The sequence below is a fragment of the Triturus cristatus genome, chromosome 10 (genome assembly GCF_964204655.1).
Source record: "Triturus cristatus chromosome 10, aTriCri1.1, whole genome shotgun sequence".
Taxonomy (NCBI): Eukaryota; Metazoa; Chordata; class Amphibia; order Caudata; family Salamandridae; genus Triturus; species Triturus cristatus.
Genome location: NC_140593.1, coordinates 1170213833 through 1170358011, shown reverse-complemented (window position 1 = coordinate 1170358011; position 144179 = coordinate 1170213833). Strand labels below are relative to the sequence as shown.

The 144179-nt window shown below is 42.1% G+C and overlaps 1 protein-coding gene across 1 annotated transcript; it reads left to right on the top strand.

Annotated features, from left to right (window-relative positions):
- Positions 1–27354: 27354 nt before the first annotated feature.
- Positions 27355–142479, top strand: LOC146796880 (extracellular calcium-sensing receptor-like). The gene is made up of 7 exons (XM_085631414.1): positions 27355–27554; positions 45936–46227; positions 119105–119941; positions 120205–120432; positions 132054–132177; positions 137065–137948; positions 142360–142479. The coding sequence occupies exons 1-7, from the start codon at positions 27355–27357 to the stop codon at positions 142477–142479; spliced, it is 2685 nt and encodes an 894-aa protein (XP_085487540.1).
- The last annotated feature ends 1700 nt before the right edge of the window (positions 142480–144179 follow it).

The following is a 144179-nucleotide window of genomic DNA, read 5'->3' as shown; positions in this document are numbered from 1 at the left end:
ATTCCATAAGTTCTGAGTTAGTATATCCCTCCAAAGGTTTGCTCATCAACAGGAGAAGCAAAATAAGGTGAAAGTTAGATAGTTCGGTTGGAGGCACGTTAGTCTTTTTACAAATCGGAAGGATTTGGGCAGATTTCTAATCCAGAGGCACTTTCCCCTCACCTAGGGAGTAGTTAAATAAATAACGTGCATATTGAAGAGGCAAGATGCTGGGCCAGAAAACAGTGGTGGCTTGCAGCGGTAACGCTGTGGGGCGGGGAGGCGGGGGGGCTCGGTGGGGGGGCAGTAGAGTCCGACATACGACGTCAAAGGTACATGTCGTATGTCGAACTCAACTAGCCCCCCACCCAGCCCCATCCCCGCCCCGCGTCTCCACCCCACATCGTTACCACTGCGAGCCACTACTGCTAGCAAGGAGAAGAGCATAGCTGGCATTGTGTCCGTAGGGGAACCTTATATAGACGTTTTTAACATCTCTTCTACTTTAGAATCCTGCAGGGGGGGCAAGCTGGCTAGAACCACATCTTTTTTGGGGGGGGCTGTAGAAGAGGAAATGAGAGTGTCTGAGGTACTAGCATCCCTGGGAAATTTGTCATAATATTTAACATTTTATCCTTGAAAAAACTGGAGATATTATCACATAAAATCTGAGAAACTTGGATAGGATTTGCGCAGGCGGTTGGTGTCGTAAGAGATTTAAGGATCGTATAAAGTTCCTTTACGGAATTCCCTAGTTCGTTTAATTGCGAGAGAATATGTCCTTTCCACGTTAACTTAATATTTGTATGGTAGGTGATTGCTTCCAATTTAAATATTTCTTTATTTGCCTGTGATTGGGTTATGCACAAGATTTTCTCCAGTTTCTTACATATGGATTTGTCCCTATGTAGTTCTGGGGTAAACCAGGCTGCATGCTTTCTTTGAGATTGGGGCTGCTGTGCCTTAAGTGGTGCCAAAATGTCGAAGGCTGGCCCTATAGCATGATGGAGTTTATTAAGTTTAAAATTTATATCCCTGGGTTTGCCATAGGTAGGTGGACTAAACTCCTTCGAAAAAGCTTCTGCTGAGATTTTATGCCATTGCACAAAAACACAAAAAGGATGTCCAGGGGTAAATACACAGAAGCGACTATCGCAAAGAGACAAACTAATTAATCTCATGCAAGGGAACCAAACGTACCTGACGTCTCCTGTCGGCAAATGTCATATGACAGAATAACTTGAAACTGGAACCAGAGTTCAAACCACTGTGTCAGTACGGGATCAGGTGAACAACTTTCTTCAAGGCGTGGGGACGTGGTCTCTACTCAAATTCCTGTACTATTCACGTCTCGCCGCAGGTGAAAAAATCCCCCGTGAAGCCAACTACAAACTGGACTATTCTCCTCTCACCGCTGCGATTTTATGCCATTGTCACGATATCTTCCGGATGGGAGGGGCGTTGGCCTCAATCTAATGAGTGCTATTGATCTTAAAGTTGATTAGAGAGTGGTCTGACCAAATCACTGGCACCGGGGGATAGATGTGCATATGTGGAGAGTTGGTAAGAATAAGATCTAACGAATGCCCTGCTACGTGCGTTGGCCCTCAGTTGATTGTTTCCAGCCCTAAGGAGGCCATGTCTGCCAGGAAGAGAGCGGCGTCTGCATTCTCGTTATTTTTACTATGCATGTTAAAGTCCCCTAATAGGGGAAATTGTTTAGAAGATATGATGTGGGCTGTGATCCTTTCCATTAATTTTAAAGAGAAGTTCTTCAGAGACCCTGGGGGGCGGTATACTAAAGCGCCTTCCCAGCAATCTTGTGGTAAAAGTTCAATCTTAAAAAAATGAATCTCTATCAAATTGTATAAGGAAGTATCTGTTATTGTGATGTTCAAGGTTGATTTAAAAAAAAATAGCAACACCTCCACCTATTGTACTGTCCCTGTTTGGATGCAAAATTCGATACTGGTCTGGGAGGGCTAATGCAATGGCCAGAATGAAGAAGGGTTTAAACCAAGTTGCAGTTAGGAATTCTACGTCGGGGGCCTGAGAGTTCAGTAAGTCCCATATTTCAGTGCAATCTTTAGGCAAGGACCTGACATTTATTAGAAAGGCTCTCCAACTATTGGTAGGACACAGCAAGGCCTTTCTGCCTAAATTCACAGACGGGGGTTACAAAACAATGGGGTAAACCTAGACACGTCACTAGGACCTGGGTAAAATACGGTAGATAAAGGGAGGTGTTCACAGTGGAAACACAATATTACGAAATATCAACATCTCCTGTTCAATCAATTAGAGCTTGTTGCTGGCTTCAAATCAACAGCTGCATCTTGGGGGGATATTGTACTTCCCCCGTAGGACTTACTATAAGACTCTGGTAGTGGCAGAATCTACAAGAAAATCGCCCTACCAGATTGGCTAAGAGAACATTTGCATGACACCCCCATGAGGCGGCAGCCAGGTTTGCCGACCGGCGTATGCCGTTAAGCTCTGCACTAGTGTAGGTGTAACTCTGTGGAGAATGGCAGGGGTGCTGGCTCCTGGCGACGGCAGGGCACGGATGAGCGCAGACAGGGTTGACTTTTGTGTGCCTTCGACACGCCAGCAGCGCACCCATTGCACGTCCGTGGGGTCCTGTCCATTCAATAGACAGGCTGAGGAGAATTATCCCGCCCGACCTAGAGCGCCGTGGCCGGAAGTGACGTGACCAGAAATGGGGGGAAAAAGAACTAGACTGCTCGCATTCTCCACTCAAACTGAATAAACCAGCGGTGGACCAAAGTGCAAGCAAAATAAAGAGTTACATTGGGGAAGTTGCAGTTTTAAAGATAAGTGGTTAAGAACAGCTCAGGAATCATAAACACTTTAAAAATAGTAAAATAAGTCTGCGCGTGGGGTTAATTGTCCGTGTTGCACTCAAGTTGTGCAAATCATCCCAAATCCAATGCACACGCTGAAAGTCAGCTAAAATCAAAGCACAGCACTTATCAATACATGTAATTCACAGGATGGCATGCAACTAGCCTCTGTCTCCAGAGAGTTTGGATATTTTCCAGAGAGGTGATGCTGTGTGCTCTTATTTGTTGAATGTTATTCTGCAGAGGTAAAGTCTATCTTCGGTTTTCTGCAATTACCATCATACTGTACAAAGGCAATGGGGAGCAATAAAAGACATTAAAACCATGAGTCCAAACCTGACCCATTACAACAACCTAACAAAAGGAGAAAGAATTGCTATAGAGTCATTTAGTATCCAGAATTACATATTTATAACACCAGAATACACACAGAAGATGGACGGAATGCAGATACAATCAAAGATTCACCCCCAGTCAAGAGATCTGGGTTAAATCCATCGTTCTTTTGCTCACCATGCCACCCCAGTTTGGACCCAGCCATATGCAAATCTGGCTTGACCCTGTTCCTCTTGTGAACAACCCAGCCGGAACTGCCAAACCAGGTCCTCCCTGGACCAGAAACAAGCATCCTGGGACCGGTTTCGGGGCATCAACCCTCATCAGCCAGTCTAGCTTGAATGCAGTGGCTCAGTGAGCCCGGGACCCGCGTCTGGGCATACCCGGCACACTTAGGGCGAGAAAGCAAAAGACACACAGATGATGGATGGAATTCAGAGCAGATCAAACATTCAACCCCAGTCAAGAGATCTGTGTTAAATCCATCGTTCTTTTGCTCACCATGCCACCCCAGTTTGGACCCTGCCATATGCAAATCAGTCTTGACCCTGTTCCTCATGGGAACAGACCAGCCCAAACTTCCAAGCCAGGTGCTCATTGGACCGGAAACAAGCATCCTGGGACTGGTTTCGAGGCATCACCCCATATCAGATAGGCTAGATTGAATTGAGTGGCACAGTGAGCCCAGGACCCATGTCTTGGCATACCTGGTGTACTTAAGGAGAGTAACCAAAAGACACACAGATAATTGGCGGAATGCAGATCAAATCAAACATTCATCACCAATCAAGAGATATAGATGAAATCCATCATTATTTTGCTCACCATGCCACCCCTGTGGACCCAGCCATATGCAAATCTTTCTTGACCCTGTTCCTCATGGGAATAGTCCAGTCCAAACTGCCAAGCTTCCCTGGACCGGAAACAAGCATCCTGGGACCAGTTTTGGGTGCATCACCCCCCATCAGCTAGGCTAGCTTGAATCTATTAGTACAGTGAGCGCGCGACCCACGTCTGGGCTTACCCGGCACACTTGGGGCGAGAAAGCAAAAGACACATAAATGATGGACGGAATGCAGAGCAAATCATACATTACCCTCCCCCAGTCAAGAGATCTGGGTGAAATCTATTGTTCTTTTGCTCACCATGCCACCCCAGTTTGGAGGCAGCCATATGCAAATCAGTCTTGACCTTGTTTCTCATGGGAGCAGTCCAGCCTGAACTGCCAAGCCAAGTCCTCCCTGGACCAGAAACAAGCATCCTGGGACTGGTTTCAGGGCATCGCCCCTCATCAGCCAGGCTAGCTTGAATCCAGTGGCACAGTGAGCCCGGAACCCGCGTCTGGGTATACCTGGCACACTTGGGGCGAGAAAGCAAAAGACACACAGGTGATGGACGGAATGCTGAGCAAATCAAATATAAACCCCCAGTCAAGAGATCTGGGTTAAATCCAAGATTATTTTTCTCACCATGCCACCCCAGGTTGGATCCAGCCATATGCAAATCAATAATAACAGCAGCAGATGAGGGTGGGGCCATAGTCCTCCACACCAAAGCTGACTATACCCAAGCCTGTAGAAACCTACTGCAAGGGTGTAGAATTTTTTTGGTACCTAAACAAGATCCAGCAAGAGAATTACAGACTGAAATTAACAAGCTAGTTACCGAGGCTAGGATGAGAGACTGGATATCACAACAGGGAGCAACATTTCTAACAACATAGAATCTTAGAATATCATACTTTTACACCCTTCCCAGAATACAGAATGGTAGGATGCCTCCGCCAGGCCGCCCTACAGTGTCTAGAATAAGCTCTGTGTTAGAGCCCATTTCTGCATTTGTGGAGTGGTTTCTACAACCTCTGGTAGCTAAGATGCCATCTTATGTTAAGGATACAAAAGGTGTTTTAAAAACCATACAGAACAAGACTTTTAATCCACAGCTGAGACAATAATCTATTTAGATGTTGAAACACTATAGACGTACATACTGCAAGAATGAAGCTTGCGTACCATTTCAGGACTACTACATGCAGGGGATTGATCCTTTAAAACACCTATTGAGTTCATCTTAAAACTAGCCAGGCTGACGCTTACTAGGAAATATTTGTATCGAAACAACATGGGAACTTCCATGGGGAGTACTTTTGCTCCCAGCCTGATTTGCCTATATATCTACCAAGTTATAGAAGAACACATCTGGACAAATAATCCTCACTACATCACATGGTATCAATATATTGATGACATTTCCTCAGTTGGAAGGGGTCTAAAGAATTAGCAAACAATTTAGTGGATTGGATAAATGTCGAACATTCACTAAGTCAATTTGCAAGCAACAGATTAATCATGGCGGTTTGTGGCACCTTACTCACAAAATATAGAACAAACTAACAGACAATGACTTACTTGTTTTTGAGAATGCCCCTACATGCCAGAAGAATCTACCATTTGGGCAGTTCCTAAGAATTCCACGAAGAGCTCCAATTTGAAGGACTTCAAATCAGAGACAGAAGTATTGCGCAAAAAAAAAATATTACTAGTGACTACCTAACAAGGATAATAGGGAAAGCTAGAAAGAGGGCTAAATACAGCTAGATAGACTATTTATTGATAGACAGAGAAAGGACGGAACCAAAACAGATAATCTGTGTCTGTACCTATAGTCAGTCAAAGTATGCTTTATTCGAATAGTATTCATAAAAGCAAAGTACAATTTACAATAGACATTTCATTAAATGAGTTAAAAAACTATTAAATTCAGTATAATTCGATGCAACATACTTAAACAAATTCTGGCTGAATTACGTCCATAAGGGAGACATTATAGTCAATTAGCGACAAGTGTTATTTGTTAACGTCAGGCAGGTAAACATGGTTAAAACCCTGGGTTAAACATTCTGCATTAATAACAGTGGATACTAATTATTAAAAAACAGAAAGGATTAATTGATAAAAAAATTTTTTTAAAACAGATTACAATTAGTAAAATGCTAAGAATAGCAAGGGGGAGAATAGTCAAAAGACTAGCAGTCTCTCCCTGTTCGAGAGAATAGTCAAATGACTAGCAGTCTCAATCTAATCATCCATGCCCATCCTAGATATTTTGCAGGAGCAACCGAAATCCAGGGCAATGTACTGGTGCATATAATACGTAAAGCAACAGTGCTACTGGTAGTTCCTAAGTTTTTGCACATCGGGGACAGCCATATACGCCTTGGTAGAGCATAAACTTTACAAGAAAACAAAAAATGACCAATGGTTTCTTTGTTTGTACCACAGGCAGGGCAGACAGCACTAGTTCCCACTTCCCACTTTGATGTCAAAAATCTGAGGGGGAGTGCACCAGCTCTCAATTGAAAGAGAAGCTTCCTGTCTCTGGGCTTAGTTATAATGTCCCAGTAAGGTTCAAGATGGGGATACATCTTGGCCTCTAGGAACTCTCTAGTCATATTACCAGTGCTGGTGCTGCACCAATGCCGCTGGGCAACCCTCTCCCAATAAATGGTCTTAAGCACACTTTTAGAAGGGAAAGTTGAACCTGCAGGATCTTCCCAAAGTGTGCTCAAGCCAAGCTCAAGCAAGGATGCCCTAAGCGCATTTAGCCAACCTATTTTGTGATGGACATCGGTTCTTATAATATCTAAGAAACCCCCTGCATAGTGAGAAAGTGCAGGTGTTGTCCATAGCCTGCGCCAGTACAATATTGGGCGGAGCCGCGCCAAATCTAAAATGGCTCTTCTGCCCAAATCATACTTAAGGGGCAACAGCGGAGTACTTTTGGGAACACCTGTAATGGCCCTAAAAAATTTATTCTCTGAAAGTTGAAGAGCAGGCATTTTTTCAAAACCCCACAGCTCTGCGCCATAAAGTACAGAACCCAGAGCTTTTGCTTCATAGACCTGTAAGACAGGTTTCACAGGTTTGGTGAAGGATTTTCTATGCTCTGAGCTAATTGCGCCTGCCAATTGCCTATGTTTAATTGTTGTAATTTCGATATGGTGCCGCCAGGTCTTCGCATTAGATATGTGCATACCCAAATAAATAAAGTTGTTCACTACCTCCAGCGGACGATTATTTAAGGTAATTTTTGTCTTAGAACTACGATAGGGGTTGAAAGTCATCAACTTGGTTTTGGCAATATTTACCTCTAGGCCGTACTCACTACAAAATTGGTCAAAGATGGACAACGCACACTGCAATCCGCTAGGAGTTTTAGCTAGGATGAGTGTGTCATCAGCAAACAATAAAATGGGGATTTTAGTCCCGTCTAAAAAAGGAGCATCCACTTGTGCAGAAGTCATACGTGTTACAACATCATTAATATAAAGTGTAAAAAGAACTGGGGCCATCGAACATCCCTGCCGGACGCCCCTCTCAACTGGGAAGTCTGAGGTTACCGAACCTAAACCACCCCACTGGATTCTTGCATAATTTGATTCATGAAGCCTCATTATCATAGATAATAAATCGTTTGGGATGCCCTGCTTCTGAAGAACCGTCCATAGCTTTAGTCGGGGGACAAGATCAAAAGCAGCCCGTAGATCGACAAAGGCCGCATACAGGCTTCCTTTGCCGAGCACTACCGTCCTCCATTGTATCATGGTGAAACGAAAGACCTGATCCACCGTGCTTGTGGATCGTCGGAAGCCAGCCTGGAAGGTTGAAAGGGCATTAGTCTCTTCCGCCCAGTCCAGGAGCCTATTGACGATCACACGCTCCACTACCTTTTGGATGGTATCTATAAGGCTTATAGGCCGGTAGTTACCTGGGAGCGATCGATCACCTTTCTCAAAAACGGGGATAATTACAGCACCCTGCCAGGATTTTGGTACTGATGCACCCAGGGCAATGGCATTAATAAGGTGATGGATATATGGGCACCAGCGCTCCTTATCATTAGCAAATAAATCCGCTGGCACTCCATCAAGGCCGGGGGCACGACCGCAAGCAACTGCATAACAACTCAAATCAGATCACAGAATGATCAATAAACATTGGTGTATATTGAACTCAAATGAATAGAAATTAGAGAAGCCAGTACTCTCTTTTAAAAGTAATGCAAGGATTAGAGCTAAACTAGTTCACACTACTCAAACCATCAAACCCTAAATCAGGCCCTGTGTTTACACAACTTGCAACTTCCCTCATGAATATTGATGAGATAGGTTGAATTGCATCCATCTCCAAATGGTGATTTTGTGACATGACCTATTAATAGCTGAAAAACAGCTGACACATCTTTTTGGATTTGCAAAATGTCAGTGCACAATTTTCAACCACTTCTTGCAAATCCAATTTTTATAATCTGGTCCTTAATTTTGTAACACAAGGATGAATAAAATAGACAAATGTGTTCTTTAGGAAGCAATGAAATAATTGTTTTATATTTAAAGTCAGAGAGGAAGGTACTACTCTTAAATAAACAGGTACACAGAGGAATTCTAAAGTAAATAACTCTATGTGAACAAATGTTCAATTTCCTGACTTTTTCAGGATGCAAAATTGCTGGATGCTTTTATTGCTATCTCTCATTTTTGATCGATTTTTGGAGCTAATAATTATTTATGGGTTGATGCAGAAAAGATGAACCACATCAGAACACAGCTTGCCAAGGTTTTGGTCACAATAGTGCTTACAATATACATTTTCGGGAATTGGATTTTTCTAAGGAGGATAATGTTTTTATCACTGGGGAGAAGTCACATGTAGGACAATCACACAAGAAACTCACACATTGTGGAATCTACAACAGGTAACTACACATCACCATGTGGTTACCTGCTTTGTTTGTAACCATACATTAGCATCTAACACTGTAGATCGAGGCTTACCTAGACCATAACGTCAGCATTCAAATTGTAATTCTACAAATGTCACTTGCATGATTAGGTGCCCATGTGGTCTGACTTACATTGGGATGACCTCCAGATAAGTAAATGTAAGGATCTTTGAACAAGGCAGTAATATATGGTACAAGCACACTACTACTAGGACGACAGCCCATTTCTTAGATTTGGGTCATTCAATTAAAGCTCTGTGCTGGAATATCATTGAAAAAATATCCCCAAATTCCAACATTACATTGACGTTACTGACACAAGTACAAAGGTGAGTTTATAGATTAAAAACTCACACACACGGGCTCATTGACAAAATCCTTTGGAATCAGTTTCATTTGATGAAATAATTATAACAGAGTCTAGACAATTGTTAACCAACAGTTTACAAACACATGACTATAATGAATACACACCAAAGAGGGATTGGGGTCACATTCTCTTAGAAAAATGAAAACATCTTATCCTCATTAACAATAAGGCCCCTTATGTTAGCACTGAGCCACGTGATCTAACAACTGCATTTAATCATTTGTTTCAAGAGGATACTGGTGCCTCCATTACTGCAATACAGATGACCTCGACTACATTTCTCAGAAGTCTTGGTCCCACCGCAGTTGCTGCCCTGCGATGCGTGAATGGGAGAGAGCATAACAGTGCCCTGTCTACCAAGAAATAACACTCTACAGCTCTTTATCTGTGCTGGCAATCATGAGGCTGCCTAACGCCAATGCAGGCACCATTGCATTATGATGCAAGGATGCCTCCTTCCTGGGCAGGATTGTTTTCATGCAGGGTGGTATTCCTTCTTGCACAAAACAAATTCTAAGAGGCAATTTCCTCATTCTATCTGTGATACATTCTGCATCACACATTGAAAGAGGAAGAAATGAGGAGAAATAAACATATTTCTTCTCATTAAGGCATGATTGAGGTGGCATACCATTTGGTGTAAACCCAGGTTTACTTCTTTCAGTAAATCTTGGATTGCATCAAATGGAATTGCAAGCTGCTTTGTTGCATTACATTTCTTTACAAAGTCACCCAAGGTGGCAAAAATCACCCCTTGCGTGGCTTTGTAAATCTTACTCAAGACGTTGTATTGCCTTGCAACGCATTGCACAATGCAAAGACAACACAAAGGCTGAGTAACTCTGGGCCATGATGCTTTCCTCCTCTCTCCCTGTCACACAATGGAGCACAGCAACGTTTGGTTCTGCGCTGCGTTGTGTGGAAGTTTTGTAAATCTGGCCTACATGAGTTCCCTTCAATCTGGGAGAGCCCTGTTTTGCAGAGTAACAGATGCAAATCAGGATAGAAGTGAACTTGCATTTCAAGTGTGTTTTAAAGTGTCTACTTTGGACTGGATGTATTGGTATTTGTTTCATCTGTTGCTTTTCTCTCTATTAATTGATTATTTGGGCCAGGATGGGATGTAGGAGGTGACATCTGGATCGCATTCTCCTTGTCCATAGTAATATTTGTACCTTTAACTTGAGAACACTGGGCCCTATTCAGAAAGGTAAAGTTAATCGAAAGTCTAACTTACAACTTTAGGAATTCACAAAGGGCATTTCCTACTCGTAAAAGCCCTTTGTGAATACCAGAAGTCTAACTTTACGACTTTCAGCATGAATACCAAAAGTTAGACTTTCATCTAACTTTACCTTTGTGAATCGGGTCCAATGTCTATTCATTTTGTTCCTTTTTTTCTTCTTCTACAAATGTTAATGTTGTAACTTCTCCTTTAAGCATTGAGAATGTGATGACATCAATAAGTAAACAATTTAGTTGCAATTTCCTGTTTTCATATTATTCTATTCCTCTCTTTATTATTTTTATGTATATTGTTTATATAGGGAAGATGTGTTGTAACTCCTCCTTTAAGCATTGAGAATGTGATGACATCAATAAGAATGTACTGGAGAGATGAGACGGTTATGTTCAGGGAGCCAGCAGGAATAGATGTACAGCTGGTGGGTGTTATAAATAAATCAACCTGGCAGTTACGAAGATTACGAGTCATAATAGTTAGTTTCTAATTAAGTCATCTTATGTTACTCCCACTCATGTGGCTGCATAGTTTTAGGAACTGTCCATGGCTGTCCATGATGTATATTGCTTTAAAATACTGAGCTGTCTTGAATATATTAGAACACCTTTCTGTTATGTCATGGATGCACATTCTCTCATGTCTCTGACCTTTGCAATGCACTTTCTCACATGGTTGTCAGTGGGTTGCAGGCCAGGGTCTCAAAGAGTTTATTTAACTATTGAGTTGATTATGCAAGTGAACACAGTGCTTCAGTGAGATGGTAGGGTTACATGGTGAGAGGCTCACAGGTCAGTGGAGCGAGGTCATTGCTGTCCCAATGGAAGACCGTCCACTAAATCTATGGATCCTCAGCAAGCTGGAGTATATCTCCATGCTTTATGTTGAACACCTGCTTTCATGACTACACTGAATACACTGAAAGTATGCTGAACATATGCCATGCTCAATGTTCTTCTTGGCAAAGTATTTTGTTCTTCAATAACAAACGTATCAGTTTGATCTTGCCAAACAAAATAGCAATTGTTCAATACACCAAGAGCTTTCTCCTTGCTTGAGTCATTTTCTTACCCAGGATCTCCAAATCTTGCAAGGCAGAACTGGGTATGGAAAACAAGTGACAGGACATATCAACATTGCTGTGATCTGACTGTTGTCTCAGTGTCTTCACTTTGGTTGCCTTGATTCCTAGCTTCCACATTGAAAGATTTCCCTCTTCAATCACTGACATGCTGTACAGAACCTGAAAATGGAACACAGTGACAAAGGACAGTGGTTCCTCAAATCTGTGTCTCAGGTATGGCTTCTGTGATCTGAAGGTCGCAGGTGCACATGTCATTCACAAGTTCTTATGCGTGAGTTCATTTGGTCACAGTCTAGTTTTCAGAGATGTCCATCACAATGTAGATGTCACTGACAGCTGTGCCTGATAACTACCTGTTATGCAGACAGGCTATGATTATGTTGATGAAAGGTGGCTATTTTCTGCTGGTATTAACCTGTCATTACCTGCAGGAGGACTGGCTGTGGGGTGGTGGGTGGACTATCAAGGGATGAGCACAGGTGATTACTATGAAGCCATTTCTCTGGTGACAGCCATGCCTAGGAAAGAAAAATGTTATAAAACTGCTGATCATACTAAATGTCTTGTAACTGTTCGAGTCATTGCAGACATGCGGATTATCTTCACTACTAACACCCTTATATTTTTCTGTGATAATTCAGTAAGTACTATTTTAATTCCTAATGTGCTGTAGTATCTTGTTTTCTAAGCAACAGAAAGTAGTCTCCAGTAAAATAACCAAGGACCTTTGGGCAACAAAGTAGTTCAACATTGTATAAATCTTTTGCCAGGTCACATTAATTTTTTTTTTTGTAAAGGATAAAGCAGCCTGAGATTTGAAATGCAAAGTTGACTTGACAAGTCATAGATCTTCTGGTGTTGTTAGTTTTGGAAGAGAATGACATCCTGCCAGCGTCTTTTGCTGGAGTAATGGAGAAGGTAACGAAACAGATAAACCTGTGGACCTGTAGAAACAGGTCATGTTAGGATTTTATTTTGATTGGTCAGTCATTGACAGCTGCGAGAACCCAAACAGTCCCTATAGCTGAGTGGAATAGGGATCCTTCATACTTACGGATAATGCTTTCCAATGAGATGCAATAATCTACATGCAGACATGCTGTCTGTGTGTACGAATGACATTTTTAAAGTCTACTTGTTTAAGTTCACTGCTGGTTCATCTGCAAATATGGGTAATTAGTGCTAAGATGTGTGAGTGTAACTTTGCCTTGTCAAGTCAATATAGGACTATTTCAGGGCATAACCCCACAAAACACTAAGGGGCTCATTACAATGTCGGGCGGAAGGCCATCTGGCAGCTCGTCATTAGCAGTCCGCCCGACATCTGAGGCATTTGTCTGACCAGAAGACAATGAAAGGTACGGAGTTCCTCGGTGGCAAGTTGGCCACCTAGTGTGTACTCAAGGTAGTGATGAGGTGGGGGATACCTCCTGTTAGAACTAGGACCCTCACACACCCAGCTAAGCTAGGTGTCATGTTTCATCATATGGGTCTGCTCCTCGTCGAGCCGGCGCTGCAATGCTCGACGGGCACCCATAAAGGGGCTCTTTTTTGGAGATTCTTAGCTCCTTGACGTATAGGTGCCGTGGGTGTGAGGGGCCTAGAGGCGTGTAGATGTGGTGTGTGAATTAAAACAGGTAAGGGAATCCTTTGTGATTATTTTTATTCTGGAAAGGTCCCAAACTGACTAAAAAGGGAAGAGAGGGGGGCAACTATTTTGTTTTAATGTGACAAAAATGTGCTCTACCCCCGATGGTCAACATGTTTCTCGCCTCAGAATGTTACGAAGTGATCAGTTGGCGATTCCTCAGGACCAGGTGACTAAAAATCTATCTACAGTGGGTGGTGTGGTGCAAGGCTACTGATAGAGATCAGGGTACCTTAAATAAACCCACTACCACGGATAGAGTAATTTCACAGTTACACGCACATACATTCATCATACGCTAGGGCCCATTTCACTAACATACGCTCAAATACTCTACCAGCATAAGACCTGTGGGAAGAAAACCCTGCATCTATATCTAGGACGATAGGACCTAATTATAGTGGTTATCCTTAATCATACTCTATACAATCTATACAACAATAATCAAAATGTACTCAATAATTGACAAGAAAGAATATTCAACACCATGTTTAAAAGTTATATTGCTTTATCTAAAATTAGTCAATGTAAAATCAATCAGAATAAATCCTTTCTCATAGTTACCTATTCGAACTAAGTGTCAGAACGGGTCAGGACCAGTCTCTCGGTAAAGTCTCTCAGGACAGAGTCCTCAGCATCGAACCTCAGCAACGCGTGAAGGTGGCCAAAAGAGTGGGGAGAGCCCTCCCTAAACTAACAATTTTTATAGTGAAAAATACAATAGAAACACACATAAAGTTGGCTGAATAAACTGTATCACTGAGCAGAACGAGAAGGAAGAAATGTAACATTGCTACATCTGTAAATCTCCGCTCAGGAAAAGTCACAAGACGTGAACTACGGAACAGGAACCAAGAAAATAAAACATGTAACACATTTAATCCGGTTTCTCCTCGGCCATCGAGCCACAGTTCAGAGTTTCCCTCTAAGGCTCCTTTGTCTTTCGAGATGGCCAAGGACACTTTCACTTTTCTTGGAGAACACCCAAAGCTGCTGCCGTCCTCATGGAAAATTTCATAGAAGGACCATGGTCAGTTGTCTTCGACCTTTTTCCAGCATGGGTCTCTCTTGTCACGTCTTTCACATATTCACCCGAGGCCAGGCTCTCAAAATTAGCCATCATGGATTAGGCCTCCATAGGCGACAATAAACCATCTCAATTAAAAGAAATAAAAACAACGTTACTACAGCATAATGATTAAACAGTGTTAACCCCACTAATACCCTTATGTGTACGCATTTATCTAGCTTTGCGACATAAAAAGCATTAATTCAGACAGCGTTTTGTGCTTAAAATAAATAGCACACAGCAACATTTAAACATGAAAACTTGCACGTTATTGTAAATACAAGAACAGCACAAATAAGCTAACCCTCATGTAACTTTCTCTTGTGTTAGGACAAACAGGTTGATTAGTAAAACACACTTGCACAAGACAAATAATTAATTGTTAAATATTAATAAATTAATAAAACGCATAGACATGCCAGAGCTTCAAAAGCCCCAGAATTTTCTAAAAGAAAACTCTGCTCCAGCAATCCCCCCTTTGGTGATTTTATCACCAAATAACCCCAAAAAAAAATTAGTGAAAATGTAGTCCCATTTTAGGAAATCAGAAATGTCTCTTCCCTTTAGACAACATTAAACACCAGTCACTCTTTCATCATCTCTCTTTGTCTCTAAATAAACACTCTCCCTCAATTCTTCTAGTTCAATCTCTTCTGGTTCTCTTTTTGAAATTTTCGAATTCTTGTTTTTCTTTTCATTTTTCAATTTCTCTTTCCCTCTCCTGTTTTTACAACACACACACACCAATCTTAGTATCAGTAAAGCAACAATTATACAAGACAAAGGAAACAATATTCTACCTATAATAGTACTACCTATTTTTGCAATAAAATCCTTAACAGCTATCATTTTATTAGCTAGTTTAGTCCATAAACTCCCAGTCTCAAGTGGTACTAATTCTTCATGCAAATCAGTAATATTTTTGATATAGACCTTCAGGTCTTTACTTTCGTCAGGAATGTAAGTGCAACAATGTTGAACTTTCAAAATTCCACAAACTCCACCCTCCTTAGCCAAAAGAATATCAAGGGCAAGTCGATTTTGCATAGACATGGCACGTACGGCACTTAATTCCGTATTCACCAAAAGAAACCCTCCTGCGGTATTTGTCGATAAGCGATCAACCACTGTGGACAGTTTCCGAATTCCATAAGCATTCAAAGAAATTCCCACTGCTGAAATCAAAACCCCAAAAATATCACCCACAATTTCAGACCAAGTTTCTCTCTTAAAACGTGTTAATAAGTTAATGTCTTCTACATCTTTTACTTTATCTGTATGAAAAATCTTAGGAAAAACCAGGCCCACATAACATGTGCCATACCAATGGTCAGGCAACTTGTAATAAGCCTTGTTCCCACAAACATAGTACACTCCTGGAAAAATCGTATCTTCTCCACCTCTGAAACCCCAACCTGTCGCAATGAAGTATGTATCATGACACTCACTAGTTCCCACAAAATATGTATCATATTGAGATTTCCTTCTGGTAATGCATAGTTTACCCTTCTGCGGTGCATCTAGAGCCAAAGTTGGACTAGCCCCATTCCTTAACTCTTTTCCCATCTCAATGTCCCAAATTGTCTCACTCACTTCATATTTTCCCTCTTTTTCATGCATGTTCACTCTCCTTTCCTCAACCATATCCAGAAAAGCTTTCTCCTCTCCTTTCAAACTGCAAGTTAAATTATTCTTAAAAATGTAATCTAATGTTAGTCCTTTTTCTTCAATAAAAATCTCACCAGAAGTGTTAGCTTCTTTAGCTGGATTCAGCTCCTTATTCATTGGCAAGTGCCCAAAAATACTATCTCTGTTAGACATCTTATAATCTATTTTCCCTAACAAATAAAAAACACTACTTAAAATACTACAAGAAATACCATATGTAGCTGGCAAATGGTGATAAGTAACATCCTCTGAAACGGATGCAGGTAATTGCATGCAGACATAGCAATCCCTTACTTCCATTGTCTTCACATATTCATATAACAGTTTAGAAAAAACATTACTAGAAAAATTATTAATTGACCTATCTTTGTGTATGTAACTACTACTTCTAATTGGAACTACTTTTTGTGAATTCTTTTCTATATTAGTCATGTTTTCTGTGTCCATTCCAAATTCAACCTTAAAAGTTACTAATAAAATTAAAACACCCCATAGAAGCATTAATAATCCAGTACAACAGCAGCACATTCTGCACCACCTCTTAAAAAAGGCACATCTATTTCTATTTTCCTCTATGTTAGCCATTTTAGTTTTAGTTTAGCCTCTACTACTCCACTACTGTTCGAACTTCTTCAATTCTCCAACAATTCTTCAGCTTTCAGTCTATCCAAATGATCTCTTCGTTCACTTGATCCAAGTGAATCCTTCTTTCACTCAGTTTGGATACTTGTCATTCTTCACCTCAATTTCTTCAACATCAAATTGTATCAGATCTCCAACGTCGGAATCCTCAGTACTCGACTCTTCTCCAATGTCAGTCAAGAGTACTTTCAGAATTTCACCAGTATTTTCCTCAACCACTTTTCTCAAGACCACTTCCGGATTATCTCGAGTCACTGTTTCTTCTTGTCCTTCTTCAGACAGTGTCACATAAGACCATTCCGGTGATCTGTACTTTTGGTTGGGTCCTTTAACTCTTCTTATTTCTACTGGTTCTTTTGATTTCTTTGATTCTTTTTCTTCAGCTCTCGAAGTTTGGCTTGATACTTCATTCACTTGTTCAGCTTTTGATGAATTCGCTCTTATTACTCTGTATCTCACCCTTTTCACTCGGTTGTTAGGCCAACGATCTCCTTTCACAACCCTTTTCGGCCTCAATTCTTTAACACTCTTCTCTCCAATCGAAGTTCTCTTTCTCAGAACTCGACCTTCTGTTTGTTCATCTTCATCATCTGTTTCAAGTGCCTCTTGTTTCCGTTTCCCAGTAGCTTTTCTTTTCTCTACAGATTTTTTCACCACTGTTTGAGACTTCCCTACTTCTGTCCCTCCTCGGGTCTCCGACACGCAATCTTCTTGCTGTCTACTTGTCCCTTCACCTAGCTCCTCATCAATGTTCCCTACACCTCCTCGGGGGTCTTCCGCAATCTGTCCCTCTCTATCTTCTTCTGACCCTGTTTCTTCAAGAATAATCTCAAGTGGTTCTTCAATCTCCTCCTCTTCTGATTCAGGAGTAGTCTCTGTGTGATTTCTCTTTTCTTTTCTTTTTTCTCCACTGCTACTCGAAACTTCAGGCTCCGTAACAGAATTTGATTTTCCCTCTGATACTCGCAGTGAATCTCTTGAAGCTCTCTCTGCTTCTTTTCTCACTGATTCCGTATCTTCAGGATCTTCACCATCACTGGAATCTGACTCTTCATAATACTCTTCACCAGTTCCCTCTCTCGGGCTTGGAACTCTCAGAGTATGACTTGCATGTACCCAGTGCTTCACTCCAGCACACTTTACTGCAGTCGTTGTAGTCAGAATAACTTGTCTTGGCCTTCCCCACCTTGGAATCAAGCAATTTCTTCTTCTGTGCACCTTAATCCTCACCCAGTCACCTGGACTCAGATCATGGGCTTGCTTCTTCTCAAGTGTGGTAGCTTCTTCTCCAATCTGGTGAAACACAGAATGAACTGCGTCAGCCAGGCCTTTACAGTAATCCAAAATCATGTCATCAGTTATTGACACCAACTTATTCACAGGCACGAATGCATGGCGCATAGCATGTCCCATGATTATTTCATACGGGCTCAAACCAGTAGTTCTATCTGGAGTAGATCTCATTGTCATCAGGACAAGAGGTAACACATCTGGCCATTTCATGCCAGTGGCTAAACACATCTTTCCAATTCTATTCTTGATTGTGCCATTAATCTGCTCAACCACACCAGAAGCCTCTGGTCGGTATGCACAATGTAACTTCTGCTGTATTTTCAATGCTTCACAAATTAAACCAATGAGTTCATTTTGAAAGTGTCTACCTCTGTCAGACTCAACTGTAACTGGAAACCCGTACCTAGGAATCAATTCCCTCAACAGTAATTTTGCCACTGTTAATCCATCATTTCTTCTAGTCGGGTAAGCTTCCACCCACCTTGAAAACAAACAGACTACCACTAGAACATACCTCAGTCTGTTCACTTGGGGCATCTCAATGAAATCAATTTGCATTCTTGTAAAAGGACCTCCTTCTCTGCCAATTGTCCCTAGACTCACCACTGTCTTTTTCCCTGTGTTAAATTGCTGACAAATTAAACACCTTTGACAGATGCTCTCCGCAATTGTCCTAAACTTTGCATTGTACCAGGTTTGTTTAAAGGACCTTACCATCGCGTCCCTCCCCAGATGTCCCTGGCCATGATACATCCTTGCCATTGACGACAAAATTGAGTTTGGCATTACTGGTCTGCCATCTCTGTAGACCCAAACATGGTCTGTTTCCCTTGGAGCACATCCTGCCTTAACCCAATCTTGTTTCTCTTCCTCTCCTGCCTCATCTTGTAAGTGCTTTACTTCATCCCACGTTTCTAGGACATTAGTAAACATCACAGAAAGGAAAGACATTTCTTCCATCCTATCCCTGTTAATTGATTGGTTTGTTTTGGCGCAATACTGCGCCACATCGTTGGCATACCTGTTACCAACAGTGATAAAATCGTCCCCTGAACCATGTGCGGCACATTTTACAACCGCTAACTCCTTAGGCAGCTGTATCGCCTCAAGCAATTTTCCAATCAACTCAGCATTCTTTATCGGAGTTCCACCCGATGTCAAGAAACCTCTTTGTAGCCACAGTTGGCCAAAGTCATGCACCACTCCAAATCCATATTGACTATCAGTCAACACAGTTGTTCTCAAATCTTTCCCAATCTCACAAGCTTTTGTCAATGCCACTAATTCAGCAACTTGCGCAGATTTCACTCCTTTCAATGGTGATGCTTCCATAACCTCTGAAACTTTGCACACTGCATATGCTGCACATAACACACCATTATCATTTCTCAGGCATGATCCATCCACAAACTACACATGGTCATTCTCAGGTAAGGGAAGATCCCTTATGTCTGGTCTCGGTTTTGTACAGTACTCAAGCACATCCAAACAATCATGATCATCTTCCATCTTTATACCCACATTTTCAATATCCGGCAAGAGTGTCGCTGGATTCACATTCACACATCTCTCAAGAGTCACATTTGATGCTCCCAGAATCACTTTTTCGTACTTAGTCAGCCGACTATGTGACATATGCTGAGTTCTGCTTCTTGTCAAAAGAATTGCCACATTGTGAGGTACGAATACCCTTAGAGGATACCCCATTATGATCCCCTCACTCTGTTCCAGGCTTCTGCATGTCGCAGCTACAGCTTTCAGACAACCTGGTAACCCCACGGCTACAGTGTCAAGTGTCGATGAAAAGTATGCAATAGGCCTTCTCAATTGCCCATGTTTCTGGATTAACACTGAAAGTGCACATCCATTTCTCTCACTGCAGTACAATTCAAATTCTTTTTCGTAGTCAGGCATACCCAAAGCTGGGGCCTCACACATTTTAGTTTTGAGCTCTTCAAATGCTGCCAATTGTTCTGCATCCAGATCTAACGGATCTGTCATTTCACTTTTTGTCAATTTAATCAATGGCTTTGCTATCAGGGAAAAATTAATTATCCACTGACGACAATATCCCACCATACCCAGGAACATTCTCACTTCTCTCTGGGTTTTCGGAGCTTTCATTTCTCTGATTATTCTGATCCTGTCAGTAGTCACTTTTCTCAGACCTTTTTCAATATTATGTCCAAGATAATGCACTTCTTTCTTGCAAAATTGCAATTTGGCTGGAGATACCTTTAACCCTCCATCTGCCAGATGATTCAGTAAAGCTATGGTATCCACTTCACAAGCTTCACGTGTCTTTGATGCCACAAGTAGGTCATCAATATATTGTACTAGCACTGAGCTCTCAGGCATGATCAGACTTTCCAACGATTTTTTCAATAACTGATTGAATATCGAAGGACTCTCCGTATACCCCTGTGGGATACGACACCATGCTAAAATACGCTGGCCAAACCTAAATGCAAAAATCGGCTGGCTGTCATGATGCAATGGAATTGAAAAGAACGCATGACACAAATCAATCACTGTATACCACTCAGCATCATGTGGAATTTGATACAGAATCACTGATGGATTTGGCACAATGGGACAACATGCCACCACAATTTGATTAACTTTTCTCAGGTCTTGTACAATCCTAAATTTGCCATTGGGCTTTTTCAGTCCCATTATTGGTGAATTACACGGACTACTCAGTAGTTCTCTCAGAACTCCCTGCTGAATCATTTTCTCAATTATAGGAGTTATCCCTTCAATTATTTCTGGTGTCATTTTGTACTGAGGAATGTTAGGATATGTAATTCCCTCTTTCACTGCAATTTTCACTGGATCTACATTATTCATCAATCCCACATCCTCTACTGTAAAATCCCAAACTGCTCTTTTCACTGTGTCTCTCAGCACTTGAGGCAAATCCTCCGGATTAAACACTGGAAATGCACCAATTAACTCATTTTCTCTATTTTCTAGAGTCATTCGGTAGAAAACATCATCATCTGGTGTCTCAAAAGCTATTCCATCTGGTGTACAAAAAATTGTGCAATTCATTTTACACAATAAGTCCCTACCTAACAAGTTCACTGGACTCGTGTCACAGACAATAAATCTATGCATGTCTGAAAATTTCCCTATCTGTACCCTTACTGGTTCAGTAAGACGTGTTCTGATTTGTGTATTGGCTACACCAACTACTTGGATTACTTCATCCGAGAGAGGAAGATTTCTAACATCTGTTGACCTGACAGTTGATCTTGTCGCACCTGTGTCTACCAAAAAAGTAACACCCTCCTCATTTATTTTCCCATCCACAAATGGTCCTGCCTGGTCTATTTCTAGAGTTGCACCAAGTATGCACTCTTCTTCCTCTCCTCGGCACCGTCAATAATCACCCTCAGACTCACTCCCTTCACTTTTTAACAAGTACTGCTGTACTTTGTTAGTACGTCTCGGTTTGTTTACCTGCTCATCATTGAAGAATCCTGAGTCCTGATTGTACTTTTGTACCCCTCTATTCTGCGGTAAGGGCGGTTTTGGCTCTTGACTCTGCTGTCTCACAACTTTCTGCTGTTGTTGCTGCTGGTTATTCCCATCATTCTGCACCTGTTGATTTAAGGATTTACCCTCATTTAATGGTGGATTAGGACATTCAGATCTCCAATGTCCCAGCTGGCCACAGTTGTGACAAGGGAACTTCTTTTTGGCTTCCTCAAGACTTCCCCTTCCTTTTCCTGCAAATCTCGGTCTATTTCCTCCATTATTTCCTGCATTATTTGCCTGTTCCACCAACTGTGCTTCCTGTCTTTCCGCAACTTTCACTTGTGCCCACATTGCTTTCTCTTTCAGCTTTCTTTGTTTTGCTTCAATTTCATCACTAAAGTATTTTGCATGTCTCAGAATCTCATCTACTTTTTTACTCTGCCAATCCACTGTGTGTTCACGAATTCTCTCACCAATTTCAGGTCTAAGACCATATACAAATCTGTATACAAAATGACTCAAATCTTTGTCACCCAGGTGTTCATCTCCACTGAATTGTTTAAAAGCCAGTATCAGCCTTTCGTAAAAAGCATGAACTGATTCTTTTGCTTCCTGTTGTGTTCGATCTATTTTAACCCAGTCTGTCTCTTTTGGAGGAACTTTACTCTTCAGGTATACCATCACCTGATCATACTTCCTCATCACTTCTGGATCTGGTGCCCCTGTTCTTGAATCTCTTGGATATTCCTCAGTAGGCGAACTCACAACTATTTTACACTCAGTCCACAAGTCTGCTGGAACAATTATATCAAACAGACTATTCAGGTCAACCCACAGCACTTTTGACAATTTCACAAACCTATCTACCTGCCTATACCACTCGACGGGCTTTTCTCTCAATCGAGGGAAATCATTCGTAAATGATAAAATATCCTGTCTGGTCCATGGAACATGTACATATCCTCCTCCAGGTATTTCTCTCATGGGATAATTCTCCACCGGTTTCTCTTTTTCTCTCACTGGAAATGCTGAATAAGTTGTTCTATCCTCAGATTCCTCTCTTTTCTTATACCACCTATCCTTCCACTTTTCAACATCACCCCATCTTCGCAATAATGCCACCATTTCTTTAATCTGTCCTGTTCTACCAGAAGTATTCAAATTCTCAATGTCTTTCTCAGTGAAATCCATCCTGTACGTTTTCTGCAAAGCCTTTACTCTATCAATATCAACTCCTTGCTCATTTGCTATTGCTCTTAGTCTATCATGTGTATTTCTTGCTCTCCATGTTATGCTCTTGCACATGAACATTAGCTCACCATCATGATGACTCTTCAGGATTTCTGTTGGAACTGTTCCTGTCACAAGCTCTTCTAATTCTATACGTAACTTAACCACATCAATAACTTGTGAATCCTTGTCCTTTTTCTGAAGAACCTTCATCCAATCATTCAAATCATCAACTGTTATTTCAGCAGTTTTTCTCACTGGAACCACTTTTTTCTGTGGTTCTAAAATCGGCATCCCTGAACAACTAGGTTCACTAACATCCAATAGTTCACTACATGTGTCATGTCTGGTTTGTCTCAGGTCACTTCTCCCTGTTCTTTTATCTGAATCTCCTGAAGGACCAACTGAATTTGTCGATTCATTTGCAATATATGGAATTACCAGTCCTTTTTCACCTGCTCTTTGTTTATCAAACACAGGCATAACTGGACCTATAGTTACAGGCACCGTAACAGCTTCCAGATTCTTCGTTAACTCCCTAATTTTCTCAGTCAGTTCTGTTGTCGTCTTTGCTAATTTTCTAGCATTTTCCTCACTACCTCGATTCTCTCTCTCCCTGAAAGAACTACTACCTCTTGATTCAGGTGTCATTTTTTCTTTCTCAACTGTATCTCTTATCGGAGAAACAACTGGTGTACTCTCATCTGGTTCTGGTCTATATGGAGGTGGTCTCTTGTAAATCATGTCATTTAAGACCTCATCCTCATACTCTCCATATCTTCTCATATCTGACTCAGAAACTCTTTCTGTCGAAGGAGCAGAAGCTTCAACTGTTCTCATTGGATATAATCCCTCTGTCATACCAGCATCTCGCCATCTTTTCATTCGATCATGATGTGTTTCACGATCATGTCTCCTCCCAAACATGTACCTGTAATACCCTCCAGACCTTTGCTTTTCTCGGTCATGAACTTCCTCTTCCCATTCCACTAAAGCCTCGAACTGCGTAGGTCTCGGCTTCGGGTCTAAGCATAACATCTTTTCCCGTAAATTTCTCAACACGGCCAAATTAAATGAACCATGTTCTGGAAATGCTAGAACACCATCTTCTTTAGTATACTTAACCCAATTCTGCAACCATATACAGGTATGTAATCCATATTTCGCAGCCATGAAGGATGCAGGTGTTTTCGCTGGAGGTAACAACTCACCCTCTCTCGTTTTAACCTCTTTATCCTTGCTAAACCACTTTTTAACTTTTCCAAAAAAGGTTTTCTTCTTTTTCTCCTCTTGATAATACATTTTAGCGCTTACTAAACTCTCTACTCTCTCCGTATTATAAATATACAATACAAGTTTCTCAACCAATAGCAGCGCGACTCACACTAACGCACCAATCCTGGAGCGTCTACGTCACTAATCAGCTCTTCCAATCCCTGCGCGACTCACACTAACGCACCAATCCTAGCGCGAACCCTATTCTGATTCACTATCCAATCAGTGCGCGGACCTTCTGACGTCAACAGTCACTGCAGTCTCTGTCTCCTGTCTCTGTCACTCGTCTACCCCTCCTTTACAAAAACTCTCAGTAGACTTCGTGTGTCAAAATTTCTACAAAATCTATTAGTTACAACATAAAAACATCTCCATTGTCTGCTTCGCTAACCACAGAATAGTAAAAGAGAGTCTATTTCTCAAGAATCAACAACTTTCATACATCGCATAACTGTTTCCTCTAGGACTTATCCAACGAGTCTTACAGTCAATAAATGTATATGCATTCACGCACATTCACACGAGAAAAATATAGTACATGCACACAGAATCCTGCTTCTCGAGAACAGCACAATCTGTCCCTGTACAGAATTATAACTCAACAACTAAGCAGCTTACCTCTGCCCAGTTCCTCAAACAAGCTCAGAGAATACCTATTACTCCTCCCGCGATAAGCTTTAACGGCAATCCTTACGGATCCCTGGGACTTAAGACCAGAGTTTCACAGATAACCTTCACTATCATACACACTCCTTATATACCAGAAATATCTAATAGTAACATATGACGATGTCACTGATTCCGAACCCAGACAATGTGAACGCGCAACTTCAATTGTCACACGTAATTCCTTACAATCCCGTCTTTCCCGAGAGCAGCATATACACCTTCCTCTGCTCTACTACGGAACTGCTACCAGCTTCCAAATTCCAGAAGCACTACATATAACTCAACATTACGACTCCAACATTTAATATTAGTACATATACCAACAACATCAAAATAAATCAATAATCAATAAGCCAATATACAAGCAATCTTATCTTATCAGATCACGACAACCATCTACAACCATCCTCTGCTACCAGAGAAATTGATAGAGATCAGGGTACCTTAAATAAACCCACTACAGGGATCAGGGTACCTAAAATAAACCCACTACCACGGATAGAGTAATTTCACAGTTACACGCACATACATTCATCATACGCTAGGGCCCATTTCACTAACATACGCTCAAATACTCTACCAGCATAAGACCTGTGGGAAGAAAACCCTGCATCTATATCTAGGACGATAGGACCTAATTATAGTGGTTATCCTTAATCATACTCTATACAATCTATACAACAATAATCAAAATGTACTCAATAATTGACAAGAAAGAATATTCAACACCATGTTTAAAAGTTATATTGCTTTATCTAAAATTAGTCAATGTAAAATCAATCAGAATAAATCATTTCTCATAGTTACCTATTCTAACTAAGTGTCAGAACGGGTCAGGACCAGTCTCTCGGTAAAGTCTGTCAAGACAGAGTCCTCAGCATCGAACCTCAGCAACGCGCGAAGGTGGCCAAAAGAGTGGGGAGAGCCCTCCCTAAACTAACAATTTTTATAGTGAAAAATACAATAGAAACACACATAAAGTTGGCTGAATAAACTGTATCACTGAGCAGAACGAGAAGGAAGAAATGTAACATTGCTACATCTGTAAATCTCCGCTCAGGAAAAGTCACAAGACGTGAACTACGGAACAGGAACCAAGAAAATAAAACATGTAACACATTTAATCCGGTTTCTCCTCGGCCATCGAGCCACAGTTCAGAGTTTCCCTCTAAGGCTCCTTTGTCTTTCGAGATGGCCAAGGACACTTTCACTTTTCTTGGAGAACACCCAAAGCTGCTGCCGTCCTCATGGAAAATTTCATAGAAGGACCATGGTCAGTTGTCTTCGACCTTTTTCCAGCAGGGGTCTCTCTTGTCACGTCTTTCACATATTCACCCGAGGCCAGGCTCTCAAAATTAGCCATCATGGATTAGGCCTCCATAGGCCACAATAAACCATCTCAATTAAAAGAAATAAAAACAACGTTACTACAGCATAATGATTAAACAGTGTTAACCCCACTAATACCCTTATGTGTACGCATTTATCTAGCTTTGCGACATAAAAAGCATTAATTCAGACAGCGTTTTGTGCTTAAAATAAATAGCACACAGCAACATTTAAACATGAAAACTTGCACGTTATTGTAAATACAAGAACAGCACAAATAAGCTAACCCTCATGTAACTTTCTCTTGTGTTAGGACAAACAGGTTGATTAGTAAAACACACTTGCACAAGACAAATAATTAATTGTTAAATATTAATAAATTAATAAAACGCATAGACATGCCAGAGCTTCAAAAGCCCCAGAATTTTCTAAAAGAAAACTCTGCTCCAGCACTACCTACCACTCTTTCTATCCGAGGGTTAATGCCCCGGAGAAAGGCAGCAAACCTCTTTGGTTTTCATGTGCTGCCTCATCAGATCACAGCGGAGTAATTTGGACACACAGTGTAGTGTCTCTGCTCCCGCTCGGAGCTTCGTGGCTCACCTACCCGCTCCGCTGCATCAGGATTTACTCCGCTGTGATCTGATGAGGCAGCACATTTGTCAGTTAAACTACCATTCTGTGGACACTGATGAATCCTGCACACAACACAATGCTTATAAGAAGCTTTCAAAGTGCCCTTGGATGTCTGGTCCATGGAACAAGGCTCATACCACTTGATTACTAACCCAAGGGTACTTAGCCAATGCTTTACACGGGCTAGCCAGGGAAGTGTAACTGCCTTACCTTGAGATAAGATTTCTAGTAGACAAGCCCTCATTCCTTGTAACGAATTATTTGCTCTGCTGTCCAGGCCTATGAGGTCATTGAATGTTGGGGTGTCATTGAATTGCTTTGTCAGTGGTTGCAGAGTGGGGGTTTACCAGAGTAGAAGCGGCACTGGGGAGCCCTTCCGGTGAGTAGCTTGTAAACATCCTTGTACAGCGTATCTACATAGCAACATCAACCAGCTACCATACTGCTGACTACTAAGTAGGTATCTTCACTTTTGGCACCTGGTGTATGTTAATTTGTGTCATAGTAATAATGGATTGCCACTACTAGGCTGTTGGGTGTGGTTTACTGAGTGATGTCTTTTATGTCTTTTATGTCAGGTTTGAGAACAGTAACCAATAGCCATGAGCATGTTCTTAGACCTAAGCAACTATCTTACCCTCACAAACTGCCCACCATTTTGTTTTTCTAGCTTGAAGATCATCTCTAGGTAGAAGGCCCAGTGTGGTTCCCAAGAAGTTCCAAACATGGAAATGCCAATAATATGCATGATAATTGTAATGGTCTTATGGGCAACTGCATCCATTGCTGGATCTGATGGCCGATCACACAATTGTGAACTCTCACTACCGAACGTGGAGATGTATACCAAGGAAGGGGATGTCTTATTTGGCATTGTGGCTTCTGTTCATGAAGAAACAGTTTACCCTCCCATCAACTCTTTGTTCACAGAGCCCCCTTCTCCCAGGCACTGTGAAAGGTAACTAGATTGCCTTTGTTACCATAATTATTTCTACATTAATAAATTGAATCCATTTACAGCGTTTATGTGTTATAATGGGTATTTGGCACAATTTGGGTGAAATGTAGTCCTATGGCAGTGAGTTATTATTGGGTAATGTAAGTATGACATGCTTTACATATTGCCCTGAATTCAAAGAGTGCACTGTACTGCTTTGCTCATGGACAAAAGCATGGGGCAATGCTTTTCTTGAATGCTTATTGATGTTCCCACCCTAGCAACGACTTTATTGTTGTTAAGTAGGCAGCTTGAATTTGCAGCACATGTTCCCATACAAGGTAGTGCGTAATTTGAGCTGGTGGTAACTGGGAGGGCCTACTGACACTCATTTCTGGGGACTGGTACTTATTTTTCTACATCGGATATATCCCAAGAGCAGGAGAGGGAAAATGCACTAAGCGGAAAGAAAGACAAAGACAAAAAAGTCACAAAGAAATTAGAACTTGTAAGAGTGAGATAAAGTGGCAGGGAGTGTCTGGTAGAGGATTATATAAGCATGAGGTAGATTCCAGAGTACATAGCCTCAACGCACTGGTGCCGGCCATGGGCTTCTGAGCAGAGCGTAAGGTACTGAAACTTATTTTTCTACAAATTAAGCACTGTTGTGAAGTAAGAGGAATACTCCTGTGAAAAAAGAATATCTAAGTCTTGTATGAGCAGCATAAATTTTTATAGTAAAACTATTCACAAAATTGTAAAATTGTTGCATAATGTTATGTCACGTGTCATCATTAAAATAGCTCTATTAGCTACCAACGTTTGTCTCTTTAATTAGGGGGAGCAGCTTTTGATCTTGTTGCACTCATGTAGAAACCAGCTATGTGGGTGGAAGCATTCCTTTAGTGGTTGAACAGCTGGTGACCTTGGGCTGACTGGTTGTGAGTACTTGTCAGAGCATTGTATGGAGTAACAATTGCCAGTAGGAAATTGCCAGCTGCGCTCCAGGAAGTAGTGCCTTGGGCAGCGAGTGCAGAATTGTGAGAGTGGGATCAGTAATCACTAGAGAGGTAGTGCCTCAGTGAATGTACAGGACTAAAGCTGACTGTCTGACAAAAGAAAGTTGATGGAAGACTCATACACAGCTAGGGAAGTGGGCGGTGGGTGTGTGCTATAGCACTCCGTGCCAACAAAGCAACAAGCCTATTACCCTTTGGCCCTGCAGATACAGAACAGCCTGATTGCCACTTCAGCTCCTGAAGAAGGTTGAGCAGTTACAATTTTGATTTTATAGGTGATAATGTTAGCAAATGCTGTGACCGTGACAATGGTCCCTAAATGTTGGGGCATGTGATGCATAGGCACAACACATAATTTTACATATTGTGAGTTGTGTGTGAGATGGAACATGGCCTAACAAAGTATCTTCACAAAAAACTGTCTTGTTTTATGATTTATATATACATATAATCTATCATTCTTTTGCTCACTACACCAACCCAAATGGATCCAGTCATATACTAACCAGTCTTGACCCTGTTCCTCAGGCTAGATTGAATCAAGTGGCACAGTGAGCATGGGACCCACATCTGGGCTTACCCATCCCACTTAGAGTGAAAAGTGCTGTGGCAATAAATTGAAGGATGGGTTACTGATTGAATCAAACATTCAGCCCCAGTCAAGAGGTCTGGGTTAAATCCATCATTCTTTTGCTCACTACGCCACTCTTGTTTGGACCCAGCCATGTGCAAATGAGCCTTGACCCTGTTCCTTATGGGAACAGTCCAGCCTGAACTGCCAAGCCAGGTCCTCCCCGGACCAGAAACAAGCATCCTAGGACCGATTTTATGGTAACACCCCGTATCAGCCAGCCTAGCTTTAATCTGGTGGCTTATCGAGCACTGGACCCACGTCTGGGCATACCCTTCCCACTTAGAATGAGAAATGCAAAAACAACTGGGGTGGCATAGTGAACAAAACAACAATGGATTTAACAGAGATGTCTTGACTAGGGGTGATTAATTCAGCATTCGGTCCATCATTTGTTGCCGATGCACTCTTCGCCCCAAGTGGGATGGGTATGCCCAGACGAGGGTCTCTTGCTCAATGTGCCACTGGATTTAAAACTGGCTAAGAAATATAGTTTTAAAGAGTATCATTCTTTAAAATGATATTTCTGCATCACAATATTTTGTCCAAACACCCCATGTGGCAGAGGCTCTGCCAGAACTGGCACAACATGGTATCACCTAGTTAGGTGAGTTTTAGAGCAAAGTCAACCATACACCATACACTTAAGGTAATTGCCACAAGACATATACATTGTCACTAAAATAATGAACAGCCACCCTGGCTTGTCTCTGCATATTTTATGCTGTCCTACCATGGGAAATGATAAACAAAAGACTCATGAGCCTTTTAACTTTTTATCAATGTCATTGTATGTATGGTGTTGTGTAATGTCATGACGTGTACAGTCCAGACAATAATGTATATCACATTTTGCAATTCTGTGGGTTTCTGAACAGTTCTCATGACTAAATTGTCCACATATAATACACTCCCTTCTCGTGACTAACACTAGTGTCACCTACCCCAAAGTTAGCACTAAAAAAACATGCATCATAAAATTTCAAGAGTGTGTTCTTACTTTATTTATATCCATAGTTATGACATTTACAGTATGTTTAATATGCTAGTTTTCAAAAATGTAAAATGTGAAAATATGTCATAGACTGTGGAGTTAAATTGGCCAACAACTTTGTATCTGTCATTGCATGTGGTATCATTGCCCATGTTGCTGAACCTCACAGTTCTATGCCATTTAACATACAAGGATACTATGCCACTTCCACAGTAACAACCAAAACACCTAATTGTGTATCACTCACTCCGGCATCATACCACATTGTTAAGGTACAGGTATTTCAACTCAATTGTACATGTGCGTCTTCTACCAATAACATATCCGAAAATGTGTATGTTCACATTGGCAGTCACTCAATGCCACTGGTAACAACACTATTACCAACCTATCACATTGTGTCAGGAAATGCATTGCAGGATAAGTGCCATTTCTCACCTGTCAGACAGGTATGTATGTTGCCCCAAGGCCTCCATAACACAGTATAAACTGTAGGCTTGATTTACAAAGGCGGCTTACACTTTTGAGCAATTTGCACTTTTGAGGCAAGTTTACTATTTTTTGCTTATTAACAAAATCCAAGTGTGAGTTACTTGTAAAGAAGGTGAAAACAGTAGTAAGTCCAGCACCCAATATGGCTAACTACTGATACTGCAACACCTTTGCATAGAAAATAAGGGAGATAGGAAATTAAACTAAAATCCCTTAGGAAATAATGCTGTTATAGTAAAATATTTAAAATAGTTAAACATATAAATAAATATAATTTGATGTTAAACTATAGAAGAAAGAACACATTTATTAGTTAATTATAAATACAAATTTTAATATCATGGGGCATAATAACGATGTTGGATGGACTTGCTTCCACCCAACACCATAGCGGTCTTGAACCCTTAGCAGTCTGAAACCACTGGACCATGTGTCGGTGGTTCTGACCTCACAATTTGGATGCAACCACCGGTAGGATGATAGCGTGGCAGGCCACACGGTGCAGGGATGTTTAGGGGGGCACCAATGATGTACCCAGGCCCCATAACAGAGGGCCACGGGGGAAGGGGTTCCTGCTAGCGGCCCCCAAAGTCACTTTCCGAAAGCCTTTTCATGGCTGGTGGACTGCCATGAAAGGGTAAGTGTAGAGTGCCATCCTCATCCCGACGGCTGAGCCGAGCCTAACTCTGCCATCATTAGGGGATTATGATGCCTTCCGACTAACCAACAGGCTCCTTGAGCCCACAAGCACCATGCCGGATTCCTCCCCCAGGTTTCACCCAACCGCCGTCATTCTAAGCCAACGATGGTGGGCAGAAAGCTGGTTGGATGCTTTCCACCCAACATTGTAATTAGGCCCCATGTTTTGAATTTATTGTAGCAATAAACGTACTCAAATGTGTACAAGTAATCAAAAGTTAAAGATAACTTACATTTTTGAGCAATTTACACTTGCGTACATTTAAAACTATTTGCTTATTCACAAAATGCGAGTGCAACTTACTACTAAAAACAATTAGTAAGTACAACACCATACATGGACAACTACTCATACTGGAACACCTTTCAATAGAAATTAATGGAGGTAAAAATAAAAACCAATAGGAAATAATGTTACATTTAATTACATTATTTAAAATAGTTAAGAATATGAATGCATGTAATTTATTGTTAAAAAATATTGAAACAGTGCATATTTATTCAACTCATTTTCAAATGAAATGGCATTTATATGTTAATAAGTAGGCATGTAAAACACTATAGAAAAAAAACATATTCTATTAATTGGTTTGTAATAAATGGGAACTGCCATTTTCATTAAATGGTTTAGGTGATATGATTTCTAGTTGGTGGTATTCAATTAAATCACTTTTCTATGAAATCACATAAAACTGCTTTAAAGCTCTGACTGTTGCAATTTGAGCCCAGTATCCCGATTGAGAAGTGACTCCTTAAACAGTTTTAACAACATATGAAAGAGTGGTGAAGGTTTTCTGGCAAAAAGTGAACAAGTACAGAATAGCACCAGCAGTCAAAACTATGTCCCCTCACATACACAAGGTACAGTGAAGGAGATGTAGTGTCCATCCCACTGAGCCAAGGACAATCATTCTTAAAAGGAGTAACATTCAACACACTCATAGCAACCTCAGGTGGTGGTGAGAGTAGCTAGAATTCTCATTATAATAGCTATAACAAGGGAAACTGAAGCAGTGAGTGGCTCAAGTTGGACCTTATAAACAAAATATGGTTCTCGAGAACAGTAGCTGTGATGGATGGAGGAGCCACATGGAAAACATACAGACGCGGTATCTGATACCACACTATTGACTTTGCTGTAGGACAATATGCAATTAAGCCTGGCACACACAATCTCCCAGTGTGTCAAAGGTCTAGGGCTGCCCTAGGACTGACTTACTAAGGAAGACAGGCAATGGCCAAGACTAAACTGAGTGTGAAACGCATCCCCGCCCAAAAAAACTATGCCAGCCAACCTCACATGTTGTCAATCAAAGAAGGTTAGTGAGCAAGCCTGACCCTTCCTATAGGCATTTTGGGCTAGTTCTCCAATAAAAATAATTGCAAAATTTTGGGCAATGTTAAAAATATGATTTCAGTAATATAGTTGCAGAAAATATTGTTTTTTATTTATCTTTATGTGTGTTAGTTTATATGTGAATTTTATAGGTTTATTATTGTTTTAATAATTGCTAATATTTCTAAATATAGTTTATAATGTTAAGTGATTTTAAAATATTTAATTTAATTATAATAGTAATTTATAATATCGTAGTGGGTGCTAGGCTTGTAGGTGTGTAGTGTGGGAATTTATTGAAGTATAATCATTATTTATTAATTCATTACTAATTACTAATTATGACCGCTCCTTCTGTGTTGCCATCCCTCCCTTCAAGTCCAACTACCAACCACTGGCCATGGGGGTTCCGCAAGGGTCCTCGCTGAGTCCCACGTTGTTTAATCTTTACGTGAGACCGCTGGCGGATGTCGCTAGGCAGTGGGGCCTTACTTTGGTCTCATATGCTGACGACACTCAGCTGGCGGTTACTCTCAGTGGGGATGCGGAGATTGAGGCCCCCAGGTTTCAGTCCGGACTGAAGGCGGTGGCTAGTTGGCTGACAGGCAACTGCCTTCAGCTAAACGCCACTAAAACAGAGGTGATGGTCGTCGGGAAGGGAGTGGAGCTGTGGGGTGACCACTGGTGGCCCTCAGAGTTGGGACCTACTCCGATCCCGGTATCGGAAGTGAAAAATCTGGGGGTATGGCTGGATGCGGGCCTCTCCTTTGTAGGCCATACTAAAAGAACCGCGGCCTGTTGTTTTGGTCTCCTGAGGGGCTTGAGACCTGTTCTCAAGTTCTTTGACGCCCCGACCAGGCAGCTGGTGATCCAGGCTACCATCATCTCCCGCCTGGATTACGCCAGCTCTCTCCTGGCCGGGGCTAACCAGGCTGAACTAACCCGCTTACAACGGGTTCAGAATGCTGCGGCGAGGGCGATCGTTGGCTTGCCCAGATTCTGCTCAGTTACAGGTGTCCTTCGCTCCCTACACTGGCTTCCGGTTAGGAAGCGCATCCTCTTCAAGGTATTGTGCCTTGCTTTTAAAATCTTGCGTGGTACAGGCCCGGAAATCCTGTCGAGTTGTCTGTCTTTCTATGTCCCTGCCCGTAGCCTTCGCTCTCAGGGTCTGGCCCTCGCGGTGGTTCCCAGATTTAGGCTTAGCCGCATGGGAGGCCGCTCGTTTAGGGTAATGGCTGCGTCAGCATGGAACTCCTTGCCTGTTGAAATCCGCGTGCTGGAGGACCTTCTGACCTTTCGGAGGGCTATAAAAACCTTCTTGTTTTAGCTGTCTTTTTGTATCTGTTTTTAGCCTGTGGTTGTGTTACGTGCTACCTTGTCTCTGCGCCAGGACGCTCCTTGGCTGGAGTATCTGTGCGCACAATAAATAGTCGTAACATAACATAACATAACATAATTGATTATTAGTTATAAACATTAAGTAATAGTCATAATTATTTGCTAGATACAGTTTGCTGGGTTTGTAAGGGCATAGGGTGGGATGTTAATTAAGTAATAATTGATTAGCCATTTATTAATAAATATTTAATTGATTCTTAATTCTGTTATATTTTTGAAGTGACTTGTTAGGTGCGGGTTGGAGGGTTTGTAGGGTTATAGGCCGGGAAGTGAATTGTTAATTAAGAAATTCTAAATAAATATATACATATTAAATAATTAATACTCAATTGATTAATTAACTAAAAATGAATTATTCAAATGTATTAAATAATATTTAATTAGTTAATACTTTTTTTATTGTGTTACATGTATTTATTTTAGTTATATTGTAAGTGGGAGCTCTTAGGTTTGTGGGGGTAAAATATTGGCCAATTTATTTTACATTGATAGTTAATTCTTAAATTGATTAATCATTTTGTTAATTGGTTTTTGATATATATAATTTTGGGAGGTTAATTAATAAAGCTTATATTAAGAGTTTTTTTTTACATTAGTTGGGTTACGTTTTACATATGATATGTGTTTGAAGTAAAGTGCTTTTCCTATTGTTGTCGGGACTGGAGTGGATACAGTATATTTTACCCCTCTGAAGTCCAATGCTTTCCTGACTGTTGCAGAGACTGGAGTGGGAATAGTATGTTAACCTTCTGGAGTCCAAAGCTTTCCTTACTGTTGGACAGACTGAATTTTATGGTCATCACAATTAAGACAACATACTGAAAAATTGATCCATGACTTAGTAATAACATATATTACACACGTTCCAGGGAAAAGAATCGGCAATTAGGAAAAAAAGGATGCAATAAGGGTTTGTGCAAATAATTGCCCTAGACATGGAGTCTCGCTATAGAAGAAGATGCGCTTCCCAAGATGACCGGCTAGAGCAATATTATAAAATGAGCATAAGAGAAGTATTTAAAAGAGATTCTGTTTATAGAGAGTTCACTGTTAAACAATTTATTAAAATAATGTAGGAAAGCAATTAGAGAAGTGGCTTGTCGAGACCAAGAATGGAGGTAAACCTTGGTCATGCCCTCTCTAGATAAGGGGAAACTGAGAGGCTCTGGACCTAACAGGGAAATAATGGGCAAGGTAAAAAAAATAAAAAATATAACCCTGTGGATAAGGAAACCTGGATTGAGTGTATCTTTGATTTAAACGTGAATTTGATTCATTACATTGATGGCTGTCTGCTTGCTTATTTTAGCACCCTATATAAAACAGACCTTGATATCACCTACGAAGCCAATGGGACAGTCTCAGCCCAAAATTTCAGAATTTGAAATCTAGCTTCCATAATCAAATGGAAAAGCGATCTCACAATCCCAACCATGTGCTGAGCAAAATCCATGCCTGAAATACCAAGAGACGTGCATCAGAGAAGGAAAAGTCCTACGAAAACTAGAGGAACAATGGCCCTTTTATATCATTGGAATTCACCATAGAAACATAATCATGAAAACCCTTTGATACATCAGGCCCATTGTCACTGCTGCAGAACATGTACACACAGTCATTCCATCTGAAACTGACTGTTCAAATTCATCAAGAATGAAAACCTGAGGTTCATAAGGAAGAATCTGCAATTAGGTGCTAGCACCAGAACCCACTCTGGCAGAGACCACCTGCTGGGTCCAATCAGGTCCAGTTGCAACTGGTCAGCAGGTTATTCCAGGAAAAAGGCCTCTTGGAGAGTCTTGTCTTCAGGCAGCCACCAATGAGGCCATATATAAGGCAAGCCATTGGACCCTTGGAAGCAGGTCCAGCCCCTGAAATGTCCACACAGGTCAAAGACAGCAGGTCCAGTCTCATTGTAATTCTTCCACACATTCGGAAAGTGTTCTGGAGGGGATTGGGTGCCACTTGTTTAGGATTCACTATCCAGCGGGAAGGGGTGACTACTGGATTTTATTAACTATTGGGCTCAAGGTTTCAATGGGCTACCCCTTCCTTGCCTTACTGCAGGCTATCGCACAATGCATTAGTCTAATTGAAATCCTGCATGGCATAACCCTTCTGTCTTTAGATCTGTCTTGTGTTGCAGTCAGGGGTGTGCCTAAGGAAATTAATTGTTCTCTCCATCTTAGTGATACCAAACTGTTTCTGGGATTAGCTGCCCCCTCAAAATGGGCTGCACTTAGCTGGCTCTGGGAATAAAATGATTCTCTTCTTCAGGTCTCACGTTACACTTAACTATGAATGGACAGATCTCACCCTCGTCCCTTGTAAGTTAATGAGAATCCAGGGCCCTCCTCAACTGCCCTTCCTGAGATGATAGGAATCACATATCTCACACCCAGGTCTTCTGGCCATGAGTTCTAAACAGTTTGTCTCTGTTCTCTAAAGCAGCTTGCCCATGTTATTAAGTGGGACATGCTGACAGACGGCAGCTGCTTGCAGACTAATGCTAATTAGCCAATGGAACTTCAGGTAGGTACAGCTTAACGTCTTAAAAGTTACATTGAATGCATATTTGTCAGCTTTGGCATGGAATTGGATTTTAAATAAATATTAAAAAGTGTGGTGATGTGTTTCATAATCCCTGTAGATTCTCCCAAATCAATGATACCAAAAACAGAATTTTTATTGCATTTTAATTTTAATCACAAGATCAGTAACAGCCTTTTTCGGTGAAAATAACTTTGGCTTTTAGTCATTGTAGGAACATACTAATATGAAAAAAGATAAAGGTCTTCCTTTAAATACATGTCTCACTAACTTATGGGCTATAAGGCTCCTTGGGATTGGCTTATTTAATATTTCAAAATAGGGTTCCTTCCTGACATTTGACAGGTTTGCCTGTAGGTTTAAAAGTTACAGCAGTCAGGCTACATATGTAGGCCTGAAGACAAGTTTTCTTGCTAATCTAGTAGATGACACATTCGGTTTTTGTTTGACCTGACATCCTTATAGGTGGACTTAACGCAAACCTTTTGCCTACATCCCTCCTGTTTCCTAAATATGTTTTTGTTGGCTTTAGGACTCTGTGCACTTTACAACTGGTAGCCAGTGCTAAAGTGCTTGCACTCCCTTAAACATGGTCACATTGGCCTACACCCAAGAGGAATATTTTATTTACTTATAATTCAACTGTTATATATTACTACCTGCACCTAGGGGCAGTAAATTAAATGCTACAATTGGGCCTGCAGCACTCATTGTGCCATTGACTATAGTAGTCCTTTGTCTCAGGCCTGCTATTGCAGCCTGTAGTTCAGTTTTAAACTGCCATTTCTACCTGGCAAAACAAACCTTTTGCCTGGCCTAAACCTTCCCTTTTAATTAATATGAGTCACCCCTAAGGTAAGTCTTTAGTAATCATAGGGCAGGCTGCATTGTATTTAAAAAGTGGGACATAAGGTTTTAAGTTGTACATATCCTGGTAGTGAAAAGCTCCTTAATGTGTTTCGACTACAGTAAGGTCCATTAGACCAATTGGATAACATTGGTTTACCTTATTAAATTTGATAAGTGATACGTGTGGATTGGGAGAAGTTAGACAGGTCATGTTACACTCAAATGAATTGTAATTTGAAATCCTCTTTAATGGTAAAGTCTGATTTCAAGTCACAGTTCTAAAAAGGAACTTTTAGAAAGTTGCATTTTCTTATCCTAATCACTTGGTGCCTGCAGCCATTTTTGTTGGTCAATGCTGTTGGGGTTTGTGTATTCTTGAAAGATTGTGAGACAAAAGGATTGGTGTAGTACAAATGGGCAATCCTGCCAGTATGGGTGGGGGCAGAACTGTTCCTTGCTCCACTTCCACTTCAAAGGGCTTATCTCCAGAGCACACCGAGGAACCTGACCCTAGCCGTTTGTCACCTCAGACTTCTTGGAGCCTTGGCAGGGAAATTGAAGAAATTTCCAGAACCAGATGTTGGGGTAGGGTAGGGAATCCCCTTCATCAAAGGCTGATATAAATATTGTACATTCAAGGAACCTCTTTAGTATACTCCTGGACCTATGGCCATTATAGAAGAAGGACTGCCATGTTCCCCAGAGGACTACCCTGATGCTACCAAAGGCTGAACTGCTGCTAGGGGCTAGCCCTGCTCTCTGAAAGGACTTCTGGACCTGCTCTATTCATTCTAGGCTGACCTGAGTGACTTCAAGGGCCAGTTGGCTGGATTCCTGTTCTTTGCCATGGGGATGCAGCAAGCTCCAGAGCCCCCCTCCAACTATCCAGATGATTTGTTGCAACTGGACCTGCTGGAACTCTCCTGGCCTCTACTGGAGTGAGTTTTTAATCCACCGGAGGTGCCTCCTTAGGTCTTAGATAATTAGCTGGCATCCGAAGAGCTCCTCGTTTGAAAAAAAGGAGAAATCCTGAAGATTTGGTCTGCAAATGGGCCTGTTGTCATCGAGACTCCATTGCCGCTGACAACTGCCAATGTGAAGCTCCAGTGAACCCAACTCTTTGTGCTACAGCAACCGTCAGCGATGTCTGTCACTGTGAGACCTGCACTTCGTGCTACAGCAATGACAGCCCAGGATGACTGCCAAAGCGGCGAAGCTCCAACAGCAGTTGACTGGCCATCCAGATGACTTGCCTGCTCTTTATGGCCTCCTCCACCTTGAACTGGACACTTCGCGCTGGACTTTGGGAAGATAATTTTTTCAGCAGGATTAACCTGGTCCCTGTATCTGACCGGTGCTGCATCATGGTCATCCTGAACTTGTCGCTTTCCACCAGTCTAGCATGAGGAGATGACCAAGAGATTGGCTCTGTGTGCTTTTAGGTGCTATACTTACCTACAATTTTAAAATTCAATATCTGCAGAAGTACTGATTGGATTTCTGTCATTTTGGTCACATTTTATTTGTTAAATGTTGCTCTATATTTCTGTTTGGGGGATATTCTGGACAACGCTCTGCTCACCGAGATTGGAAGGTTTATGACACCTTCCTATTTTGCCTTGTTTGCTTTCTGGGCAGCCCTGCAGTTCATATGAACTTTGTTGGTAAATCACTGTTGGCTCCATAAGGCCCTTTGAGGTACTGAATGTTATTTACATGCCTCTGTGACTGATAGTGAATGTTCTTTCTTTAAGACGTTTATTACCATGGATTTGAATTGCTGAGCATTATATGGTTTAGGACATTTTCCATTACATTGAGGGATGCTACATACCAGTGTCCTCTTTGATTTCTGTAAGGCACTTGCGACCCCATGACAAATAGGGTACACTTTCTATGTTTGTGCCACGGCACACCTTAAACCAGTTGCGGCGGGCTCAAATAGGGAAAGTGATCCTGTCAGGGCAGAAGCAAACTCATTATGCCCTGGGGGTAGCACATTCAAGAGAAATACAAAGGTCTGCTTTAAAGCTGCTCCGTGTTTTACAGTGCAGGTGGCAACCCGCATGAACTTTCAAGAGGGGAGAGAGATCCCCTTGCAGGTAGGTGCAGTGAGTGATTGCACCCGCATTCAAGAGAGGAGGTCTGGGGGTCCATGGGACCATTTTTCTCCCCTACAGTTCGCTGCCTTCAGAAGGCACATTAAAAGCGTGCCACCTTTTTATGGCACATTTTCAGTTTGCCTTCTGAAGGCATGTTTTAGTCAACGATTCAAATTATATGGTGGAGTCATGTATCCAGCAGTACAATATTTTCTCTATGTATTTCAGTGCCTGCTTTCTTTCCTTGCCTGATCCTGAGGTAAGTACTGGAGGCCCGTGTTCTCCTTCTCCGACTCCAGCCTTCCTTTTTCCTCACAACACACACTATACTACAGCTATCAGCGCTAATCCATGAGGTTCATATTGCCAGGGCGCCAATGCTGTGAGCTGGCTGAATATTTTCATTGGTTCCTGCATCAAGCAAAAGATTAGTGTCTGACAGGCCTGGAGCAAAACCAGCCCAGGATAACCTTACGGCTAGTACACCTTATGATTGAGTTAGGTTTTCTATTTGCTTAACAAATCTAGTCTGAATTCCTTAACAATTTGGACTTTGTGTAATATATATCAAAAGGAGTATCAAGTCGGTGACTCTATGCAATGAAGAATTTTCCCCATTTTGCCTTTGAAGTACACACTATTAATCTTTTTTCATTAGAAACAAGTGACAATTGTACTGTACATTTAGTTTCATCATCTTCCACACCACTCATGATCATCAATACATCATTTGTAGGTAATGCAGGATACCACTGAAGTCATCACTGATGATACCATTTCAAGAAACAGAGACTGCTCAAAGGCACTCAAACAACTGGGCACACCTCTATAGACATAACAACATCAAACATGCCATCTGTCTTATAAAGGGAAGGTTGAACTGTCAGCACCACAATGTTTGTTCTCGATTATATGCCTGAAAAATGTGGTCCTGTTATAGCCTTCTATGCTGTTTTCCATATACATCTGTAATAAAATACCTGAGGAGAATGAGGATGGTTTTGAGAGTAGACATGATGATGAAGATCCAAAGAAGCTGAGATAGCACCAGGATGGCAATGCCACTAGGTGCAATATATATTTAATTCCTTTTAATATTAGAGATACTAAAATGATACAACACATGTAGTATAACAAAAGCACGTAGTGCAGGCAATTCTTTATTAAACTGTATTTATTGTGATCTATCCTCAAGACCAATGACTTCATGAAAATTGATTCAGGGGCGATGCTTGCTCTTAACATCATCCTCTAGCACAGGTCACATAATAACCAGTGCAAAAAATTAAAATAGAACATTCAAGTAAAATGTCTGGAACTGCAGCAACACAATAGTTTGGAAACAGGCCATCAGATATCCCTTCTTCCTAGGGTACAGGCTCACATGGACACCCTTGAAGCTGTGCCATACAGGCTGATCTCTGCTAATGGTGAATGTGGTGCATGGAGCAGAGAAGAGCGCCACGCCGCAACGGGCATCAATTGTATCACTTGTGACAGTCTTATCTTCTACCTCTCTAGGAACTTTCCCTGGGTGTCTAATGCTGAGCCAGTGCATACATGCCTTTGCACCATCTGATGATTCAGGATCTGTATAGAAGCACACATGTTTTAAGATGATTGCACTTTTGTCCCTTGTGTCACCGTGTTGACTGGTTGGTCTAACATGTGCTTCAGATTCTCTTTCAAGCTGTACCAGGACTGCAAGACCAGCTTTCAGACTGCAGAGCACAGACAGTAAAGTGAGCAGCAAACACTTTCTCTGTGCTTGTGTATGTGTTTGCCAAGATATTGGTGATATCTTGGCAAACACATACACAAACACAAAGAAAGTGTTTGCTGCTCACTTTACTGTCTGTGCTCACCAGTCTGAAAGCCAGTACTGCATTGAAACAGCTAGTTGATGGACTTCATCATGGAAGAACTAACGTATCAAAAAAAGTGATGGATTGAATGCTTAAATTAATCTCTGTGACTCATAATTACTCGGTTGCATCCCACTCCATCGTTATTTTGCATACCGGGTCACCTCAATTTAGACCCAGCAATATGCAGATCAGTCTTGCCCCTGGTCCAATTAGAACAGTCTGAACCAAATAGCGAAGCCAGGTTCTCCCTGAACCAGAACACAAGCAACACACGGCTGGTTTCACTCGAATTATGCACTCATCAGACAGGTACCACTTAGTTCCAGTGACGCAGTCTGCACAGGGTCGACATCTGGGCATACATGTCCCACTTAGTGCGATGCATTAAAGTAAACAAAAAAGTGACGGATGGAATGTTTCACTTAATCTTCACAACTGGTAATTACGCATCCCAATCTATTCTTATTTTTCATACTATGTTACCGCAGTTTGAATACAGCTATTTACAAATCAATCTTGACCCTGCTCCAATCAGAACAGTCAGCCCAAAATGCCAAGCCAGGTCCTCCCTGAATAGAACACAAGCAACCCATGACGGATTTCACCCTAGATTCACCCTAGTTATGGACTCATTAGTTGTGCATAGCTTGGTTCTAGTGACACAGTGTGCACAAATCCCAGGTCTGGGCATTCCCGTCCTTCTGAGGGTGACACACTAAAGTATTTGGGCATATTACAGCGTGGTAAAACCAAAGGATAATCCCCTCCCTGAATCTGTCTCTCTGTCACTCTTTGTCAGTGTCTTAATTTTACGGGTCTCAGAGCATGGGTAGGATGATAGCTCGTTGCTATTGATAGAGATCAGGGTATCTAAAATATGCCCACTACCACGGATAGAGTAATCACACAGTTACACGCACATATATTCATCATACGCTAGGGCCCATTTCACTAACATACGCTCAAATACTCTACCAGCAATAATCCTGTGGAAAGAAAAACACCTAAACACCCTGCATCAATATCAGGTCGATCAGATCTGGTTTAGTGACTGTCCTAATCAATAACATAATCTACACAACATATACAATAATGATCAAAAATATAAACCCAATAATTGACAAGAAAGAAAATTCAACACCATGTTTAAAATTATATTGCTTTATCTAAAATTAGTCAAAGTAAAATCAATCAGAATAAATCATTTCTCATAGTTACCTATTCTAACTAAGTGTCAGAACGGGTCAGGACAAGTCTCTCGGTAAAGTCTTTCAAGACGAAGTCCTCAGCACGATCCTCAACAACGCAATCTCCCGCAGCAAAGGTAAAATGGCAAGTGGCAAAGCCCTCCCTAGGCTAACAATTTTTATAGTAAAAATTACAATGGAAACACTCATCAAGTTTGCAAAATACACTGAATCACTGAGCAGAGCGAGAAGGAAAGGATGTAACATTGCAACATTTGTGAACCTCCGCTCAGGAAAAATACACATAGCGAAGACTACGGAACAGGAACCAAGAAAATAAAACATGTATCACATTTAATCCGGTTTCTCCTCGGCCATCGAGCCACAGTTCAGAGTTTTCCTCTAAGGCTCCTTTGTCTTTCGAGATTGCCAAGGACACTTTCACTTCTCTTGGAGAACTCCCAAAAACTGCTGCTGTCCTCATGGAAAGTTTCATAGAAGGACCATGGTCAGTCAACTTCAAGACCATTTCCAGCAGGGGTCTCCCTCGTCACGTCTTTCACATATTCACTCGAGGCCAGGCTTCAAAACTCAGCCATCTTAATACAGGCCTCCATAGGCCACAATAGACCATCTTTAATTAAAGAGACAAAATAAACGTTACTACAGCATAATGATTAAACAGTGTTAACCCCACTAATACCCTTATGTGTATGCATTTATCTAGCTTTTGCAACATAAAAAAGCATTAATTCAGACAGCGTTTTGTGCTCAAAATAAACAGCACACAGCAACGTTTAAACATGAAAACTTGCACGTTATTTTTTAGAAAACAGAAACAGCACACACATGCTAACCCTCGTGTAACTTTCTCTTATGTTAAGACAAACGGATTGATTAATAAAAACACACTTGCACAAGACAAATAATTAATTTGTTATTTATTAATGATTAATAAAACGCATAGACATACTAGAGCTTCAAAAGCCCCTGAATTTTCTAAATGAAAACTCTGCTCCAGCACTATGCCATCCTTCTGATTGAGCAACGAAGTGCTCTGTCATTTTGACCCAGTCTTCACTATTCCCACGATACCTGGGTCTCATAAGTTCAGGCTATATGCCATGACTCCAGGCAGCACCACTGGTTATACAATGATGCACTGCACCAGCGCTGCAGTAGTGTAAGAGTCAAGAGTACCCTCTCTCTCACTTTTAATACACCGGTCCTGACGAATTGCCGCTAGGATCTGTAAGGCAAGAAACATGTTGACCACCCTCACTAGACAGACCCTGTAGGATCATTACTTACAGACAGGGCTCCCTCATTTTTAGTTAGGCTAGTACACCCTCAGAATAAAATCCATTTCTTAGGACAGTACCAGACCTATTTTAATTCACGCTACTCACTCACTACCTTGTCCACATACCCTCACAAACCCAACAGCTTCATAAAAAGATCTCTGGAAAAGAGCCCCTTCGTGGGTGCGCCGGCCCGACAAGGAGCAAAATGCCCTATGATGAAGCATGACATCCTTTGGGGGGTATGAGGGCAATCCATAAGAGACCAGAACTCTCCTTGGCTCTCCTTCACTTTAGGAACTGCACATTCCTTCATTTCATTTTCTGCATAATTTAACAACATTCTTCCACTGGATTAGCCATCAGCCTTACTTCATCTTGGTCTTAGATTCTTCTGGTTTTATTAACCAGGCATGGATGGGCAGATAATCCATTTAATCCATTGAACTCATCTCTTCCTCAACACCTTCCTTTTCCCATCAGCAGTGCTTTCGTTCTAATTGACCCCAGATATTTATTATGGTTTACACTCCCATCATCCAAGGAGAAATCCTGAGACATTAAAATTAATTGAGTATCAAAGCCATATTCTCCTAATGGATGGTCCTTTGTTTGATTTGGGTGTATGCTTGTTGTATACTGCCCATTTGGATGGTTTGTTCCCTACCAAACATGATTGAAACCGTCAGAGAATGTTCTACTGCTAGTTGAACACGGCACATTCCTAAGAGTGGAGGTCACTAAAAATATACTATGGTCCATGAAAGATTGCATCTTCAAAGGTTAGCATCTTTCACGTCTGGTCATTTTTTTCTTTTGTTTATATCAAATGTGGTTTTAAAACATGATAAAGAATACTACAGTGATGGTAGGTATCCAATGCATTACTCTGTCTGTTACCACACTTTTCTCTTAAACTCATGCTTACGTGCAGCTAAGTGTTCACAGCAACATTATATGTGCCTTTTCTAACATACATGCACAACACCAAAAACATTTCCAACATGGGCTACCCTATTCTCATGTACTCTTTATCCACCCATACACTAGCTAATGACTAAGAATCCTACCTTTCACTAATTCTTTCTTCAATACTCTCCAAAATGTGTCAACAAAAACAGCATAAGAGCACAACTCTGGTCTTCACACACACTTTAACACTGGCCATTCATTCATCCAAGTTCTGCCACCAATCAGCCTTCTATGAGTCCACATATGACTTTCAGCACCTTGTTAGTGGGATGAAGTCCACTATAAATGCAAATAAAATGCAATGCAATACAACCCCATGTTACGCATATTGTGCTCTTTGCCTTCCTAAACACAATTTTTGGCATCCCTGAAGGTTATCTTTCCTCCACTCATGGCCACCACTACATTGAGAATAATAATGAATTCCCCTTCCAGTGTAGGATTCAGTATCATCTTCAAGGCCACTATAAGCCTAATTATCTTGTAGAGAAACTCTGCACTGTGGTACAGTTCGGCAACCCAAAGAGCAAAATCCTGTCAACATTAGATGCCCAGAAAAGGCAACAGGGAAAGGCAGGAAGGCAAGACTTGTCAAACTCTGTTTGAGGACAATAGACTAAAATCTCTCTGAAAATGAGCCTGCCCTCTCCTTCCAAAAATGTAAAGCAAAATGACTCCAGAAATGTCTTCCGTGCTCTGAAGCTTACAATTCTGTGTGTAATTTAATAGTCTAGAACAAACGCTATAAATGCCTCTACTAAATAAAGTAAAATTAATTTAAACAAAATGAAGTAAAACTAAAATAAAATACTATAAAGAGCAATTAAATAATATGTAAACATTTTTATGTGAATTTAATTACATGTGTGACCAGGTGGTTTGCTAACTTTATGCTGCCTATATGTCTTTTATTGATATATACCCCATTTGCTTCTAATTTGATGATATGATGCACTGCTTTAATTTAAATTTATTCTGGTTTCATGTTGTTTCGTTATGTACAGGATTCATTCAGAATTCTATCAAAGTGTCCTTGCCATGGTCTTTGCCATCAGAGAAATCAATAATATTCCAGATCTTCTACCTAACACCACTGTGGGATTTCACATTTATGACTCTTGTTTCTCTGAGTTGGGGGCTATTCAGGGGACCCTGCAGCTGCTGTCAGGGGGCAAAGAGACAGTACCTAACTACAGCCACCCTTCAAACCCTAAGCTCGTTGGCTTCATTGGAGATGGGCCATCATCAGAAGCTCTTCCTATGGCAAGAATACTTGGGCTCAGCAGGTTCCCTCAGGTAAGATATGAGCCTATCATGTATGGAAAAACAATGCATGCATAACAGGGATATTTAGGTTTACTCTGACTGGTGCTGATGAACATATACACTCATAATTATTTAACTGTAAATTTGCATCTGCAACTATTTGATGCTTGTGAGGATCAGTTGTTTATATTTAATTTCTGACTATTTTTCAACCAGGTGTTTTCACATTTGCTAAGGCAAAGATTTGACTTACCATATTATCAATCGAAATATAACTTGTTAAATTGGAAAAACAACTCTAAGTTGAAAGTAACACATATATTTATTAAAGCCTAAGGGCCTCATCATGATGTTGGGCAGACCGCCACCGACGGACCGTCGGTGGCAGTCGGCCCACACATCCAAGGCATAGGTCCAACTTCCGGAATATGATACCGGTGGTCGGAGTGCAGTGGGGACAGAGCCCCCCCTCCGACAGGCTGAAGGAGCCCATTGGGTGGCTGTCAGACAGAAACCCCTACAATGGAGGTGGTGCCTGTGCAGACAGCGCCATAGGGATAATGATGTCCCTATCCCTCAATCTTTACACCGCCAAGTAAAGGCAGGCAGAAAGGGACTTTGCGGGCCTCAAGCAGGACCCCCTACCCCTGTGGGCCACTGCAAAGTGGCCAGTGGCACATGAGGTGACCCACACATCCATGCACCATGTGGTGCCTGGCACATGGTGCATGGATGTGCTCAAAGTGCTCAAGAACACAAGATGCGTTGTTATTGAGCACATTCCAACTACCGTGATGGCATTCCTATCATAATACGGCGGTGGGACCTCCGACTCCTTGTCGGGTGGTCCCATTCCCGCTGCATTGACGGTTAGTTGTCCGACCGCCCACCATCGTAAAAACCCCTATATTCTTCAAAATTATAATTTAAAATTAGTTTGAATTATTTTAAAAGACAATATTGTGAATGATTGAAACCTTTTAGTATTGTTTCTAGGAACTCAGGAAGTGAATCATTAACAAGAAATATCTGCCGACCCAGTCAAAGAAGATGTCTTGGGCTAATGAAGGGAACTGATTTGAGAGGCATGTATGTTGTTAATTAATGCACATTTAATTTTATTAGCGGTTATTAGGTGTTACTTTTTGCCCAACTAAGTCATATTTACTGCAAGACAGTAAATGACTGTGAAGCTTGTTTACGTTCCACGGTGGCCTCCAAGTAAGATAAATGGTCCTATTCACAAAGGTAAATTTGCATGTGAGGAAATCTACATGTGTAAGTTTACTGCTTTTGAGTATTCACAATTTCCAAGTGTGAATTCACTACAAAAGGGCCTACTAGCAAAGGTAACTTTACACATGAGTAAATCTACAAATATGCATTTACTCTTACACTTTGCAGTAATTTTACTGCTTTGGGCTATTCACTAGTTTCAAGTATAAATTTACTGGAAAGTACAGACATCAATGCCTCCACCATCTAAAGCAGAAGGTGTAGCGACAATCAAGAGTCTAAAGTTACTATAGCCAGAAAAAAAGAACTGGATTAAATCAAGCAAAGCACATGGCCAACCACTGGTACTGCAAACACCCTCCCATCAAAAGTAATTGAGGCAGGGACTTAAAATAGAACCCCATACTTGCTTGGTCAGCCTTCGTGCAACGTGTTTCGGTCGACAAGCAACCTAGATCACATGCTCATTACAAAGGGACGTATCCCAGACTGACTTTTAAATCCCGTGAACCTGACCTCCACTGAAGACAGACTGATTTCAGGCTCACCCATTGCTTTGATACACAGTATAATTTCATAGTATTTGCAACATGTTTGCTCTTCATACTATTGCGAGCTGATTGATAGTTACACTTTTGGATACACACATGTAATTTACATTAACTCCTTAACCGCGGTGAAAATTCCCGGCGGTGCGGGAGTTTTATTGAGTGGGCGGGGCCGCGTCAGCTCACGGACGTGTGCAGCACTACCGAGGTAGTGCAGACGACGGCCGTTGGCCAACGTGCGCACGCAACAGGTTAAAACATAACGTACGCTCTGCTGACCCGGTTCTATGGCTCTAAAGCAGTTCTGCTGACCTGGGTCTCTGGCTATAGAGCAGCTCTGCTGACCTGGGTCTCTGGATCTAGAGCAGCTCTGCTGACCTGCTTCTTAGGCTCTAGAGCAGCTCTGCTGACCTGGTTCTCTGCCTCTACAACGGCTCTGCTGACCTGGTTTCTCTGGCTCTACAGCAGCTCTGCTGACCTGGTTCTCTGCACTCATGATGCATGTACCCGACTTCGCGAAAATATATTTAGAAATAATATAAGTTTATTATAAGTACAAATATATTATTTTTATGAATATCTTCGATAATCTCTTGCCCTAATATGTATATTAATGACACATACATATCATTTTGGAACATAATTTTTTTTTGCGGGAGTCGTGCACCCAGCGCGCCCCAGCATGTATATGATGTCACACAGGACCTGCCACCGCGCAAGCATCTCGTACCGTAATGCGCATGTGTCGCGAATGCACGGGAGCAGGAGTCGCGGACTGGTCGCATACCAATCGCGCACATCACGTAATATTACATGTATATGATGTAACTGAAAAACACGCGGCCGTCACACACCGTACACGGATCCTTCACAACTTTTCTAAAATGGCGGTTAGAATCCGCGCACCCACCGTGATGTGTACGCTTTGAGTGCGCGACTCCGTATTTAAAAAAAAAAAAACATAATAATATAAATATATTAAAATAAAAAATGAAAACAAAAAAATTATCAATATTTCAGTCTGAATTTTTTTTACAATTTTTTTTGCAATTTTCAGAAAAATATATAATGTTATTTAATGAATAAATATTTATAAATAAACAGTTAAAATCTGTAGAAAATCAGTACAAAAAAATAGGTATAACTACTATCACACATATTTGAAACCATTGACACACCAATACCAGTTACTACATACCCACTCACTGATTCCTAAGTCTACACACACAAATACCCTTGGCAGGAATGCACATGCGCGGGCTCCCGCACATGCGCAGTTCCCAGAAGAAGACGCGCTAGATGAGGATGGTAGCCCGGGGCCGCCACCGCCGATAAGGTAAGGTTATTTAAAAATTGCGTTATTAATGTATTAAATACTGTGGGCGGGAGGCGGGCGGAAGGCATGCGGGAGGCGGGATGTGCATAACGGAACTATGCGGAGAGTGCAGAGATTGGTTCCATCTCCGTGCCTCTCCGCGTAGGTCCCTTACACACATTACGCCCACCCTTAATCATTTATACATGCAGTCACTAATTAATAGAACACTATCAAATGCACTTATACACATATATAGACATTGACACATCAGCAGTCATCTTAGTCGGTTATGCAGTCATCCTACTCACTCATGAAAAAAATTAATCACACTTACATTTACTCACTTACACAATTATCAAACAACACCTCATTTATTCAAACACATAGTAACTCATAGTTAATATGTTAAGAAATCACCATTACAATTATATATTCATTCATATAGTTACTCTCACAATTACTGACTCTTACACATACTTATTTATATACACCAACTCTCACATACGTCTTTTATTTTTTTTCTTAGTTGAAGATGTACAACTAAAACATATATTCGCTCACCAACACATAAATAAATATACTCAGTCACCCAAACAACTGTTTCCACATGCACTCTTACACCTATACACCTAGTCAATCAACCATTCACACATCTATGCAAAGAGTTACACACAACCCATCCAACCACACACAAACTCAGTGTCCCATACAAATACTCACCCAGCTAATCAATAACTAATATACACACTCATGTTGTTAGTGACCAACTAATGCAGCATTTTATACAACAACAGAGAGAGTGATGCACGCATTCACATAGTTTAGTTACTAATCCATGTATTAAGTGAGACACTTTTAATTACTCACTTAAACAGACAGTCAGACAGCTACTAAATCCTCCATCCAGACAGTTATATATCCTCTCAATCTTCAATACAGATTGGTATATATATATATAATTCATATTTAAATTTCAAACTAAACCGCATTCACTGGATGATGTCATTAGTGATGTCATTTGACATGTCATCAGTGATGTCATCAGTGATGTCACTGACCATGTCATGAATGATGCAATATGTGACATCATCAGCAGTGCATTGCGGGTGCACGAGTTATAGCTAGCAGAACTAACTATAACGGAGGAATTTCTATGGTTTTGTACGAGTGAAATGGTCAGCTAACTATAACACCCCTGAAACCTATGTTTTTTTCTGTGAATTTCTAAGGTTTTTTAAATGTTAATTTCTAACTATAACGTCTCTGAAACCTATGGTTTTTTCAGTGAATATATATATATATATTCATAGAAATAACCAGGGACATTATAGTTAGGGTGAAATTTCACGCACACAAAAGAAGAGAAATTCAGCAATTATAGTTAGCTGCACTGACTATACATCATGCCCCAGCAATGCACTGCTGATGACATCACATATTACATCACTCATGACATAGTCATTGACGTCACTAATGATGTCACTGATGACATCTCAAATGACATCACTGATGATATCACTGATAACATCATCCACATAATCTCTGATGCACCTAGTCACACCCTAATATAAGCTATCATACACCTACTCCAATAGACTACCATTCTTGTAACCATTGACACACCAATGCTAGTACGTACATACCTACTCACTGATTGATAGGTCTACATACACATGTACTCACTCACCCAGACAGGTACTCATACAGCCAGTCACTCACCTATACAGCCGCTGAGATATCCACTCATACACCCATACAGCTACTCATACACAGTCAGTCAAGTCAAGTCAAGTCAAAAATAAAGTTTATTTAGACCAATTGATCTATAAACCACAATACATATTTTATCATTTAAAATCATCATAACACAAATTCTTTCCATTTACTATAAAAATTCTACTGTCATAAAACTACATTTACACAATTAAAACCAAAATTCATTAGAATTAAAAAGCTTTGGCCTTTTCATGGGTCTCTACTCAGTTTATAAATTTATAAACCCCCTGCATAAATTTCCCAATGGCTATCGCAATGTCAAGATTTTCCATTTCCACTAAAAGATCACGTGCTTGCGAGCGCTCATTGACATCATATTTTAAAAATATCGGACGAAGGAACACTTTACGTAGATTTAAAAAGTGATGACAATCCAATAAAAGGTGCAAAATATCACACTTCATTCCTATTTTACACACGCATTTACCATCCGGATGTGAAAGGGCAGCTTTTATTCCGCTATTTATAAATAACGGATTGATTCCTATTCTTAACTTAAAGACTTCTTTCCTTAGCCAACGGTTAGGTAGCAAATCCATATATGGAAAGCTGGAGTCTTTCTCCCATCCTGTGCTCATAAACTTTACAGAGTCTTTTTCTCTCAAATACTTTAGATCTATTGCCCTCGAGCTTACCTTACCCTGCACTTTAAGCACTTTCTTTATCACATTCAGTCAGTCACCCATAGAGCTACTCATATACCTACTCACTCACCCAAACACTCAATCACACAGCCACTTACTCATCCATACAGAAACACACACACTCACTACTCATACATATACTATCAAAGACTTACTCTCCTTAAAGTCGCTGACACAAGCATGCACTCACCCATACAGTCAGTCTCTCAATCACTCACTCACACAGTTACTTATATACTCCAAAACTCACATATACTGATTTCCACATATGCAGTTACTCAGTCATATACCTCTAAAACATCCATTCACTTGCCAACACAGCCATATGCACACTTACCCCCCCTTACAGGCCATCGGAGATGCACTTATGAACCCATACACCCAGTGAATTACCCACTCACACATCCATGATGGGAGTCACACCCCCAACCACCCATACAGACACTCAGGTACCCATACAGGTACTCAGACAACCAATCATTAACCCATATATACACTCATATAGTTCCACACCAACCCATGCAGCCGCTACACATCAACTGACACAGATTAGTCACTCACCCATACATTCACTAAGACATGTTTAATCATTCCCTTATATAGTCAGTCACAAATCCACTAAATCCAATAAATAATCCCTACATACACTCATACACCCACTTATTCTTCTATACACCTTGGCGTATATATGGATAACATTCTTAAACTTTTCAGACATACTCAGTCACTGGGCGATGTCATCAGTGATGTCATCAGTGATATAATCAGTGATGTCACTGACCATTTCATGAGTAATGTAATAATGTATAAAAGCAGTGCATTATGGGGGCGCGAGTTATAATTAGCTCAGCTAACTTTAACGGCTGAATTTCTCTGGTTTTGTGTAAGGGAAATATCACCTTAACTACAACGTCCCTGTAACCTTTGCTTTTTTTCTATGAACTTCTAAGGTTTTTTAAATGCTAATTCCTGACTGAAACATCCCTGAAACCTGTGGATTGCACAAAGTATGAGCTCATACTTAAGAGACACTATAGATTTCCTCAGAATTCTGGCTTGAATAACTTGGAGTCAACAATATCTTCTAGTAACAATAGACGTAGTATCCGTATACATGGCCATCAGACATGAGATAAGACTGACCGCTTGCAACTATTTTCTTAAACAGAAAAACATCACAGAACTCATCCACACCCAAATGCTCCTTAACATGATAGAAATCTGTCTCACAAATAACATTTTTCTTTTCAACAAAGAGATCTTCAAACAAGAGTGTGGGACAGCTATGGGCATTTCTTTTCCCCCAAATTATGCAAACATCATGATGGGGTCGTGGGAGAGAACCATAGCACGGAGCACAGATAATCACGATGACTTAGAGTGAATCATTTTGTGGGTCCGCTATTTTGACGACCTGAACAGAACAAGATTTCCAGAAGTAATATTTGAAACTCAACACTAACCAAGTCGGCTTGTCATTCACGTGTACCATAAACAAAAGAGAAATTGATTTTCTAGAAACAAAAATATCTATATAGAGAATGGACAAACACATTCCACACTTTTCAGGAAAAAGACCGCAACCAATAGCATCCTGCATGGGACGAGTTTTCACCCCAAACCATTAAGAGACAGTATCCCCTATGGGGGATCCATGTGCATGAAAAGAAATTGTTCCAAAGAAGAGGATGCGGAAAAGAAGATCTAAGAAACAATGAGCAGACTCAGAACGTGGGGATACAATGAGAATACGTAAAAAAAATGCAAAAGACATATTGATAAATCAAGAGCAGAAACATTGATCACAAAAACTAAAAACAGTGCAAATAAAGAACTTGGGGCCCCTCGTTTTGTTACCACATATAGCAAAGAAAGTGGAAGAATCATCAATAAAATCAGAAAATATTGGCATCTAATCTCAGGCAATCTAGATATAGGGAAGATCTTGGGTCCAAAGCTAGTAGTTACCTACAGACAAACCAAATCTCTGAAGGATTTACTTGTCAAGAGCCACTTTCAAGAAAAGCAACCACCAAACTGGCTAACAGACCAATATAAAGGCTTAAGGAAATGTAACTCGTGCAAAGCCTGTAAAATAGGTAAAAATGAGGCAACCATCATGGAACCGAATGGAAATACAACCTTTATTGATCAGAACATCACCTGCACATCTAGATTCGTCATCTGCATAATAGAATGTAATTGTGGGATGAAGTACATCGGCAGTACAACATGCATGCTCAAAAAACGCATCCTTGAGCATATTCGTGCAGTAAAAAATAAATGAGGATATAGGACACAGCCAAACACATGACTAAATGTCAAAAAGGAAACTGGAGAGCGATGAACTATTATGGAATCAAAATGATACCACAAGGAGAGCGTGGAGGAGACAGAACTAAAAAAGGTACGCCAAATGGGTTCACGTTTTATCATAAGACTCAGAACAAAGACCCCTAGAGGCATCAATAATGATGAAGAACTTTATGTACATCTCAAATAAACAGTTGGTTTTCCAATTCATAAACCCAAAAGTTTAATATAATATAACACTTTATAGATGCATCTCAGAAATGTGGGTACGATACCATGTAACGAAGAATAAGTTGTTTCCATTGCTCATACAGATTGAAGGCACTAACGCATCAATAATTTCGTTTGTATTCATGTATGAAATATGAATCTTAAAATGCATCAATAATAAAAAATGGGTACTATACCAGTAAATATTTCATCCATAATGAAGGGTAACTGTAACATGCATTACACTTAAAATGGCAAATAGCGTAAAAGATAAATTACTTCAAACATGAGAAAAAAACTGATGACAAATGTAAATATCTGACAAAACGTTCTTCTTTGTAAATATTATATATAAAGTGTGTTTCATTTTGAAGGGTTTCAAATACACTACAATTCCCACAATGCCACTTTGAGACTTATATATATATTAGACATATTAGACATATTTTAAAAATTGTTTTAATATTTTTTTGTATTATTTTTCTTATAAAAACATATATATGTATGTGTGTATATATATATATAATTATATATATATGTATATATATATATTATCTACTGGCGGTCGCCAGTAGATAGTTATAGTTAGGACCGTGTTTCCATAGGAAATCTGAAAATTCTATTTTGAATAACTTTGGCGACGGTTGACGGATCCTCGCAAAATTTTCAAAACTAATGGGGCGCTCCGCTCAGCTCCTACCCTGGAAGTCTCGGGGTGATTCGTCAAGCGGGGGCTGAGAAAAAAGGGGGATCCCAATACACGTTTTCCCCATGCATTTTCCCATAGGACCTTAGTCGAAGGTACAGCCCGAACGGCTGAACAGAATTACTTGAAATTTGGCAAAGAGGTAGTCCTCAGGTCAGGGATGTGCCTTTTGCATATATGGTGTCAATCTGTTAAGTAGTTCATGAGAAAATTGCAGTTAAAAGTACATAAATATCTATATGCGCGCACCGTGCCCGAGCGTAATTCTGATTGGTGGTTACATGTCAGTCAACATTCGAATCGGTCGAAATCAGGAAGTGTTGTCTGCCATTTTGTGTGTGACAGTGAAAAAGAAAGGTGGAGAACGTGAAAAGGGGGCAGGGTACAGAGTTCCTGACCCCCTAGCTTTTGTCAGGGGGTCCCCGAAGGACCATGAAGGGTGAAAAAAACATTTTATTTATTTTTTTTAAATGGCGGGGAGCGCGCACGGTGCACGCACGGCGGAAAAAAAATGATTAAAAAAATAGAATTAAAAATCAAATTTAAGTGTTTCGATGTTAGGTGGCTCTAAAAAGAGCCATTGTGTTAATTGAGAAACAGAGGTACAAAACAATGACAAAAATTATAGGGTGCCGCCCTGTGCTGCTGTATCTTGCTCTCTATTAGGGGAATGCCGGTGTCCCCATAAGAGAGAAGAGCATTGCACGCATTGCACCGTATATGCACCCTCTTAAACAGAGGGTGTATATCCAGAGGAACAGAAGCAGGTGAAGCTGCCGCCGCAGATGAAGTGCTCGACTGAGCTGCCCATGATGTGCTCGGCTGAGCTGCTGCGGATGTGCTCGGCTGAGCTGCTGGAGGGTTTTCTCTAGCAGCTCGAGCATAAGCCACAGGATGTACATCTCTAACGTGCCTGATTATAGTGAAGATACTAAAAGAGTATTTCTTTTTAGGATCTCCTCTTGATAAGACACCACCACAAATAGTGCAGGTGACTTCTGGAGCATTCACCTTCTTCTGCCCCTCTGGAAAAGTGAAAAATTGCCATATAAAAGAGTTTTTCTGTTTCCTCTGTCTCTGTGGCAAAAGGGTCTCCTGCTCACTCCCAGAAGATGACTGCTGCTCTGCCATTCTCAAGTACTGGAGTACTGGAAAAGCTGCTCAGCTCCTTCTCCCAGGGAATCAGAAGTAATAATGAGGGGAGTGGGTGTGGTGTTGGAAGTTTCTAGAACTGAAACTACTATAAACCAATGAAAAGTGTTGTTTTTAAATCACATGACTTGCCATGCGCGCACCGTGCGCGCACGGTGCTCGCACAGAGCACGCACGCATGCGCGTACGGAGCACGCGCATGCGCACGGAGAACGCGCGCATGCGCGTACGGAGCACGCGCTTACGGGGGACGCATGATGTACGCATGCGCACGTGGAGCACGTACGCATGCGCACAGGGAGCACGTACGCATGCGTGCACCGTGCGCGCACGGTCAAAAATCCTCAATTTTTTTTTTTTTTTCAAGTGTTTATAAGTTTATAGAAGATATTAACTATGCTGTTCAACTGTATCCAAATAAAAAAAAAAACTGAGCCATTCAATATTACAAGATAAAGTTAATCTATAACTATATATATAGGTAGCTTATTGTAAAATAAATATTTAAAAAATATATTAATACATTCATAAATTAGCATTTAAAAAACCTTGCAAATTCACTTAAAAAACCATAGGTTTCACACACGTTATAGTTAGGAATTAGCATTTAAAAAACCTTGAAAATTCACTGAAAAAAACATAGGTTTCACACATGTTATAGTTAGCTGGACATTCCCCCGTTATAGTTAGTTCAGCTAACTATAACTCGCGCGCCCGTAATCCACATATTACATCACTCATGACATGGTCAGTGACATCACTCATGACATCACTGATGACATCTCAAATGACATCACTGATGAGATCACTGATGACGTCATCCATGTGATAAATTACCTCATCTTCTCACACCCTAATATAACCTTTGATACACCGACTCAAAATGTAAGAGTTCCATTCTCAAAACCATACATACTGCCATACCAATAACTACATACCCACTTATTAACTCTTAGGTCTACATACACCTCCACTCATTCACCTGTACAGTCACTCATACTTACAGTCACTCCATACAAAACTATCATATGCATTTATACACCTATATAGACACTCACACACTACCAATCATCCATAGAGGTACTCCCACACCTACTCAGTCATGCAAATAATCACACTCCCATTTACTCACCTATGCGGTTATACACACTCAAGTTCACTTACTCATAAAAATAGTATCACATTCTTACGCTCTTATAGAATCATTGATACAAGCACACACTCATCCATACAGTCACTCTCACAATCACACACTCTCACATCTACCCACTTATATACTCTTACACGCATCTATACTGCCTTTCACATATGTAGTTAGTCACAAATGTACCACTGAGATATACTTTCAATCCCTAACACACGCATACATACACTCACTCAACCATACAGTCCATCACGGATGCACTCTTAAAACCATGCACCCATAGAATCACCCACTCACACATCAATGCATAGAGTCACACACACCCTACCCACACAAACGCTCAGGAACCCATACAGATACTGAGACAAGCAATCAATAACTCATATAGACACTTATATAGGTATTCACAAAACCATGCCGCCACTTATACACCAACATACAGACACATAAAAACATTTACACAGTTTAGTCACTAGTCTGCAGTAAGATACATTTAATGACTCACTTATAGAGTCAGTTACGCACCACAGAAAAAAATTCCATTTACACACTTGTACACCCACTCATTCTTCAACAGGCCTTTCCCTATATATATTACACATATTAAAATTGTTCACTGACCATGTCATGAGTGATGTAATATGTGACGTCATCAGAAGTGGATTGCGGGCGCACGAGTTATAGTTAGCTGAACTAACTATAACGGGGGAATTTCATTGGTTTTTTACAAGTGAAATGTCCAGCTAACTATAACATGTGTGAAACCTATGGTTTTTTAAGTGAATATATATATATATATATATATATATATATATATATATATATATATATATATATATATTCACTGAAAAAACCATAGGTTTCACACATGTTATAGTTAGCGGAAATTTTACTGATAAAAAACCAATGAAATTCCCCCGTTATAGTTAGTGCAGGCAACTATAACTCACGCGACCGCAATCCTCTGCTGATGCTAATACTGTATTTAGACACTTATTTGCCCATGTCTTCTTCCATACATTTTTAGCTATACATATATTACAAATATTTTTTTTTCATAAAGACACATATGTCATCAGCAGAAGATTGCGGTCGCGTGAGTTATAGTTGCCTGCACTAACTATAACGGGGGAATTTCATTGGTTTTTTATCAGTAAAATTTCCGCTAACTATAACATGTGTGAAACCTATGGTTTTTTCAGTGAATTTGCAAGGTTTTTTAAATGCTAATTCCTAACTATAACGTGTGTGAAACCTATGGTTTTTTCAGTGAATTTGTACGGTTTTTTAAATGCTAAGTTACTTTACGCCATTCGTGGCGTGCGCGCCCACTTAACGCAGTTCGTTCCTTGCGCGCACCGTGCGCGCACAGTGAGCACGCGCGCCCACTTTACGCAGTTAGTGCCGTGCACGCACGGTGGGCACGCGGTGCACTACGCGCACCGCGTGCCCACGTTACGCTAGATGGGCCATGTACGCACGATGCGCTTCGCGCACCGTGCGCACATGGAGGACATATGATGCACTTCGTTTTGAAAGGCAATATTTTAATTTTTCTTATATTTTATAAGCCATGCACAAATGGTGCCCTTCGGGCACAATTTGCACACGGGGTGGAGAGAGTGGGGATAATTTTTTTTTTTATTATTTTTTTTAAAAAATATTTTAGTTTATCTCTATCACTAATAAGCAATGCACAATTGGTGCCCTTCGGGCACCAATTGCACAGGGGGTGGAGAGAGTGTGGATAATTTTTTTTTTTTTTAATTTTTTTACCGTACGCGTACGGTAAGCGTAATCGGCGAAATTACCGAAAAAATAAAAATTCCGTTTTTGACCTTGGGGGATCTTTGGGGAATTCATTAACATGGCTATGTGTGTGGGAGCTGTCTAAACAGCCCCTTTACATGTTTTTGGGCTTTATATTTTAAAAATCACTCTCAGTGCGAGAGAGAAAATGGCGGCCGCCGCTTCCTGGTTTCGGCCGATTCGAATGTTTACTAAGATCTAAGAGCCAATCAGAATCGCGCTCGCGCACGCCACCGTACGCGTACGGTAAGCGTACCGTAAGCGCACCGTAAGCTGGCTCAGATATATATATTGATTTAAAGGCTATTTTCTCAGAATCTACTGAACAGATTTACACCAAACCTACAAAAGGCACTTCCTTGACCTGAGGACTACCTCTCTGCCAAATTTCTAGTAATTCTGTTCAGCCGTTCGGGCTGTAGCCCTGTCTAAAGGTCCTATGGAAAAATGCATGGGAAAAACGTGTTTTGGGACCCCCCTTTTATCTCAGCCCCCGCTTGACGAATTCCCCCGAGACTTTCAGGGTAGGAGCGGAGCGTAGCGCCCCACCTATTTTGAAAAATACGCGAGGATTCGTCGACCGGCGCCAAAGTTATTCAAAATAGAATGTTGCGGATTTCCTATGGAAACGTGGTCCTAACTATAACTACCTACTGGCGACCGCCAGTAGGTAATATATATATATATATATATATATGTTAATACTTTATTCAATATCAAGGTATCATAAAAGTAAATACAATACAACATGAATCAAGTTGCATTCAATATATAAAAAAAGATTAATATAAATTATTAAAAGAACAATATACAATACACTTAAGTTTCTTAAAATACCTAGATAAAGATTAAAAAACGACAAACCCAGAGAAAATATAATCAAACAAATACATATCAATTATTAAGACATTAATTCATAAAAGTGACACAATTACACAATGTGATGGACTATCCAGTATTTGATTCAACAAGCTTAGTTCGTATTTGCCACGCTTTCCCCAAATATTTAGCAACCCCACAGATTATCAACAGGGATGTGGTATCCGTTGTTAGGATACGAAGAGCCACTGAACACTGCCTAGTTCCCAGATTTCTACAAACTGGGCTTAGCCATCTTTTCCTGGGCCCCCTGTATGCCTTACAGGCAAACAAAAAATGACCCAGGGATTCCGTTGGATTAGAACACCCCGGACAGACTGATTGATGGGATTTAAAAATTTTCCAGCTATTTGTAAACTCATTCAGGGGTAGTGTGCCTAACCTCATTTTAAGGAACAGAGCTCTATCTCTTGGTTTGGAGATAAAATCCAGAAACGGCTCTAACTTCGGTGCTCGCTTATGAGTCAAAAATATGTCAGTAAGAGTGCCCAATTTAGGATTACCCAGATCCATTGCTTCTATGCTTGCCCAGTAAAGTTTCTTGATGGTGTCTTTTGGCGGGGGCTGCTGAGATAACCATTCTTCTTTTAACCCCAAATTGATTACCAGGTCCCTTAGATTTTTCAGCCACGGAATCACCCCATAACCATTTAAGGCAATAAGTTCGTCGAGAACTGAGGCATAATTGCTAAGTTCCGTGGTCCTTCTAAGGCGAACCCAAAAAAGTAAAGGGCGAAGCCCTACAATGTCTTTGATCGAGCGACGACCCAAATCATATAATAATGGTTTAATTGGGGTAGAAACTGGAAGACCCTTTAGCTCTATCATAAATTTATGTTCAGCTGTGACTAAGTCAGGAACTCTTTCCGAACCCCATAATTCAGAGCCATAAGTTGCGGCAGACAGTGCCTTGCCCTCATAAACCAGTAATGCAGGACTAATGGGCTTACTAGTGGACAGGCGATGATCTCTAGCAATTGCTCCTGTCACTTTCTTAAAATTTAGTAACATCTTAGCGATGTGTGAATCCCATTTCATTTTCGAGTTTATCCTGACCCCTAGGTAATCAAATGCATCCACTTCCTCCAATAAAGTGCCATTTAGTGAGATATTAATTTTCTTAAATTTTTTATTTCTAGACAATTCCATCAATTTTGTTTTAGTAGTATTGATGGTGAGGCCGCGGCTATTGCAAAAAGTGCTGAACCTGTCCATCAATTTCTGGAGACCAAAGGGTGTTTTAGACATAAGGAGAGTATCATCTGCGAAGAAGAGGGTAGGTATTTTTTCCCCCGCCAGGGCGGGGGCATCTGCATGGTCCTCCCTCAAATGGTCTGCCACCCCATTAATAAAGAGGGAGAACAAGGTCGGAGCCATCACACATCCCTGGCGGACCCCCCCTCTGGACAGGTATCCTGTCAGTCAGTTGACCTTCACTGTCCCCTCTGATTCTTGCATACGTTCCCTCATGTAATCTTTTAATGAGTTCCAGAAGATATCGTGGGAGACCCATATCATGCAATACCTGCCACAATTTAACCCGGGGAACAAGGTCGAAAGCGGTTTTGAGGTCAATAAAGTCCAAGTACAAAGATCCCCTACCAATTAGAACAGTCTTCCAATAGGTAGCTATAAATCTGAATACTTGGTCCATAGTACCTACTTTCTTTCTAAAACCCGCTTGTAAATGTGTTAGAAGGTTTCCCTCCTCTAGCCAGGTCCCCACTCGTGAGATGATTACCCTGCCAACCACCTTTTGGATGACATCAATTAAACTTATCGGTCTGTAATTGGCAGGGTCCTCTCTCACCCCCTTCTTGTAAATTGTGACAACCTCTGCACCCTTCCAAGAATCTGGAACTGCGTGGCCCCGTAGCAATAAATTCATCAGATTAGAAATAAGGTTTTCCCATACTACGGGGTCGTGGAGGATCAAATCTCCTGGCAGCCCATCTGGGCCAGCTGCCTTCCCAGGTGCTATGCTTTTAATAGCTGTCTGAACCTCCACAAATGTGAAAGAATCTGTTGGTTCAGGCTGTATAGAAACTAGGTTAGGGTCTGGGCCAACAGACAAGGAGTGATCAGACTCTACCTCGCTGCAGTACAGATTTGAAAAGTGCAAAAACCACTGCTGAGCAGTTATGTTATTGGAGATGGGGTCAGAGTCTCTTTTAGTTAATTGGGTTATTAAAGCCCAAAAAGTGCTTGAACCTTTTAAAAAGGCGGCCTTCTTTAATTCCTGCCAATGATCCTCCTCCCAAGCCCGTTTAGCGCCTTCAATGGATTTTCGATAATTTTGTCTGGCCAACCTTACAGCTACCGGATCTTTTTTCTGTAAGGCTAGTGAAATGGCCTTTCTCCGGGTTCTGCATTCAGCAGTAAACCATGGGTTACCTCTCTTGACTGCGGGATTTATCCCACCCTTTGATCCTCTTACTTTAAAATAAGAGCCTATCCCTTCTATAAGTGCTTTGTAGGAATTGCAAAGGTCTATACAATTCTTCTCAGCCAACGTGGAATTAAGGAGGGCAAAGGCTGCTGCCCTAGAGGCCACTTGGAGATCTATAGCAGTTAAAATGTCCTCATGACATGACACTTTATGCCATTTAAGCCTTCTGTTGCAGTTTGTAGGTATTACTGCTTTTAGGGCTGGCTTCGTGGATGTGATACTTTCCTTAACGTGCCACTTAATAACTGCACAAAGAGGGTTATGATCACTATCTGGCATCTGCTCTACCTTCATGTCAACCACATACCCCCATGATTTTGTATCTATGATGATATAATCAATACGCAATGGCCCGTTTGAACTGTTGAAGGTCATAGCCCCATGAGAGTCAGAGAGGGTTCTACCATTTAGAGCCCGGAGGTTAAATTCCATGGTTAAACCGGTGATCTGCAATGCCCTCGCTGTCCATTTCTTAATGGGGCTCAGGTTTAAAGAGGGGATGAAATATTTATTATCTTCCTCACTGGTCCCTAGAAGGTCTTTATTACTTAACGGCTCATTTGTGCAGTTTAAATCACCTCCCAATAAAATATTGGAAAGTGGAGGGATACCTGCTAAGACATTTTCCAGGGAGGAAATGGTAACATAATTTTGATTAGGAGGGCCTCCTCTTGCGTACACATTAAAAAGGTCAAATCTAGTGCCATTCCATGGCCCTTTAAAAGATAAATGCAGAATGTCTACTGAGTTGTCATTATGGATTTTAATATCCAAATTCAATACTACCTTAATCCAGATGTGTAGTCCCCCCAAAGGGCTGCCCACACCCTGGGTCACAGCCGGTATATAAAAGGTAGAGTAACCAGACATATAAAGGGAATCCAGGCTCCAAGTCTCTTGGAACATGCAAATCTCATATTTGTTAATAAAATCATGCCAATCCGGATTGACCAGGTGCTTCTTGAGGCCTGCAATGTTCCAAGAGAGTATGTGGATTGTTCCAGATTTATCCCTCCCACTGGGTAAGACGACGTTGGGCGATGGAATAAGAGAGTCATCACTATTTGTTTGAACCTTCATTGTACCACAAGAAGGGTGTCGAATACAGTCTCCTGGGAAAAGTCAATCAATATCCTCTAATCCTTTGAGAGGGGAAAAACGATTAAAAATAGGTCAATTAAAATTATGGGACCCTACTTGGGTCCGTGGGTAAAAACTATGTTTTGTTGAGTTCCTGGTTAGTGACTGTGGGTAAAAGTAGGTTAGGTCGAGGGTTCTAATGGCACTCTGATGCTGTCCTTGAAACCAATTGATTATGTGACTTATTGCCCTATGGTCTCTAAAATTTACAATAATTACATCACCTTCAATATCCTTTGGCCTTGAACCCACCCAACCTAGCCTACGAACATTCAAAATTTCACCATTAATGTTAGGGGGTAAAGGCCTGTTCTTTCCCAACCAGTGCATGACCTTGTTTTTAAGATCATAATAGCCTTCTTTCTTACCTAACTCTAATACTGGGACTCCTGTCATACATACAACATAAGGAACCGCCTCCGGGGGCAAATCTATATGATGACGGTTAGCACCGGAAGTTTTAGTCAAGGAAGTAACAGCAGGTACATTACGTGTCGAAAGGTCGGGATCATCAAAACAAGAGTTGGTAGTTATCTGGCGATGATTTGGCTCAGTAGTGATCTTCCGATTAGTTGACAAATTAGTTGGATTTAATGAGGGTAATAAAGTTTTAATTTTAGTTATCTCAGAACTAGTTTGTCTATCATCTGGCACTAACAATGGGTTAAAGAGAGAGGCACTATTTAAAGGTACCGCTACAATGGGCAATGGCTCCTTTGATTGATCACTATTTTTTTAAATCAGCTTCTCCATTAGCCCAAGTTGTTTCGATATGCCCTTCATTCTTTCTATCAATGGGAGAAGGAGTGATTTGACAAATGTTTCCAGTCGTCCCACAATTTCGTTTGTTATTAAATCATAGTTGTGGGGATCCGACTGTATTTCTACATCTTGTAATTGTTTGGCAACTAATGGAAAATGAATCACAGGATTTTCCACTTGGTTGCACTTGTCATTACCAAGTTGATTCTTTTTATTATACTTCTTTCCTCCCTTCTTACTTTTTTTCAAAGGGGGAGGACCTACATTATTGGTTCTCCCTCCTTTCTTTTGTGGACTAGCAATAGTGGCAATGGCAGTGGCCCTAGATACTTGCAAGTCCATTAATGAGCAATCAGAGGAGTGATTATCATGGAGATCAACGGCAGACGGAGTTAAGTGCATGTAAGGTTGAGACACTGTCTTTGAAACTTGTATAGGCGAAGCAGATCTAGAAGTGGTCTGAGAAATATTTAATGTACAGGGGATAGGAGGCACCGTCACAGGTGAGACGGACATCTGGATAGGGCCGAGCGAGGAGCGTTTAGATTGTAAGTGTTCGGCCGATAGACGTCGCTCCACCATAGCAATCTCCTTCTGAAGAACTGACGCTGCCCTTGTAATAAAGTTGTCCAGCGTGCCTCCACTGAACCTCCCAGTAAAGATGTTCTACGTGTTGGAGTACGTGTTGTCATAATGATAGTTGGATGAGGCAGCTGTATAAGATGATAAAACTTGGTAATAATAAGCACCAGGTATACAACACACTCAATTGGAACCAGGAAACGGAAGAGTTGTAACAGTTGTAATACACGGTAAAGCGGACTGTACCTTTAGAGTCGATGCAGAGCTCTTAGAGAGGGGGCCCAGCCCTGCCTCTTCCTGCCCCTGACGGCCACAGACGGCCCGCCCTTTGCACGGGCTTAGCCCGGCGGTGCCCACGCGCGTGCCCGCGAAGCGGGGGTGCTCCTCAATTTCAAGCGCCGCCTGGCGCGAAAATCCCGCTGACGGCTGAGTGGCGCTAAGCCTCCTGGGACCTGTGGTCCACCCCTCTCGTCAGCCGCGTTGGTGGCGTGGCGGCGGCGAGGGGAGACCAGCACAATGGGCAGCAGCAAGCGGAGGACGGAGACAGCAGGAAATGGCCGGGCGATTCCCCAAAGAACAACAGGAGCACCCGCTCTGCCGGGGCGCTCCTCAATTTCAATTACATATATATATATTTGTACTTCCTAACAACCTTCTCCAGATAGCTTCTGATATTCTAATTTATTATCATGTTCAACAGATAGAATAAGTAATCGATGTAAAGTAATACCATTAATGTTGCGCACTGCTAATCCAGTTGGAGTTGTTACAATACACGATAAATGTGATTCTGTAGTTTTGTGTAGGTAACTGGTCAAAACTTTAATTAAGAAACCTTTTCCTGTTCCAGCTTGACCGCTGATGTACAATAGAATAGGTTTAAATGATGAACATTGGCATTTCTTTTTTTTGTGGAGGAAACCATGCTGTACCTGTTGTTTGATTTGTAGATATATTTATTTTTCTTCAATATTTAGTTGTTCCTCTAACTTTCCCAACTGAATGATATCATGTTGTACATGATGCATTGCTGTTTCTACCTCATTCATGGCTTGTGCTGCTTCATTTTCAATAAATGGTTGCCCTAGTGTATCTTGACTCAGTGCTCCAGAACTTTGACTGTCTTGTGAACTTTTCCGAACTATTTCGCTGCAATAGTAGTTTCTTGTTCAATCTCATCATTTAAGATTTATAGATAAGTTGGAAAAATTGTGCACTAAATGCTGTCTTCTGTTGCATTAACCCCTTCGCTGCTAGGCCTTTCCCCCCCGTGCTAAGCCTTTTTTGGGCTATTTGGGGTAGTTCACGCTTAGGCGCCTGTAATGTTTCGACCACATAAGGTATCTATGCCAAATTTGCGTCCTTTTCTCTGAATATCACAGGGATTCTAAAGGTACCCAGGGTTTGTGGAGGGGACCCAGATATTAGCCAAAATACAGCTAAATTTTGTTTGTTTTTTGAAAAATGGGAAAAAAGTGCTGCAAATGAAAGCGTCTCGTTTCTTTCCTGCAAAATAGTATCAACAAGGGGTTTATGGGGCTGAAATCACCATTTTCTCAGCTTTCAGGGATTGACAGAAAACCAAAATTTTTTACACAGTTTTGGCATTTTACTGGGACATAGCCTATTTTTGCTATTTTTGTGCTTTCAACCTTCTTCCAGTTAACAGTAAAAATGGGTATGAAATCAATAATAGATCCTGAAAAGCTATACATTTCAGAAAAGTAGACAACATTCTAAATTCAACAAGGGGTCGTTTGTGTAGATCCTTCAAGGATTCTTTATAGAAACTAACATTTGAAAGTACGAAAAATTGCAAATTCATTTGGGAAAATATATACCGTGAAAAATCGGAATGAAAGACACCTATGTATTTCTGAAATTGAAAAAAAATATAGAGTTTAGAAATAGTAGCTATTTACACATTTCCGAAATTGTGAGTACCCATACTAGCAGTATAGGACATTTTTCAAAGGGACTACTTTTTTTACTCATTCTCTTTCATTTGGAAGGCAGAAATGCATTGGAAGTCAATAGATAATAACATTTGCTCTACAATTCTGTGTTACCCCAAGTCTCCTGATAAAAATGGCACCTCACTGTGCGTAGGCCTAATGACGCGACAGGAAACGGTTCAAAACGCAATGTGGACACACTTCATTTTTACAGTGTAGGCCTACCCACACAAGTGAGGTACCATTTTTCTCTGAAGACTTTGGGGAATGCAGGGTGGGTGGAATTTTGTGGATCCACGCAGATCCCAGAACTTTCCATCACAGAAATGTGAGGAAAATGTGTTTTTTTAGCTAAGTTTGAGGATTGCAAGGGATTCTGGGTAACAGAACCTAGTAAGAGCCACACAAATCACCCCATCCTGGATTGCCCTTAGTGGCTAGTTTTAAAAAATATACAGGTTTGCTATGTTTTCCTACTTTCCGGCTGCACTAGGACCCAAAATCCACATGTAGCCACATTCTGAAACAAAATCAGTAACTAATGGTCTTTCTGCCACCCTGGGGAGGGTGGAAATCGGGGGTTATTGCCTCGATATGCCCCCGAGGAGGGCAGAAAGACTGTGGCTATTCTTTTAGGGGATATGGGGACATTGGGATGCCCATTCTGATCAGCCCCCACCCCTGCGTATAAAAAAGCCAGCATACTCACTGGCGCATAGTGGGCTCTTTGGGGCAGATGGGGGCAGATGGGAGCTACTGCCCCCATCTGCCCCCTAGGGGGGACACAAATACGGTACTTTTGCAGCAGGGGTGGGGGCATCATTTCAGGGAAACCTCAGAGGCAGCTTCGGGAGCTGGGGAAGCTTTTCCCCAGCTTGCAGCCCGAGGGAATCCATCTGGTGCCCGCACCAGAGGGATTCTCTGTGCAATGTGCTAGGATGGCTGGGGGCCGTCTGACACACATGAGCACTGGTGCGTCGCACCCAAGAGGTTAAAAGAATCTTCATAGCAGTCAAAATCCCCAAGTAATTCTGTTTCAATATGCCAAGGCTTAAACAGTTGCAGAAGTGCTAAGTAGAAACATTCTCTTATATCTGGACTTTCGCAACTAAGTTTTCTGTGGTTCATAAGGTTGCCTTAGCATGTCACATTCAATTATTGCATATTTCTCTTCTTTTATATTTTCTGTAACTTTCCTTTTAGACCTGTAATGTTGAAGTATTTCATACAGACATAGGTTTCGAGATGTGGACTCCTTTTGGGATAGTATATATTTAACATATTAGTTTTAACAATAGCCATACTTTCTAGTTCATTCTGTGCTAGTATTCGATTTCTTGTAAAGATTTTAAAACTTCATTTTGTTTGGAGGCAAGACCTAGACTTACCCTCTAGACTTTGAATATAAACTGGCAGAACATAAAAGATCCAAACATTCATGGGATCCAATCTCTCAATGGGAAAGCATTTTCAAGCTAAAGCTGTACAATTTCTTGCTAAGACTCTTCTCTGCTGACATTTTTTCTCTTATTTCTTTCATCTCTTTCTTTTCAGATTTGATTATATATGATGTAACATAGCTAGGAACAGCAATTGAATTATCTGCAACATCTTGAATATCCATGTTTGCATTTCACATTTTCTAAATAACTGGATTGTAGTCATTAATGTATTTTGCAGCTTCTGTTCTTTTTAAGTTGTCTGTATTCTGGGGAGATTTCCGAGTTATTGTATGTCTTACTGCTGACAAAAAAACATTTACTCTTCCTTTAGAAATTATAGGACGTTGGAATCCAAAAGAACATTTTGTATAAAATTTCCCTTATTACTTTTATTTTCATTGGCAGTATTTCCCACATCGATGACTTTGAAAGCGTAAAACTTTTTGTCTTAGGCGCTTTTCTCCACCATCTCTTGGAAAGGCACATGTAACATACTTTTCGATGAAAGGCAAAACAGTTTCATCACTATTTGTTCCAAATTTTGGTATGTTCTTTTTCCATAATAGCATGTGTATATGAGGAGCACCTCTGGCTTGGCACTTGGTGGTGGGTCTGTATCTTAGGCGCAACAGCCGGTGACTGACTAGACGCAATCGCGTAACTGAGCCAGCACCTCGACCCCGGTTCCCATGAGGCACGCAACGCTGCGTCTTTTAATTTTTCCTTTGGACTAATTGGATGAAAGGACACCTGACTGTAAGTACATGGTTAGGGAACAGTGATCAAGGGTAGGGTGCACCTTAGCGTGTGTATACCACCCAGCTCACGCACTTTTGGTCCTGACAAAAACCTAGTACTATCTACTACAGTTTGAAACATGTAGACCTTTTATGCACTTTTTTGCACCCTTTCTCAATTTAAAGATACCAGAGGTCAATCTAACCAAAAAAGGTATCTTACCAATAATTTTTTAATATTGTCCAGTTGCTCTAAAATACATTTTTCAGTGTGTTAAATCTGGCCAATTTTTAAATCACTTCTTTCACTCACTTACACACACAAAATCAACCCTCTCCACTGTAATCAGGTGTCGAAGCACACCCGGATGGCATTCGGCTATTCGGGTGGGTCCCCGATGATGAAGCATGTCACCAACTAGGTTGTTGAGTGAGGGGTCTTCTTAAGAAAGGACAATTTCCTTTCTTGACATCGAGTTGTCTCCTGGTTATACTCATCCTATTGTTTGCTTATTTGGTACTCCTTTCACCCAAAAAAATCTCGTACCTCTCTAAGACATGGAATGTTTTTATTGCAGATAAATTACATCATAGCTTGAAACCTATGGTTAAAATACCTGCAAACATTTACAGGATCCAAGGAACAGAGTTCTACAGGTATCTTGAATTCAATGTTTTTAACATTTGAATTTGCTTCCCGTAGGAATTCAAGTAAATCTACCCATGCATATTTAGCACAGCTGGGTGTTACAAACCATGTTGGTCTACCTAAGTTTCTTAACATACATTTAAGTTCACCATGACAACGATACCAATACTCTTGGTACCACATTGACACACCATCAAATTAATTAAGTGAGACTCCAAATGTTCACCTTTTTGTTGAACTTTGTCCATGAATTCTTTTGCAGAAACATGTTAAAGATGAAATCCTCTTTTTAATATATGGTTCACTTCATATGAAAGTGTAGCCAAATAACTTTCACACAGAAGATGAAAGATACATGGAATACACTGTCGAAATCTTGGATCTTCAGAGTACAATGTTGTTGAGCCGTATTGTGAAGCTGGAAGGAATAGTTGTGGAAAACAACGAGCTTCTAAACTTTTTTCCCAAACACTCACAGGAGTTCCCTTTGCTTCCTTTATTTGAAATAATGCAAGACTGTTTCCTATGATTTCTTTTGAATGTAGAGGATGTATAGTATAAGGTTCATAAATCTCTTCAGTCCTGGACTTCTCCACTTTTTCTATTTGGCCATTGGGCATTAGTGATTTAATCTCTACGCATATTAATTTTTCATCAACATTTACGTTCTTATAAAAAATATTATTCTGTATGAGGTACAATGTAGCCTTCTGAAGTTTAGTAACATCTGCAAACTCTTGACAGATTTTTTTACTCTTTGTTGGTATCCTAGAATAACTACTGGCTCATTTTCCTCCCTGTCTACACCAACAGTTTCAATGTTTTTCCTAAAATCTGAAGGTAAGTATACAACTCTTCCTTTCAGACCTTTCTGTAAATCTGTTGCTGGCAGCTTACCTCTTTTAGGCTTCATACGAACTATCGCCTGAAATGGGTGCACAGATTAAACAAGAATAGACTCATGTATTTAAATTTGCCAGTTCCTGAGGAATAGCTACCAACTCTAACTTGTTATGTAGTGCTCTAGCTGGCATTTTGTTTTCTTCTAATTTGCTGTAACAGACTGTTGCAAATAGCTTGATCAATGGCCAACTCAAACTTACCTTTTACCAACAAATAAGCACCGAATTGCTGACACTTACCATTGTTTTCCCTTTGACTTTTTAAATATAAATCAACATTCTTAGTTTGAGTTCTATAGTGAGTACGTCGGCAACAAATATAAACATAGTTTGCTTTTTCAGTCAAAATTATCTTAAACTTTGTAATTTCTTCTTCAAACTGATCAATACTAATCTCTTCCCCGTGTTCTTCAACACCTACACTTTCTCTACACTCCTATTGTGAACCAAAAAAACATACTTTACATAGTAGAGTCTCCTTACTTACTTCCGCATTACAGAGTGGTGTACAGCTAACATTCTTAAATGACGAAAGTACTTTGGCACACTTTTCTTGTAAGACAAGCCAGAGAATGAACTTGCAAGTATATTTTCTTATTTTATGTGGAACTAGTCCTTGTTCATCTTAATCTTCTGTTTAACACTTTTTTTGAATATTCTCATAAGCAAATTTGTAATATGGCAATAGATTCCTGGTGTATACAGCAAATACTGCTACAATCCCACTTATATACAGGAGCTTGTGTACATCTCCCTTCAACTTCTTCAGCTATTAGTTCTTCCACATTCCTAGGAACCATTTTTTCTTTTGGAATGGGAGACAATTCTTTTTCCTCCTAGCATCAACCACTAGTATCAACTGCATGCACTAATGTGTTCTCTTGAAAATAATTTTCTTCATTAAAGAAAGGCTCAGTACTGGAAGTTTGATTCCATTCACCAGTAACACTTTGACAAAAGTTACTTCTATTAACCAGTATTTTTATTTTGCTTTTCTCTTTCATAAACACCATTGTTTTATCCAGTGTACTCATTCTCATCAATGTTAATATCAACAATTTTCGTTTCAATTCAAAAGCACTAAATACTACATTTTCAATATGTTGCTTTTTCTTATACGCTACTGATATTTTTTTAATATTTTTTCCAATGTTTTAATAAATGTTGAGGTATTCTACTTCTAAACATTTTCATAAGAATCTCCTTATATTGTTTTTACCTTCCTACAGTTTGTGTTTTCCCATAAACTAATGTGTTTTTACTGTTACAATTCTTCTTTTCCTAGCAGTTTGTTGTAAAACATTAATTTTTGCTCTCATTCTTATTGACTTTTTGAAATCTTTCTACAACTGGTTTAAGAAATTGTTTAGTTCTCTTACCAGAAGAGATTTTTTCCAAAGTAACATTTTGGTATTTTTCTAATGTACTCTTTTTACTTTTCTTTAAGTAGTGCTGTGTCTTTGTTCTTTTCTCTTTTCATGTTTTCTTGCCATCTTCAATTTGTGATCCAAATAAAATAAATTTCTAAAAAACAAAGAACAGTTTCGAAAGTTTGTTACATCAACTAACAATTTTAAATAAACTACATATCAATATTCATAATAACCACTAAGCAAATACTTACAATTACATTGCTCTTCTCTTTATAACAAATAAAGAAAGAGAAGTGCAGAAATAAGCAAGTCAACTGCAGAAACAGGAAAAAAGGTGCTGAAAGAGAAAGAAAGGTGGAGAAAGAAAAAGAAGGGTGCAGAGAGAGCCAAGATAAATGCACAAAGAAGCAACACAGGTAAAGAAACAGATCTGCAGAACCCCCTCAGCGCCGTGAGACCCTCATGGGTGAGTAGCACGCTTACAATCCCGTGATTGATTGAGAAAGAAGAGAGTGAGCTGCTGAAACATGCAGGAGAGCTGCAGAAAGTGTCAAGAGATGAGCAGAAAGAAGCAAGAGAACTGCAGAAGGAGGCAAGAGCGGTGTAGAAAGAGACAAGAGGAGTCCAGTCGGAGGCAAAAGAGGTGCAGAAAGAGTTAAGAGGGGTGCAGAAACAGGGAAGAGAAATGCAGAAAGAGGCAAGAATGGTACAGAAAAAAGCAACAGAAGTGCAGTATAAAGCAAGAGAAGTGCAGAAAGAACCAACATAGGTGCAGAAATAGGCAAGATGCGTATAGAAAGAGGCAAGACAGGTGCATGAAGAGGGTAGAGAGGTACAGAAAGAGGGAACAAGGGTGCAGAAAGAGGCAAGAGAGGTGCAGAAAGAAGCAAGTGAGCTGCAGAAAGAACCATCTGAGGTGCACAAAGAACTAAGAGAGGTGTAGAAAGAGGCAAGAAACATGCAGAAAGAAGCAAAAGAAGTGTATAAAGAGACAAGAAATGTACAGAAAGAAGTGTATAAAGAGACAAGAAATGGACAGAAATAGGCAAGAGAACTGCAGAAAGTGGCAAGAACGTGTAGAAAGAACCACGAGAGGTGCACAAAGAAGCAAGAGGGGTGCAGAAACAGATGAAAAAGTGCAGAAAGAGTAAAGAGAGGTACAGAAAGAGGCAAGAAAGATGCACAAACAGGCAACAGAGATGCATAAAGAGTGATGAAGGGTATACAAAAGAGGGAAGATGAGTCCAGAAACAAGCAACAGAGGTGGAGAAAAAGGCAAGAGAAGTGTAGAAAGAGGGAAGAACATCCAGTAAAAGAAGAAAGAGACTTGCAGCAAGAGGTAAGGGAGGTGCAGAAACAGACATGAGAGGTGCAGAAAGAGCCAACAGAGGTGTATAAAGAAGCAAGAGGGGTGCAGAAACAGAAAAAAAGAAGTGCAGAAATAGGCAAGAGATGTGCAGAAAGTGGCAAGAGATGTACAAAAATACACAGGAGAAGTCCAGAAAGTGTCAAGAGGAATACAGAATGAGGCAAGAGAGGTGCACAAATATGCAAAAGAGATGCACAAAGAATGAAGAAGGGTGCAAAAAGAGGGAAGAGGAGTGCACAAAGAAAGCAACAGAGGTGCATAAGAAGGCACGAGAGGTGCAGAAAGAGGTAAGGAAGGTGCAGAAAGAGACAAAGGAAGTATAGAAAGAAGCAAGAGAGGTACAAAAAGACTCAAGAGAGGTGCACAAACAGGCAACCGAGGTGCAGAGAGAGGGAACACAGGTGTAGAAAGAAGCACAAGGAATGCAGAAAGAAGCAGCAGAGGTAAAGAAAGAGCCAACAGAACTGCACAAAAAAGCAACAGATGTGCACAAAGAGACAAGACAAGTACAGTAAGAACCAAAGATTTAAAGCACCAATCATTCCCATATCACTATTGTAAGTCACACCACATTTCTGAAACCATACATGCATGTGTCCACGCCATTTGCTTGTGGCATCATACATAAAAGAAACATACAAATAGTTGTATACTTATGTTTCAGACGTCTAGCATCTTTAAGTGCATAACATGTGTGAGAATACATCTACAATTAGACAGATACCTCAATAACAAGAACACGCAGACCTTTAAACTTGACAAACTGCACTTTTAAACAGGCACCTAAATTTATACAGCCTACTTCAAGTGTACCATTCCAGAGAATCATACAAACTCCCCTAATCATTAATCCTTCTACCAACATGTCTTAAACCACACCTTTCTTTTCTACCTCCATTTCTAACAATCTGCTCAGAATGTTAGACCTACCGAATGTAAAATAGCAATCCTTCCCATGTCACTGTTGTAAGTCTCACCATATTCCTTAAAGCATGTACGCATGTGTCCGTGCCTTTTGCTAGCTAGTGGCGTCATACATAAGAAGAAACATACAAATAGTTGTATACCTGTGTTTTAAAGGTCTAACATATTCAGATGCATAACACATTTGATAATACATGTACAAATACACACATACCTCAGTCATGAGAACACACAGAGCATTAAACTTGACTCACTGCACTTCCTATATCAAACAGAGACCTACTTTTATAAACCCTACTTCAAGTACAACTTTCCACAGACTCATACAAAATAGCCTAATCAGTAATCCCTCTGCTAACATCACTGACGGCTCAAAATGTTAGACCTACCAAATTTAAAACAGCAATCCTTCTCATGTTACTGTTGTAAGTCTCCCCATATTCCTGAAAGCATGCATGCACGTTTCTGTGCCTTTTGCTAGTGTCGTCATACATGAAAAGAAACATATCAATTGTTGTATACCTGTGTTTCAAATGTCTATCATATTCAGATGGATAACACATGTGAGAATACATGTACAAGTAGAGACATACTTCAGTCACAAGACCGTGCAGACCTTTAAACTTAACAGACTGCATTTCTCATTTCAAACAGACACCTACATTTATACAGCGTACTTCAAGTGTACATTTCCAGAGACTCTTTCGAAGTACCCAATACTAATCCCTCTTCTAGCATGTCTTAAAGCTCACTTTTCGTTTTCAGCTGCAGTTTCCAACAACTCCTGAGAATGTTGGGCCTACCAAATTTTAAAACAGCAATCCTTCCCATGTCACTGTTGTAAGTCTCACCATATTCCTGAAACCATGCACGCAAGGGTCTGTGCTGTTTTGCTAGTGCTGTCATACATAAAAAGAAACATATGCATTGTTGTATACCTGTGTTTCAAATGCTTAGCATCTTCAGATGCATAACACGAGTGAGAATACATATACAAGTAGAGACATACATCAGTCACAAGTCCATGCAAACTTGACAGACTGCTCGTCCCATTTCAAGCAGACACCAAAATGTCTACTAGACAAGAGAGTGGGGAACCCAATAAACTCTTGGCCGCTTGGGTAATCTAGTGTATTGTCGGGTAAAGATGCCTATAAGGGTTTCATTCTCATAATGGTTTTGCTGAAATCTGAAATAAATTTTGATAAACTCTGCACAGTAGCTTATTTTAAATTATTTTTAAAAATAATTCCTTATTTTAACGTAAATTAATCTTAACAAAACTATGACTTAAAAAGAAGAACAACAATACAAGAGGGGTGTATGTTTATTGAAGCAAAGATTTATGTGAAAAAAGATGGAAAGTTGGAGGGTACAAAAAACAATTCACATATATACAAAAGGTGACTGAGATTTCATGATTTTTACAGCATTTCTCATCTCGTTGACACTTTTGTTATCACCCATTTCATATGTTGTAATGATAAAGAAATTGTCGTTAATTTTGTAGAAAACAATTCCTCGCAAGCAGACACCAAAATTTATACTAGACAAAAGAGTGGGGAACCCAATAAACCCTTGGCGGCTTGGGCAATCTAGTGTATTGTCAGGTAAAGATGCCTACAAGGGATTCATTCTCATAATTGTTTTGCTGAAATCTGAAATAAATGTTGATAAGCTCTGCACAGTAGCTTATTTTAAATTAGTTTTAAAAATAATTCCTTATTTTAACATGAATTAATCTTGACAAAACTATGACTTAAAAAGAAGAACAATACAAGACGTGTGTATACTTATTGAAGCACAAATTTATGTGAAAAAAGATGGAAAGTTGAAGGGTACAAAAAACAATTTACATATATACAAAAGGTGACCGAGATTTAGCAATTCTTTACAGCATTTCTCATCTCATTGACACTTTTGTAATCTCCCGTATGTCGTACGGCTAAAGAAATTGCCGCCGATTTTGTAAAAAACAATTCCTATAATGAAAAAAATTAAAAGAAAATGGGTGCAGTTGTCGACCTTTCGGTCTTTGGTGTGAAGACATCTGTAAGACCATTTTCAGGGAGATATTTTCATATGTAGAATGACCTCTATGTAGATGAAATAATGCAAAGAATCGTACATCAATGAAAGATATGGAAGAAACAAGGTAATACACCCATGGCGTGAAAATAGCCAAAAGAAAATTGTGTTATAGAAGAAAAGTTTGGATGCCAAACCACTTAATGATAGAGAAATCTAGTTCTAGTAATCGCCGAAAGGAGTCAAAGACTTAATGAAAGGAAGTCAGTGAAACCTACACCAATTGTAAATTAAAAAGTAAGTTACCCAAACTTATTAGGAGGACTAAGCAGGTGATTATATGTAGAAACAAGGGGACTGTGTGCCGCAGTGTAATCCGTTTGTTGGGTTTCTAGAATACAAGGCAAAACTAATCAGTTACCAGGAGTTATGTCCTCAGACAAACCCATCTTACATCTTACATTTAGACACTGCTCAATCTCAAAGTGCTTAAAGTCCATCCTTCTCATCTTAGCTAAATTAATGTATTACTGACAATACAAACCAAATAATATGTGTTAATTCTACCATTTTTGCACCAAATGTCTAATAGGTGCCGACTTCTGTCTAAAACAGAAACTATAAAGTCGTAAAAATTCTACTGTTTTTGCAATGAATGTCTAATAGGTACAAATTTCTGTGTAAAACAGAAACTATAAATTTGTGAAAAAGATCCCTGTTAACTATTAAAGAAAACATCAAGCTTTAAAAACACTGCTTCCCACAAAGGTGCCGATTACGATCCGGTAAAAACCTGGTACGAACCGTCGGTCGGAGCGTTTTCTCCGTCCGACTCGTACCCGGTTGTACAACTTTACAAACAGGGAATTACGATTCGCACGGAAACACTATTTCCGTACGAATCGTAAAAAACACCAACCGACGAAAATATACATACGAATGAGATCCGGGAATGCTGCGACGTGACGTCGGGACGCTTTCAGGCAGCGTTTCACGACCCAGGAAGTACGATTCGAACCGACAGCAGTCTGGACGGAAATATTTTCACGGCACCCAAAAAGTGCCGGAAAAGCGAAGTACGCCGCGAAACGACCAGAGTAGGTGGCCCGGTACGCGCCGTACCCCCCCCAGCCCCCGCATGTACGCGCCGACCCCCCCCCAGCCCCCGCATGTACGCGCCGACCCCCCCAGCCCCTGTACGTTCGAGTCGTACCCCCACCCGTGTATGTACACCCGTGTACGTGTCGTACCCCCATGTATGTACACCCGTGTACGTGTCGTACCCCCCGTGTATGTACACCCGTGTACGTTCGAGTCGTACCCCCCGTGTATGTACACCCGTGTACTAGTCGTACCCCCCCGTGTATGTACACCCGTGTACGTGTTGTACCCCCCGTGTATGTACACCCGTGTACGTGTCGTACCCCCCGTCGTGCGTTTATAGGGGAATAGTGTTGGAAGTAATTGAAATCTAATTAAGTAATTATTAAATTAGTTGTTGGGTATTGATAATTAACTAATTGGACAGTAATTATTAATTGGTAAATATTTTAAATTATAATATTTTGGTTATGAAAAATAATTAATTGTTGATTAATCATTAATTGGGAATTAAATATAATTAAATATTATGCATTGATATTTTTAATTAATATATTAATAAGTAATTATTAATTGGTAATTAATGTGTAATATTTATTATTTTGGCGTATGAAAAATATTTAATAGTTCAATATTTTTTAATTGGTAATTAATGTTTCATAGTTATTATTTTGCGGTATATATTTTTTTAAATGGTTAAATATATTTTAATTGGTATTTACTTTTTAATAATTCATATGTTTTTGGTTATGAAAAATATTTTATTGTTTAATATTTATTATTTGGTAATTAATATTTATTAATTATTATTTATTGGTATTATTATTAATGTATTGTTAATTAATTATTCTTTGGTAGTTATAATTGTAATAATTATTTATTGGTATTTGTAAATAATTTTGAGTTATTTAATAATTAAATCACTAATTATTTTAAATAATTATTTTATTTATAACTATGTTATTTTTAATTTCTACGCTATCCAACACTTTCCCTACTGTTGCACCCTCTGGAGTTGGAATAGTACATTTTATCCCTACGCTATCCAACACTTTCCGTACTGTTGCATTCTCTGGAGTTGGAATACTAACTTTTACCCCTACGCTATCCAACACTTTCCCTACTGTTGCACTCTCTGGAGTGGGAATAGTAATTTTTACCCCTACGCTATCCAACACTTTCCCTTCTGTTGCACTCTTTGGAGTTGGAATAGTAAATTTTACCCCTTCGCTATCCAACACTTTCCCTACTGTTGCACTCTGTGGAGTTGGAATAGTAATTTTTACCTCTACGCTATCCAACACTTTCCCTACTGTTGCACTCTCTGGAGTGGGAATAGTAATTTTTACCCCTACGCTATCCAACACTTTCCCTACTGTTGCACTCTGTGGAGTTGGAATAGTAATTTTTAGCCCTACGCTATCCAACACTTTCCCTACTGTTGCACTCTGTGGAGTGGGAATAGTAATTTTTACCCCTACGCTATCCAACACTTTCCCTACTGTTGCACTCTGTGGAGTGGGAATAGTAATTTTTACCCCTACGCTATCCAACACTTTCCCTACTGTTGCACTCTGTGGAGTTGGAATAGTAATTTTTACCCCTACGCTATCCAACACTTTCACTACTGTTGCACTCTCTGGAGTTGGAATAGTAATTTTTACCCCTACGCTATCCAACACTTTCCCTACTGTTGCACTCCCTGGAGTGGGAATAGTAATTTTTACCCCTACGCTATCCAACACTTTCCCTATTGTTACACTCCCTGGAGTGGAAATAGTAATTTTTAGCTCTACGCTATCCAACATTTTCTTTACTGTTTTTTTTTGGAGCTGGAGTAGTAGTTTTATTGTCGGTGCTATTTAATATTTTTTGTATTATTTTAGCTAATGTAATATATAATTAATTTTAACAATATTCAAATTAAATGTAATTTTTTAAATGTGTTATATATAATTATTTAATTTTTATTCATGTTATTGTTTTATGTGTATGATGTATTTGTAATTTATAATAATTTTTAACAAGTTATAAGTTATTAAAACAATTATTAAAATGTATTATTAAGTAAGTATATATATATTATATATTATATGTATATGTTTAATTAATGTTTTATTACATTATATATATTAAGTATTAATTTTAAACATTATAACATATATTTAATTATGTTCATTTTAATTATAAGTATTATTTGGTCTATTTTACATATTTTATTTTAACAAAAAAATACTTTATATTTTTAATAACAATATTTTTGACATTCTATATTTTATTTTCGATATTTTTGCACTTACCATGTTGTGGATAGGATCTCGATATTCTTGTCATCGATATTTTTGTGTCGATATTTTTGTAGGTCGATTTTCTGTCCGTCGATATTCTGTCAGACATTCAAATGGTTTGCACAGAGAGGATTAAAGTGGCACCAATTGCTGCCTTTGGTTAAAACCTTTTTGCATCTCCAACACCCTCATCTCATGATTGTGCACTGTGGTGCAATGACCTAGGCACATTGACTGGTGTAGGGCTGGAAACTGATATTGCTTTTCGCTCAAATTGCCTTTGTATACTCAAACATATGCCAAAGACAGAAATGGAAGTAGTCAAATCAATTCTGTCCACAGATTGAGATAGCTAGGAAGAATGTCAATAAAGCTGTTTCTGCTTACTTCAGAGACCATAGGATGGGCTCCACCTATAACAACAATATAAGTTTTGATATGCAAGACATCTACAGAACTGACAGAGTTCACTTCACAGATGAAGGGAACAGAGTGTTTCTCAACAACATTGAGCTGTCCATCCGCACTTACATGCAGCTCCAACGAAGTCGTTATAAACACAAAGTGTCTTGCTAAAGCCACCCTATAACCCAACAGTGAAACTTATATATTTTTTAACATATATAGGGGCATATTCTCAAGGACCTATAGCAGAGTTATTGGCACTTTAGCGCATCCAAAGTCGCGATAAATGTATTGCCCCATTCACAAGCTGGTGCTAACAGCTGATATCACCAGTTTTCCTGCAATAGCATCCTCAAAATCATCGCCACAGATGACCCCGGCAACTTTCGCTAAAGAGATGCAGAGTAGGCTTTCCCCAGCAAAAAGCACCACACCTCAACATTCTCAACAAACAGCCCGATTGGCGATAAGATCCCATAACATGCGATAAGGCGCGTTAACAGCAGAAAATTAACACCTGCTCTGACCTGGTGCAAAGTCGGATGACAACTAGCAACCGAAAAGGAAGCCCAGACCACAGCCACACCTGAAGACCAACAGATGCCATGGAGCCACTGATCATGCTGCGCAGAGCCCCAACAGGGACACAACACCCCAGGCCACCACACCCAGGACCGCCACCCCCGTATCCTCCTGTCCCTCCCAGACCACCACAGAGGCAGCGCTGACCAAGACAGCGGACCTTCAGAAAATGCACCAACCTCACAGACCCAGCATCAGAGAATGTAATTGGCCACTACAGGTACAAAAGGACAACCATCCTATGCATCCTGACCACCATTGCCCACAGGCTGACAGCACCAACACAGCGGGCATCCAACATCCCACCTCAGACAAAGCTGCTGTCTGTGCTGCACATGTTAGCCTCAGGGATCTTCCAACCAACAACCACCAGAGTCGGAGGAGTCTCACAGCCAGCCCTATCAAAGTTCATCACAACTGTCTTGGATGCGATCATCAGCTTGGTACCCCAGTACCTATACTCCCCCAACACTGCGCAGGAACAGCTGGAGACCAAGCAAGGTGTTTATGCCATAGCTGGCTTCCCGCATGTGTTCGGGGGCAATTGACTGCACACATGTCCTACTTGTGCCCCCCTGGTGACACTGCACACAATTACCAAAACAGAACGCACACGCATTCCATCAATGTGCAGACAACAGTTGACCACCAGGGAATCGCCACCAACGTCATCACCAACTACCCAGGCAGTGTGTATGATACCACTTCTACTGACAGTCCACCATCAACCAGCGCTGCCAGGATGGCACCCATGGAAATGCACTGCACGTCAGTAAGCACCAAATGTACACACCACATACCTCAACTCCACATCCATGCAACTAACTGGGAATGCACATGTTACAAACTCACATACAACATGCCCACCCACCAGACACAACAGCACAACTTACTGTGACAACCTGGGCTAGCCATGTACATGAGCCTTCAACGGCATCGCACATCAGCCACACAACAGCAGATTGTGGGGAGAGGTGGGCACCAGGCATGTGCAAAGGAGGCAAGTAACCCATGAATGAGAATGTGCACAATTCCAAGTGTGGCGGAGATGTGCTGGACAGACTGCAGTATGCAGACCACACCCATATCTTTGTCGACATACACCGCTGGTATATGGAGTGTACTGGACAGCGGATGCAACCATGTCACCCCAGCCAGTGGGGAAGATCGCGGAAATGTAGCCTGATACGTCCCCCCTCTAAGCATGAGCGGAGTGGGCTGGCCCTGCATACGCCGGGCCTGGGTAGGGGTCTAAATTAAAAGCACAGAGCCCTGGGTGGGGTTCTCCTCCGGAATGCCCAACATCTCTGCCAGGGCAGCGCCTCTCACCTTGCCACGAGGCTGACCCCTTTTGTCGTGAGCGGAGTTGCCTGCGATCCTGTGTGCCTGCTGTACCCTGGGCCGCTGGTCCCTGAACCTGTCTTGCCCGCCCCTGCACAGCCAGGCCTCACTGCTTACCTGCCGACACCGGCGTGTGTCAAGGAGAGCCCACCATGTGCCGATGCAACCTCCAAGCCCGAGGCCCATGACCTTGGCAGCCTTCTCAGACCATCACGGCCTCCTAGAACAAGGCCTGCAGTCCTCCTTTGTCGTTGACGTACTCCACCGGCATACACAGTGGACAAGTAGGTCACACATTTGGAACTGAGTCTTGATTACACAGTGGCAGAGTACATATTTATGGCTGATTTGATGTCACTATACTCCCTTTGATATGATGCCACCAAGTCTGTGTATATGGCATTCTAACCACAGGTGTCTGTGAGCCCTCGTGGACTACTGCCCTCGGCTCACACTGTGGTTAAGTGGGTCACATATTTGGGACTGAATCTTGATTACGCAATGGCAGAGTACACACTTTATGGCAGAGTTCATAACACTGTACTCCCTTTGATGTGGTGCCACCAACTCTGTGCATAGCATCCGCACGTCACCTGTCTGTGGTCCCTTGCCGACTACTGCCTTCGGCCTACACTGCGGTCGAGTAGGTCACACAGTTGGGAACTCAGTCTTGATTTATTTATGGCAGAGTTCATATCATTGAACCCATGGAGAGGAGTAAGAGGAAGATGTGGTTCAGTCCAGAGGAAAAAAGGATCCTCGTTACAGAGGTGATCGAACACTGCCAACAACTGCTCTGGTGTCACTAACTCTGTGCATCGCGAGCCAATGACAAGTGGCTGTGGGCCCCTGCTGACTGCTGCCTCGAGCCTACACTATGGTTGAGTAGGTCACACATTGGGAACTCAGTCTTGATTTATTTATGGCAGCTTTGATATCATTGAACTGGCCTCACAGTTGACTGCATACCGCTTCAGCTACAATGTCACTAAGTCTGTTCCCCGACAACCATGGACACTTTCTGGTTGAACTTTGGTGGCGACTGTGTCTATGGACTGGGGGTTGTCTTCATCATCATGTCAGTGATACTGATTTTTGGGCGAAAACGAGGCTGTAGCATTCCACTACTCAGTTTGCCGCTTCTAGATGGCTTCTACCCTCTGCATCATACCCTGGAGTACACCTTCCCTGTCCCCTAGAACCCTCCGCCACATTCACCTCAGACATCAATGAGGACCCGCTCATCTCGCGTGGCCCATCTCACTGCACCGCAAGTCACTGCCCCATGGTGGTGTGCCTGTGCCAGCTGCAGTGCATCCAGGGCCACTAACTCTGTGCAGTTCAAGTCAGGGACTCTGTCCGGTGAGATATTGGATGGCCTCTGAGATGATGGCCATGGGTTCATCAAAGCCATGTGTCTGTGGCTCTGCGCTGTCCTCTACCTCCACCCTCAACTGTGGTCCACCAGGGCTCACACATCAAATCGAGTGCTAACCGGCCTGGGCGTCACATCACCGCAGGAGGCACATGCCACCACCGCCAAAACCACCTCCAAATGCCAACTGCCAGAGTCGAAACAGCTGTACTGGCAGACTAACGTAGTTGCTCACACCTGTCGTGGATGCCATCATCTGCCTGATACCCTGCTCAGCACTCCAGGTGCCACTGACTCAGTGCTCCATGACTTTTGGATTATTTCTGAAGTAGTTGTGTGCTGTGGTGAGCTCTGGAACAATGATGAGGAAGATTATGCATGTGTAACACACCCTACATTTTCTTCACATGAGCATGCTCAGCTCTAGTGCCCCATCCTTCTCTGCACTGAAACTCACAGACACTTCTGTTTGCCGATTGGGTGACCTTTGTACTTGCTCCGGCTACCACCATGATGCTCCGCAGTTGTCTCTGTAATGCTGGTGTTTTCTGTTTCCGTTTTAATGGTGTTCACTGTTCAAGTTGTTGCCAGCACCAACCACTCCATGCGGGCTGGCTTACACTCACCCTACACCCATCCAGCACAGGCTTCACTGTACATGTGACCCTGCCAATAAAGGGGCCGGGCGTACGTGCCCATAGCCAGTTCCACAAACTATCTACGTGTGTCCGTGTGGTCATGATGTATGCATGAGGGCCCCAGGGCCTACGACATGACATTGTGCTGTGTACAGCAGACGCAACCATGTCACCGCTGGCAGCGGGTAAGACCTTGGAAATGTAGCTTTGTCGTTAGCGACTCAGTACGTAAGAGGAGTGGACTGGGCCATCGTAAGGCGGGCCAGTGTGGGCTGTGAATTATGATTCCAGGGCTCTGGGAGTGGTTCATTGCAGGAAATGTGCAAATGCATGTGCATCTGTCACGGTGTGGGTCTCCTTTGTGGGGTGACTGTGGTCCCTGATGGGACTTGAACACCCACGTAGGTGATCTACTTTGGCTTCCATGAGCTCTGACCCCACCCGCACCTGTTCAGCCACCTCCTTTTGGCATTCTGACACCTGGCATTGAAGTGCAATGTATGCCTAGGTGAAGTGTTGGGAGCCAGCTGTGGTGGCGGGTGCTTACTGCTGTGTGGTCTGTGCAGGGGCTGGGGTCTCCTCTATGTAGCTTGGCTGTCCTGCTCCTGGGGGTGGGTTGCCTAAGATGTCCATGGGCTGTTGTAGGGCATTGGTGTTGAAGGTGTGGTGGTCCTCTACAGCATCACTGATGAGTGGTCTAGTCTGCTCTGCTGTAGGTGTGGTTTGTCCCTCTGCAATGTGAAGGGGAGATGCATGTTGACATTGTGTTGACATATATGTTGGCGCATTGTTCTAGTTTACATGCAGACTGTATGACAATGTACATTGTGACTGTTTAGGAGGTGCTGTATATGAGATGCGGGACAGTGGACATTTGGTCTACATGACGAATGTATGGTTGTACATGTGCATTTCCATCTCACAGTATCCTGCTATGTTATATGTGATTGGCCTGTTTCTGCACATGGGCAGACCCAGTTGTGTCCTCTGTTCTGCAGTGTCGATGGTGCACTTTGTGCCACATTGTCGTCAGATGTGATGGTTTTGCTATGTGTGTGTGCTGCAGTGTGCCACGGGGATCAGGGACATGATCCAGGGTCATTGTGGGTGTGCAGTGTGATACAAATCATTGTGCATGTGTGCCATTGTGCCCATCTCGCTCCGTCCCCCTAGGCCCTGGTTGTTACTCACCCTGTTGATGTTGTGTCAGGTCCTATCCAGCTGTGTCCGGATTCCCAACTCCTTGCACTATCTCCATCCTGATGACTGTGGCCTCCATTTCCTCCAGCTCCTCCTGTGCCGCAGGACTCCCACCTCCTGTCACGGTTGCTGCCTTCCTGTTGGCAGCAGTTTTGTGTGTGGTTTGGCTTTTCACAACATGCCAGCGTCTCTTGTCCTCCTCCATAGACCTCCTAGACACTCCGACCGCATTCATGTTTGTCATATCGACGTTCAGTGGATGGTAGTGTTCTGTCACCTCTGTGGCACTGATCTTGTTTTCCTGCGGACTGCACCCTGTCTGCCTCTTCCTCTTCTCCTTGGACTTCCCCGACCATGAGGTTCCTTGCTGGTGGTCTGTGGGGTTCGCGTTAGCCTCTGCACTAGGTCCGGGTGCATCCATGGTGCTACCCAGTTTCCTTTTTACTCCCTTTTTTTTTTGTTGCTTTTATAGTGCATTTTCCCACATGACGCGTGGGAGTTGCAGGGCTGTCGCTGTTTTTCTCTGATTTTTGTATCGCTGTTGGCCTCATCGCAGCTGTTTCGCATTTTTGCGGTGTCGCGTTGACTTTATCACAGACATTTGACGCGTTACCGTGAGCTTATCACATGGTACCACCGGCTTGGGAATACCACTTTCCTACAGTGTTATTTTCTCGTGATAGACTGCGATGTGCAAAATTGCATCAAGCTAATTTTGCAATGATTATCACACGTTCTTGAGAATATCCCCCTCAGTTTTCATAAATATTTTCTGGATTTACGAACCTGTCGCAAATCTGCAAAACAAAAGCACAAATTCAATGTACTACAGCACATTTTACTTTTCAAGTTTAACTTTTAATTTGGATTTATTTATATTATTTCTAACTCTATCAATTTGAATGTGATTATTAACTTCAGTCTCACTAGCTCTATAAAAAAGTTCACAACTGCAACACTACCTTCTGAATTGTGTACTATTTAATTATTTATTTAAGGTGGATCCACCAATCCATCACAACAATACATGGGTGATGAATAGAGGCCCCAGCTAGGCCCGCAAGAACAAGGGTTCGCTCTCCTGTAACGGAATCTATAAGGAAGTTGGCACGGAAACTGCAAAGTACAAAGACAACGTTTATTAACCCTTAAGGGTGGTCCTACAATCCACACAACACTCTTCAGTATTGCATGGAGTAGCACAAAGAACATTCGTACACAGTCCCCTTTTATACACAACAGAGGGGCTCATAGTGGGTGGATACAACGTAAGGCCGAAGAACATTACCATTTATGGTCATTCTCGATACTGAATCAATACATGGGCGGAGCTAACATACTCTTTGGGCCCGCGAAAACACATGGTCAAGCAAAGCTAATTATAACAGATGTGGTCAAGTCTGGGCATGCGCCAGATGGACAAGAGAGCTATTTATAAACTGTTACTAGGCAGATTACAAGAGCAACTAACACAGAGGTCGGACTCTCCTCGTGACGAACACGTGGCAGCATGTCAATACAAAATGGAGTCCGAACTTCAGTCAACATAACGAAGAAAACATGATCGCAAGGGAAAGCATTAATGTTTTCAGTAAATGCTTAATCACATTCTGCCTTAATTTACAACAGACGACCCTTTCAGCATTTACTGAAGACATCCGGCTTCCAAGAATAATCATCATATATATCAATTATCATCATTCCCTTAACCTCTTTAGCTAGACCCTTCTGGCGAGCAACATCGGCAATAGCTTTCTTATCTGGAATGCAGAATGAAATGCATACGGAACAGCACAATGGTCCACATTGAATACACATACAGAAAAGGAACAGAACTGCTATAATAATGCAGAGACCAGTTAAGACCTTCCATCCCCAGGCAGTAACCAACGCCCAAAACCATCCGGAAAAGGACCAAGTGCCGTTTTCTGTGTGGATTTCAGCTGCTATTTTATGCAGCTTGTTAATGGCGTTATAGACGGATGGCGTATGATCAGGGATGAACACACAGCAGCTACTTCCAATAATTTTACAGGCTCCACCTCGATCAGCTAACATTACATCTAGTACCATACGATTCTGCAATGCAACAATCCTAGTTATTTGTAATTCTTCCGTAAGATTCCCAAGAGCGGCAGCAGTCTGATTTGTCACAGCTTCTACCACTCTTGTCAATCTTCGGATCTTCCTACTGTTCAAAGCAGCTCCAACAAAGAAGAACAATCCTAAGTTAAAATCAATATACTGTTGCAAGCTGGTATCGGTCTGATCCACATCATCAATTGATAGAGTACGTTTATATCTATTTACAGTCACATTATTCAACAGTTTCAAATCCTTATGATATGACGCAGGTGCTAAGAATACAGGAGGTAATAGGAATGATACATAGCATACCCCGGACCACCCTGCCGGCAAACGGTAATAACCTTTATTTCCACATACAAAATAGGTATTATGGGACGCTAGGAAGGTACTGTTATTTAACCCGTCGATGTTTAATACGGTTATGCAATCACTGACACCAACAGGGATAAAACCCACACTCTGGACACACAAATCCGCTTGAGCTTGTGCTACTTGGATTACGAATTTGTCCTTCCCCACAGTGTCTCTTGTGTTCGTGAAGATATAGGGGATGGATTCATTGTCCGGTCGGTACTCTTCCCATTCCCAAATTGTCCCATTCGCTTGTGGATACCCATTCTTGTCTTGATGGCATTCTCTGTTAAGTCTAAAAAGTAATCGTCCCACTGTCGGTTTCCGAGTGGCAAACAGCAAAGTGTACCATGCTCTACAAGAGCCATTATGAGAGAAAGGAAGTGGTATGAATGGCGTTCCTCCTTTCTTCTGATGGGCTGGCATCATCCCACATATCCAACAGTTCGTAGCATTCGTAGCAACGTGGGTGTGATGCAGCATCTGAATGAAAGTGTTATTCAAATAGGATTGTCGAAGCTTCAACTCTTGATATGGCAATGTATAAAAGTAGTGCTCCGCAGGCACTGGAGTCGTCAACACAAGTGTCTTTCGAGCAGGAGTTGCCTCCTCCACAAACCATGTGGTTATCCCAACAATAGCTACTGTTAGCATGAACCCCAACGCACAAAGGATTTTCTTCTTCTCCATGTCAAAAGAAACAATACCCTGATATCTTCCTGAAACTAAAAAGTCTGTCAGAACTCTTCCCCTTGGGCAGCGGTTGATTTCTTCACCAGCGGGCCAAGACGGGTGTCGCTACACTAATGCAGGGCTGATCCCCCCCCCTTACCTCATCGGCTCTCCGTTTCACTAACCCAAGGGCCGTTCTGACAGTATGTCCCGGTACTGGAAACCTCACTTCCTTGGTCGCAGATGATATCGCCTTCCTCCAGAAGTCGCGTGGTCCGGAAAGAGCTCCTCAGTGTCGTTTGGCTCCGCAGCACGGCCTGTCTCTGCTGCTAGGATTTCTCGTTGATCGGTCAGCACGGCAGACTCCACCAATCCGGGCGGTACCTTTCGGCAGTGCAAGGAATGGATCCAATTCTTCCTGTTCGAGACTCGCACTGCCGTCCTTGTTGCAAGGAGAACTTGTTCAGGTCCTACCCATCTCGGCTCCAAACTGTTCGTTCTGTCGAAAACCTTCACCATAACATGATCTCCAGGCCGGAGACCATGTCCTTCACCGGTAGACCGATCAGGGAGCGCCTCTCGGACCTGTTGATGAATAGAAACCAAATTATCCGTTAACTGTGCCAGATAATCGCTCATCATTACACAAGGTACATCATACACAGCCTTAGGCCTTGGTGGACCCCAAATATTCATTGGGCGTCCAAATACAACTTCATATGGCGTAAGGCCAGTTCGAGAGTGTGGCACCGACCTAATTGACAATAACGCCAGTGGCAGGGCGTCTGGCCAAGTCAAAGATGTTGAAGCTTGGATTTTGGCGATCTTAAGCTTCAGTGTACCATTATACTTCTCGACTAGTCCTGCAGACTGGGGGTGGAATACGGCGTGGAACTTCTGGGTGATGCCTAGGCCCTTCAAGACATATTTTATAACATCCGCTACAAAGTGAGGCCCATTATCACTCCACAGAAGTCTACAGACGCCGTATCGAGAGAAAAACTCTTTCAGCAATAGCTTCGCTGTAGTCATTGCAGTATTGTCTTTCGTAGGGTACGCCTCAACCCATTTACTGAAGGCGCAGACCACTACTAGAACATACTTCAAATTGTTACAGCGCTCAAGCTGGATGTAGTCCATCTGCAGAACCTCAAAGGGTGCAGTGGGCGTCGCAAATCCTCCTGCTGGAGTTCGAGTGCCTTTCCCTGGGTTATACTTCAGGCAGATCATACAGGTCTGCACCACCCTCTTTGCTGTGCTAGCAATCTCTGGATGCTCCCAGACTTGGGTAAGCAATTTCACAATTGCGGAAGCTCCAACATGTGCTAGCCCATGTGCCATCTGAACCATAGGTTGTACAAAGGCCGTGGGTAATTTCCATCTATCCATCTGCTTATTTCTCCAGCAACCCTCATCATCCAGTTCCCCTTCGCTAGCCCATCGTTCCCGCTCTTTGTCAGAAGCGGTCCTCTGTATTTCTCGCACTTCTTCCTTCGCATCACGCCATCTTTCCACCTGTGACTTTACTACATACATGGCAGTAGCGCCGGGCTGCATCGCAGTCTCCCGTGCTACTCGGTCTGCTAACGCATTCCCTTCTCCAACTTTATCAACTACTTTCCTATGGGCACTACACTTAACAATGGCAATTTTCTTCGGGTATGTCAATGCGGTTAAGAGATTGTGGACTAACTCCCCATGCATTATCTGTACCCCATGTGACGTTAAGAACCCTCTCTCCTTCCAGAGTAGGCCGAAATCGTGCGCTACTCCGAAGGCATAGCGGCTATCTGTGTAAACATTCACACACAATCCTGTACTGAGCTCACATGCTCGTGTTAAGGCTATCAGTTCCGCTGCTTGAGCTGATTTCTGTAGTATGCGTGCTGTCTCCACTATCGTGTGTAATGTGGTAATTGCATACGCTGCTGAAGTCGTACCATCTGGTAGCTTCAGGCATGATCCGTCTACCCACAACTCTCCATCTACCTCTGAAAAGGGCGTATCCTGGAGATCAATACGACCCTTTGTTTGTTCCTCAGTCACAAGAATACAATCATGCGCTTTCTGCGCCTCAGGCTGGGTCTCGGGGTATGGCAACAATGTGGCCGGGTTTAATGTCACGCACCTTTTCAACGTAATATGAGGAGCCAAAAGCGTCAGCTCATATCCCGTTAAACGGGCACTGGTCAAATGCTGCGTCTTTGTTTGATTAAGCAGGGCATCCACAGCATGGGGAACTAACACCAACAATTTATGGGACAACACAATTCCTTCACTTTGGCGTATTGACACAGCTGTCGCCGCTACCGAGCGAAAACACCCTGGTAATGCTCGGGCGACAGGATCAAGCACAGCCGAAAAGTATGCACAAGTGCGCTGCTTGTCGCCGTGCATCTGTACTAAGACTGACAATGCACATCCATCTTTCTCATGCACATACAACGAAAAGGGTTTTGCATAATCAGGGGTCCCTAACACTGGTGCTGAACAAAGGGCCTGTCTCAATTGCTGAAACGCAGCATCACACTCATCTGACCAGGGGATCGGAATGGGCGTGTCTTTTGTCAAAAGAGCTAGTAATGGCTTAACTATGTGTGAAAACCCCAATATCCACTGTCTACAAAAAGAAACAAGACCCAAAAATGCACGCACATCCTTCTGCGTGGATGGTCTCGGTGTGTCCAAAATTACTTGGATACGATCTGGTGTGAGTGCACGCCCCTCCTTAGACAAAAGGTGACCTAAATAAGTCACCTTTGGTCTACAGAATTGCAATTTCTTCCTAGAGACCTTGTGATTGTGGGATGCTAAAAAGGAAAGTAAGGATAACGTGCTTTTCTCACACAACTCCAGGGTGTCAGCCGCCAACAGGATGTCATCGACATATTGAATGAGGGCGACCCCCTCGAGTAAAACAAAGGAATCCAACTGTCGTTTCAAAGCCTGACTGTAAATACTAGGGCTTTCTGTATAGCCTTGGGGAATTCTACAAAAACGATAAGATCTAATATTTAATGTGAACCCAAAAAGAAATCGGCTATCAGGGTGAATGGGAATGGAAAAGAAGGCATTCTTCAAATCAATCACTGAAAACATGGTCGCCGTAGGCGGGACCAAGGTAAGCAATGTCGTGATATCGGAAACCACCGGGTACTGAGGTATCACGATCTTGTTTACCTCCCTCAAATCAATTATGAACCGATAGACCTTTGCATCCGTGTCCTTTTTCAAAATTGGGAGAATCGGACTGTTACAGATATTATAGGGAACTTCTTCCACCACCCCTACTGCTATCAAGTCTTGCACAATCTGTATGAGAGCCTCCTCGCCCTCCTGGGAAATACGATACTGCGGGAGGCGTGGTAGCACCGCCCCCTCCTGGACACTAATGTGGACCGGAGGAATCACCATTTGTCCCACATCTGTGTCCGAAGTCGCCCATAAAGCTCGGGGGAGGGTAGCCAACAATGCATCCTCTGATATCGTACACATCCTCCCAAACCGGGGGTAGTTGTCATTCAAGATCACCCTCACACCCTCAGGGGAGCAGCGGATTGTAGCCCTAAAGTACTTTAACATATCAAGGCCCATAATGTTATCCGGTGTATATGGAGCAAGCAGAAACGGACAGGGCGCAGAAAAACAATCAACTTTAAATGCAAGGGGCTGTGAAAGAGGGCTTCGGGAGAGTGTACCGTCAAACCCTACCGATGTAACTATTGAGCCGGATGGGGGAGCCCCCGGAACCAAGTACCTAGACAATGCACTACGTGTCGCTCCTGTATCCACTAGGAACTGATCAGTAGAACCTAAAACCTCAGCCGATACATAAGGACCCGTCTGATCGACCGGCACCTCAACTGATTCGGACCCCCATCCAACGCATTCCTATGCATGCTGAGAATCATGATATCCCGATTGATCGATGTCCGATACATGATACTGGTGCTGGCGATCAAAAACATTTGAGCCATCTCGGTGCCGCCCGGCAGTATCGAAACGGACATTATCGTTAGAATTCCCTCTAAAGTTCGAGAAGCCCCCTCTACCTCTCGGGCCACCCGGAGTGTGCCCCTAACGCGAAGCACGCAACGCTGGGCAATCCCTGGCCCAATGGCCCAACTGCTTGCAGTACGCACACTGGTTCCTATTCAAATCAGATCGGCCCGAAGGGGGACCATAAGATCCGCCCCTTCCTCTATTATTATTACCCCGTCGGGGCGGGCCATATACTTGTGCTAACATCACCTTGGTTTTGAGATCTTTCGATTTCTTCTCCTCCTGGCCCTGCGCCTCGTGCTCCTGACGCTCATAATACTGAGCGATAGTCAGAAGGGCCGTCGGTGTCGCGGAGGACCAAGAACTTTCACTCGCTTTTAACCGGGCCGCAACTGCCGGTAGCAGATTAGCCACATATTTGTCCGCGAAAAGGTGGCGGCCCGTGTCGTCAGTAAGCGACTGGCCACTAAAATCATGAAACGTCTCCTCAAAGCGCGTAAAGAAGTCCGCAACTGACTCATCAACTTTCTGCTTACCTGCAGTTAACATATTCCAGTCAATCTTTTTAGGGGGGATAATCGTCTTCAACTTAGCCACAATAGCCGCAGGGAGATCTAAAATATTCTGGGGTGGTTTCTGTGCGGGCTTCCGTTCCCTATCCTCATCCTCAAGGTCAGACCACCGGGCCTTGAAGGCAACCGCATCATCTACCTTTCGGACAGAGCGCCACGTATCCGGCGGTAGGATAAGGCCAAAGAACAGGTCTATATCCGCTAAGGTCATAATGCAAGAATTCAAGGCCCCCTCGACTTCTTCATAGAAGGCCGCTGGATTCTTGCGGGGGTCAGGCAACGCATTCTTTAGTGCCATAACATCGGCCCTATGCCATGGAGTGTAAACCCAATTATATACGAAATATCCCCTTGCATCGGCGGAGTTAATATCCGAGCTAGTCCCTGCTCCCTTAGGAGGAACATACAAAGGCGCCGCCTCTCGCATTGGTTTAGCATGCACTATGTCATCCTTATCTGACTGGGAGGCGGATGGGTGGCCCCCTGCTGCAGACGAATCCGACTGCTTCTCCTCCTCCGTTTGTTGACGTGCTTTCTCTCGAAGGGCCAGCACCTCGTCCCGCAAGGCGAACAGCCGCCGAGCCGCCTCAGGAGCCTTAGAGGGAGAAAAAGCACCGTTACGTATTGCTCTAGCGTCCGAAGACACTTCGTCAGGCTCAAGAACATGAGAATATTTTCGGAAAGCAGTAATCACTTCCTCCGCGAAATGACCCAGGAAATACACTTTATCTCTCTCCTGCCACTGCCCCCAAGTCTGAAATAAGTCCTCCATAGATACCTTGCCTTTAAGCGCACGGAAGGAAAGTGTCCGAAGCTCAGCCATTTGCTCGGCCGACAGCATGGACCGTGTGTCTACCTTACCCGAAACCGGGTCAGAATCTTGCGGCCGTGGAGCAGATGCGCCAACATAAGGGGGCGGAGAGCGATCTAGCAAATAAAAATCATCATCAGGATTATTAAGGACAGGATAAAGTGGCTGGCGAACAACATATTGACCCGAAACCTGTAGCCTACGCTCTTTCTCTTGTCTGTCCGTTTGCTCTTTGTCCTCCCGACGCTTCGCTTCCTGTGCTCGCACATGATCATTCTTCCGTTGCTCTTTATCAAACAGCGCTTTCTCACGTTTCTCTCGCTCACGCACTTCCTTCACCCATAATCGCACACACTCAAACATATCCTGACGAGCACGTCGCTTACACATACACTGTTCCACATACTCAATCTTACGTATATCAAACGATCCATACAAAGGCCATCGCAACTCAGGATCCTTCCTCGTGTATTTCCTCCATAGCGTGCTGTACATTATGGAAGAAAGACCATGCTTCACATACATATCCCTATTAGGAGTCCCCTCTGGGGGAGCTGGAGCAGATTCCTCGAGGTTCAACCGGTTACCAAAACAGCAGCACCACTTACGGAGTGCGCTGAAAGCAGGCATGCTCAGAAATAGTGCAAAATATGCAATATTATAAGGAAAAATGGCACTTAATCGTTGCGCCGTTCAAAGTTTACACAGCTCCTGGAGAAATTTCTCCACATTACCTGCCTATATGTGTTGCAACGCATATATTTTCACAAAGACAAATTCAAAATATGACTAGTCATCATCAATCAAAACTCAAATAGCCAACCCAGGCTTCAAAACTCGGAGCAAGTACCGTACAACGGTTCTTACCAATCAAGAGTCCAGGTTCCAACTGCCAAGCTCCACAATCGCCCAAACGGCTCTCACGGCAGGACCGACAGAAGAGGTCTCAGTCGATGACCGGCGCCACCCAGACGGTCAGCTCGGAAGGGAAGGAAGAAAAACCTCGGGATGCCAGGGCTAAGACGCCGCTGGCAGTGATCACGTCCCCGGCCAAACTCCTCACCTTCGTCGCGACCAGTCCTTCGAGCATCCGAGTCGCCGATGAGCCCCACGTTGGGCGCCAATTGATGAATACAGGCCCCAGCTAGGCCCGCAAGAACAAGGGTTCGCTCTCCTGTAACGGAATCTATAAGGAAGTTGGCACGGAAACTGCAAAGTACAAAGACAACGTTTATTAACCCTTAAGGGTGGTCCTACAATCCACACAACACTCTTCAGTATTGCATGGAGTAGCACAAAGAACATTCGTACACAGTCCCCTTTTATACACAACAGAGGGGCTCATAGTGGGTGGATACAACGTAAGGCCGAAGAACATTACCATTTATGGTCATTCTCGATACTGAATCAATACATGGGCGGAGCTAACATACTCTTTGGGCCCGCGAAAACACATGGTCAAGCAAAGCTAATTATAACAGATGTGGTCAAGTCTGGGCATGCGCCAGATGGACAAGAGAGCTATTTATAAACTGTTACTAGGCAGATTACAAGAGCAACTAACACAGAGGTCGGACTCTCCTCGTGACGAACACGTGGCAGCATGTCAATACAAAAAGGAGTCCGAACTTCAGTCAACATAACGAAGAAAACATGATCGCAAGGGAAAGCATTAATGTTTTCAGTAAATGCTTAATCACATTCTGCCTTAATTTACAACATGGGGGGGAGGGGGGGTGAGAGCCATGACAGGGTTGCGACTCCTGCCATGAGACAAAAAAAAGTATTTAATGCCCCCCACTTAGAAAGGCTGATTTTGGCCCCAGGGACCCCATCCCCTGAGGTCTGCCCTCTATTTCTGAAACAAAACATTTAGGAGGGGGTGGCGTGGCCCCCTCATGAGACTGATATAGCCCCGCTGACTCAATCCACAGGGAATGGCCAAACCTTTTTTTTTCTTTTTAAAAATAAAATGAGTAGGGGGCCTGCGCAACACCCTTATCCAGACCATTTTGAGCTGCGGGGACCCCATCCCCCGGGGCTGGGCCTTTCTATATATCTTTTTTGAAAGGCAAGGGGGGCCATGCCGCCCTCATAGGAACCCATCCCCTGGGACTTGGCATATACATTTCTAATTTTTTCCAGGGAGGGGGCCGAGTGGCCCCACTCCAGGGGCATTTTCGGCCCCGGGGACCACATCCCCCAGACTTGCCCTCATGTTGGGGACCACGGGGGATGTCACTGATGTCATGATGTCACTAACCATGTCATGAGTGATGTAATATGTGACGTCATTAGCAGTGCATTCTGGGGGTGAGAGTTAATTTCTTTGGTTTTGTATGAGTGAAATCTCAGCCTAACTATAACGTCCCTGAAACCTGTGGCTTTTTCAGTGAATATCTAAGGTTTTTTTCAATGCTAATTCCTAACTATAACGTCCATAAAACCTCAGTTTTTTCAGTGAATTGCTAAAGTTTTTTAATGCTAACATTAACTATATCATCCCTGAAACCAGAGTTTTTTCAGTGAATTGCTAAAGTTTTTTAATGCTAACATTAACTATAGCATCCCTGAAACCAGAGTTTTTTTTCAGTGAATTTCTAAGGTTTTTTTAAATGCTAATTTCTAACTATACCTACATAGGTAGGACATGTACAGATAGAGGAAGAAAGGCACACAAAGAAACAAGAGAAGTGCAGGAAGATGCAGGAGAGGTTCAGAAAGAAGAAGAAAGATGCAGAAAGAGGCAAAAAATGCAGAAAGAGGCAACAGAAGTCCTGAAAGAGGAAGAAAATGCAAAAGAAGCAAGAGAAGTACAGAAAGAAGCAACAGAGGTGCAGAAAGAGGCATGTTTCAACTGTACATTACCACAGACTCACCCAAGGTAGCCTAATCACTAATCCTTCTCCCAAGATTTAATAATCCTCACTTTTGTCACGAAGGTTCACTATTCATCGACTGCTCAGAATGGTGGGCCTACCAAATGTAAAACAGCAATCCTAACCATATCACTGTTGTAAGTCTCACCAGGTTTGTGAAGGTATGCATGCGTGTGTCTCTGCTTTAACCTAGTGACATGTTACATAAAAATAAACATACAAATTCTTGAATACCTGTGTTTCAAACAGCATACTCTGTAAATGTATGTACAAAAAGGTGTATGCATTTCTTTTTGCTCATAATACAGGGCACATGGTTATTCAATAGAATATTTGAGGGGATCTATAACACCTATATACAGAAGACATGTCTGCCTGTGCAACTTAATGACAGAGCAGAACTGAGAATATTAACCACATATAGGAGAAGCCACCCGCTTTTTACGCTACCATCTTCAGATGCATAACACATGTTTGAATACATATACAAGTAAACACATACCTCAGTCACAAGAGCACACCGACCTTTAAACTGGACAGCTTGCACTTCCCATTTGAGTTCAGAAAGAGGCGAGAGAAGTATAGAAAGAAGCAAGAGAAGTGCAGAAAGAGACAAGTGAAATGTAAAAAAAATCAACAGGTGTGCAGAAAGAGGCTTGAGGGGAGCAGAAAGAGGCAAGAGAAGTGTAGAAAGAAGCAACCAAGGTGCAGAAGGAGGCAAGAGGTCTGCAGAAAGAGCCAAGAGAGTTGCAGAAACAGGCAAAAGATGTGCAGAAAGAGAGAACAGCGGTGCATACAGAGGCAAGAGAGGTGCAGAAAGAAGGAAGAGGGGTGCATAAAGAGGAAAGAGGTATATAGAAATTTGCAACAGAGGTTAAGAAAAAGCAAGAGTAGTGCAAAAAGAAGCAACAGATGTACAGCAAGAGGCACATGTGTACAAAAAGAGGCAAGAGAAGTGCAGAAAGAAGCAGAAGAGGTACTAAAAGAGGCAAGAGAAGTGCAGAAATAAGCAGAAGAGGTGTAGAAAGAGGCAAGAGTACTACAGAAAGAAGCAAGAGAGGTGCAGAAAGAGGCAAGAGAACTGCAGAAAAAGGCAAGACAGGTGCAGAAAGAGGCAAGAGAGGGGTGTAAAAAGAGGCGAGAGAAGTGCAAAAAGAAGCAACAGAGGTGCAGAAAGCAAGAGAACTGCTGAAAAAGGCAAGAGAGGTGCAGAAAGAGGCAAGAGAAGTGCAGAAAAAGGCATGAGAGGTGCAGAAACACACAGCAGAGGTACAGAAAGAAGGAAGAGGGGTGCATAAAGAGGGAAGAGGGCTGCAGAAAGAAGCATCAGAGGTGCAGAAAGAAGCAGGAGAAGTGCAGAAAGAGGTACGATTGGTACAGCAAGAGGCAAGATAGGTGCAGAAAGAGATAAGAGAAATGCAAAGAGAAACAACAGAGGTGCAGAAAGAGGCAAGAGAACTGCAGAAAGAGGCAAGAGAGGTGCATAAAGCAGCAAGAGAGGTGCAGAAACAGGCAAGAGTAGTCCAGAAAGAGGCAAGAGAGGTGCAGAAACACACAGCAGAGGTACAGAAAGAAGGAAGAGGGGTGCATAAAGAGGGAAGAGGGCTGCAGAAAGAAGCAAGAGAGGTGCAGAAAGAAGCAGGAGAAGTGCAGAAAGAAGCATCAGAGGTGCAGAAAGGGGCGAGAGAAGTACAGAAAGAGGTACGATTGGTACAGCAAGAGGCAAGATAGGTGCAGAAAGAGATAAGAGAAGTGCAAAGAGAAGCAACAGAGGTGCAGAAAGAGGCAAGAGAACTGCAGAAAGAGGCAAGAGAGGTGCATAAAGCAGCAAGCGATGTGCAGAAAGAGGGAAGAGTGGTGCAGAAAGAGGCAAGAGGGAAGCAGAAGAAGTAATAGAAGCCCAGAAAGAAACAACAGAGGTATAGAAAGAGGCAAGAGGGATAAAGAAAGATGCAAGAGAAGTACAGAAAGAAGTAACAGAAATGCAGAAGGAGACAAGAGAAGTGCAGAAAGAGGCAAGAGAAGTGCAGAAAGAGGCAGGAGAGGTGCAGACCCAGGCAACAGAGTACAGAAAGACGGAAGAGGGTGCATAAAGAGGGAAGTGTGGTGCAGAAAGGAGCAAGAGAGGTGCAAAAAGAGGTAAGAGGGATACAAAAAGAAGCTAGAGAGGTGTATAAAGAAGCAAGACAAGTGCAGAAATAAGCAAGTGAGGTGCAGAAAAAGGCAAGAGAAGTGCAGATATAGGCAAAAGAGAGATCCAGAAAGAGGCAAGAGAGGTGCAGAAAGAGGGTGCAGAAAAAGGTAAGAGAAGTGCAGAAAGAAGCAACAGAGATGCAAAAAGAGGCAAGAGAGGTGCAGAAGAAGCAAGAGAGGTACAGATTTAAGCCCTCCTACCCCTGGGTTAGGACTTTGTTTATTTTTTTCTTTTGAAACGGGATGAGGACTGATTTTGGCCCCAGGGACTCCATCCCACTGGGCCAGGCAAAACCTTTATTTCTGGAAGGGGGGCCTCATGGCCCCCTCCCTCCTGGGCCATTTTTGGCCCCAGGGACCCATCCCCTGGGGCATGGCCTCACGTTTAGGACCGCGTGGAGACCCCCAATGCCCCGAGGTCCCAGCCATCTCCTCATCTCCTGTGGTAGCCGGCATTGCTTTTGGATAAAGGGAGCTGCAAACATGCAGCTCCTTTGCCTAAAAGCAATTCTTCTTGCTTCATGGAAGCGAGAGCAGTTTTCCTGCTCTCGCTTTCATGAAGCGAAGCAGATGGTTGCTATGGCAGGGCATGAGCAGTGCTCACACCCTGCCAAAGCAAACAGCAATGTACTGGGGTGGGCAAACCAGGACATTGCTGGAGCCATCCCTGGTGGTTGGCAATCCCCAGGTTCAGGGAGTGCTCCTGGAGGGGGCCATGCTGCCCCCTAACACATTTAAAGCCCCGGGAAGGTGGTGGTCCCCAGGGCCGGGGATGCGCTACGGACCCCATATTTTAATTAATCAATGCCCCAGAGAGGTGGTGGTGCCCGGGACAGTGGGGGTGGGCAGGAGGCCGGCTTTTACACATTAAAACCCCAGGAAGGTGGTGGTTTTAAAAATTGAAACCTCGGGGAGGTGCTGGTGCCCGGGGCTGCAGGGGGTTGTGAGGTCGCCCACATTTACACATTAAAACCCCAGGAAGGTGGTGGTCCCCGGTGCTTGAGGGGCCCACGAGGCCACCAACCAGAATTAACGAATGCCCTGGGGAGGTGGTGGTCAATCGGGCAGCATGGGGTGCAGGAGTCCACCATGCATTTTTTATCCAAAAGTCCTGGGGAGGTGGTGGTTCCCGGGGCCCCCGCATCACAAATTTATAATACACCAAGGATCTGGCCTTCCCCCGGGGGCTTCAATAAAATTAAGTGCGGGAGACCGCACTACGTTTTTTAAAATAAAATGTCCGGATTCGCCATTGATAAAATTTGAGATGTCATCCATTATGTCATCAGTGATGTCACTGACCATGTCACGAATTATGTGAAATGTGACGTCATCAGCAGTGCATTGCGGGGGCGCGAGTTATAGTTAGCTGAACTAACTATAACGGGCGAATTTCTCTGGTATTGTGCAAGTGAAATGTCCAACTAACTAGAATATCCCTGAAACCTTTGGTTTTTTCAATGAATTTTAAAGGTTTTTTAAATGCTAATTTCTAACTATAACCTGGCGGAACCTATGTTTTTTTCAGTGAATTTCTAATGTTTTTTCAATGCTAATTTTTAACTATCCCATCCCTGAAACCCATGAAGTACGACATGTGCAGAAAGAGGAAGAAAGTAGTAGTAAAAAACCACAGGAGTATAACCCATAGACCAGGTTGAGATCTAGGTGAGTACGAGAAAGCTAGCAACAATGTCTCAACCGGAATTAATGAAAACGAATATACATGTATGTACAAGACATTACAAAAAGGAAACAAAAAAGGGAGACTCCAAGTATTTTGTTTGAATTTGCTCATGACATCATATATTAGAAACACAAATTATACACAACAGTTATATCAGCACTGTAGGCATAAATGCAGAGGCAACCCTAAGGAACTTGGTGCACATTGTACTCATGACAAAGGTGACGGAGCAAGTGACAAGTGAGAAAACACAGCGAGGGGCGCGAAGTGATGAAAGTGGTATAGGACATGTACAAAATAATTGGTTCAACACAAGGAATATTTTAGATCATTGATAAGGGTTTAAAGCAGTTCTTGTGTGCCATAAGTTGCACTGGTAAACTGGTCGACGGCGTTTCGATCCTAGTAAATCAGGATCATCTTTAGGACCGGGTAGCCAATTTGGGGGTGCTGTAGATCATGAGAAGAGGTGGACTGGAGAATTCAAGAATGGATCAAGAAACAAGTGTCTAGAATCAGGTCTATGTATGTGGGGCAGCGTAGATGAACGTCTGCGTGTGAACAAGGAACCAGTGCGGGCAGTCCACTGGAACCTCAACGAGGGAATCGAAAGGAACGCCGCAGGGTCGGGTCCCCGATCCACTGTGACATCAACAGGTGTTATTTCCGTGATTGAGAAGGAGGCGAGGTTGATTGAATCTGATAGAGCTGGGTAAACGAGTATCTGCGGGCCGCCACGATCGTGTGCGGAGTCCTCCGGTGTCTCGGAAAGAGGAGGAAAGGCACAAAAAGAAGTAAGAGAAATGCAGAAAGAGGCAACAGAAGTCCAGAAAGACGAAGAAAAGTACAGAAAGAAGCAAGAGATATGAGGAAATAAACAACAGAGGTGCAGAAAGAGGCCTTGTTGCAAAGTCATCCTGTACTCCCAACTTTTTGCTGACTGCTACTGGTGGTAACTGACTCTAACAAGGCCCGAAGCCAGTGCTATGCTGAAAACACCTACATAAACTAGGGTACACTATAAGTTGGGGAACCACTGTGAATGGCATGACCTCTCCTGTAAGGCCCTAATACATAAAAGTGCAATGCAAACAAATGATAGACGGAATGCTGAATAAATCAAACATTCAACCCCAGTCAAAAGATCTGGGTTAAATCCATCATTATTTTGCTCACCATGCCACCCCAGTTTAGACCCAGTCATATGCAAATCAGTCTTGACCCTGTGCCTCCTGGGAACAGTCCAGACCGAACTGCCAAGCCAGGTCTTCCCTGGACCGAAAACAAGCATCCTGGGACCGGTTTCTGGGTATAACCCTTCATCAGCCAGGCAAGCTTGAATCCAGTGTCACAGTGAGCAAGTGACCCACATCTGGGCATACCCATCCCACTTAGGGTGAAAAGTGCTACGCAAACAAATTGTCGCGATTGTGCACCATAGTAAGCCGAACCGGGTCCACACACACCACAACAAACTCCCCTGTATGTATGAACAATGGTATAAATGGAAAAGGAGCCCGCTGCACTACCTCTCCCAGAAGGCAGTGGGGCCTAGCACTGATGAACAAACTGCTTGTCATGAGAACGCCTCCTTATAAGCACCTCCTCCACAGTCGGAAGGTGCTTGACAATTTGGATTATACTCCCTTCGTGAGCGGACGTTTTCTCCCCGCTAGAGGATTGGGATGTAAACGTTCGTTGGATTATGTATGGTCCGCCGAGTGACGTTCCATGGAGCTCTCGGGTGTCTCGCTCAGATTGCAAGAGTGTGAAAGCCGTTTACCAGGTATTCAAGTTTCCCATTCATAGAGAGCACAAGTGCGTTTTCTTTTTTCTTTACTAGACACCTCTTCAACGGCCGGTCGTTCGTTTCGACATTACCGGCAAACTCTTCAGCGGCCTGTCTTTCATTTCAAAACGCGTGTTCTGGGATTTCAGCGCGTCTTCCAGGCAGACCTCCAGCGGCCTTGAGAACCGAGAGGGTGCTGCTACTTGACATTTCCCTTGTGTTTTACTGGACAGCGTAAGGGGGCCCCTTTTAAATATCGACAAACCCTTGTGTGGCGTAGCAGCGAAGACTCCTCTCCTTGGATAGTTTTTGTTCGTTTTTTTTTATATACTGTGGTGGAACCTAAGCATACTCGAGATCAAAGAACTCCTGGTGTTTTCTTGTCTGGACAACAAAGAATCTTTATTTTGAATGAAAGAACTATTCGTGCTGTTCAAGGACAGCTGCTGCAGGGCTCCTTGTGAGTGAAAGACGTGTGGCACTCGTGTTGATTGAAATTGTATGTGATTGTTAGTTGCATTTCACGCTTGTCTTTCTCTCTTATTCCCCCCTGCAGTGCATACATATAAGGAAGAAATACAGAACCTAGACCAGACCTAGGACATACGCATTCCTGGCAGTACACTTTGTTACTTTGTCCCCTTCCCTTTTCCCCGGGGTGCTGTGTTCCATAGTTGCGTTCGCTGCACTGTGGGGGATAGCGCTCAGGAGAGTAGGGAGGCTCCTCAGCTCGCCGTCGTCCCTGCTGGCTGCTAAGAAGAGGTTAGTGGCTCTCATTTCTATCTTGTGCCACTGACACCCTGACACAAATGATAGACGGAATGCTGAATAAGTCATACATTCAGCTCCAGTTGAGAGATCTGAGTTAAATCCATAGTTCTTTTGCTCACCCTGCCACCCCAGTTTAGACTCGGCAAAATGCAAATCAGTGTTCACCCTGTGCCTCATGTGAACAGTCCAGACCGAACTGCCAAGCCAGGTCCTGCCTGGACCAGAAACAAGCATCCTGGGACCGGTTTCTGGGCATTACTCTTCATTAGCCAAGCTAGGTTGAATCCAGTGGCAAAGTGAGCAAGGGACCCACGTCTGGGCATACCCATCCCACTTAGGGTGAAAAGTGCTAAGCAAACAAATGATAGACGGAATGCTGAATAAATCATACATTCACCCCCAGTACAGAGGTCTGGGTTAAATCCATCGTTCTTTTGCTCACCATTCCACCCCAGTTTAGACCCAGCCATATGCAAATCAGTCTTGACCCTGTGCCTCATGGGAACAGTCCAGACCAAACTGCCATGCCAGGTCCTCCCTGGACAAGAAACAAGCATCCTGGGACTGGTTTCTGGGTATTACCCTTCATCAGCTAAGCTAGATTGAATCCATATGGCTAGGTCCAAACTGGAACAACATGGTGAGCAAAACAACGTTGAATTTAGGCCCAGATATCTGTACTGGGGTGAATGTATAACATTGTTCTGCATTCTGTCCATCAAATGTTCTTTTTGCTTTTGTCACCCCGAGTGGGACGAGTATGCCCAGAGGTGGGTCCCGTGCTCTCCATGCCACTGGAGTCAAGCTATCCTGGCTGATGAGGGCTGAAAGCCCGAACCCTGTCCTAGGATGCTTGTTTCCAGTCCAGGGAGGACCTGGCATGGCAGTTCGGACTGCACTGTTCCCATTCGGCTAGGGTCAAGACTGATTTTCGTATGGCTGGGTCCAAACTGGAATGGCATGATGAGCAAAGAAACAATGGATTTAGGCCCAGATATCTGTACTGGGGTGAATGTATGACATTGTTCTGCATTCTGTCCATCAATTGTTTTTTTTTGCATTTGTCACCCCGAGTGGGACAGGTATGCCCAGATGTGGGTCCTATGCTATCCATGCCACTGGAGTCAAGCTTTCCTGGTTGCTGAGGGCTGAAAGCCCCAAACCGGTCCTAGGATACTTGCTACCTGTCCAGGGAGGACCTGGCCTGGCAGCTCGGGCTGGACTGTTCCCATTGGGCGCAGGGTCAAGACTGATTTCCATATGGCTGGGTCCAAAATGGAATGGCATGGTGAGCAATAAAACAATGGATTTAGGCCCAGATATCTGTACTGGGGTGAATGTATGACATTGTTCTGAATGCTGTCCATCAATTGTTCTTTTTGCATTTATCACCCCAAGTGGGACGGGTATGCCCAGACGTGGGTCCCCTGCTCTCCATGCAACTGGAGTCCAGCTGTCCTGGCTGTTGAGGGCTGAACGCCTGAAACCGGTCCTAGGATGCTTGTTTCCAGTCCAGGGAGAACCTGGCCTGGCGGGTTGGGCTGTAGGGTTCCCATTGAGCGCATGGTCAAGACTAATTTGCATATGGCTGGGTCCAAACTGGAATGGCATGGTGAGCAAAAAAACAATGGATTTGGGCCCAGATATCTGTACAGGGGTGAATGTATGACATTGTTCTGCATTCTGTCCATTAATTGTTCTTTTTGCACTAGTACATAATAGGACAGGGGGATTATAACTACCTCTAACTCAGAGGTGCAGAAAGAGGCAAGAGAAGTAACGAAAGAAGCAACAGAGGTGCCGAAAGAGGAAAGAGAGGTGCACAAAGAAGCAAGTGAAGTGCAGAAAGAGGCACTAGAGGTGCAGAAGGAGGCAAGAGAGGTACAGAAAGAGGCAGGAGGAGTGCAGAATGAAGGAAGAGAAGTGCAGAAAGAGGCAAGAGAATTGCTGAAAAAAGCAACAGAGCTGTGGCAAGAAGCATGAGAAGTGCAGAAGGAGGCAATTGAGGTGCAGAAAGAAGCTAGAGCAGTGCAGAAAGAACAAACAAAGGTGCAAAAAGAGGCAAGAGGGGTGCAGAAAAAGGTAGGAGAGGTGCAAAAAGAGGCAAGCGAGGTACAGATAGAGGCAGGAAGGGTGCAGAAAGAAGGAAGAGAAGTGCAGAAAGAAGCAATAGAGGTGCTGAAAGAGGTGTGAACGGTGCAAAAAGAGCAAGAGAAGTGCAGAAAAAAGCAACAGAGGTACAGTAAGAGGCAAGAGAGGTGCAGAAACAGGCAGGGAAGGTGCATAAAGAGGCAAGACGGTGGAGAAAGAAATTAGATTGGTGCAGAAAGAGGCAAGAGGGGTGCAGAAAGAAGCAAGAGCAGTGCAGAAAGAAACGAGCGAGGTGCAAAAGGAGGCAAGAGAACTGCAGAATGAATCTACAGGGGTGCAAAAAAAGGCAAGAGGGGTGCAGACAGAGGTAGGAGAGGTGCACAAAGAGGCAAGAGAGGTACAGAAAGAGGCAGGAGGTGTGCAGAAAGAAGGATAAGGAGTGCAGAAAGAGGTCAAGAGAAGTGCTGAAAGAAACAACAGAGGTATAGAAAGAAGCAAGAGAAGGGCAGAAAGAGGCAAATAAGGTGCAGAAAGAAACAAGAGCAGTGCAGCAAGAACCAACAGAGGTGCTGAAAGCAGCACGAAGGGTGCAGAAAGAGGCAAGAGAGGTGCATTAACAGGCAGGGAAGGTGCAGAAACTGGGAACAGGGGTGCAGAAAGAGGCAAAAGAGGTGTAGAAACAGGTAAAAGGGGTGCAGAAAGAGGCAAGAGGGGTACAGAAATTTGCAAGAGAGGTGAGGAAAGAGGCAAAAAAGATGCAGAAAAACATAAGAGGGGTACAGAAAAAGGAAAGAGAGGTGTAGAAAGCAGAAAAAAGGGTGCAGAAAGAGGCAAGAGGTGTACAGAAAGAAGCAAATGAGGTGCAGAAAGAGGCAACAGACGTGCAGAAAGAGGGAAGAGAGGTGCAGAAAAAAGAAGAGATTTGCAGAAAGAGGCAAGAGAAGTGTAGAAAAACAAAGAAAGGTGCAGAAAGAAGCAACAGAAATGCATAAAGAGGCAAGAGAGGCGCAGAAGGAAGCCAGAGTTGCTTGCACACCATTAGTACCAATTTAACACCCATATTTAGCAATAAGTAACAGGTGACTATTCTAGGTTTGCAAAGGGCCTTCCACCATGCTGTAACACTTGTCGAAGCCTTTTTGGTAACGTTTGAGCCGTTTGAGCTAGAAACAATGCTTTTTTTGTACAAATCTGCAGATTAGGGAACAGATGATGAATTATGTGGCTAATGCAGAAAATGTATAATTGTGCGAAAGTCGGTGCAGCCAAACAGTCGCATAATTCCAGTGTCCCTGCTCATACCTCTGACTAGGTCCACAAGTGCTCCTCAGTGATTCCTTCTTTTTTTGTCTCACTGAATTCATAGTTGAGCTTCTATGGAAATGAGGAAGAGTAAACCTGATGTTACCACTCCACAACACAGACTACCATACCACATAATTACTCTCCATAACAAATAATCGCACTCTACATCATTCCTATACACTAAATACTACATACTTTCTATCCACATAATTTCACTGCACAACATACCCCATAATTCCACTACACACATCATACATCCACTCCACTCCTAAAAACATTAGTAAAAAGCTTTAACATTTACTATGCCAATAGCTCTAATTCTCACAAATGCGAAACGTATTACATTGCAAACACCTCTTTAACTAGTAGTCGCATTTGCAGAGTGGTGGAAAAAGGGTGCTGGGCCTCTGACCAGCGCTCAGGAATTCCAATGCGTAGGACTTACATAAGGTACCAGGAGGGCTTGCTGGCCCCCAAAGTCCCTCAGGAGTAAATTCGACTTCATCCATCCAATAGTCTGCCAGGCGGCGCGTTTGCAGAGTGGTGGAGAAAGGGGGGATGGCCTCCGAAGACGTCTTAGCAATCCCACTATGTGGGACTTACTGGAGGTAACAAGAGGGGTAGTTGCCCCCCAAGGACATCCTTGGGGGCTAACTACCCCTCCTATTACCTCCAGTAAGTCCCACACAGCAGGATTGCTAAGTTATCATAGCAAGCCATGCCCCCTTTGCCCACCACTCTGCAAATGAGCTCCCTGGCATGCTCCTGGATGGAGATTGAAGTCCCCTTCACTGCTGGGCATCCTTTAGGGGCCAACTAGCCTACCTCTTACCTCCAGTAAGCCCCACACAGTAGGATTGCAGAGAGGAGGAGAAAGGCCAAACCCCCTTTCCCCACCACTCTGCAAACGCACCTCCTCGCACGTTCTAAGTTGGGGTATTAAGTCCCCTTCATTCCTGAGGGTCCCTGGGGACCAACTAGCCCACCAGGCACCTCCAGTAAGCACTACACACCTGGATAGCTGAGAGTGGTCCCAGGCCACTCCCCCTTTTTACAACCACTCTGCAAACGTAGCTCCTGGCTCACTGCTGCTTGGGAGATGAGGTCCACTTGTGTCCACTTGTGTTCTGAGGTCCTCGCGCCTCCTCCTCAGTGCTCAAATATCAATATGTTTGGAATTTCTCAGCAACTACTGAACAGATTTACACCATTTATAAAAAGGGCGCTTTCTGAACCAAGAGCTACCTTTTTGCCAAATGTAGTGTAATTCCGTTCAGCAGTTCGGGCTGTAGCCGTACCTAAAATTTCCTATGGAAATTAACATGGGGAAAATGCATTTTGGGACCCCCCTTTTTTCTTGGCCCCTGCTTGACGAATCACCCCAAAACTTTCAAGACTGGAGCTAACCGGAACGGGCCTTTAGTTCTGAAAATTTTGCAAAGATTCTTCAAACGGCGCCAAAGATATTGGCAAAAGAAAAAACGCTTTTTGAATCGAAACAAAATACTAACTATAACTTCCTACTGGCGACCGCCAATAGGTAATATATGGTAATATATATATATATATATATATATATATATGCTCACTGAAAAAAACATAGGCTAAAGGGACATTCTAAAACTTTTTAAAAACTTGGAAATTCACTGAAAAAAAACAAAGGTTTTAGGGACGTTATAGGTAGACTGACATTTCACTCATACAAAACCAGAGAAATTCAGGTCTTATAGTTAGTGAGCTAACTATAACTCCCGCCCCTGCATTGCACTACTTATGACCTCACATATTACATCACTCATGATATGGTCAGTGACATCACTGATGACATCTCAAATGACAAGTGGTTTTTGGTGGCCATGCCCCCTTTCTCCACCACTCTGCAGCTCACCTCCAACAAACCCCCTTAATTATTGTATTTCTGCCCCGGGCAGCTTGCGGCCCTGGGCAAGTTGGGGAGATCCCATGGCCTCTCCAGCATTACTCAAAAAAAGCATTGTGCTCCAGGGAGGTGGCAGGGCAGGGGGAAATTAGCCCCTGGCAGTTGGCAGTCCCTGGTGTGGAGGGGGTCCACAAGGCCCCCATATTATTTAAATTAGCTCAGGTAGGTGGCGGTACCTGGTGCATGGGGTTCTACAAGGCCCCCATATTATTGAAACTGGCCCCCCGAAGGTGGCAGTCCCAGGGGCTGCGGGCGGGACCTACATTTATAATTAAAAGTGCAGCAGGGAGGTGGAGGTCCCTAGGAGGGGGCCCTGGATGCTACCCTCCTATATTTAGCTTATGCCACTGAGACATGGCTCAGCCAGGGGTTATTGTGAAGCAAGAGCAATTATCGCAATTTTGTGACTTTTTAAAAAAAAAAGTAAATGCTTTTATGCCATGGCGGGGTCCCAGAGGGAACCCAACACCATGGCTTGGGGGTCAGGGTATTCCTACCATGCTCCTATTTATTTATTTTCACTTTTTTTTGGAATAGGTGAAACCAAGTCCCAAGATCGCAGCCAATACTTCCTGGTTGAAGTTGGCAGCCAATCAGAGCAGTGCATTTCCCTGCACGAGGTTGCCTTTTTTGGGAAGGCTTCACAACCAAAGATATCACTATAATTTTCAACTTAAATTCCTAAAAAAACTACTGAGTGGATTTACACCAAATAACAAAAGGCACAATCTGCATCACAACAACCTTTCTGCCGAATTTGGTGCAACAAAGTGTTCCTATGGGAATTAACATTACAAACACACCCTTATTTTACACCCCTATTTCTCAGTACTCACTGCAAGGATTACCCCCAACCTTTCATGACAACCATTACCTACTTTTTGGGGAAAATCTTTTGAAGATTGGTCAAACTACGCCAAAGTTATAGGCAAGTAAAAAAAGCGCTTTTCCTATGGAAAGCAGATCCGACTATAACTACTTACTGGTGACCGCCATTAGTTTTTCTATAGATATAAATGTATATCCACCCACATTTCGTTCTTCTGTGCCTACTTTGCTTTGCACTCAATTAGGTGCGAGACCTCCGCGATTAAACCAAACCGCTATCAATTGCACCAAATCCTTCGTTTCCAAAAGAACGGGTCACACTCTCGCAGAGAGATTTTAGCAAGATTAATTTATTCTACAATCCATTTCAAATCATTACAGAAAGGACAGGCTAAAACCAACGCATTTCGGTATTGCAAAAATACCTTGCTCACGGTCGGATTCAAATGTGAAAACTCTTGTTTTTAACAGGTTCAACATTGTGTTACATCATTTCCTTTCCAACCGGACTGACCCACTCGCAGAGTTTCTAGGAGATGTAGTGCTATCTAATGACTTATATTTATTGTGCTTATTTCATTAAGTGAAAGACTTATGTATTTTCAAGTGCTGTGAAAAAAAATTATTTTTACACCATGTCATTTGTTTCAGAGCCATTATTATCATTTTAAGCATCAGTTTTTCTTGCATGTGTCCTTTAATGCCTCATTTACTGCCCTTCTATGCAGCCTGTTTTTGGTAGGTCAAATTTCTCTCAGTCCCTCCAGTGGGTAGTCCTTACTCCATCCAGGGTGTCCTCTGTTATTTATTCTATCATTTTTATTTCTATTTTTATAGTTTTGCTGTATTTGGTCAAGGGGTGCAATGAAAAAAGAAGGTTCTCAAAATTTGCTTGAAATACAATGCATTTTACATAGACTTTTGTATTTTCCATAGCACAAAAACAGAGAGTTGTGTTTTGCAGAAAATTGGCAGCATTAGATATTAGGGTGCATGAATGATTCTGTTGGGTACTGCAAATGAGTAGAGTAAGTATATTTTAAGTTATTAGGTTTTTTAACTTTCTGGTACCTTGTAGAACAAGTCTCTTAAAACTACCATGGAATCCCAAAAGATAAACTAAATGGCATAGGTAGAGTTGCAGGTATACTACATGCACAAATAGAGCACATCTTAATCTACATAAGCTTTCTTTGCATGCTCTCTGTCTCACACCATAAAAGTGGCTCAACAAGCCAAACAAAAAACATCTTTCTCATGCACTCCCATGCAGCAAAATGAAAAATTGCCCCAGGAGTAAGCTACACAGACTACTATTTGGAGAACACTTTAATTAACCACTAGGAAAAAAATATTAATCTCAAGACCAGATTCACAAAGAACCTCCACATTTATGGTAGAGACTCCACAGTTATGAGGGGGTCTCTGCACTTCAGGGCAGAATTTCTGCAATGAGAATTCTCATTGCCGAGGTTTGCACCCCGAGTGTGGAACTCCCCCACAACTGCGGAGGCACTTTGTGAATCAGGCCTTCAATTTTAATAAAAATTACAATGATTACCTTTCATCCACTTTCACCTTCAAATGTAGCAAAATCCTACTAAAAGTAGAAAGGAATCCCTAGATTAGATTACATATATATAGTTTTAGATTTACTACATAAACAACCAAAAGACCCATTTATGGTCACATGCTAATGGAAACCTATAAACAAATAGATAACTAATAGAATACATCTTAGTTTACATACGTTTTCTTTGCATGCTCTCTGGCTTACAAAATAAAACTGTGCCCAACAAGCCAAACAAAAGCCATCTTCTTTATGTACTCCTGTGCAACAAAATGGAAAGGTGAGCTACACAAACTACTATATGGAGGACCTGATAAATGGCCATTAAGAAGAAAACAATAATCTTAATTTTTATAACAATGATTGGCTTTCATTTACTTTTGGCTTCTTATGTAGCACGATCCTACTAAAAGTAGCAAGGAAGCCCCCCCCCCCAAAAAAAACGACAATGCATATGTTAATTTGCAGAATTACTTCATCAATTGATAAAGTTATAATAGGTAGAGACCTACTACTTACCTATATCTACAGCCCTAACACTGAACAAAGCCAAAGTGTAGTAAGAACAATATGGCTGCCTTTTTATTCTCTAATCAATTTTATACTGGCTTCTCACTGCAAAGTTATTACAGTATAACATGGCCCAAAATATATCTAAGGCCTAGCTGTATTATTGGATAGGGTGCCCTTGTGTCACTCAGACTCAGTCAGTCTCAGTCAGACTCAGTCAGATTTACAAAGGAATGCAAGGCGACCACGGGTGGCCCTGTGTTGATTTGGAAATCTAGAGAAATGCTGTGAATTTCTCTCTTTGGCAATGTCACATACATCTGTATGCCACACCACTGTAGCCACTCCACTCTACGCCATTCCACAATATGCCTCTCCACTGTACAAGACTCCATCTCTTTTCTATTATACTGTACGAACATCAGTGTAAGCCACTCCTCTGAGCACTACTCCTAAATAAGCTATTTCACTCAATGCCATTCTGCTGTGTGCCACTCCACTGTACTCTATTACACTGTATGTCACTCCACTCTACAACCTTCCACTGTTCACTATTCTACTTCATGCCACTCCACAGTATACTACTCCATACTATGCCACTCCAGTGTATGGCACTCCACTCTCTGCCACTCCAGTATACACCACTCATTTATATGCCATTCCACTGTACGCTAGTCCACTATACACTAATACACTCTATGCCACGTCACCGTACAAAGACTCAGCTTTATGCCACTCCAATCTGTGCTATTGCACTTTATACATCTCCAGTCTATGCCAGTCCACTGTATACTATTACACTGTATGCAATTTTACTCTACGCCTCTTCAGTGTATATCACTCCGGTATACGCTACTCCAGTATCTGCTACTCCACTTTACCCCATTCCATTGTAAGCCGCTCCACTCTATACCATTCCACTGTATGCCACTCTAATGTATGCCACTCCAGGGTATGTTATGTTATGTTAGAGTAGCTTAGATAGCGCATGGCTACCCCAGCAACGGGGCGTCCCAGCGCTTGCAGACAAACCAGATACGCAGCAACCAAGCCAGGTGTGGGAAGAACTACAGAAAGCCGGGCCTAAGGAGTGGTAAATAGCCAAGTTTTAATTTTCTTTCTGAAAGACAAATGATTCATGATAGCACGAGCTTCAAGCGGGATTGTATTCCACAATTTCGGGGCCAAATATCTGAAGGATCGGCCTCCTGCTCTTCTCCTCTGAATCATGGGAATGTGGGCCAGAAACAGATCTGCAGAACGGAGAGCCCGAGTAGGGACATATAGAAAACTTAGATTTTGCAGAATATTGGGGTCCGAGGAATAGAGAATGTTATGGATGAGGCAAAGTGCCTTAAATTGAATACGCTGCTTTACAGGCAGCCAGTGCAGATGGTGAAGGATGGGGGAGATGTGACAATTTTTTGGCAAACCAAACAGACTGCGTGCGGCCACATTCTGAGCTCTTTGCAGTCTGTAAATCGTGGATTGATTGGAGCCCAGCATGAGGACATTGCAATAGTCAATGTTTGACAGTACCATGGCCTGAATGATCATCTGTCGGACTTGGGGTTCGAAAAAACCCAAAATGGGTCTCAAAGACCGTAGACGGCCATAGCACATGCCTGCCACCTTTTTGGCGTGGGAGTCAAGGTCTAGTCGGTTATCGACCATAATACCCAGGTTTTTGACTTCCTTCTTAGGGGTGGGTGCAGGTCCCAATGCAGATGGCCACCACTGATCGTCCCATTTTTTAATCTCCTTACCAACCAGTAGTACCTCCGTCTTGGATGAATTAAGCTGGAGACGATTTTCAGTCATCCAGTTTGCAATGGCCGATAGATCTTCCTGGAATTTAATTTTGTCGGCGTTGGTATCACTGGAGAAGGAGAAGATAAACTGTGTGTCGTCCGCGTAAGATGTTAATTTGATGTTACGAGCTCTGGCCAATACGGCCAGAGGGCGGACATACACATTAAATAGAGTGGGGCTAAGTGCGGACCCCTGGGGGACGCCACAGCACAGCGGAAACCTTCCTGATTTATACGGTGGAGCATGGACCTGGAAGGAGCGGTCCATCAAAAATGACCACTCTAGGGCTCCATCTCGGACCCCGATCTCCCACAGTCTTCTTAAGAGGATCTCATGGGAGACCGTGTCGAATGCTGCACTCAGGTCCAACAGGACCAGTGCCGCTGTACCACCTCGGTCCTGTACCTCCCTCAGTTGTTCTGTGACGGCTAATAGGGCTGATTCAGTACTATGATTCGCCCGAAAACCATTTTGGGAGTCATCCAAAATTCCATTGACCTCTAAATAGTTGATCAAAATGGAATTTACATGAGATTCCGCTATCTTGGATAGATAAGGTAGCAAGGATATCGGTCGGAAATTTTCCGGCTTGGAGGGATCCAAAGTGGGTTTTTTTAATAGAGGGACGACCTTAGCATGCTTCCAGGATCTAGGTATTGTGGTTGATTCCAGGGTTTTATTGATCAGATTCAGACCTTCTAACAGGATGGGATCCTTATGAAGTCGCGCCATTTCGGGATTTACAGGATCCTCAGGGGAGCCGGATTTAATTTTAACAATCAGCCTATCCATCTGGTCCGCAGAAATAGATGGAAGGGTGCAAAGAGCATGGGGAAGATCTTGTATGGCACTCAAATCTACACCACTTCATTCTATGTAATTTGGTTGAACTCCACTCCACTGTATGCTATTACAGTGTACCCCATGGCACTGTATGCTACTTCAGTCTGCACCACTCGATTATACATCACTCCATTGTACACTATTTTTCTATGCACTATTACACTCTTAGTTACTCCACTGTACAACACTCTGCTGTACGCCACTCCACTCCAAACTATTACACTGTATACAACTTCCCTCTACACTAGTCCACTCAACACTATGACACTGTATGCAGTTCCAACCTACACCACTTCTGTGTATACTACTCCACTTTATGCTATTCCAGTATATGCTATTTCACTTTACGCCTTTCCACTGTATGCCACACCACTCTATGTACGTCCACTGTATGCCACTCCACTTTATACTACTCTACTCTATGCCACTCAGGTGTATGCCACTCCACTCTACCCCACTCCGTTCTAGGCTATTCCATTTGACCCCACTTCACTGCATAACATTACACTCTACCCCATTCCATGGTATGCCAATCTAGTCTACAACAGTATGCTGTACACAACAGCACAGTTTGCTTCTCCATATACCCTATTCCTATGCCACTCAACATTACACCACTGCACTCTAACCTATTCCACTGTATGCAATTCTACTATATGCTACTTCACTCTATGCCACTCCAGTATACTCCACTCTACGCCACTCCATTCTACACTACTCCACTCTACACTACTCCACTGGGCGTCACTATACTCTATGCCACTCCGCTATATGCTAATTTACTCTACCCCAATCCACTACACAGCACTCCAGTCTACACCACTCCACTTCACTCCACTTTACCCTATTCTACTCTGCGCTATTCCTCTAGACTATACTAGTCTACTGCACACCACTCAATTGTACTCCACTTAGCCCCATGCTCTTGAACATCTACATGGCCCCCATCGCCGCCATAGTCAGATAGCTCGGACTCAGCTTAGTATCCTACGTCCATGACACCCAGCTCTGCCTCTCCCTCACTAAGGACCCCATCACTGACAGACTTAACTTCCAGAATGGAATGTAAGACGTCGCATCCTGGATGAGCAACAGCTGCCTGAAGCTCAGCTCGGAAAAGACAGAGGTCCTCCTAGTCCTTGGACCCTCATCCTCTGCATGGGACAACTCCAGGTGGCCAACCGCAATTGGCATCTCCGCACCCCCACAGACCACACCCAAAACCTCGGCATTGTACTTGACTCGTCCCTCTCTATGACCTGACAGGTCAACGCCGTCGCCTCCACCTGCGTCAACACCCTCCGCATCCTCTTAAATATCTTCAAATGGATCTACCCCAAATCAAGGAAGTCCATCACACACGCACTCATAACCTGCAGACTGGACTACGGAAACCCACTCTACACCGGGATCAACAAGTCTCTGCTCCGCAATCTCCAGACCATACAGAACACCGCAGCCAGACTCATCCTTGGCATCCGTCTTCACAAACCCATCACCCAGCACCTTACCAACCTCCACTGGCTTCCTGTTGAGAAAAGAGTAACCTTTAAGATACTCACCCAAACCTACAAATACCTTCACAACACTGGACCCCAATACTTCAATGACAGAATCTCCTTCCACACACCAAAGAGCAACCTCTGATCTGCCGACCTCACCCTCGCCAAACACCTACGCATCAGCAGAGCAAGAACAGGGAGAAGAACCTTCTCCTACATCGCGGTCAAGACCTGGAATGAGCTACCAATCAACATCAGGTGTGCCGCCACACTGCACATCTTCAGGAAGACCCTCAAGACCTGGGTCTTTGACTGAACAGAGCTGTGCCCCCCCCAGCGCCTTGGGACCCTCATGGGTGAGTAGGGCACTTACAATTCCCTGATTGATTGACACTATGCTAGTCCACTGTATGCCACTCCATTCTACACTATCACACTGTACAAAACTTCAATGTTTGCCCCTATAGTGTATGGTATTCCACACTGCCCCAATCAACTTTACACCATTCCCCTGTATGCTACTACACTCTACCCCACCCCATAATATACCACTCCAGTCTAAACCACATCACTGTATGCCACTCCACTTTACGCTACCACACTATACGCTATTACACTTTATGCCCCTCCACTGTATGCTACTACACTATATGCTATTACACTCTACGTCACACCACTGTACGCCACTCCAATCTACTCTACTTTACTCCACAAAACTCTACTACACTCTATGCCGCTATACTACAATCTACTCCACCATATCCCTATACACTCCACTTTCCAAATTTTCATTGGACTCTATGCCCATACACTCTATTATACAACCCTCTGCTCCACTCTATAGTGGTTTCCAGAACTGTATGACACAGCACTCCACTCTATGGTATGAGTTGCCACTCAAATTTATAACAGTTTCCTCAACGCTATGGTATGCCACTTCATGCTAATCCACTGTGCACTACTCCATTTTATAACACTCCACTGTACATCCGTCCACACTATGCTATTCCACTCTATGCCAGCCACTATTCTAAACACCACTATACAGTATTCAGCTGTATGCTATTTCAATGTATGCTACTCTAGTTCACGGTATTCCACTCTACTCCACTACAGTGTACGCCACTAACTCTACACCACTCCATTGTATGACACTCTACTCTATATAGCTCCACTTCATGGCATTCCATGACATTTTACTCCGTGATCCAACTCTATACTCCATAGCCGTACACACCAATGTACAACACTTCAAATCACTAAACACAACTTTTGTGTATGACACAGTACTCCACTCTTCAATATGAGACCCCACTCCAATTTATAACAGTTTACTACCTACACTACACCATTACACTCCACTCATCCCACTCTACTCCATAATACATCAATACACTCTATTGCACTTTACTCCACACTAAGTTACACTACTTCACTCAACTCTACTTGACTAAACAAGACTTTACCTCCCTCTACGCTACAATACAACTATCGACTCTTCACAGCTCCACTGTTTCACACAATACAGTACTCTATGCAAAATCCACTCTACAACACTCTACTACTCTGTTTGCCACTCTCAGACACTTTACTCCTGCTTAAACCCCTTCATTCCACTGTACAACACTGTACTGCACAATACACCTCTGGACAACACTCTAATCCACTCTACTCTACGATACTCAAGTCCACCATATGTCTCCATACGCAACTCTTTGTATGCCACTGCACACCACTTTACTCCACTTTTATCTGACACAGTACTTCACTCTTTTCCACTACTCCACTGTAGGCCACTCCAATCTATGCCACTCACTACCATTGTAGTATGTAACACTGTATGCCAATCCACTGTACAACACTGTACTGTCATGTACACCACTCCACTCAACAAAAATCAACTAGAATGTATGCCACTCTACTGTAGTCTACATCACTTTCCAATACTGTACAACACCCCACTACACTCTACTGTACAACACGGTACTCCAATTTCTAACACTTTACTCAACAGTATGCTATGCTACTCTACTCTACTGCACTCTACATCATTATAATCTATGACACGTTACTCCACTCTCTACGACCCACTCAAGTGTACTCCACTATACTCCACTGTACTCCACTCCAGTCTACACCACTGTAGTATACTTCGCTTTACGTTGCTCCACTGTCTGACACTCTGCCCTCCTGTATGCAACTCCACTCTATAACACTGTACTACACTGTATGACACTCAACAACAAGCCACTCAAGTTCTCTCTATGATACACTACTTTACTATATGACACTGCACTTCACTATACAACACTCTCCCCTTTGTTCTATATGGCACTCTACTTGATGATTCTCCACTCTATGGCACGCTACTTCACTCTAAAAACTCTACTCTGCTCTATGTCAGTCTACTACATCCTGCTCTACTATTTAACATGAGATTCAACTGTACAACTCACTGCTCCAGTCTAAGATACTTCACTCCACTACATGAAACACCATGCCACTACACTATATCACACTATACTACACTATAATACACTGTATGATATGCTGCATCACTCTTCTCTACTTGATTTGAATCTCCAATACACTAGTCGATGCCAATAAACTTTACAAAACTCTCCTCCACTGTACTGCACAAAACTGTACATAACAACTCTCCAATTGCGACACTGGACTCCAGGATTTGAAACACATTTGTATAAAAAAAGTTTTAAAAACACTGGAATTCAATCACAAAAATAAACGTTAGAGCTTAGTCATAGTTACAATTATTTTCCCCACACAAACTTTAAAAATTCTAAAGGTACGATTATAACTTTCATTAACAATAACTAATAAGGAGCTGACCTCTTTACACACTATTTCTTACCACTAATCAGACAACACTTACTGTAACAAAGTTATCTACAACTGCTGAATTTCTGTGCTTTTTTTAGTCACTGAAATATCCACCTAACTATAATGTCACTTGTCTACATGTTCTTTCAGTGAATGTTTAAGTTTTTATTTTATAGACACAGATCTTTTTATTGCAACTAGCTATAACTTTACTTTTAAACTTTGGTTTTGTCAGTGAATTCTACTTTTATTTTAAACGTAAAGTAATGTTTTATTTCCATATGTAAAGTCAACCCCCCACCGCTCATGGCCTTTGACTGTGCTTATAGGGGGCTGGCCACAGGGCTTGGCCTACCATCAAGTGACTTCATGACCCAGCAATATCCTGCTCCCATTCTTTTACTTTCTGATTAAAGCATCTTCCACATCTTAACTGACTGGCCCCTAAGAATTGACTTCCTTCTTGTGGATGGATGGTTCTCAATTTCATTGGAGGTTTGGGATCGGGGTAAGCAATCGCATTACAGTCCAGATTACTATTACTATTACATATGTCTCAATGGTTGATGTACATGGCCTACTAATGCTGTGGCAATCTGGGGCTGCTCAGAATCTGAAAGATGGAACCCCACTCTGCTGCACAAATGTTATTGTCCTTATTGGCTGTTTGTCATGTGGGTAATGAATACATAATATAGATCAAACACTGTTGTCCTGATTGTTAATAGAATGCACGCATGCTGGTTTATGTATATGCAAAATTTACAAAAGAAAGATGAAATTACTCTAGAATGCTCAAAGCTAAATTTATTTTGAAAACACTAGATGTACTTATGTTCAATTTGTGTTATTAAAATTGTTTCTTTCTCCTCAGATCAGCTATGTTGCAGCACTTCCAATTCTAAGTGACAAAGTCCAGTTCCCATCATTCCTACGGACAGTGACAAGTGCTACCTTCCATGTGGATGGCTTGATAGAGTTGTTGCTCCTCTTTGGATGGAAGTGGATTGGAATTTTGGTCTCAAATAATGACCATGGTCTCCAAGGCAGTCAGATGCTTAGAGAGGAGGCTGCAAAGAATGACATCTGCATTGAATTCTTTGAAACTCTGCCCACACAATCCAGCAGGGCATCCTTAGCCCATGCTATTGATATTGTGCAACGATCCACAGCTAGAGTGGTTGTGTGCTACACCTATGTGATAGATATAGCACCATTTCTAAAGGAGATATCTCTGAGATTGATCCCTGAAAAGCTATGGATTGGTATTCCAAGCTGGGTTCCATCAAAAGTGTTCTCATGGAGGGACATGTGGCTTATATTAAATGGCACACTGGGTCTGGCGGTGCACAGAGGAGACATCCCTGGCCTCAAAGAGTTCCTGTACAATATACACCCCTTCAAGGACACCAGGGATATCTTCATGACGACCTTTTGGGAGGAGGCCTTTAGTTGCAAATGGATGAACACAATTAATGGAACAAAATCTGGGGAAAAAGAAGACGAGCAGGTTCTATGCAGTGGGACAGAAAATCTTAAATCTCTTGATTCCTCAATGTTTGAAGTGAATGATTTCCGGTACCCTTTTTCAGCATACCAAGCAATCTATGCCTTGGCCCAGGCATTACATGATCTGCTTCATTGTAAAGCTCATGAAGGTCCCTTCACCAATGGTTCATGTGCAGATCCTAAAAAGTTTGAGTTGTGGCAGGTGAGGGGACCAATATGTTGTATACAGTTTTGCTTTTGTCCTAGAGATGCTATCTATGTGGTAGTGTGTCTAACCCCTTCCCCCAACCCATTCTCACAATCACTGTAGTCTGCCTTCCTATGGTAGAGTACCATGTTCTGAAGCATTACTCACTCTATAAGATATCTGTGGCCTCAACATTTCATTACAGATTCCAAGCAGTATAATGAATAGCCTTCCAAAGTTCATCCCTTTTGAAGTCCCTCAATATTGTTTGCTTGCAGATGTTGCATTATGTGAAGAATGCACGAACGTGGAGTTCTGCTGTCAGCGAGTTATATTTCGATGCATCTGGAGATTTCCGTTCATTCCTTGATTTGTTATATTGGCATATTACATCCAATGAAACCAAAAGCTTTGTGACATTGGGGACCTATGACGTCAGTGTTCCCAAACACCTACGACTGGTCATTGACAAGAATGTCAGCATATGGGGTGGAAAAGGGTCTCAGGTATGAACCATTTGGATAAACTTTATAGAAAAACAATACTTTCAACACATTTGTAGAAGGTAAGTCTGAAAAGACAATAGCTGCTCCAAAATTAAATGACTCAGTGTTATCATGTATTACCAAGCATTCCTTCCCCATCCTGAAGTTGGGAGTTGGTGAAGACTCCAACATTTTATCAAACAAGCAAACCAAACAAAACTAAATGAAGATGACCAAATTATCTGTATCTTGCCCTTTACAATGGTGGGGAGAGTCTTAGATTTACTCATAGTGTGTTCAGGACTAACACCTCTAAAACATTGCACATAATAAAACAAAGCAGCTATGGTCCGGAGCAGGTTTCTAGAAATAGTGAATATGTATTAACTAAAAAACACAAAGTATGTGGAACAATTAAACATTTAAAGAGTATGAGTATTGGCATTGTAATGACTTAGGGCAATGACAGTATATGTGAAATGTTTACAAAATCACACATCCATCCATGTGTTGCTGTGGGTCTTCTGTGCTGGACCAACTTGAAAAGGAAACATTTTACCTAAAGGGCAAAAAACCTAGCCTACCATTGGAAGTTGGACTGTTTGGCACCTCTATAGGTTAGCATTAGAATGAATTATCTCCAGTGATAACTTCTCAGTGTTCAATCCAGTTATATTTCCAGAAAGTTGACAGTTTTAGGATCTGCCCACCCATCTAGTGGTAAAACCTTACACACTCAATGGATAATCTGGGAAACCTCCTGTGTCGAGTTTAAAAGAGCTACCTTCCTAAAGTTTGGGTCTTGAAGATTTTGGCCCTCTCAAAGATGTATTCTACGGAAATGGCCTCCCACAAGCCAGCACTCGCAATGTGCAGAAGGTTCCACACTTAGGCGTTTCCTTTTGCTGGGTGCCTTATAACAAATCCTGACAACAACAGTTGGTCAGCATGTGCCAATGAGTTAAACTCCATTTAAAACCATAACAGATTTTGAAAATGCAGAAACAACCTCTATAACAGCAGTGCTTTTGAATCACTCTGTTCTTTTAGACACCAGAAGGACTAGTGGTTTGTGGTACCATTACCAGCAATATGTATTTCCTCACTGCAGACTGGGATGGTAGAACTACTTGGTTTCAGACAGCGGAACCTTAGCAGCCTCTGGTGCCAAAATCTTATAGCCTGAAACGTATCCACCATAGGGCTGCCGACTTATCATAATTTGAAAGCCCACTGTACGTAATGCATACCATGTGAGGTATGCAAATAATGTTTTAGACCCTGTGTTAGTCAAGGCTTTTAGGAGGTTTCAGCTATCTCTCTTCATTCATTTGCCTAGTTTGTGTCCTTCATGCTTTCCTTCTGCACACCACACCATACAGCATGTTGCAATTGGTCAGCCGTTGGATCCCTTCACTTCTGCACCAACAATAATCACCTTGAGTGGCTGGGGACTATTCTTATTTATTTACATGTTTATTTTCTTTCCTGCATGGACCGGGTAGGCCTCCAGGCTACCGGGCTGCGAATGCTGCTTGCTGTGCACCACATTCACACTGCAAGGGTGGTAACTCTTTTTGTAAAAAGTTTTATTCTCATTATGTTTTTTCAAATAAAAAATGTATTGTCTAAGCTAAAAAATGTGCATTTAAAAAGGCTGCTGAACATAAATGATACTACTTGAGAATAACCACCAATTTCAGAATTTATTCTCTGCTTTCTCCATCTTCCTTCTCTTCTTTCACTCCTCAGATATAGAGAATATTGTCATATCAAGGCTTTACCAAGATGTCCAGACAGTGCTCTGTCAATATATTCTTCTGTGTTGCTAGCTGCATTCTCATATATCCATCAATGCACATGGTCACCTTTATGCATATTTCTGTGAAACCTTTCTACAGAAGCAGTTAATACATTGGTCTGTGTGCCACATGCATGGGCACACAAGGGCACCTATTTGTATGCTTTTATAAGAATTTACAAAAACATTTTTAAAAAGCATGCATTAGCCATTTCAATATGAAGTCGGCCAAACACAGACCTATTGGCTTTGTCAGTGTTTATTTATATTTGCCACCCAGAGCTGCACTGCATCCAAGGAAGAGACTACATAGATTATTTAAAGAAGGACAACTACTAAGTATTGCATTACAAACAGCAGGAATCCCATCCTCTTTGTTCACACCTCCTCTTAAAACTGAAGAGAAAAATCCCCTCCAAGCGCATGATCAGGAATCCCATGGATCCAACTAGATACTAGAATAGAAGGAGGAAAGCAAAGAAGGAAGAAGTGAAGCAAGGAATGAAGGAAAACAGGAAGGAAATATGTAAGGAATATATTTACATAGTACACCAACACCTAACTGTCCATCTACAGGCTCTTAATATTGAATATATCATTTAAGAAAACTCATATACTTGAGGCTGTTAGGGGTGGCATCGTGAAAAACAAGTTGAAATAATCACAATAACGGGTACTTGTTCTCAGACATATTACAGTCAACCATTTTTTTCTCCCTGCTACTAATCACTGGGACCGACTATAGCCCACGTCTTCCCCTGAACGTGGTCCCACTATCCATGAGATGACCATGGCTATGCCCAGTTGTCGGCTTGGTATCTAACTGTGTGATGGGATACAATCCACATTTCACTGATGAGATCCAACAAAGCTGCAACTTGCCTGCAGTCACTTGTGTTTCATGGCAGGGGCAATTCATGTATCTGTGTGTCGTCTTTTGGCAGGTCTAGGACTAAGTTTTCATATGGCTGGTTCCTGTCTGTAAAGTGAGAAAAAACAATGGAATTATATATATGAAATATGAGCCAGAGTAATTGCCAGTAGCTCTGATTACTGCAAGTTGATTTCATGTTTGTTCTGAGTTTTGGTAACTGTTGATATGCAAGTAATAATTTAGTTGCTTGCAAATGATAGGTTTAAAATTGCCTGCATTTGTCAATGTTGTATACACAGGTGTTGCCTGACCTGGGGCAAATAGCACTGCTGAGCGTGCAGATATAACAGTTCAAGTGTGCCCTGTAGTGTTTCAGCTTCTGTGTCTGAACAGTAGCAAAATAAACCCTCAAGTGCCTTTCGATAGGGAGTTGGGCACTGCTTTTGTGATGCGCTATCAACTTAGCTGAAATGTATATAATGTATCTGGAAAAAACAGACTTTCATACTTCATTAAGCTGGAGAAAATGAGAAAACCATAATCACATAATTCCAAACAAAGGAACATAATTATGGTACTATTGTTGAAGGGTACAGTGCTTCAAACCCAAAGAGAACAATGTGTTGGGTGGCTGGCATACATGGATTTATAATCAATGGACTCTTTCCATCAGAGATTGCAGGTGGTAGTGAGGAGGGTAATTCTTCAGGAAAATAACATATTTATGTGATTAACCACTTGTATACTAGTTTAGGGAGTTGGGAGTTTAAAGAGTTTGAACTTACCGCATGCATATTCTCAATGGTTTGACTTGCAGGATACAAGAACAATTTGCAACTTTACGTTGTTTCTAACCAGTTTCTACTTAAGAGCAAACTTTATTTTTCACAGTTCTTCACAGTTAATGGTGCCACTTATCTTCGATTGAACCATACCAAGCTGACTAAAATCTGTTTCTTTGAAACTTTGTGGCTGTTGCTGTTTATGATTAATTTTTTTACATGGACTTCTTTTATCTGTTTTTCCTTCGCAAATGTACCCTTTCAGAAAAATGAAATAAAGTAAAAGCAAATGAAAATCATCGTTCTAAGATGATCCTTCCCACATAAGATTGTGAATTTAGAAGTTTGAGAGAACATGGCACTACTGTAAGATTCCTAGATCCCTATCTGTGTTACAATGTTAGAGGAAAGTAACAAATGCAGTTATTGTAAAAGCCAAAGGTGCATTTCCAACTCCCTAAACTGCCCATAGGGTATAGTTAAGTGGGTGAAACTTAACAAGTAAAAATCGGATAACCCAAGTGTCTACCTAAATACATGAGTTTCTAAATTTCTTCTGCAAAAATTTCATATTAATTTGAAGATCCATTTTATTTCAAGTCACCACCTCGCTTCCTATTTTCCAGTCACCAAAAGTTGAGGTGTAGCCATAATTTTCTCCATGGTCAATTTAACAGACAGAATTAAAGGATTAAAACTCACATTCTATGATGATGATGTAACTATTTGCTTTTTATGCTGCCTACTAAATAACTTGCTCATAAGAGAAAAAGACTAAATGTTTCCATATCCTATATCCTATTAAAAAAAAGAGCCATATGACTTTCATAATAAAAATCCCTATGACTATTTTCCGAACTGTGATAAAAATTTCAAGGGCATGCAAGACCCTCAATCAATGTGTGGACATACAGTTAAATAATCACATTGTTCAAAACAAACTTCTGGGCCTCTTATCAACACAGATTGCAAAGTGGTTGTATTAGAGAAACTGGAACCCTCAAAATCCTTTCGTATATTAATTGCATGTTAGATATTGGTGCTGCCTGCCTTCTTATCCTTTTAGAATTAGTAACAAGAATGATCTTCATAGTCTCCTACAGATCCTGGAGAATTATATATGAATAGGTGGTGAGGTCCTCAGTAGCTTTGACCTCTTCTTGACTATTCATTAAGACTTAGTCACATTAGGAAATTATGCATCCAAGCCACATTCATGGTCTGTGGTATTTCCCATGGCTTGAAACTGGCATCAATGGTGTACAATTTATAAATGAAATTGCTGATGCATTCCAATGGAGGAGACATAGTTAGCATTCCTCATTATGCAGATAAAAGTCATAAGTATTTAAACCCAATAGAAGATATTTCTACACTGTAAGACAGAATACTGAAGAATCAAGCATTGATGTCTGCTAACCCCCTTAAATGGAACTACGAGAAAACAAAATACATCCTTTATTTATTTAATTATTTTACTTATTTAAGGTTTTACATAGTGCTAGCTAGTCTCTGAGGTATCAGAGCGCTTTAGAGAGTCGGGAAAAATGCAATAATCAGTCACCGAGCATAAGACGAGCAATAATCATAGGTTCAAGTAAACATAACATATAAACAAGGTATGTATAGTTAGGCAGGGCAAGAGAAGCACACCACAATATATAAACAGAAAAAAAATGTGCCCATAAGGTTGGAATTGCTGAATTGAGGTCCATTCGAACATTTCGAGACCATGGAGAGAAAGTCATCAAGAACAATGGAGACAAACACAAAGAAGGAAAAACAGCCAACTGATTAACAGAGTTTGAACTGAACTAAATAATATACTAAATAACTTGCTCATGAGAGAAAAAGACTAAATGTTTCCATATCCTATATCCTATTAAAAAAAAGAGCCATATGACTTTCATAATAAAAATCCCTATGACTATTTTCCGAACTGTGATAAAAATTTCAAGGGCATGCAAGACCCTCAATCAATGTGTGGACATACAGTTAAATAATCACATTGTTCAAAACAAACTTCTGGGCCTCTTATCAACACAGATTGCAAAGTGGTTGTATTAGAGAAACTGGAACCCTCAAAATCCTTTCGTATATTAATTGCATGTTAGATATTGGTGCTGCCTGCCTTCTTATCCTTTTAGAATTAGTAACAAGAATGATCTTCATAGTCTCCTACAGATCCTGGAGAATTATATATGAATAGGTGGTGAGGTCCTCAGTAGCTTTGACCTCTTCTTGACTATTCATTAAGACTTAGTCACATTAGGAAATTATGCATCCAAGCCACATTCATGGTCTGTGGTATTTCCCATGGCTTGAAACTGGCATCAATGGTGTACAATTTATACATGAAATTGCTGATGCATTCCAATCTGAGGGGTTAAGGTGAGGTGAGTTTCCTGGTTCCCTGTGAGGATAGCATTCCGTAGTCAAGTTTGAAGAGGACCAGAGATTGCACAACTCATTTGAAATTGTCTGATGGAATAAATGGTTTAACATTTTTATGAGGTTTTTTTCGTGTGTAAAGCGCTCCTTTGGCTGAGTTTTTTATATGATCCTTCACTGACACATTTTTATCCAGGGCGAAGCCTAGGGATTTAGCTGAGTTGGATAGAGTAAGCGAGAAATTTAGGGCCTTCAGGTCACTTATCCAGTCTTGGATTGGAAGTTGGTTACTTTTGGGGGAGATCAGAATACTTCTGTTTTGATGGGGTTTCATTTAAGATGGTTAAACCAAGATGAGTCTTAGTGTTTGAAGTTGTGAGGAAAAATCTAATGGAACAGCTTGGGTATAATGTTATTGTCGATACTAGACAATAAACCAGAGTAGTGAGTATTCTTTCTAGGAGGGGAGATAAAATATTCAAAAGGCGTTTGGCGAATAATTATAGGGGCTGGGTGATAGCAGAATGCTGTTAATGTAAACATGTATTTACCATCTGCTCTGTATATGGGTCTACTTGTGGTGACTCTGATATTTTGGAATTTCTCAAAACTGAGCTAGCTTTATGACCAACTCAGATTCTCTTCTGTGGTGACCTGAATATTAATGGCATGGGTAGGCTCTGGAGTAGGAACACTGGTAATTATACTGGCTGGAAACATAAGGTTTTTAGGGCTCTCACATACCTGACATTAGACAATGGGCTAATCGATGTGTGGCCCCATTTAAAGCCTTTTGACCTTGGTAGCACCTGTTTTTCAGCCCCTCATAAAACTGTAGCTCATCTTGATTATTTCTTTCTTACACAGCAGTTGATAGCAAGATGTAATATTTTGAAAAATATCCCTGAGTCATGTAAGATCATAAGCCTTTGGTTTTTGAAGTTACATTTATGGATTTGTAAAGAGCAGAATATACTTGAACATTTGAAAGGGGCCTGTTGCAGGATCAGGGCCATATCATACACATGAAAAAAGGATTGGGGGAGTTCATGAGGATAAACGGACACAGCACTGTTAGTGGTATGGTCTGGGATATGTTTACGGCAGGGGTAAAAGGGAGACACTCAGTTTTAGTCTGCATCGTAAAAAGAAGGAAATTCAGCACCTAAAGTTATCTCAATCAATCAATCAATCAGTTTTTTTTTAAAGCACACTACTCACCCGTGAGGGTCTTAAGGCGCTGGGGAATGGGGGTCATCAGCTCTGTTTCAGTCAAATAGCCAGGTCTTCAGCACCTTCCTGAAGGTGTTCAGGGATGGGGCACATCTGATGTCAGCGGGGAGCTCGTTCCAGGTCTTGGTCGTGAAGAGAAGGATGTTCCCCCTGCTATGACTCTGCAGATGCGCAGGGTTTTGGTGAGGAGGAGGATGGAGTAGCAGAGGCTTAGTTTGGGTACGTGGAAGGTGATTCTGTTGTTGAGGTTTTGGGGTCCGCTGTTGTGTAGGCATTTGTCGGCATAGGTCAGTATCTTGAAGGTGATTCTTTTCTCGACGGAGAGCCAGTGGAGCTTGCGTAGGTGTTGGCTGATGTATTTGTGTCAGGGAACCCTGAGGACGAGTCTGGCGGCGGTGTTCTGTACTGTCTGGAGCTGGCGGAGTAGAGATTTGTTGATGCCTGCGTAAAGGGCGTTTCCATAGTCCAGCCTGCTGGTAACGAGTGAGTGGGTGACAGTCTTTCTTGTCTCCAGGGAGATCCATTCGAAGGCCTTGCGGAGGATGCGGAGGATGCGGAGGGCGTTTACCTGTCGGATCATGGAGAGGGAGGAGTCGAGTACAATGGCAAGGTTTTTGACGTGGTCCGTGGGAGTCGGGGGCTGCCGAGGGCAATGGGCCACCAGGTTTTGTCCTACGCCGATGGGGTGGTTCTGAGGACGAGTACTACTGTTTTATCCGAGTTGAGTTTAAGGCAGCTGTTGCTCATCCAGTCTGCGACGTCCTGCATACGTTCCTGGAAATTGAGTCTGGTTTTTTGTGGGGTCCTTGTTCAGGGAGAGGATGAGCTGGGTGTCGTCGGTGTAGAAGACTATGCTGAGGCCGTGTTGTTGGATGAGGGGGGAAATCTAGATGTTGAAGAGGGTTGGGCTGAGAGATGATCCCTGTGGGACTCCGCAGTTAATTTCCGTGGGTTCGGAGAGGAAGGGCAGCAGTCTGATCCTTTGGCTCCTGCATTGGCAGATAATAAGGAGGAACTTGTTGGTACTTTAGCTTGTGGGACATGCACAGATAATATATTGCTCAAGCTTGCTTTGGCAAGAGCCACAATAGGAGAAAACTCAACAGCTAGAGCAGCTGAAAAGTATCTTGCATGGCGTCAAGGTTGTCACAAGTATAACAAATAAATTGGGCATATGCTGGCAGTTTGGACCAGACTGAAAGCAGTTAGGGGTGAGATCATTGAGATAAAAATTCAGTGGGGTAACTTAGTAACCTTTTCCACGGGCATACAGGAAAATATTTGTAAGTATCATGAGAACTTATTCCGTGAAAATCATAACTCCGAGGAGAGCCTAATCAAAGATTATATAACTGTTATACACCCGGAGCAGTTCTCTCCAGAAGATGTTGAATTCTTAGATGCTCTGTTTTCAAAAGAAGAAATATACGGAGCACTCTGTGATCTTCCCTCCCAAAAGGCTGTGTGACCTGGTCAGATTCCTCTGGAATTTTAAAAGACACAAATGGGGGTTTGCCCCCAAGAGTCATGGGCTTGGACGCCATTATAATTTTTTGAAGAAGGGGAAGCCTTCAACTGAAGCTTGGTCTTATAGACCCAGAACGCTTATGAACAGCGATGCAAAGATAATTTGAACGGTATTAGCCTCCCCGATAAGCCTTATTATTAGTAAGGTGATTTCCTTCTGCAGCATGGTTTTCAGGCAGAGGTACAACTAACCACATACACAGAGTGGTAACACTGTTTGATGCAGCTGCAGTCACAGGAGATCCTATGGCGCTGATCCTGCTTGATGCCAAAAAGGCGCTTGATAGGGTCTCCTGGAACAACCTCTGGGCCACCCATGAGTGGTTCGGTATTGGTAAGGGTTTTGTAGATGCAATATGGGTAATGTATCAGGCCCCTTCTATTCGGCTTTGCCTTAATGGGGGCCTTACAGAACCACTTTTGATAAAAAGGGGGACAAGACAAGGCTACCCCTGTTCCCCTCTTCTGTTTGCATGTTAAATAGATCCCATGATTCGGAGAATCGAGGCCAATAGGAGTATTAAACCTGTGTGTTTTCAAAGGCGCAATACCAAAATTCTGGGGTTCTGGAACAAATTATGTTTGGGGTGAAGAATGGTGTGGTATGTTACATATTATCTATCAGATGTTAGCCTAGCACTTCTGGCTGTTAAAGCTACCTTCAACTTCACTTCAGGCCTCTCTCTGGGCCTGTGTGCCATTGGTTGCTTTTGTCAAGTCCTCCAGGTCGTAGACTTCCTGACATCATATTAAATCAGCTCAGTTTATTCCCACTTGTGACTAATGGCCAAACCAAAGGATACTTCAAAGTGTCCATACTGCGTTTACTCTGCTACACTCTTTTTTCTTCTAATGCATCTCCTGTGCATCACCTTACTCATTGGACCCTCAAACATTGCCTCAACCATTATTCTTATTATAAAAATACATGAATAATGCATTGCTGCTAATACTAATCCTAGCCTTTTGAAACACAAAGGGGGACTGAAGAGGACAGCATGAAGACCTGCCATAAAGACAAGGGCAAGGTACACTTGTGGTGCAGACAATGTTGATGCTGCAAGTGGCATGCTGACAAGCCAGGCATAGGAGGGACAAAATGCTCCTTCAATACTCACATCCTAGTTTTCACATCAGAGGCTGTCCTACAGCAGCAGAAGGCAGCATTACAAGTGCATTCAAGACTCATATGCTCTGCCACTACTCTCCTATTACGTAAAATGCTAACTTTTCTATGCATTTATATCACTACAAGAGATAGAGCACTCCAATAGTGCTCTTTAACATCTGGTAATATATGTGTAGAGTGGTCCTTCATTTTCCACACTTTCTTTGATTGAGGTTATTGCTGTACATATTTATGTAGTTTTCAACTTAGCCTATAATTGTTATTTCTCTTTAATAGTATCTTATTTGTGGTAATATCACATCGGATCAATTAAATATGTAGCCGGGTGCACATTTTTCCAGTACTAATTCACATTTTTAGACTGCTGAAATCCATCACTAAGAGAACCACCGCTCGTCCTGTTGAAGGGATTCTGCTCTTTAAAAAGAAATATGCTTGTAACCATAGAACATCAGTATGTAGGGACTAAGTCACCATACCACCTCAGTATCTATGAGTCCATGTCCTGCTAGCTATAGTGCCTCACTTGCCCTCCTAACCTTACCAAAGAAACAAGTGACCTGGCACCCCAGAATACAACACTCTAGACCATGGGTACTCACAAATATTCATCCAGGGGCCTCAAAGTACAGTCTGTGGTGTGACCAAGGGCCGCATTGATGCGTTCAGGGTGGTGGTAGTGGGTCTGGGTGGTTCAGGGACTTTGTAAGGAGGTCACTTTTTTTAAAATAAACGTGCAAGCATTTATTTGCAGGTTAATAAATGCCTACCTGCCTGTTTATTTAACATTTGGTTCTGAATATTAGTGCTCAGAAACTGTGCTGCTGTTCACTAAAGGGGGCGCATGTAAAGGTTAAGAGGGCCGCAAGTGGCCCCCGGGTCATACTTTGAGTAGCAGTGCTGTAGACCATCTCAGGGATCGCGGTAACAGGACACACCCTTTTGCTCACTTTCTCGTACTTGTCCACAATAAGATATACAAGAGACACAAAGAAAGTTTAGAATATTTATTAAACTATTGTGCTCTGAAATGAAGTATATGCCACAATTAGAAGACAAACGCATTCTAAAAATACCGTTAGCATGGTTAATAAACCATATACAATGAAATGCCCTGTCATGTTATAGTACAGAGTAGTCTAAACCCTCCCTCCCCTGCTGCAGAAGCTAAATATTTATATATCAAAGATCTCTGGCAGGGGCGTAACACAGGCCCCCGTAGCCCCTGCAGTGCGGTGAGGCCCTCGAGCTGCAGGGGGCCCCTCAGCACAGTACTCTTGTCCGAGAGCTCCTGATAAAATCTGGAGCGGGCCCCCCAATGCACCTTGTAGGGGGCCCCCCTCAAATTTAGTTAGACCACTGATCTCTAGCATTAGTGGAGGACCCCGCACCTTAGCATACACAGATGAACATTCTACATCTCAGCAGACACAGTGTTCTTGTCTCAGAACTCTTGTTGCATGTGTTGTTTTTTGGCTCCTGTGTTTATCTTTATGACAAGACGTGTGCACATAAACAACAGCTGCATTTTTGTGTTATGTCTTGGTGCTAGTGCCTGGGCAGAAAGAATAACAAGGGACATTGTTGTTTGACTTTGTCTGAGGTGTTCATACAGCATCCCACGAAAAGAACATAACTCAAATACATATGCTAGTTCCTTGTGAAAGTACAATGTGGCACAAAGCAAGCATGTGTATAAAGTAGCATGTGCAAAAGAGAATGAGGCCTACAACTTGCACAGCTAGGCCAACATAGGGAAAACCACAATGGGCCATGCAGAAAATACAGAACATTCTCATAACGGGATCCAGAACAGTTTCAAGTCACGCATATATTCAAATACAATGCTTAAAGATAGGAAAGAGGCTTGATTTGGAAATGATTAACCATCTGTCATTATTCCAGATCCCTCAGTCAGTCTGCAGTGAAAGTTGTGATCCAGGATACCGGAAGTCTGCCATTACAGGACGTCCAAAGTGCTGCTTCTCCTGTGTGCCCTGTCCTGATGGGAGCTTCACCAACCAAACAGGTGGGTTCACTAAGTTCCTATAGTAAAGATATGTTATTCAGTGCACAGCTCAACCTCAGCAGACAAGGACCACTTGCACCTAGAATTCAGCCTAAACTGGTAGGGAGTGCCTCTCTGTGAAAGGAATGAAAATGATCAGTGGGTATGTATGATGAAGTAGGCATCTAAGAGATACCCTAGGTAGGAAACAAGAGCAGTTGTGAAACTGTTCAACTGGATGGCAACAATTAAATAGAACACATATAGGCTCACTGAAAAGTCACTTGATTATTCTGCACACATCTCAAATAGCGTTCGAAAATATTTTCAGAAAACTATATTAGAAAATTGTCACAAAATGAACACTTGGGCCCAGATTCTCAAAGGTTTAGCATTGAGTTAGTGTTACTTTTTCAACTCAAACTGACACTAAACCTGGTTTCTGCATTAGTTTGTACATAAAAGTAATGCAAAGCAGTGCAAAATGCTGCTTTGTATTACTTTGCATCAAGAGGTTGATACATGGGTGGTACATGGGCGTTTCCATGCTACCACCCATGCTTTTTGATGCTAAAACCTATTCACTTACATTGGTACAAAGGGTCAAGTGCCAAAAATTAACACAGCTGAAAAGCAGGCGTTAAATGAAGAAATGTTTTCATTTCTCTGAGCTTTTCCAACTTTGCATGCATACTGCACTGTACAGCACAGACACAGATTAGGAAAAAGTTTTAAACTTGACTAGGCTCAGTATTTTGTGCAGGAAGGGTACCTTTCCTGTACAAAACCTATGCTAGACGTGGGCACACACACTATCACTATGGCACTAAGGTGTGTACCTGTAGAACGACAGCACAAATCATCACTAGCGCTAGGGAGAGGGGAAGAGAGTGACATATCTCAGTGAATATGGTGGTCTCCTGCTCTCTCACTGTCACAGAAGAAAGCCCAGCCTCTTTGGGTGCTGTGCTGCATTGTCTGGCAGCTTTCAGAATCTAGGGCTTAGTTTCTGTACTTGACCCTTAGATTTCAGTTCTGATTCTACACACAAAATCTTGTTACGTCTTAGGTTTCTTAGGAGAAGAAACCATTCTTGCTGACAAATAATTATTCTCATTGTGGGTATAAAATTGCATTTCACGTTCTAAGTGTAAGTGGGCCCTGTCCTGAAACAATCTCTCATTCCGTCCTTATGAGTTATGTTATATCACCTGTAGTGGAGATCGTTGCCTGTCAAAAACCTGAAATTCAATTAGATGTCGAGGAACTGCTAGTCAGATACTTTTCTCAGCAGGTCCCCTTTAGCAAAGGGTTTTCATAATTTTCTGAACTTTTTAGCACTCACATAATTATTGGGGTGCACTTCCAAGTCCCCCAGGACCTGAGTGGGGCACTTAGAGGCTCAGAGGGTATCAGGCAGAAGTCACCATCAATGTTGAGTTTAAGTTCCAGTTGCTACTGGTTAGCTTGTATTTGCTGGGAAAAGTCCACTTGTAGCTTGCTGAGTCCATGTTGCCACACTGGAGAACAACCAATTGATCCTTGAAGTCTACATCTCTGTCCTGAGTACATGGGTGAGCAGGTCAACTCCTTCAGGGCCCCTCTTAGGTGACAGACAGAAGGTCCAATCCTCTTCTGTTCTTCTACAGATCCAGAAAGAGTTCTGAGGAGATGCCTTGGATTAAAACCTTTGTACCTGGCAACGGCTAGTTGGTGGGAGTGACACCTGTGTACTCCCTAACCAACCGGGTAAAGCGTACTGGGGTGAACATACTGTATTTTTCAGTAATTTGCTTTAGCACAAGCAGACCTATAGTGCCATGTGCTAAGGCAGTGGCAAGATGTGAGAAACGTCTGCCACACTCAACTTGGACAGATATAAAGGACATCAAATCAATTTAACCAATGACACTAGATAGTTCAATAAAGACAAATCTTTGCACAAGTCTTAAAATGTTTAGTAACAAAAGAAAAATATATGTGAGGCCCAGATTCAGTTTGACAGAGAGTCACCCTGAAGAAAAAGCAGGCACAAATATTTTACAAACAGGCTTTAAGTCACGCTGCCCCTACTAAGGGAATATTGTAGGTGCAAGGGTTTGATGTCACGAGAAATGGAGAGATGGTCTTTAAACATTTAAAGGACATAAAGTTTTGCTCAAACAAGGTATTAACATGATATCATATCAAGAAACACTTATTATGGCCATGGATGAATTAAGGATGACAGTTGACAGTGATTGGTCTGCATTGTTGGTATTACTAGATCTATCGAGCTGCATTTGACACTGTCAACCATAAAACTAATCCTTAGATTGGAAGAAATGAAAGTAGAAGGTACTTTTTTGGAGTACATTAAATCCTATCTATCAGGCAGATATCAAGCAATCTCACTCCCCTCATTCCTCTCCGAGTCAAAGGAAATTAGACATAGAGTACCCGAGGGATCAGCTCTTTATTGCATATTTACACCCTCTCTTCACTTTGATTAAATCCTATGACATTTCTTGTTTTAACTATGCAGACACCACACAGCTAATTCTGTATCTAGATAACAACGGCCAAAGCCACATTGAAGGACTGCACGTATGTTTAAACGAAATGGCGAAATGGCTAAGGAGAAACTCACTGAAGTTTAATGAAAACAAAACTGAACTCCTGTGTTGTGCCCCCTCTAACATACCTTACTCCAGTGTAATTTCTGGCCCTGGAGTAGCTCTAAAATTCTGAAGACTCTTCAGGAGGTACAAAATCTGGGAGTAATGATGAATGAACACTTTTCTATGGAGAATCATTTTAATAAAACTTCAGCTACCTGTTTTGGTCTACTGAGGAATCTAAAGAAAATTGTTACAGTGCTACTACAGCCACCAGGAGGCTAGTGATACAAGGCACAGCTTTATTTTGAGTGCCCTGCTAATTCCAGACTAACTAATCAGGAGACTAAGGAGGATACAAATTCTGGCAGCTAAGCTTGCCTTGAATCAATCAGGTTTCAGCCTCGAGCACCTTGAGGTCCATATCTGTAAAGCCTTATGTATAGTCTATAAAGTTGTCAACAGTTCAGGTCCTTTGTTACTACAAGGAAAATTCAGGCCTTATAAGCCTACAAGGTGTTTACAATCATCATTGTCTAACCTGGTATGTGTGCCAAGTTTCAGGAAAGTAAGGTCAGGTGGAAGATCCTTTCAGTTCAAGGTGGCTCAGTTAAGGAACAAACTGCCAGCACCTTGTAGAGCCAAGGGAAATCTGCTCAGTTTAGGAAGAGTCTAAAAACCTGCCTCTTTTCAAAATAAGAGGCATAAGGATGTGACATCAAGGATAACTGCGGCAAATTTAAGAGGTCTTGTTATGTTTCAGGCTATATGTGAGTACCATGATATCTGCAAGGTGAATAACGTGCTTTATAAATGCTGGTTAATAATAATTAATAATAATGTGAAAGAGAAGTTCTAATCATCATAAATGATCACATCCGCTCTAGCACAAATAACATGAGCTAGAAGCATGGCTGAGGTGGGTACAGTTACAAATCATTAAATAAGTTTCATATTTTCATACTCAGTTACATTTTAATCTGAGTGGCAATTCTCCCCAATGTAACTTTATTCTTATTATCTGTTATAGATGCTCCAAGTGTAATTCCATCAAGGTTCTTGAAACCCAGCATGTTGACCTTTATGGTTTAGTTTGCTCTGGATTACCTCCACACTATACTCACTGGCTAGCTGAAGTTGTCACTGATTTACCTAAACTGTAACACCTCACACTTTGATGTACTGTTGTCGGGCTATTTCCCCTGATGTATTCAAGGGAAAACAAAGCAATTTTAAAGCTGACAATTCAGGTATTCAGTTCGGGCCAGGACTCTGGGTACTTGCTTTGCAACAGAAAGTTTGTGTTCCAAGCCTTCTTGAGTGCCTGGGTAGGCAGGTCAATCAGTCAAGGCCTAGCTAAGATGAATAAATGTGATGTCATGAGCTTTGATAGTAGACAACATATTTTCAAGATCAATAAATAATCATGAATGTTGCAATGTAAGTGAACAAATAGAATAAAGAAATTCAGAATCTTTCGGTCCAATCATGGCAAATCTCTAATCATGGTTTATGGTTTTTAACTATCAACAAACAAAAATCAGCGGGGACAGATGTCAGTGCCCAAAGGGCCAAATCACTATCTAGCCAAATGCATAAAATGAGGAAAACAAGCGAGCTGTTTAGGGCTGCTGGGATCTGAGCAATGTATATAACTTAATGATAATTGCACTATGTTAATAACAACATCTGGTACTTGTCAGTGCATGAATGCCAGGTCCGCAGGAGTTGTGGCCTGCATTAGGTACCGCCTACTAGAATGCTGGGAAGATCGTTCAGGTAGACTCTACACGTTAGCTTCACTGCTGAGAAAGTTGCTTTCAAGAGTAACAAAAGCACCTTTATTGGGATTTGGACTGATTATTTTTCTCATGTAGGGCAACCCTACTTCTGCTATTCAGGTGAAAACAATGGCAAAAGCCTCCTGTTTCATAATTCACCCAGGAATTTCACCTACCTCTACTTCTACTTAGAAGCACGTGATCTGCAATTTGGGTGTCCCACTAGGATTAGGCCCACCTCTTAAATGTGGCATACCAAGAAACATCTAGTGGACCCTGAATGACAAAGAAAAAAAGGCAAATATTTAGTCACTTTTGTCTTTACAACTAACATTTAATCAAAAGCATCATAAAAGATTGAGCCTGAAAGTACAACATCATAAGATGTACAGTTTGCACAAACACTTGACATGTCTTTTCCCATGGAAGCTGATTTTTCTGAAACAAAATGAGTGCATATCTATGCTTCTTCATCTGAATATCTAATACAATATTTTAGTTCCAAAGGTTGCCATCTGTTTTTATTTCAGATTCCTTAGACTGCATAAAATGCCCGATTGACCACTGGTCAAGCACAGAAAAAGACAGATGCATTGCAAAGAAAATTGACTTCTTGTCCTATAAGGACCCACTGGGATTCATCCTGGCTTTAATTTCCATTTTCCTGTTCTTTAATGCTGCTGGCATCTTGACTACTTTCATATCTTATCGGCAGACTCCAGTTGTACGGGCTAACAACCTCCACCTCAGTTATATTCTTCTCTTTGCCCTCATGATGTGCTTCCTCTGTTCCTTGATCTTCATTGGCCAGCCAAGTAGAGGGACTTGCATGATTCGTCAGGTTATCTTCAGCATATCCTTCTCGCTTGCTGTTTCCTGTGTGATGGCTAAAACAGTCATGGTCGTCATCGCCTTTAGAGCCACTAAGCCCAACAGCAAGTTAAGAAGGTGGATTGGCTCAAGATTGTCCTACATCAATGTCCTGGTCTGTACCTTCATAGAGGTTACTATTGGAGTCATCTGGTTGGGAACTTCACCAGGATTCCCAGAACTTACCAATAGTACGGACAACTGGAAGATTACTGCACAATGTAACGAGGGCTCCATCCTGATGTTTTGCTGCATGTTGGTGTTCATGGGAATCTTGGCATGTGTAAGCTTTGGAATTGCTTTTTTAGCTCGAAATTTGCCAGACAGCTTTAACGAAGCCAGGTTCATCACCTTTAGCATGCTGGTATTTGTCAGTGTCTGGATTTCTTTCATCCCAGCTTATCTCAGCACAAAAGGAAAATACCTTGTTGCAGTTGAGATTTTTGCAATCTTGTCCTCTGGTGCAGGCCTCATGTACTGTATTTTTGCACCAAAGATTTACATTATCTTTCTCAGACCAGAGATGAATACTAAGGAAGTTTTGGTAAAAAAAGCAACAACTTCCATGCGTACTGGATAAGAGCATTAATGGAATAAACTGGAAAGTTTGCTTCTAGATTAAATTGCACAGACTAAATCAAAGCTTTCTGAGGATATACGACATGTGATAATTCCTTACCTTGGTATGGCCTATGTACACAAATGTTTTCTCAACAGACTTGTGTGTAAAAATTGATGTACAATATCTATCATGCTTCAAGCTGATCTCATTTATCTATTAAAATCCAACTAAGATGACCATTTCCTGGCTAGAGGCATTAGCTATTTAAATTTAACTCAAAGGATCTGAAAGGAGCACTCTTTTGACATACTGTCTGACTGAGATGGATATATTTGTGCATTTGCAGCTAAGCTGATTTTCTGGATTAAGTAATGAGGACAAAATGCTGATGCTCGAGGCAGAGGGTAGTGTCTGGTTTGAATAGGTATATCCTTGGCCTCATTTACAATATTTTTGTGTAGGGCAGCACCACAAGCCTTCCTGCTTTATGGGTGACTGTGTGCAGGAAGGGACACTTACCTGCGCAAAAACAATGGAGGCGATGTCCTCTTTTTATGTGTGCTTCTGAATGCAGCACACATAGAAAGAGGAAAAAACGAGGAGATATAATGTTATTTCTCTTCTTTGTGCCTCCCCTATGCCACCCCTGGAGAGGCGTAGGCTTTTGACGCATTCCCAGGATTTTGTAAATCTGGGAATTTGTCAAATGCCATGGTTGTTACATTGGAACGCCCATGGAATGCCTCCCTATCACCGGGTGAAGCAATGCAGCGAATTGTGCTGTGTTGCCTCAGTCCATATCTACAAGGCCATGAAAAGGCAAGCAGGGTAGCTTGCATTATAACACATTTAACCTTTCATCAACAAACCTGAAGTAGGACTGTCATTGACAGACCACTTCCAGGAATGTCACCCCCATCATAAAACATTCAAATTCTTCGAACTGGAACATATTAAACCACAATCCAGACAGGAAAACCGTGAACTACACATGAGAGGATGAGAGAGCGAACTCAACATACGCATGGACACTGCAAATTTGGGACTCAATAGGGATGCAGTAATGCACTATTGGCTGTGCAAATGACTTGTTCCTCAACATAGTCTACTTATGACATAGTTATGACTAACTCGACTGTATCTCTGTCTCTTTGTACAAATCCGCTGGCTGCTCTTCCCTTTCCTGTGCCTGACCTCCTTGTTTTACTATCTTCCGTTTACTCCAGTATTTTTGCCCTTTTCCCTCCTAATACAGCCTTTTCAACCCACATCCCTCCTTCCCTGTTTAATTACAGATTACTAACCCGCGTCCAATGTGAAAATCCTCTGATAGCTTTATTGTTTACCCATTACAAGGTAAGTATATGTACCATGTAACCTCAGATGACGATTCTCTACATCTACCGTTCTTTCATTAGTTAATTTTGATGTCTCCTCATAGTATTGTACTTTGTTTTCTTGCATGTACCTCTTCTTCTTCTACTATTTCCTACTAAGACTGCTCCCAGCAAGGTTTCCCCATAATACTCTATCATAATTATCGCCCGACCCCTGGTTCCCCATCACCAATTTTTTTTTTTCTTGCCTATCTGCTCTTACTTGTCAAGACTGTTTCTAGTGTTATCCTGACGTGACCCTGACTCAAGTCTTTAGATCACCTCATTCGCAATTTGATTTTCCTTGTGCCTTACTGGCTTACATGAGCTGAATTACTTACTTTTTAATCACATTTCTTTTATTTTTCGTAAACAGCACCTTGTCTTATCGCAATTTGTATTTTTCCTGTGACCTTTACTTCCATTACTTTTTGCTGTCATTTAACTTTTTTCAGATCACACTGTTAGTTTCAGTACACTAAACTTTTTCCCGTTACTATCGGGCTCACATTTTCCTATCATGATGCTCAGATATGCCTGCCACAGTATAAATAACAAGGGGACCCGATCGGTTAGCTTTGGACCTCGGGTGATTACTTATTTTTAAAGAACAAAGGTCCTTAGCTTATTGATAGATAATGAAAACATTTCAACATAGACTTCAATAAGAGCTATGGACATTCTTCCAATGTCCAGCCGGACAGAGGAACATTTATTTAGAACGATACAAAAGGAATTAAACAAGGTGAAGGCCACGAAAAAAGAAACACGGGCACAATCCTGTACCGAGCTTTAGAAGAAGTGAAATGAGAAGAAAGCAAAAATAACAGGCAAAAACTTTTTCGTGGTTTTCACCTTGTTTAATTCCTTTTGTATCGTTCTAAATAAATGTTCCTCTGTCCGGCTGGACATTGGAAGAATGTCCATAGCTCTTATTGAAATCTATGTTGAAATGTTTTCATTATCTATCAATAAGCTAAGGACCTTTGTTCTTTAGAAAAATAAAAAAATAAAACAGATATGCCTGCCGTCATTAACGTGAACTGCCTTCTGTGTCATTCTACTACAGTTGGCACTCAATTTATCTAGAAATTCCCCATTACTATCGGGCATACGGCTCCCTGCCGTTACGCTCTAGACTCCTGCCATTAGTCACGTGACATGATACTCGTGTCACGTAAAGTAAGTTCACTTTCTTGCTCTCAGAATCCGCTGTGACTATCAGTTTTACGGCTCCCTGATGTAATGATTGGGAATGCCTTTCAACCTCCAAGTCTACTAACTATAAGTAGATACTCAAGAAGCGGGCGCCTGAAATCTTCTAACCGCAGAGACCTTTTCGCTTCCATACATTCTTTTAGATGGTGTGTTTTGTTACGGACGTTATCATCGTTTATTTTGTAAGCAGCTCTTTTCTGTGTACCTGTACCCTCTCCTCTTAATCACCTTGACTCACCATCTCTTCCCCCCTTCCTGTCAGCTCTGATAGCTTCACATGAAGGTCGTATGATATCTTGGAGTTGGTTCGATGAAAAGAAGGGGTCCACCTCTTGATCGTCTCAATTCTGTATGCTCTTATAGCACAGAATGTTGATCTTATCAAACAAGAGAAGGAAAGGATAGGGACAGCAGGGAGGGAGACCCGTGGAGAGAACATACCATTAGAACAAGCTAGACATAAAGCGCATATCAAATATGTATATATATCTAGCTATTCTATACTTTTAAACAGTACCTGTAAAAGAAAATAACAACGCTGCGTCTTCCTAGCAACTCTATAAAGATAGTGGATCTCTTGTCTTGAGTCCAATAAACCAAACGCTGTGCCGTGTTTATGAATAAAACAAAGAGGAAGGTAAGTACTAGAATAGACTGTTCTGTAATGAATAATTTTATACCAACGATGTCCAAATTACCCACCCTTTCATGTGCTTGATATGGCTTCACAGGGGTTTCCATACAAAATCCTAATTCCCCTGTTACTACAAGGCAATGAAAACATAGGAAATCAATGAAGGCATGTTTTGAAAACAGAATACCACCGGCAATATGAAGCAGCAGAAATAATAGAGCCAGAAATTTCAGATATTGAGTAAGTAGCGATAAAATGATGTAGACACAATGGTCGGCTATTGCTGTGTGATGCCGCCTTTTGTCAATGACCCAAATAGCAAAGTGAATTTTAGTAAAGGGACTCAAACTTTCAAAGGCCATTTCTCAACACGGCTTTGCCATTTGTAATCCCAGATCCACACGGCTGCGGCGTGTGTATGAATGCCCCAAAACAAAGCCCTAGCACGCTGTTTCCTTCACGGCTGACGGAATCATACCCAAACAAAATGTAATAGAATGCTGTTTACATCACGGGTTGCAAGTTTAGTGCAGAGTATATATGCAGGAACTCGGACTATATTCCTTGCAGCCGCATGAGCTGCACAATGACAAGAACACAGACTCCAGTATGCCAAGAACTAGAAACGAACCTTCAGTGGTAAATATATATTACCCCGAAACACCAAAATGTCATGTGTCACTGGTGCAGAGCACCCTTATCACACCGTCAAGGATTTGAACCCAAAGGAAACGTCCATCTTCAATCAGGAAGCGGGGGGAATAACCAGCATCGATCCTCTGCCCGGGCATCCCTGTAATCCCACCCTGCCGCCGGAAACACGTCATCTCCTGTGCCGGAGGTGGTGCACTGCCTGATGGGAACTGTAGTTCAGGTAATCAATCGATCTGGATTCAGGAACAATCTTGATGATGTTCTCCATGGAGCCTCCATATAACAGTACATCCCTCCGAAGAGGAATATTGTCAGGGTTTAGGTTTAGTGGGATTCAACGTTTGGAACCTTTTCACCAGCTTCGCCGCATGAACACCGGTTGCTGGTTCCCATGAGTTTTCTTCAGGTCCATAGCCGTTCCATGAGACTAGATACAATGCTCTGTTCCCTCTTTTCTTTGAATCTATTATAGCCTGTACCTCATATTCCTGTTCTTGATTTACCCTTACAGGAGCTGTGGGCTTCCACTCAGGAGTATAAGCAGGCTTTACCAAAGAAACATGAAACACAGGATGTATCCGCATATGTTTGGGCAATGCAAGTTTCACAGCACCAGGGTTTACCAATTTGATGATTTTGTAAGGTCCGATATATCGCGGATTGAAAAAATATTTTTTTTGAAGCGTATAGATTTCTTGTTGACAGACAAACCCCATCTCCTACCTTATACTGAGGTTCAGGTCTTCGATCTTTATCAGCCCGCTCTTTATACCTGACCTTAGCTTTTTTGATACTGTCTTGTGTGATTTTAAATATCTCTTGTATGTGTTTCACCCTTGTCTGTACTTCCGGTACCCGTTGTCCTCCTCCTGGATGTAACAACGGTAGGAAACGAGGATGAAAACCATAAGTGACAAAAAAAGGGGATAACTTAGTGTTGCTATGTTGTGCGCTGTTATAGGCTACTTCTGCTATCCATAGCCAATTCACCCAGGCTTCTGTATTGCTTTGTACATAGCATTTTCTGTAATGTTTGAGTGTCTGATTAAGTCTTTCGGTCTGTCCATCAGTCTGAGGATGGAAACTCGTAGACGTGTTTGATGGGATTTGTAAGGGGGAGCACCACACCTTCCAGAACTGTGCCGTGAACTGTTTTCTCTGTCAGAAATAATGATTCTGGGAAGGCCATGCAACCTTAACAGTTGCGCTACTTGTCCCGATGTGGAAGTGTTAGTACAAGCGATAAAATGGCCCATCTTAGTTAAGCTATTGATCACCACAAGAATAGTCATGCAACCCTTATCCTTAGGCAGCCCTACTATGAAATCTAATGAGATTTGCTCCCAAGGTATTCCAGGAGTGGGTAAAGGACAGAGCAGTCCATACGGTCTTCCTCTGTCGGGTTTCTTCTGCATACATATGTCACACTGACGGATCATATTAATCACATCTCTCTGAATAGAAGGCCACCAGAATTGTCTTGGTATTTGTTCTTTTGTCTTGTCTATCCCATTATGCCCTCTAGTTAGTGCCGAATGGCACCATTTCATGACTTCATTCTGAAGTACTTTAGTAGGAACTAATAGTCGTGTTCCTTTCATAGGCAATCCATCTCTTATTTTCCAGTCTTTGTTGTTAGCCAGCCATTTTTTCCACATCCGAAACCTGATGGCTTTGGCTACCTTATCTAAGAACTGGTCTGTTTGCAACACACACAAGGCCTTCTGAGGATGAATTATGGAATGAGTGATTTGTTCTTGTGGCATGGGTGTAGTTCCCTGTTGTGTAAGGGCGGCAGCCTTTCGGTTTTCACTCCCTGGCCTATAGTTGAGCATAAACTGGAATTCCTCAAAAAAAAAACTTCCACCTTAATTGTCTTGAGGATAAGAGACAAGCAGATGTAATGAACTGTAAGTTCCTGTGTAAACTGTGGTCTTGTGTTTTGCTCCCATAAAGTAATGTCTCCATTCCTGGAAATTGTCACTTATAGCCAAGAGCTCTTTTTCTGCGATAGTGTAATTGATTTCCGAATAACTCAGCTTTCTTGACATGAAAGCTTTAGGATGCAGTAGGCCATTCTCTGAATCTCTTTGTGAGAGAACTGCTCCAACAGCCACTTATGAAGCATCTGCTTCCACCAGGTAAGGCTTTTCTGGATCAGGGTGAGCTAGAATGGGAGCTGAGGTAAAGGCATCTTTCAAGTGATTGAAGGCTTGATTAGCTTCTGGGGTCCAACTACATTGTACTTAATTTCTAAGCAGCTTGGTTATAGGGGCAGCCACATAGGAAAACTGATTGATAAACATGCAATAAAAATTTGCGAAGCCCAGA

Excerpts from the sequence above, each read along its gene's own strand:
- LOC146796880 (XM_085631414.1), top strand. The coding sequence starts at position 27,355 with ATGGTCTTATGGGCAACTGCATCCATTGCTGGATCTGATGGCCGATCA. Across the intron at positions 120,433-132,053 it reads GGGGTGGAAAAGGGTCTCAG|ATCCCTCAGTCAGTCTGCAG; the intron begins GTATGAACCATT and ends TCATTATTCCAG. Across the intron at positions 132,178-137,064 it reads GAGCTTCACCAACCAAACAG|ATTCCTTAGACTGCATAAAA; the intron begins GTGGGTTCACTA and ends TTTTTATTTCAG.